Below are 104915 nucleotides of genomic sequence, written 5' to 3' on the forward strand. Positions count from 1 at the left end.
CTTCTAAGAAATAGAGAAAAGAGAAAACCAAATCTTAAATATTAATAATTTTAGCTATAATAAAAAAGATATATTACTTTATATAACTATTTAAGCAAAATTAATATAGCCAAAAGTAAATACTTTAGAGATATATAGCAGATTAAATAATACCGGATTAGATTATAATTTCCTTAATAATAATTAGGCTTAAAGCTAGGGCTTTATTACCTTAGCTAAATATAACTAGGAATTTGTAACCTTTTATAGAAATAGATTTAAGGTCTATTAAACCTATAATCTTAAGGTATTTATTATAAATAATTATAATAAAATGTATTCTTTTAAGCTTTAGTTCTATAGGTATAAGAATATTAGCTCTTATAGCCTTATCTTTAGTATAGAATTTTATAAAATAATTCTTATATAATATATAGACTATATTAAGAAATAATAAGTATATATATCTATATAGCCTAATAATATTAAGATTCTAATACCGAAAGAGTTTAATAAGAAGCTTAATTTATATTCTAAGCTAGTATCTCAAGTCTTATTCTTAACTAAGGGCAAATATAATTATTCTAGATAATAGGCTTTATATATATATAATAGTTACTAGATCTCTACTTTATTATATGGCTCTAGTAATACTAAATAGGAGTTTTTAATATAGTAAATTAATACCTTCCGGAAAGAGGCCTCAGAAATACCTATATATTTCCGGAATAATAAATACGAAAATTTCTTAGAGGTTTTTAATTCTAATAAAGCTTCGAAACTTCCTAATCTTAGTAGTATTAAATACTCTATTAATATAGATAGTATAGTCCTATATAGACCCTTATATAATCTATTAGAGACTTAACTAAAAGTATTATATCTATATTTATAGAATATACTTTATAAATATTAGATAAGGCCTAGTAAAAGCCCTATAGAAGTACCTATTCTTTTTATTCCAAAGAAGAATAAAGGGCTATATCTTTATATTAATTATTATAGACTTAATCCAGTTATAATTAAGAATCGGTATCTGCTTTCTCTTATTAATAAGACCCTTAATTAGCTTCAAGGAGCCAAGATCTTTATAAAATTAGATCTCAAGAATATATATTATTAAATAAGAATTTATAAAAAATATAAATAGAAAACGGCTTTTAGAATCTGCTATAGCTATTTTAAATACCTTATAATATCTTTTAGGCTAGCTAATATACTAGCTATATTTCAAGTATATATTAATATTATACTTATAGGGCTCCTGGATTATTTTATAGTTATTTATTTAAATAATATTCTTATTTATTTCTAAAATAAAAATAAATACTATAATTATATTTACTAGATATTTACTTAACTATATAAAAATAACCTGTTTTATAAACTTAGTAAATATAAGTTTAATATTAAGGAAATCGAATTCTTAGGCTTCTTTATTAAAATAGAAAGTATTTATATAGATTCTAAATAGATTTATAGTATTATTAAATAGCTAGAACCAGAATTATTCTATAATATTTAAATATTTCTTGGATTTACTAATTTCTATTATAGGTTTATTTACTATTACTTTTAGGTAACTATAGGCTTAATAGATTTCTTAAAAGAAATAAAAAAGGACCGGAAATCCGATCCCTTTATATAAATAAATAAAATAGCTAAAAGCTTTAAGACTTTAAAAAAAGCTTTTACTATAATATCTATTCTGGTTTATTTTAACCTTTCTAAAAAGATTTATATTAAAACTAATATATCGAAATTCGCAATTATTAGTACTATTTTATAATAAGTTAATTCTAGTAATAGCCTAAAGAAATACTAGTATCTAGTAGTATTTTGGTTCCGGAAACTCTCCGGAATTAAATATAACTATAGTACTTATAATAGAGAGCTATTTATAATTATTAAAGCCTTTAAGTATTAGTACTATTATTTTAAAAAGTTCAGGTTTATAATTAAGGTTATTATAGACTATAATAACCTCTAATACTTTATAGAAACAAAGTATCTAGAGAGCTATTAAGTATATTAGGTAATATATCTTATAATATATGATTTTAATATTATTTATTATAGAAGTACCTTAAACCTAATAAATAGATCTAGTAAAAGGCCTAATTATAAAAAAGGTCCTATTAATATAACTTGGCTTTTAATCTTTTAGAATAAGTTAAAAGAAGCTTTTATAATTATAATTTAGAAGTTCTTATAAATATCTAAAAAGTCCCTTTTTTAGAATAAGTATTATTTAATATTTACTATATCTATAATAGCTAAAAAGAAATATTTACTATAAAACAAATAAATAGATTATTTTATAGATCCTTTAACTATAGAATTAGTTAAGAAATAAGATATAAGGAAATGCCTTAAAGGCTCTGCTATTATAACTAAGGTAATAGGGGTATTTATAACTATATTATTTAATAAAACCAAAGATTTTTTAGTCTCTCGAGTTTTTGAATTAGATAATTATAAATATCTAATTCCCTATATATAGATATATATAGCTACTAAAAGAGCTATAGTACTAGCCCCTCTATCTAAATCTCTTCTAGATATTATCCAGATAGCTTAAAGAAATAATTCTTAATATTAGAATATCTTGAAATAAAGGCTTAGTAAAAGAGATACTAAAAGAAAAGAAATTTAGAGAAATAATTCGGGCTTATTTAGGTATTATTTAAGAATTATTATATCTAATAATTCCGCCTTATATTAAAAAGTTATAAAGCTTTATTATAATAATCTAATAGCCGGATACTATAAAGTAAAGAAAACTCTCGAGCTTCTTAAAAGATTCTAGTATTAGAAGAATATAGAAAGAGATATTTATAAGTATTATTAAGAATATAATATCTACTAGAGAATTAAGGCCAAGAGGTATTTACTATATAGTCTATTTAGTAGTTTATTATAGTCTAAAAGATTCTGGGATAAAATCTCTATAGATTTTATTATAGATTTATTATTATATAAAAACCTAGTAAAAGGTCTCGATTTTAATATAATTCTTATAGTTATTAACTAGTATTCTAAAATAGTAAGATATATTATATATTCTAAAATAATTAACTTTCTAGAACTTATTAAGATTATATAGAAATATATTTTCTTAATTTTTAACTCCCCTAATAAAATTATTTCCGATTAAGAAATAGTATTTACTAACTAGTTCTAATTTGCTTTCTATTTCTATTTAATATATAAATAGTATTTAAATATAGCTTATTATTCCTAAATAATTAGATAGAAAGATAGAACTAGGCCCTAAAATACTATCTAAAATATTATTATAATACCTAAAAAAATAACTAGTTTAAAAAGTTATCTTTTATAGAATTTATAAGATATATCTTTTTATATATATTATAGATACTATTCTTAACTTTTATAGAATCCTGAAAATAGAATTATAAGAAAGATATTAGTTATATATAGGAGGCTAGAAACTTTTAAAATAAACTAGAAAAAGCTTAAAGATTTATAATATTATATATAAAATAATTAGGAAACCTATTATAATAAATACCGGTTAGCTAAATATTACTTTAAAGAAGCTTAAATAATACTATTAATAAGAAATATTAAACTTAAAATAAGAAAGCTTAAGCTAAAATTTATAAGTTTATTTAAAATCCTTAAATATATTAGTAATTTAATATATAAGTTAGAACTACTAAATATATATAATTATTTATATTTAATTTTCTATATTTCTCTTTTTAAGAAATATATAATAAAAAAGAATTAGAAGCTATATTTATATTTTTTTAAAGAACTTCCGGAATTAGTAAATAATAATAAAAAATAAGAATAAAAAATAGAAGCTATTATTAATTACTAAAAAGATAATAGAAATAAAAAGTAATAGTATTTAATTAAATAAAAAGCCTGGCCTAAAAATTATAATATTTAGTTATCTGCTTTTTCTAATCTTAAAAACTTTAAGAAACTTCTGAAATTATATAACTAAAACTATAGCTTAGAATCCGAAACTACTTTTTAATAATCTCTTAAAATTAAAAGAAATCCTGAATTATAAAAAAAAGAACTATTTAAAAGAAAGAGAGGACCTAAATAGCTAAGAAAAGACCTGGAATAATAATAGAAATATTCTTTTTCTAGGATTTTTTATTTATAAAGGTTTTCTAGAGTTTTATTAAGGCTTATAAGAATTATATTTAAATTATTAGAAAAAGGTTTAGGATTAAGAAAGATTTATTATAGGTAGACTAGCTATAGATATCTTAAATAAATAAATTCTAATTCTTATAAATTTCTAATTCCTAAAATAAAAATATTAAATACTGGCCCTATTTAGAATTTAATAAAGAATTAGATAATACTTTTCGGAATCCGCTTATTCTTTAATAGGATATAGTTATACTATAATAATATTAATATTAAGAATATTAAGAAAAGTAAGTAAAGAATTTATAATTACTATATATATCTTATAAAAGGCCCGAACTTCTAAAATCAAATCCCGAATAGCTATAAGTATTATATTATTAGTACTTAAAATACTATGAGTAAACTATATAGAAATCTTAATAGTAATCTTAATAATAAGATTAATACTTTAAAGATAGATTTTATAATATTCTTTTAGGGAATTAGTAAATACCTAAATATATTAGAAAAAACTTATCTTTAGGATACTAATCTAAATAGTATTTTCCTTAGTCTTATTAAAACAGAAAGTAGAATTCTAAAGCTTAATAGACTTTTTCTAGTCTTTAAAAACCTAATTAGTAAGCTTATTATTAATAGTATAATACTATTTAGGATATATTTTAAGGAATTTCTTAAAGGTTATAATAGTATTTTCCCAGAACTAATAAGCCTCTAATAAGTAGTAAAGAATCTGGAATTATATTAGCTTTAATAAATATTAAGGCTAAAGAACTTATTAAGATATAAGATTTAGAACTCTTATTATAATAGTTATAATTCTTTTTACTAGGTACTATAGTATATAAGATAAAGGAATTAATAAGCAAATACTTGAAATATTTCAAGTATTTACTAGTAATATGAAAGGAAACTATAAGGTTATTTTTATATTTATAATTATATTAGTAAATAGTAAAGCTAGAAAATATTATAGAATTAATTAAAAATAATTAAAAAAGACTTGGAAAAGAGTAAAAAAAGAGGCTAGAAGGCAATAATAAAAGAAGTTATTATATATATAGTTATTAGAAAGAAAGAAAGTATATAATAATATAAAGAGGTTCTTTTATAGAAGTAAAGAACTACCTGGATTAATTACTAGCTTTCGTATTAGTTCTAATTAGAAAATAGTATAACTAATTAATATATGCTTTTAGGAGCCTATAAATAATCTCTAGGACTTTAGAAATATTCATATAGGTTTCTTATATAAATATTTTATTAAATTCTTTCTATAAAGCTATTTAGATTATTCTAATATAAGATCTAATAAGTAGTATTAATTTTATAGAATAGTATTTTAGTATTTTAGATCGGGCCAATTAGAATACTCGGTTCCTAAACAAAATCGCAATTACTAGCTAGCCTCTATATCTGAAGTATAATTACTATTTCTTCTTACTTACTTAGCTCTAGTCTAATTAGACGATTTTTATATCTATTATTTAGATTATATTAGTAAAACTACCTCCCAAGATACTAGAAGTTTACTTTAATTAAATCTATAATTAATTAAATATTTTACTAGAATGAATTAATAGATCTTAAGAATAAGATTCTAGAAAAGAAATATAGTTATAATATATATAATAAATCTCGGATATTACAGGTATTAATTAGAGAGATTAATAGCCCTTTAATATTATAACTAATTACTATTTATATTATATACTTTAGACTTATAAATTACTAATTATATATATATTATTAGAGCCTTCTATTTAGAGGAGGCTTCCCTAGACCTTATAAGAGAGATAGAGATTAGTTCTATACTAAATTTAATATTATAGTTTTATAACTTATTAATTTATTTTATTATCTTATTACTTACTAATAAATGCCTTATACTAGCTCAAATAATTAGATTTCTAATACTTTATAATAACTTATATCTTATTCTCGACTTTGAAATTATTTAAATAGTAGTATTTATTAGCTTATATTATATATTATTTTTATATTAGCTTTATATAATCTTAAATAAATTACTATAATTCATATAATTAATTTACTAATATTTTAGCTTTATTTCTATTTAGCTTCTTTTTAAATAAGCTAGCTTTAATAGAAGAGTTCTAGTCTAGAGAAATATAAGACTTATAGCCCTTTTTAATTATAAATAAGAACTAGCTAATAGTTTTATATTAAAAGAAAGCTTATTAATAATTAATTATAGTAATTTATTTATTCTAGTTATTCTAATAATAATTAATATATAAATATAATCTCTAATTAAAATACTAATTAATAATCTCTGTTTATTTATTTATTTATTTAAGAATAATTAGCTATTAAAAGCTTAAGCTTAATACTAATTCTTATATAAAATTCGCTTTAGAAATCGAATATAAATTAAAGTTTCTAATCTAATATAATTATTTCTAGAATATTTATTTAATATATTATATAAAATAAAAATAGAGGTATTAGTTATTTGACTATAATTATATCTTATACAGGAATTATAATTAGGTATTTAGATAAGTAATTTATAAATATAATAATTATATTATAGCCTGCTTTATTTTCCGGATAATTCTTAAAATTTATAATAATATATTATTAGAAATAATTAGGAATTAGAAAAAAATAAAGTAAATTAGGCTTCTTATTTTTTAATATATATAATTTCCTATAAATATAATAATTACTATAATATTAATTAATATTTTTATTTATAAATAGCTAGTAAAATTACTTTTTAAATAATTAATAAAGCTTTATATATCTAAGATATCCAGAAAGAGATTTATTATATATTTTATAAATTATTCTAATTTATAAAAATAATCCGGAAGTTATTTTATTCTTTATAATATAAAGTTTTCTATAATATAAAAGAAGGTTATCTTATAGTATTTAGATATTACTTTTAGCTTAGGCTATTATATATAGTTCTTCTAGATTCGGTAATATATAATTATTCTATAGGGTCTTATTTACTAGTTATAAGCTATTATATTTAATAGAAGCTTCTAATAATACTTTTATAAAACTAATTATAATAGAAGCTACTAGTAAAGCTTTTAAAAAAATACCTTTTTCTAAAAGAATTATATCTCTAATAAAGATATATTTCTCTGGAAAGTTTTTAATATATATTTGATTTTTAGGATCGAATTCCGGATTAAATAAGCCGATTTTATAAAGTATTACTATAAGCTATAAATTATAGATAATTTCCGGATTAATCTTATTTTTAAAAAGAAGTATTTGAGTTTATAACTTTTTTTTAATTTGGTTCTAAGTATTTATTTATTTTATTTTTATAATAAAGTATTTATTTATTTATTTAGTTTTCTAAAATAATATATAAGCTTGAAATAATAGTAAAATAAGAGTTCAGTCTATTTTACTCATTAAAAAGAGAGCTTTTTAGTAATTATAAAGTATTTTAAAATATAGTAATTAGAATAAACTTTAAAAGAAATATTCTAAAGGCTTTTTAATTCAGTTTTCTATTCTTCTAGTATTTATATTATAGCTAGTATCTCCTTATTATATATATTATAATTAAGTTCTATTAGAAATACAATTTTAGAAAAGTAAATTATAGAATATTAAAGGCCTATTTTTGGGTTTTATTAAGAAAATAGATTAGTAATTACTTCTTTAAATATATTTGTTTTTATTATTATAAATAAATCTAAATTATAATATTATAAAACTGAAATAGAAATTATAGTTTCCTTTAGGTAATTAAAAGCCTTTTAATATTATTCGAACTATTTAAAGGAAATATTCTTTTTTATAAATAAAATAAGAAATCTATTAATTCGTTTATATTTTATAATAAAGTATTTATAGAAGTTATAGAAGTAAAAAAAGAACTATATATTCTTAATTGTTTTTAGGAATTACTAGTTATATATTATTTTAACTTTATTAGAATCTATTTTAATATTAGATATAAAAATAATAAAACCCAAATATTATATATATATAACTTTAAATTCTAATTTCTTAATATCTATTTAAAGGCTAATAAAATATAAGTAGTTTAGTACTTTTTATATATACTATTTGTATTCTATTAAATTCTCTTAATAAATAAGAATATTATTAAAATATATTATATAAAAGTTATTTAGATATTTAAATAATATATTATTTATATAATATTAATATATAGCCGGGCTATTTATAAGGCTTTTCCAGAGAATATTATATTTATATATTCTATAATAAATATGAAATATTATTAGTTCTTAAAAATCCGGATTTATAGCTATATAATAGAAAGTTTAATAAATATTTAATTTAATATAAATCTTGGTTTTAGATAATTAATTTAAAGTTTTATTAATAAATAAAAAGAGATATTAATTCTTTCGAATAATATTATTTAAATAGTAGAAATTAATATAAAAATATAAACCTTTATTTGCTTTTTTTATAAAAAGAACTAATAAAATAAAAGAAACTTAACTAGCTTTAATAAAGCCTTTAACTAAATTATTTTCTAAGAAATACTTGATTTTCAAAAGCTTTTAGGTTAATTATTACCGAAAAAATTAGTATCTAATACTTTTAGTTTCTTTTAGGCCTTTAATCTAAATCTTATAATTATATAATTTATAGAGGGAAAGAATATTAGATTTCTTTTTAGAAAAAAAAAATATTCTTTAAGTTCTAAAAGCAATATTTTCTAGAGCTATTAAAGCTTTATTTCTTCTGGTTATTAATTTTCTGGGCCAGAAATAGTTTCTTTTTTACGAGCTTTAAACTCTTTATTAATCTTATAAATAGAAATTTAACTAATAATATATATATATATATATTTTTAGCTATATAATTAAATATTATAGAAATAAAAATAGCTAGATCTAATATTTGCTCTTTATTAAGGATCTCTTTTTATTTTTTCGGCTTTTATTTGAGTATTATATTTTAATTAGGCTATAAAAGCTCCTTTTCTATAATATTATATAATTTCCTTTAATTAATTCAAGAAAAAAAACTATTTAAGAATAATGAATTTCCAGAAATAGTTTATAATAATATTTTATTAATTAGTATTCTTTTAATATATCTTATTAAATTACTTTTCTAGCTATTATTAAGAAATACTAATAATATAACCGAATTATATAGTTTTAGGCTTATTTTTTTTTGGCTATATAAGCCTATATTTTCTATAATTAATTAGAATATTAATATAAGTAGTTTATTTTCTATTAAAAATAATATTATAATTTCTAAGGTTTAGAATAATTATAGGTATATTAATACTTTATTTATTAATTAGAAATAAAACTTTTATATATCTTTTAGTAAACTCAGCTAGCTTTTTATTAAAACTATATATAATATATAATAAAAGAAGAAATTATAGTTCTATTTCTAAAAATCGCTTTATAAACTAAATAAGCTTTATATTAATAAAAGTATAACTATTTATTTTAGTATTAATAAGGGGAAAAAACTTAATTCCTAAATTATTTATATTAATAATATAGAATATTATAAGAATATTTCTTTCTATAAGATAAATTAAGTTAATCTTTATTAGATTTATATTATAAGTTTCTAAAATAGAAACTTTTTTTAGGAATATTTATTTTCCGGTTCTATACTAGAATTAGAGCCTAAATTCTCTAAATATTTTACTAAAACAGGAACTAGATATTCTAATAGAATAGAAACTAAATCCGGTTTAATTCTAGAAAGAGTTACCTTAATTTCCTTATTATATTTAATTAAATAATATTTAATATAGTAGCTAAACTCGTTATAGTTATAGTATTTAATAGCTAAAAGATCTTTAGTTTTTATAGGATATTATTTATATTTATAAAGAGATATATATTTAATAAGAATAGTAAATATAGGCTCTTTAGACTTCTTTTAGGAAATATAAAAGAGTATAATACTAGAAATAAACTTGGCTAAATTAGTTTTCGTTTTTTTATATTTTTTAGTTTTCTTATATATAGTTTTAATCTACTAGTTATTAATAGTATAATACTAAATAAAGCAAATAATATTAATAGAAGAATTATTATAATATATATATATATCGATTCCTGAAGCTTTAGTAAAAGCTTTTTATTTAATTTATATTTAATATTTTAAATACTAATATTGCCTTTTATATATAATTATAAAAAGAAAATATAGAATTCCTGAAATACTTAATTAGAGTATATTTAAAGCTTACTAAAGTTATAGCAAGTATTCTATATCTTATTAGAATTAGAATATAGCTTCTTTAGGTAAGAATATAATTCTAAAAGCTAATAGTATTAATTCGGATTATCTTTATTTATATAAGAATTAATTAAGATAAGAGTATTATTTATAAATCTATTAGAAATATAAATAATTTTAAAAAAAATTTAAGAAATATAAATTAGTATTTCCTTATAGCTTATTCTTAATCTAAACTAGCTAGTTATTAAAAATAATATAATTTCTAGTAAAAAGAATTAAATCTAAAAGCTTAGTATTTCTAATATTTCTAAAAAAAAAAAGTATAAGATATAGGGAATTCTAGATAGAAATAAATAAAAAATAATTTGGAATTCTTTAAAAAGAGATTCGAAATAGCCAGAATTATAGAAATAATAAAAATAGATAAAATAGAAATAGCTAGAACTATTATAAACCGATTTATTAGAGCTATATAATATTTAATATCCTTTTCAAATTTAGTATTATAGAATTTAATATTCTCGAAAATGGCCTTATTATAATTATAAATACTTTTATATAAAAGGGCCTTTTAGATATTTTTCTAATAGCTTTTTATAATAATATTAATATCTAAAAATAGAATATCGGGTTCCTTAATTCATTTATATAGCTTTTCGGTAATAATATAGTTATTAGTTTTTAAAAGCTTTATAATAAAAATAAAGAATTCTATTTCTATAGACTTATTTATAAATTCTTTAAGAATATTAATATAATATTTAGTTTAGAAAGGGCTATTAATAAAATAACCTGAATTAGTAAAAGCTTTAAAAGCCTTAGTAAAAATCAATATAATTTCTAGTTATATAATATTCTAGAAAATTAATCTATTATATTTTTCCTTTATTATATTCTTTTTAATAGTCTTATTACTAATATATATATAGGGCCTATAAGGTTATAGGATAGAACTTGAGAATAATAGTTAGATTATTAGCCTATAGATATCTATTATTCTAAAACTTGATTAAAGAATAGCCTTTATATAAGGTTCTTTGATTTTCGGAGTTTTCGGAAAGGTTTTTAATATATTATTAGTATATATTTATAAAGATAGAAATATCTAATTCCTTTAAGGATTCTAAAGCTTTTTGCTTTTATTATTCTAGAATCTATTATTCGTATTTCTAAGATTCTATTATTTTAGTAATATCTATATTTTTAATAGTTCTAAAATAGTTTATTTAAAATTCTTTATAAGATTAAAGGAAATAAACTTTAAATACTATTACAAATATAGTATTTAGGACTTAAAAAGTAAAATAAAAGGTTTCTTATAAAAACAATTTAAAGCTAAAAAAGAGAAAACTAGAATATAAAAGGCTATAAGGAAATATATATATTTTATAGTATACTAGTTTATAAAGGGCTTAGTTTTCTAAATATTTCTAATATATTTCAAATATATTTCTCTAATAAAGTAGTTATATTATATATATTTAAAAAGTAATAGAATATAAATAATAGAATATAAGTAATAATATTAAATAACTATATTAGCTAATAAAATTAAAAGCTAAATTATAATAGGCTAAGCCCTTTTTAATATATATATATATATATAATTTATAATAAAAGGAATTTAAAGATAAAATAGTTTATAATGAATTTATAAAAAGAATTTAATAATAGAATATTAAAGATAAATATTTTGCCTTTAAATATTTTATTTATAATAAGAAATTTAGGAAATTAAATATTGCGATTTCGAAAGAGTCTAAAGCTTAAGGGATTTAATTTAATAGTAAAATCGAAATTATAATTAAAGAGCTTTAAAGATATATATAGAATATATATATTCCGGAAAGAAAAAAGTTTCTATAAATTCAAATATTATATAAATAGAAAAGATAATTATTAAAAAAGTAATTTTAGTATTAAAAGAAATTAGTTTTAAAAAATAATAAATAATTAAATAAATAAATAGTTAAATAGCTAATTATTTATTAATTAGTAAGAACTAGTATCTTTTTTCTTTAAATTACTAGATACTTTTTCGTAAAGTTAATAGATAATTCTTTTCTTTAATATAAATTAGTTTAATTTTATTATAGATTACTAAATACTTCTTTAGCTTAATAGATTCTATTTTCTAATCTATATATATAAACTAATTAGTATTAATTTACTAGGAATATATAATATAATATATAATATATATAAAATATTTAGTATATAAAATTAATAAAATAATTAATATTTAGAAATAAGAATTTTAGTATTATAATATTAATATATAATTCCTAAATTTACTAAGCCTAATAGGATCTAGTCTATTAGTCGAATTACCTATAAAATATAAGATTATATAACTATATTCCGTATCCTATATTTTATTATCTATATTCTATTTCCCGAGTATTATAACTATATATATAACTCCTAAAAGAATAGCTATATTAATAATTAGATTAAGATTTTAATAAAGTAATTTAATAAATAAAAATAATAAAGCTAACTTTAAAATAAAAGCAAATATTTTTATAAAAGCTATTTAATTTAAATTAATATAATAAATTATTTTATTTATTTACTAAAATAAACTTTTAATAAATAATTCTTATATTTCATTTTATATAATAAGTTTTTTTAAGTTAAAATATATAAAAAATAATAAGAAATATTAAATATATATTTGAAAATTATATTAATAATTATACTTATTTTAAATTTAAATAAATTAAATTGGCTTTTATATTAGATTTCAAAGAATTAATAACTTTATTTTAAAGAAAAATTAAACTTTTATAAAATTTAATAATCTTATTATTTTATATTTCTTTAATTCGATTTTTAGTTTAATAAAAATAAAATATTATAAGAACTAGAATATTTATATTTATATAATATAAATTCTTTATAATTTAAAAATAAAAGTAAATCTAATTTTAAAATATTTATAATATTAGTAATTATTAATATTACGGGCCATGCCTTTATATAAAGAAAACTAGTAGTTTTAATACAAGGAATAACTAAGGAAAGAAAAAGAGAATCTCGCTCTTATATAAGCTAAATATATACGGGCCATGCGCCCCCGTAGTCACAGCAACGAAGGTCACATGACCGAGTCATATAACCGAGTCACATGACCGAGTCTAAACCACGGGTCCAACCTATTACAATTAAATTTATAAACAAAAAGTATATAATACAATTTATTTAATAATTATAATTATAATTTTTTTTTAGAAAGCTATTTTTATTTTATATAACTTTAAATTAAAATTAAAATATATATATAAAATAAACCTTTTAAGCTATTTATAAAAAAGAATAAATAATATAATATTAGTTTAAATAAGATTTCTTTTCTTAATAACCTTTATATATATGTCTTATATTAAAGAATAAGATATTAGTAAACTACTAATATAAGTTTATATTATTAATATATTTTATTAATAAAAGAGCTTTAAAGGAAATTATAATAATTTTAGCTTATATTATAAAATCTTTAAAATCAGTTTTTAAAATACAATCTATTGTCTTTCCTTAATATAATTGAGGTTTGAGGAAATCCGATTAATAGTTATTTAATTATTGCAAAGTGAAGTTAATGACTTTGCTATGTGAAGGCCTGAAAACATTACTAAAAATACAGACTTATGCTACCAGGCTCGTAACGAGCCTAGTGACCCAGGCCTGTGTGCTCAGTGCATTGCCTCGGAATTTCAGGCTCCTCAAATTCGCTTACAACACCTTGAAAACCAATGTCTCCTCAGACACTTTAAAGTTATACGTTAATAAAGAATAGTCATGACTAAATATTTAGGGCTAGAGAACTAAAGTAACTAAGGCACAATTTAATTGATTGATTTTTTAAAGATTTGATTGATTGAAAATGATCTTTATTCGTAAAATGCCCTGAGTGCATAGACTACTCTCCAGAGGCTCGTAAGGGCTATCTTGTTTAGAGCCGGATGAAAAATGGAAAACGAAATAATATCAAATGCATAAGCTACCTCCCCAAATGCTACACCTCAAATGCTACACCGCAAATGCTACACCCCAAGCGCTACCTCCCCAAACGCTACCTCCCGGAATAACAAAGGAAAATCGTGCATATATGTACAAGTGCGGTGTCTGGAACCCGCCCGCAAGCCCTCCCTGCCCCCCGCACTTCCTCTAGTTCTAGCTCTCTCCCGCCCCATCTCCTCCCGCCGCAATCATCCATCCCATCAGTCCTTCCTCTCCCGCCGTCTCTTCAACTGCCCCAAGCTGCACGGGTAAATGATCAGCTCGACTCAACACCATCGCGACACGGCGAGTACAGGATGCGACTTACTTGGATCTGTGTTTGTCCCACTACCATTGCTCCCCCCGCCGCTCCCGCTCCCATTGCTCCCGCCGCCGCCGCCGCGCGGGGGAGCAAACAGCACAGGAGGCTGCCAGGGGTCGGTGCCAGCAGCGGCCGATCGACGGCTGGCTGCCGAGGTCTCTGCGGGGCCAGGGTACATGGTCATCGTCATCTCGAATAATAAAAATTTCCGATCGAACAGCTCTGAGCTCCGTGAATATTAATGTATCTGCCGCAGTAGTTTGACTAACTGTGTGTATACGAGTGCTCAGAAAGAAGAGAAGGAGAAGAGAGATGGATGACCACGCATACTTATACCTTTCATCACTTTGCGCTGCACCTCTAGTTGCGAGCTTCACGGTGCAGTGCAGCGCGTTCGTCCTGATGTGCCGGGCAAGCACCCAGGCGTCCTTCTCTCCATCTCGACTCACCGACGCTCCGCCTCGAGAATAACGCCCTGCAAGGTGGAACAAGGGCGCATCATATCGTTGATATCAGGGGCGAGGCTTTGCTGGGGGCGCCTTCTGAGGGAGCGCGGTCGGTCGCCCTCAGAAGAGGAGGAAGTTAGGTTTGGTCACTAGGGAGGTGGAGAGCGCTCAGCATCGCGGCACCAGAGCTAGAACTAACCCTATTCTTCACCGAACGCTGCACTGCGCTCCGCTGTGCTGCGCTCTTCGCCCTTCCTACGCCTAAGGCGGGGCATATGTTAGGCAAACAAATAAGGGGGATGTTGTTCGGCATGGGAGGGCACACGAAGGGCGACGGCCGGTTTCGAGGGCACAACACGAGAGTAAGGGTTCACAATATCTTAACCTTATCTTCTCTTACCTTTCAGTGGCGACAGAGCGATAAGGTTAAGCTGCGGCTTCGGTGGGTGGCGGAGGCGGTTCCTGCGTCGTGCTCGGCCTGGAGAGGGCCAACGCTGTGGGGTCGCTGCCAGTCGGGGGAGCACCGCAGAACACTAACACGCGTGTTCTACCTATCATTGCAGTGGTCACATTATTGGAGCCAAAAATCTACACTTGATTTAGGAATTGATGGCCTTGCTTAAATGGATAGCTTTGCTCTGATACAGGATGATAAATCAGGAGATATGTCGCTTGCCCCCCGTCACCATACAAGATCTATGTTCTTCATTCGCATCACAACACAATTCCATTTGTATAATGAACGCCAAGCATAATAAACGCCAAGCATAAGAAACGCCAAGTATAGTGCTCAGAGACCTGATCTAAATCCCTCCAGACCGTCTACGCGTAAGTACAGAGAAAACCAGTCTATCTGGGTGAGCTGGCTTTGGATCCTCAGAATACGGCGTCTAGGATGGCACGCGCAAATTGGTGTTCGTCACTTTCATTCTGCTTCCCTTTCACGCTCGAATCTGCAGTGCAAGTCAGCGGGTCTGATAGATATTCGACAAAACAACGTAAATCAATAAGCAGTCAAGGAGGGGCTAGAAAGAAAAACGTACCCAAGTTTCTCCATCTCTCGGCCAGTCCTCCCACCCTCCCGTTCCCGTCAGCAACGCTCGCCCAAACTTTTCCGAATAGCTGCGTTTCCACATTCTTCTCATATTCAGTGACGTGACGACTAGTCACAGGAAAGGTCGAATTGAACGCCATTGCGTAGTGTGCGAATTCTCGACCGACATTCCTCACCAAATCCAGCACATACGCTACCAAGAATGCAAGTGCGACTTGGACATCTGCGTCCAACTGTATGGGATAGGAAAAGTGACAAAAAATGGAGTGCAAGAAGTGTTCTTGTAGATGGTAGAGACTGGCTTTTGTCTGCCGGGTGAGAAGCCTGGGCGCAACGAGAGAAAGATGTGTAGTGTCTTGAGCAGGAGATTGAGATGAAAAGTAGTCGAAGAGCGATGCAGGGAGGTCTGAAACTTTTGGGACGAGGCTCAGGAGAGTTGTCGTTATGAGCAGCTTCAATGCGGGACGCAATATCTGATCTTCTTGCTCCGAGAGCTGCGTATTAGAGTCAGCATCCATTTGACTCGGCTAATACATGATAATTGGATTCTGCAGAAACAATATGTATGAGATGAAGGCCTTACCCGGTCCTTAGATGCCATATACCAAGATGTCAAGGCTTCCAGAGCGTGGGAGAAACGAGAGTCTTTTTCCCGAAGTATCATCAAGGCGACATATTCGGGAAGCCCAAACTGCGAGTTGAGGATTCCATCAAGCCAAACGTCAAGTTCTTCGGCATGCCACTCGAGCGAAAACAGATTTAGCGCGATTGGGAGTGACTCTTGCACAACAAGTGTGTCTTTTCCTTCATGCTTCTGATAGCTGTGTAACGCTTCCTTATCTCTGGGAGTAAAGGGGCACACATCGAGGCGAATTGGCGGACCAAAGCCTAGGTCGAACGCGAGAGCATGTTCGGACTTATACGCGAGGTCTTTTGGGGCATAGAGCTCGGTGGTCAAGGTCGAGACCGAGAATCGAGACAGGTGAGAGACGAGAAAAGCTAGAGGGATTAGTCGTACTCGGTATGATTAAAATGGAACGAATTGCATACTAGGATGAAAGATAGAAACCAGAGTTTCGAGTGTGTAGCTTACGCAGTCGACGGAGCGGGGGATCATAGGCTGTTGTACGGTCCCTGAAACTCGTTTAATGTGTACATCTTGACAGCCTTGAGATTCTTTGCCTCGAGGTTCATTATAGGCCAATGACCGCTCGGTGGAGACCAGGGAAGAAATGTCCCATTGACAATCAGGCGTTCCGATAGGGGGCTTATCACAAGACTCGAGGGGTGTTGGCTGGGCTTCGCAACTCCCCGTCTGACACTGCCGCAGCCTTTGGATCTTGTGATATCTCTGGGTATATTTTCTCATTCGCAAGTGGTATTCGCTGTATGCCGGGCCGGGAGAGGGCGCCAGTGCTGACCCATCTGGATTAAGCCGCTGCCGCCCATCTTCTCCACTCAAAGTCCATGGTATCGCATCGTGACTCGCTTGCAGCCTTGTGTGTATTTTGTTGACGGTATCAATGATATCGGCGTCGCTTTCGTCATTCGAATCGCTGAGGAAGGGTCCATCTCGATACTCAACTAAAAATTCAACGTAAAAGTCAGTATAGACTCATTGGTGCAACGAAGCCTCTGCACCGATCACTGACCTGGTAAGTCCAACCCAGCTAGTGATAAATCTCTGTTTGCAGCTCCAGTCAGGTGACCGTAAGGGCCTTCGGCAAGGCCCAAGATATCCGCGTCCTCGCTGGCATCGCTGGTTGCAGGAGTTCCCACGGCCGGCTCGGAATCTAACTCCGTTCGACCCGAGTCAGTCTCCTCCAGTCCAGTTCCCTCGGCAGATGAAGAGGAAGAGTCAGAGTGTGCAATCTGCCTGATGGTCGAGGGTCGGGGCGCTCCTGAGGCCGCCTGTTCGGCAAAGTGTTCGAGGATTGAGTCGTTCGGACCAGATGCCAAAGAGAGAGTATTCCCGGGCTCCCGCGGGGCTGAAGCGCGAGGCGGCAGGCTCAAAACAGATCCATCGCGAGGCGTATAAGAAATTCGATGGCTCCCTGTCGACTTTGTGGAAGTGCTCGCTGAATGAAGGGCTACGGCGGCGCCGCCTTGTCCTGGGAAGTGGTCAGGAAAGCTGTCGATGTCTTGGAAGAGAGTGGAACCAGTGCCACTGGCTGAAGGCGTCCCATTGAAGGTAGCACCTTGCTCACTCGAGTCATCAAAGACTCCATCCCTGTTAGGAGAAACCATTGTGCCCGGCGACTTCAGGCACGAGAAAGCGGTTGGTTCGGTTTGGAGCGAGGCTGGAACTCAACCAGCTGCGTGCAGTGCCTGGAAGCTGAGTCAAGACCTCCGGTGTACAAAAGGGGACAATAAGGCGATACAGGCGATGAGTTTGCCTGTTTGTAGAAAGAAGGATGAGGGAGGGAATGAGTCGCCGTTAGGCGTCAGTGAAAACCCAGCACGCATTCTCGGTCGTGCTTACTGTCACGTAGATGCGGTGCTCAGCCACGTACGACATGAGAAGAAAAAGCAAAGAAAGGGCAAAGCGAAAAGAACTGGTCTCGAGATCTTTCAAGAGACCAGAGTCTACCAGAGCAATGAGATGAGGGCAAAAACCAGCATCTGTCTCCTCATATCACCCCAGGAATTGTGAGGTATCAATTTGGTGGAACTACTACAGGTCTTGCTTCTTGCTTCTTGGGCTCCTCGAACCCCCGCAATTTTTAACCAGCGCCGATAAGGGGTCCATCACGTGGGCGGTCTATTTCTCTGCGATAACGTAATGTGGGGGTGTGGGGTTGAGATCACGAGTTCTCGCCAGTGGGCAAAGCCTGAGGTTTGTGGCGAAGGAGATGGGTAAATGTACTATCCGTTGCGCTGCCGCCAGCTTTACACTGGACCGTGCACTTTTAAGCGAGGAAATTTAGCAAATCAGAGAGCCAAAATTCGGGTTTGAGCCTTCTGATTTGCTGCAATTTTGCGCGTATAATTGAGCACGAAGTGTAAAGCTGGCGGCAGCGTAACGGATACTCATCAATTTCAGTTCTGATTTCTCCCAAATTCGGTGCTAATTGCATTCTACCTCCGCGATAGGTACCGCACCTCTTCATCTGATCTCTCGCCCTTCATCTGAACTTCCACGTGCTGTTATAACCGAGAAGCAGAGAATGCAACAGCGGGCCGACCCGTGTCTGAGTGTTGATGCTCATTCATGCCCTGAATTGTCTAACCATCCAGATCATCACAGGATGAAACAGAAGTCTCTTCCCCCTGGGCAAGCTCTCGGTAGGAACGACATGCAACAAAACAGGCACGGCGTCATTGGACATCCTGGACAAATGAATGAATGCATTGAAGCCCAATGCGGCACCCCTGCTTTTAGAGATCGCCGATGCGGCTGCGAAACCTCCTTAATTTGCGCTCCTTTCCTCCCTCTGCTTTTATTTTCTTGGCCAAACTCTGTCAGAGGTACCGACTACCGTCTCTGGGCCCAACATGAGGAGCTCTCGCGCGTGTAAGGGTACCAAGAAGGGCGGCAGCCGTTTGTCGCGGACCAGGGACAGATTGAAGTCTCGGCGACGATGACGTCTGCCACCTGATGGGTTGACACTCAAGTTTGGCCGCCACGGCAACAGGTGGTAGTCCAAGAACCTGACGTTCTGGAAGAAACGAGTGATGAGTGCCGGCTCCAGCTGGTGGTGCTGAGGACGGCGATGGGAGAATATTGTTTAGCACAGTCAGTAGCCTGCAGTCCACGACGCCCCACGTGATCGCCAAACTCGTCTGACCGAACCAACAAGATGGAATTTATGCGGTGAAACAAATTCGTCCATTGTACTATATTAAGTACCATCTGGATATTGTGGAGTAGGGAAATTGGTCATGATTGGATCTCGGTGGGCAAATTCAGTCTTCAGGATAATTAGGCCAGTGTCTTTCAGCCTCTGAACCTCGACCACCAATCAACTTCTCTGCTAAGGACAGTCAACGAAAAATAACTAGCAACGCGGCTGCATACGCTGCTGTGCTGGATGGAACATCATTTGATAGGCGGATGTCTCGAGGATCTGAGCCACCATAGAGGGGTGTCGAGTGATCCTTCATTGGCCGAGTGTTATTTTCAGATACACAAGATGCTTGCAGTTGCATTCTGAAAAAGATATATGGCTACCTTTCCACCTTTATATGAAGGCGTGCCTACTATGCTCAGTGAGAGCGTCAAGCTGAGCGGAGAATATGAGGATGGCCGTGCCTTGCCCCAGCCCATTTTCTCCCATGATCCACTTTCCTTTTCACTGTTATCGAACTAATCACAAAGTCTTCGTTGTGCTCCAGAAAGAGCTGACCTGCGATGAGGTCTACTAACAAGGCAGTCCTCGTTCGTCATGCATCAACACCTTTCAATCATTCAGGTTCTCACAGCCTTACGTCACCCAACAAGACTCGTTCATCGCAGCACAATGAATCGGCTCGGGCAGTAATGATCACACTCGAGCATAGGATGCGTGTCAGCATCCAGACTACCCCACCAACCAGTCCGCATCCCCAGCCCGAAATCGGCGCATGTGACACTGAGACCTGGAATGTTAGGGAATGGAGTCAAACAAAGGGAACATACAGAGCAAGAAGTACCAGGCGCGGAAGATATAGAACAGGGGGTCGCGCCGGATGCGTTGAGAAAGAATGGCCGAGCTGAATTCATCGAGGTGGAAGTCGCGGCAGAAGAATTGGTGGTCTCTCAGTCTCAACTCACAAGAGATAAAAATAAACTTCAAGGACAAACCCCCATTGTCGAAGAAGATATCGCTATGACGAGTTGGCACCCAATGTTGATGAGAACTAGATACTAAACCTTCTACTTGTAGCCGACATTTTTCTTCCCATTCCAGTCCCAACGGACTATCCCGAGATCAAATTCAGACCCCTCATCCTCAATTACAAGGTCCTGATCGGCATCCTCGCCTTCAACATCCTCTGCGTAAGCTCTATCGTTATTACATTACACTGCGCGGACCGTAACCACCGGTCCCATACAATATACAACAATATACTTCTTGTGGTACGGTATGTACCTACTGTAGTCGGAACAATCACCACAGTGCTCTTTCAATTTTTGAGAGACACATGATGTCGCATACAGCCATATATCTCTATGGCTGACCAAAAAAGCATACGAGTGTCGCGTCTCAAAAAATGTTGGTCAGCTGTATATGAGAGAGATACGCGCCAATGACCGAGGATCATGGACGAAAGAAAGTCGGCCTCTGGGGCATAACTAGATTAACGATAATCCAGGCATTGGTGAACAAACACTGGGTAGTTGATTGGATTTCCTTCATATATTTCTTTTCGCCGACATTTCCCGTCTTTGTCGGTGGCATTTTCGTGATTACGAACACCGGGAAGCGAGTATACTTCTCCATAACTCCAGCGATGTTCTATCTTGTTTTTGCATATCTTGTTATTTATGATATATCTGTCCCTCTGGCCTGGCCATGGCGAGATCGCAGATTGGTGCGATATCATGACAGCATCGCAGATTATGCTTCGCTGTTCTATGCTAGCCATCTCCTCTATGATCCAGATTCGAAGTGTCACTTTGGGCTGGGTGTTGCAACTTTGAATGTGAGAGCAGGTGAGGCACAACACGTATTTTTCGTGGTTTATGATAAATCATACTGGAAGGAAATGGCAATAAGGACAAAATTATCAAAGAAAGCAGAACGAAGACAAGAAATCGAGGAGAGACGACGAAAGAGAAGGCAGAATGGGAACCGATTTCAAGAGGATGTTGTCTAAATTTACTTGGTGCCGGGAATCGATAGATACAGATCAAATATGCATACATACAATCAATGCTAATCCTCTAGAGATATATATTGTCGGAGAGCATGTCGGAATTCATTCGCCAAATGATCGTTGCAGTGCAGATCAGACACGACAAATGAGCTGTCGACCGAGTCTTATCGTTCGTCTCATCCTTCAAGTGAGGGGGCAATTTCATGGCCTCGCGAGTACAGTATGGATTTCGTTCTGCGGGATCGGCTCGCTCTATCCCTCTGGGAAACCATTATTTCCGGGGCAAGAAAGATTTAATGGCTATCTCGTCCAAAGAAGATCAAATACACTTAAAGTCAGTAAGGGTGGTATAACTCAACCATTTATATGCACTCGCCTATAGTAGGGTCTTCTTCTGCTTCGTGCCCAGCTCTTGTACGACTGCAAAATAGGGGTTCTCGCTTAACCCCTAACCGGCGCCAATGCTCAGAATCCACACTACCATGAAAGCCATACTTTAAAGTCATCTTTATCGATTCTGGGAGCGATTTAATTTAATATCCAGATATCAGCAGTGGCCGCGCTGGCTTACGCAGAGGGCGAGCAAGGCTGAGCAAACCCTGATCAGAGCTTGATGGTGTCCTGAAAGGTAACCTCGGCTGACGCCTAAAGTATCGATTCACAGTTCCGATGTTGTTCTCCCAAGGTATAGGGTATTCCATCCAAGTCTTGTCTTCGTGCCACTCTATCTTGCTTCCTTGACTGCTGCTTGAGTTGTGAATTGCGCCCACGTGATGATGCATGACACGTTGGAGGTGGCTTGAAATATCCTCCTCTTACTGGCTACCCATCATCTGCCTTACCATTCTGCCCCACCAACATTTTCACTCAACGTCACTCCACGGAGAAAGAATTAGAACATGATCAAATCCACCCTCATTTCTTACGCCGAAGGCTGATCTTGTGTCGGAGCCGTTCCGAGAACTCCTACAATTGATTTCTGGACGATGGACAATGCGAAGAGAACGGTGCTGGTCGCAGCCTTGTCCGTCTACGCCGATTTACTTGGGAGGAATATAGAACAACTGGACCTTGAGCAGGGCAAAGGTAAAGGCAAGGCGTCAGACGATGATGTGGATCTTAAAGCAGAGATTCAAACCCAGATCAAGATTTGTAGCGAGCTCAGCGATCAAATCAGAGGTGCAACTTCCGGTAAAGATATTGCTCGAATGTTAGAAGTTGCATGCCCGGAGCCTTGCAAGAAGCAAGAAATTGCGCAAAGGAAGCCTCCCAATGAGAACAAAGTTGCGAGTGGGAATCTTTGGGAGAATACTTCCTTCCAGGGCTTCTATGCTCCAACAGCTGCTTCTAGCAAGCCGCCCACACGAAGCTCCCCGAAACCACCTAAGGCATACGTTATTGGCAATGAGCCCTATATCAATCCTTTCACGGGCTTTCCTGTCTTACAAGAATCAGGATTTGAAGCAGGACCTTCGAATACATCTCGGCCTCCACTGCGCACAGCCCCGAGACCACCAATAGTACCATCTCGTCCGCTATCGAGGCGATCTGGTTCATCTGAGCCCCCCACACGGCCTCCACCAAAGCCACAACACTTGCGGGCACGCCCTCTTGTTCCTCCTAAACCAATGATAGATCTGTCGGCGGTACTGCCTCCTGTAAGGAAGGCTCCACTACCTCCACTGTGTGCCGATTCAACACCAACCCGCTCCGCAACATTGCCTCCTCAAAGGCCTGCTCCACCTCTTCCACCATTTCTTACTCTTGAATTGCAGGAAGTGCAACGACCATTGGCAACATCGGCACCGCCAGAGCATGGCCTACCTCTCATGAGCAGCGAAGAATACGGAGGCCCCATGACGGAACAGTTTTGGAGTACAACTTCAGTCGTTAATGCCCAGCTGCCACCGCAACCGGCTCCGTATGACTGGGAAGCTGATATCCAAGATGTCAGGGAGGAAAGCCGCCCAAACAATGAGCATGTAACGAAGCTTTCGCAGGTCAGCACAAGTCCTGTTGTGTATTTGTCAAATGGTTGATGCTAACATTCCGCAGAAGAGCAAATACTTACGCTATATTACCGAACTTGCACGGAAGGCAACTGGGAGTATGAGAAGCACAACTCGAACAGCAAAGGTATATCAATCAGAACATGTATCGCAAAGCACACGAGATATGCCCAATATACCAGAACAACTTGCTGTAGAGCTACCAGCAGAAATTCCGGCTGAACTACCAGGCTATTTTGCCAACAGCGAACCCGCGCTGGGTTTCCCGAGGAGGGAATGGCAAGAGACTTATCCTGTGGCGTTTGACACGACGTCAGATATCCATCGACTTTCGGTAGACTCGAATTCATCGGTTTCAGGGAGTCACATGTGGAGTCTATCCTCTGGCATCTCCTCTCGGACCAGCTTATCTCCAACGTCCCCAAGCACTTGCTCTAGTCCTGTCCCTCAGGAGGACAGTTTTTCGAGCTCGAAGAGAGCCTCGCACACCAATTCCAACTTCGGTCTCCGGAAAGGCAAGAGCCGGATGTCTTCTCCGCCAATGGGAAATTCGCTGCAGAGGAGTCTCTCTATCTCTGCTTTGCCTAGTGTCGATCTAGGACGCAAAGAAAACGTTAACTTCTCGGCGACTCCATCTGTGCTGATGAATAGACCTTTCTCGGCCACGGGGGAAGCTACCCCAATAGCGAAAGCACAGGTACCTCATCTCGACGAACGGCAAACGACCAGCACATCGTCAAGTCAGCCATTTAAATCCAGCAACTTCACAAATAGCCAATTCACTCTCGACGCCATGCTAGCCAGAGACCTTTCTTTCGACGGCAGCCATTACACAGTATGGAAAAAGCCAAGTAGCTCCTTTTCAAAATTCCCTTACATCAGAAATCGCCGGGCTCCGCGCATGGGCTATATTCGAAAACTGCAAAGTACTCCGATCCACCCGTTTCGACCCGGCACAAACAGCCCTTGGAAGGATCATATAGAGGCCGATCAAGCGTTCGCAAGGTACCTGCTGCTGCAGGAAGAGCAAGAACTTCAGGAGGAGCGAGATCTCCTGCTGGCGTACAAGATTAACAATGGGACTGCCGACGATGAAGATAAAGAGCTAGCGTATTTCATGCATCGGGAATCAAACAAATTGATAGAGGAGGCGATCCCGATACCGGGACCGGTGAAGCAAGCTAACCCTGATCTGTGGGGAATGGACCCCGGGACTTGGAAAGCACAGATAGACTGTTTTGAAGCGGACCGAATTGATAAGGAGCTTAATTCTCAGAATAGCGCTGATGAAGTAAATTTCTTGGAAGCAAAAAGACTGCAAGAACGGTTCGATGAGGAAGCTAAGAACGAGGAGGCTTGGGAGCAGTGGAAGGGGAGTAATGTTGGGACGTGTACTTCCTGCCTTGAGGACCATGCTCGGGAGGAGCTTGTACAGGAATGCGAGCACGGGTACTGCAACGAGTGTCTGCAAAATGCTTTCAAGGCTGCGCTAAAGTCGAGGGCGCCGTTTCAATGCTGCAAAAAGGCATTAAGCGTCAGGGACTGTCTCGGCTTGGCGGATGGATTTGTAGCAGAGTACGAGGAGATGATGCTCGAGCTGTCAACGCCGAATGCAATGTTCTGCTCCAACGCCCAATGCGCAAGGTTCCTACCACCACGAGTGATCGTGGGTGATATCGGGACGTGTGAGAAGTGCTCTGCGCAAACATGTCGGCATTGCAGACAGGTGGCACACCCTGGGACTTTCTGCGCAGAAGACAAAGAAACGGAAGCGGTCAAGAAGCTGGCTAAGAAGAAGGGCTGGAAAACGTGTCCTGGGTGTAATCACTTGATTGAGAGGAGGGAAGGTTGCCTGCATATGACATGCTCAAGGTGTCAGACGGCATTCTGCTATCGGTGTTCGAGACCGTGGAAGGATTGTGGGTCTGCTTGCCCGATCAAGTCCCTTTTCAATTAGTTTATGGCATCTGCATACGGGGAATGGAACTTTTTGTACCTTTGTATGCGTGTAACTCAAGGAACTCTGCTCGGAAAGCTCATGAGATATGTGAACCGTATCGGCTCAGCTCATGTTTCAGTATTTGCCATTTGAATGCAGTTTCTCATTGCAGTTGCCCGTAGAAAACAGCGACTGAAGACTGCGGTCTGGAATATATAACTCCCCGTTCACCGTATAATAGGAAACATCAAAGTCGTCTCAACGAATTGAAAGTCAGTCAGAAGGTGAGCTGATCCGGGTATATATTTATCCCCGCCTGCCGGGGTCGAAAACTACCCCGCAATAGCCGCTCCGGGTCCAGGAACCGCATGACAGAGAACCACCAATTATTGGCAATCATTACAAAGATTATAGCTTCATATTTGCCGAGTCTGTCACCACCTCCGCTGCAAAATCTTATGATATATCACCTTGTTCTGACCCTCAATTGAAGAAACAAAAGGAAGCTGCGGAGGACACAACTCGATCAATCAACCACACCTTCCGAAATCCCCACATTACACTTACCCCACCCCAGCATCATCACCCTTCACGGAAATCCATTTCCTGCACGCTTCACCTCCTTGAATTTCTTCTCCCCGCACTCTCCCCCAACTCAACAACAATCCGATCTTCCAACATGGATCCAGCACACGTTAACGTCCCTGCAATGATGGACCTAACCATCGACAACATCACCGATAACACCGTGATCATTAATTCGCAAGGCTCAGATCAGCGCCTCACTTACGTGATGGAGCGCCTCGTTACACACCTGCACGATTTCGCGCGGGAGACGAGACTGAGTACAACCGAGTGGATGGCGGCCTTGAACTTCTTGGTGAGAGTTGGGCAGATTAGCAGCGATGTGCGACATGTGAGCTCCCCCTTCTTGCACAACCCTCTCCCCCCACTACGATAGAGAATGGACGCTGATGTCGACTGATTGATAGGAATTCATCCTCCTCTCCGACATCCTCGGCCTCTCCCTCCTTGTCGACGCAATCGACCACCCCAAACCCCCCGCGTCAACAGAGGGCTCGGTCCTCGGCCCCTTCCACACCCACGAAGCAGAAACCATACCCAACGGGGACTTGATGTCTCACGACCCCGAAGGGGAGCCTTGTCTCGTTCTCTGCTCCATAAAAGACGTGTCCGGGAACCCAATTGAGGGCGTGAAGATCGACATCTGGGAGACGGATAGTACAGGACATTATGACGTTCAACACAGCAATAGACAGGGGCCCGATGGGAGATGTGTGATGAATAGCGACAAGGAGGGCGTGTTTTGGTTCAAGGCAATTGTGCCGGTGCCGTACCCGATTCCCCACGACGGGCCGGTTGGACAATTGTTGAAGTTGTTGAAGAGACATCCGTGGCGGCCGGCGCATATGCATTTTATGTTTGAGAAGAAGGGGTGGGATCATTTAATTACGTGGGTTCCCCTTCCCCATCTAGTTCCCATCACTATCCCTCTCAACAGATACTGACATGTTCCATCATATAGTGCCCTTTACATCCGCAACGACCCATACGAGACCTCAGATGCCGTCTTCGGCGTCAAAAAATCCCTGATCGTCGACTTCAGCACCGCTGATGCTGCCATTGCACAGAAGTACGGAGTCAAAGAAGGAAGCAAAGTTTTGAAACATGATTTCGTGTTAGTGGATGAGAAGCAGACGGAACGATTGAGAGATGAGAATGCGTTGAAGGCGATGAAAAAACTGGGAAGGAAGGTCAAGTTATTGAATCACCTGCCAGTGCCGGATGTTGATTAGACTCTTATGCACAAAATTTTCATTAATGCTAGCCTTCAAGTGCAGTTCGAGAGGGCAATGCTGAGAAATATGAGAGGATACTATGCTACCTGCACCGTATGCTAAGTCAAGATGACTATCTTTTATGAATATAACGACAACGAGCAAGGCTCCTCCCTATCTTGGTTTAATTTCTAGTGTCAGGGTGGGATCTAATGAAGGCGTTTGTAAATGTTTCTCATTGTCGAGAGACTTCCATTAACGGTCCCAGCGGCAGTCTTGCTGGGTGTGCCGGCGGAGGGTCTGTCTATTGAGGGTGCATGGAGAGTCTCGGCGCTCTCTATAGCGGTTTTGTTCCCTGAGGATCTCATAAGTCGCTATTTTAGAAGACGTTTGAATTTCTTGCGTAATCTGCTTGTCCTATTTTGCGCGCCTTGCATTGTCAAATATAACTGTTTAAGTTCTGTTACTAACAGAGATACGGAGGGCTATAAATCTATCTATCGGCGTGGTTTTATCTATAGGTATAGATTTAGGACTGTAGAGAGGGGTAGTGTTAGGGCATAGAATATCTTCTATAAAGATAACCAGGCAAGAATCGAGACTTACTTCTCTATTTACTTCAACTTGAAAAGTTTGAATATTACTAATTTTAGCTTATTAATAAAGGCATAGTAGGAATATATAACTTACTTGTGTGTGTGACTAACCTGGTGACAACCTCTCTGTCAATCCCACTGAGCTTATGAAGAGCCGTAAATACAAGTTATAGAACGATTAAATCCAGCCTGGTAGCCCGCTTGATGAGCAGCAGGAAATGATGCCAAGTCAGGCCCTGTTCCAAACTTAAGGGGAGTGCGGCATAAAGCGACGGGATTACAGGGCATTTGTGCTCTCGTATGGGTCTACCGGACTCCAGGATGTGGTTTAAGGTACTACTACTCCCGCTATAAGCCTTGTAACTCCAGGCCTGAAGCCCTAAATCAGGGCTGTGAGACATGTGCGGGGTCGTTGAAGATCTAAAGGTTCTTATTGCTGGCAGAGTAACCGTAGCGCTCGGACGATATGAGAGCAACTATTATAGGGCTCTTTAGCGACTCTGCCCCTGTAAGTACAGGGAATATGCCCTTTGTTTATTATAGTTTATAGCGTAGCATAGGGGAGTAGCCTGGAAATATAGGGGTCTTTAGTGGGTGAGTGTGGAAAATGGCCTGAGAGTAAACTTGAGGTACAAACGCCCCGCGCCACTTTACTTTGCAATCTTCGTACAGTGTCAAGCACCACTTCCCAATAGTTCGGAGTCATATAGTGATATCTACCAACCATTTAGGGGAAGAAGTTATCGACGAAGACGCTCTCCTATTCTTCACTAGGAACCACTGCGCAACTATTGACAGTCTGGCACTCTACGCTGCTCTTGATGCGACAGCAATTTCTCCGCTGCCATCGCATTAAAGATTACTCTTGCTAGAGAACAAACCCCACGGTGCTGAGTCCCGATCCAACACCAAATACGGAGGGTCATTACATTGGAGAGTCTAACACAGATGTGGTAGTTGGGACGGCGTTCTCGCTTCAGCTTGTGGGGTTGTCTCCTGGGCTGGTAAACGCGTTGGAAGAAGCCGTGGTAGTGATTCACTATGTTTTGACCCAGTAACTACATTATTTCTTCAACTCCCAATCATTTAGCCACTTTGCCAACACAGCCCTGCCGTTAAGCCCTTTCACTTTAACAGATAGTTCCTGCCCAGGTAGCAAGTCCAACATGTTATCCTCCCACTCAGCGTCCTCGCCATCCTCATACCCCACATACAGCAAGCACCCTTTCACTGGATAGTTTGCTTTGACTCTCACCTCCCCCCCACCCACTCCCACCGAAACGGAAACCCTAGTATCCTCATGCCAGCTCAGATATCGGAAAGGTTCTGGCCAATTCATAATCTGTGCTTCCACCTCTCCTTTTTGGTTGACCAGGCTAGCGGCAAGAATAACCAGGCTTTCTTCGCCTACAATTTCGGTCATCGACAGACTTCCAAACTCAGTGTTTTGCCCCGGTTGCAGAGTGACTTCCCGTTTCGCAGTGCCCGGAGGCAAGACGATGTATTTGTGTGTATGCATATCATATGCACTCAATAGCAAGGTGAATCTCTTCTCTACGGGAGTGGTATTATGAGCAAAGATCTCAAAAGCGGGAATCTCGGTAGTCCGGGGGTGATCATCGTCGATCCAGCGAGACCAAGGAGTGCGATCGATGCCAACTGAGATCGGCGCGAATGCTCTTTTGATAGTATAGAAAGCGGGCTTGGGACGGAGATGGTAATCGATGAAGGCCCAGCTCGTGCAGGGATAGACGTCGTTTAGCTAAGCATCGACGGTAAGTGAAGTTACCTATAGAGAGTAGCCTGAGTGATCTTACCTGCCAAATAATAAGTCCGGCGCAACTTTCCTTTCCTTTCCCTCCGAACTTCCGTTTCCAGTCCCGGCAGGCGTAGCCATAAGCTTCGCTTTGCATCAGCTGGCTCACGTATGCAAATTTCTCTAGCTCGTTGCTGTATCTGAAGTTCTCAGCAAGGTATCTAGCGATCCGAGTCTCCGCGAGATGCCCTTTGTTGTGCGAATCTATTGCTCGTGATTGGGGATGTCTGTCTTCGGGATTGGGTGCGAATTCATTCACGGTACGCATATCTGGGTATCCATGCATTCCGAATTCGGACACAAATCGCCCAGAGAGGGATTTGTAGTCCTGGTATGAGCGGGATTTGCCATGCCAGACTGGAAGTATCAGCTTGTCTCTTAGAGATTGGAGAAAGGAACGAACCGTCCCATTGATGGACATCTCCCACGGTCAGGTCATTCGCTTCTTCAGCACCTCCCCAAGGTGAATTCGCCCAGTACTGTACATTTGGACATAGTTTTTCGGCTATCTTGGGTATGATGTCCAAATATATCTTTCTTTGAGGGAAGTCGGTGTTCTCGAACGGACCGACCACATCTTCATGGTCGTAGTTTTTCCTTACTTCGTCAGCTAAACTCTATTCTTAACAGAATAATTGACTTACTTGTGCAAGTACGTCCCCGGAAATGGCTCCCCATCCCAGTCAGCCAACATGAAATCTTCATTTCCACCACACAATAATGCCAGAGAAGCCCTCCCTCTCATCCTTAAAGTCTGACATTCAACCTCCTTTCTCACACTATCCAAAAACTTGGGATGTACCGGAAGGTCTCCGCAGGCAAAAGCGTAGTCGTGCCACACCAAGATTCCCATCTCATCGCAAGCATCGAAAAAGTCATCCGTCTCATAAATTCCACCACCCCACACGCGAATCATGTTTAGGTTCCCTCGTTGTGCCATCTTGATCCAGGAATGGTACTTCTCCCGTGTGAGACGGGGGAGTAGATTATCAGCTGGAATCCAGTCCCCGCCTTGAGCGAAAATGTCGCGACCGTTGACATTGAACATAAATGTTTTGCCAGGTTCGGATGAGAGGGGCCGTTGGATAATCTCGATGGAGCGGATGCCAAACTTCTTAGAGCTAGTATCCAAAGTGTCATTGAATTGGGATAATATAGCCGTTGCAGTGTAGAGGTGTTGATCTCCATGGCCATTTGGCCACCATAGAGACGGCTTTAAGACCTTGAAGGTACAAGACCCATCCGCGGAAGTTTTTCCAGCTGCAACTTGAGTTCCCAATGCATCTAAAACCTGAATTTCTACTGACGACTCTGTATAAGCCTTGCTCAGCTTGACAAAAACGGAGATATCTGCAAACAAGTGGTCGGGAGAGGTACTGCTGGTGACGTGAAGATCTTCGATTCGTGAGGTATACGCGTCCAAGTAAACTGGCAGGTAGGGTCCGCAGGTAACAATGATGGGTCCCCAGTCCCAGCCCCAGTGATACTTTTCCCGTCAGTAAAAATATCCATATAGCCAAGAGCGACTCACCTGTGCTTTTCGTATGTGGTTACGCCTCTTATCTCGCATCATGCTCTCTCTAGCACCAAACTTCTCTTCCAGCTCAGTTCCTTTTCGCAATGCACTCTCAAACAGAATCGACAATTCATTTTCCTCACCAGGAGTTTTCAATAATGCCTTAACATCGACTCGGGCAGGGAGAAACATATTCTCACTTTTGAGAATTTCTTTTCCGTTTAAGAAAACCGTGGCAAATGTGTCCAAGCCTTCGAAGACCAGTTCCACGTTAGGTAGTGTAGAAGCATTGTTTAAAGAGGGAAAGGAACAACGATATTCCCAATCGCATTCTCCAACCCATTGTATCAGCCGTTCATTCTCTCCGACATTGGGGTCGGGAATGAGCTTGGAATGGAGGAGCTCCAGTTGGATTACGGAAGGGAATTGAGAAACTGGCATCCAGCTTTGCAACGTGGGGTCCTTCAGCGCTGTAACATTCTGGTGTGCGTTTGCGAGTTTCCATTCCCAGTTCGAGGAAATGGGTGTTCGCGTTCTTGACATGTTGGCGGATTTCGAGAGGACAGTGAATGGTAGAAGAGGACCTATTCGTATATAAAGCCTCGAGAGAATGAGCTTTATGAACTTGCACGGAGTTGAACGTAGATTATTTCCCACGAAGTTAATATAGATGCAGTACTCGATGCGACATGGAACGTGAGTTCCGTTGAGCTTGCAGCTGCCAATATGTCGCATCACCCTAAGCTAGACTGCTTCACATCTAGTTCAGCTGTCCAAGTAGGTAGTGCTGCTGAACTCCTGCAATTTCCATCGGATCGGGCGGCAGAGCGAATTCGGTGAAAAGTTTTAGGGATCTAGAGATGTCCGTCTTAACGCGGCCCTGGCACTTGGCGATCTCTGCGTCGGGGATGGTCGGATCGTCGGTAATCCTGGAAATGTTACAGTACCCCACTATTGTGTGTGGCATAAAACAAGTACAACCATATTCACACGTCAATTTAAAGCTAGAGGCCAAGGTCACGAGAGATTTTCCCGTCTATATTACCGTGTGTAGAGCTATAGAGCATGACTATTCATCGTAGGCAGTCCGGCAACTTCGCATTCACAGACTATGAGCAGGGTAAGGGATGAATCAATTTTCTTTATTCTCTATGGATATGAATATCAAAATTGAAAATGCGAGCACTTGTAGATGGACGATAATTAATTGGATATCCAATAGACTGACTCAATTATGCCACTTTCATAACTTTCCCGCCCTTCTCCCCACTTTCCAATAAGGTTTGGAGAATCTTCAAATCCATTAAGGCTTCCTCTGGAGATGATTTCTCATTTCCCTTACCAGCTTCGAGAGCTTTAGCGAAAGCCAAGATTTCAGGTTTAACACCAGCACTGTACTCAAACTTCTTAACATCCTCCTTCTTCACCCCTTTCTCGTCCTTGGTCGTGACCACGACTTCGGTTGGCCTCACTACAACAGCACCTTTACTAGTAACCACCTCAATCTCGAATCCCGATTTGAACTCAGTCCCGAACGATAAGTTGAAAGTCCCATTGTTTCCATTTGAGATCTTCATCGTTGCGTGAACAGTGTCGACAGGTGCGAGCTTTTTCTCTAGAAGAGAAGAAAATGCTGCTAGATGAGTGATGTGCTGTCCTCCTGCCACTAAAAGCCCTCGGAGCCCAGCTGTAAAATGCACCCCACCGTCAAGAAGAAAACCGCCTTGATATTCCGGAACCTGTCTCCTGCAAAATGGTCAGACCATATTTTCCAGCTGACAGGGAAATACTCACCAAGGAGTTTTGTAAAACTTGTCATTCTCGTCCACAAACCCATATAACTTCATACTGAACGTGGTCACACTTCCTCCAACCTTCTTCACTTGTTCAGCTCCATATACAACAGGCTCAAGAAACCTGAAGTTCTCTGCAACACTCCATATCTGTTCGATTTTTTGTTCCTTATACCAAGCAATCAAACCCTCTGCGGTTGCAACGTCTCTCGCGATTGGCTTTTCGCTCAGAACGTGTTTCCCGGCAGAGAGCGCTTTCCTGATAATCGCTGGCTGGACAAGAATCGGTAATGCAATTACGACTGCGTGAATGTCTTTGCGTTGTAGTAGATCATCAAGAGATTTCGAGGGTGATTTGGGGGAATCAAAGTACGTATCGACATCTGCAGACTTTGCTAGGGCTGTTGAAGAAGCTTCGGAACGAGAATAGATCGCTTTCAAGGACAAAGAGTCACAAGCTCGAATCGCTGGCAGGTGTTCTGATGGAGGGTAAGTATTATCGAATTTGCAAACAGCTTTATGCTTACCCTCTCTTGCAAAGATGCCGGCTCCTAGAATTGCAATTCCAATTGCCATTGCTGCGGTTTGAGGTAAGGATAGTTGGACAAACGATTTATGTGCGGTAAGAATTTGATGCTTCTCTCCTAAATTCGGGGCTCATTATTAGAAGTGTTTCTAGGCCTCGACCGAGCTGATACAAAATATGATTTGAGCCCGAAACCCAAGAGTGGGTAACATTCTCCATTGCACCGAGAAAGGAGAAGCGGAGATCTAGAACAGCTGAAAAGGTAACTCTAAGCGAAACCCCTTGTTTGCGAAGTAAATTTAGCCGAGCCGACGTTCCCCTTTCCCTGCCGAGTTTCCAGGTAGCTGAGCCGACGTCCCCCGAGCCGTCTTCTCCAGCTACGCACCCCGCACCCCACCCCCGACCCCACATGCATCAGCTCGAGTACTGGTCCGTCTCTCAGCGTATGCTAGAAGAGCAATGCCTTGGTCTCATTAGTTTGTCGGAACGATGTTGCACTAGGCGAAGGAAATGAGAGTTGAGAGCTGGCACTGCCTGATACAGCCCGGGAGCTTCATACATCATAAAGCATAAAAAAAGGACGATATTATGCTTTTCTCGCCTTCTGATACCAGTTCAATTCTTCTTCTCAATCTTATCCTCCAAAAGCGAACCATCTTCGCAGTTTAAACCCACACTCATCATGCCTTCGGCGAAGATGCCCTTGCAATTTCAAACCCTCACCACAGTTCCCTTGTCAGATAAAGAACGCATCTCTCAAACGATCACACCCGAAAACGTTGCAATTGCTCTCGCTGCCCTACACCGAGATGGGATCGTCTGCCTATCTAATGCTGTCGATGTCACACACATTGAAACGCTCAACACCATCCTCTCCAACGAAGCTGAAATCATGGCCAAACTCTCTACCACCCACTTCAACGATGTTCGCAACTACTCCCCATCGAAATTCCCTAGCTGATGCTAATTAAAACAGAACTCCACAGACGGTCGCCCAACCGGTAACATGTCGCAGGGGCCCCCTCTCAAACCAGAACTCATGTACCGCGACATATGGGCCAACGGTCCCGCCGCCAAAGTGATCTCGTCAATCCTCGGCCCCAATCCGCACGTCAATTATGTGAACGGGAACACCGCTCTGGGAGGCTTTAATGGAGCACGTCAAAACGTTCATGCAGATCTGAGCTTCAACCACGGCCTCTTCCCCTTCGCTCTCGTCGCAAACTATTACCTCGTCGACACCTCCCCCGCGAACGGAAGCACTGAGCTCTGGCTCGGCACACACCGCGACACCTCGTTTGCCGACCACAAGAACTGCCAGACTGACGAGCCCATAACAGGCGAAGAAGCGAAATTCGGGATCCGCAACGAGCTGCTCGAAGCAAGGCGAGAATACGCGCCGCCGATCCAAGCCAGTGTGCCGAAGGGGTCGGTTGTGCTTCGCGACCTGCGGCTCTGGCATGCAGGTCTCTGCAACCCCAGTCCTGATCCGAGAATCATGCTTGCATTCGTGCATACACCATGGTGGTACCAGTGTCCTGCGAAGGTCGTTCTTCCTGAGGCTGCGCGTGAAGTGGTGGAGAGCTGGAGTAAAGGCGATGCACCCGTCGTGTATGATGCACATTATGTTCCTGCCGAATTGGACAATAAGAAGGTGAAGTTCAACCCGAATTTCAGTAGTGCGAATCAGGGGTATTTGTCTGTGTTGCCTGATTTGCCAAGGGGGTTTGTGTTTGGAATGGATGATGTGGATGTTAGTGTAAATGCTTAAGTTCTTTGGTCATGGCGTTCATATACGCGTTCCGCTCCTGTTTTCTCATGTTTGTGCTTGTATTTGATTTTAAATCAGCTAAATCCTATCACGTATCAAACATTCCAGCCGTGTGTCCATAGGGGCTCCAACCCTCCACCCGACCGTTGGTGTCGAAAGCACCTAAGTGCTTTCCACTATCTCTACTGTGTTCGGTATAGTCTCCTAGATTAATTCCAATTTTCTTTATCAACACTGCGAATCGTCTCACGGCGGCACCCACACTGGGACTCTCCTCCCAAGTCCTCATGATTTCATATCCTTTCTTGATTGCTGCTTCTACACCTTCTACCTGCATGCTCTGCAGAGACGGAACCCGATACGTGATGGTCAACAGCATCAACTGGCAGTGTAGCCTACTTCATTAACTCAGGGCCCTCACAAAGGGCGAATTAACTTACCCAATAAAATTGGGAAAGACAAGCATATGTCTGGAATGCATGATAGTTTCAATAGTATGGATGTATAATATGGCGGACTCGAGACACTCCCGTCCTTGAGAGATGAGCATTTCTTGTTCGCCGCGGAAGTCGGGCATCTGAGCTACGAAACGCATTATGAATGGCCATTTCGTGATGCAGAGAATGCTGTAATATTGGGCCCGAAGGAAAGCCTTTTGCGGATCGAGAATTGGTGTTGAGCCGAGGGGGAAGCGAAGAGAAGAGGGGAGATTGGAATACCATTCTGAAAGTTGAGAGCAGAGTTCGAAGGCTACGACTGGGGCGTAGCGGGTGTAGCCAGCTATCAAAGTTAGAATGGAGTGAAAGAGAGAACCAACCAACGGGGTGTATACTGAGAAAACCCATGTTATCAAGAACATTGGCGAGGAGCTGTCGGAGGGCGATTTCAGATAGAAAGTAGAAGAATCCCGGCTCATCGTTTTCACTCGAGGGTAATTCCACAGTTCCGGGGCAACTGTGGATCCCGCTTCCAGTGAACCCAATTTGGCTTCTCAATTCACTAACTTTCGGTGAGTAAGGGTAGTTATCTTGATTGATAACTTACTGATCTAGGATATAAGACGCCCAGTAAGCTCGTTTTGCCAGGTCATTCAAGCGTGAATCAGATCCCATCCGGGTCCGCAAGTGGCAGAGGATGATGCTCTCTCTCAACGCCTCATTAATTATATTCCAAGCTTGCAGCGGCCGCATGCAATATAACAAGTATATTGCCCATAAGATTCTGCATTGAATCATGATGATGGTATTGTTGTTCGTCCGACTCGCATCAACGATTTTACACCCTTGAAGAAAATATGCGATACCAGCAAAACTCGCAGTGGAGTTGCTGGTGCAATCGTCGTCATTGGACATTGCTCCTAAAGCAAAAATAAACATCACTAGGGCCACTGAGAGATCTTCGGATTCGAAGCCACATTCTGTCGCGCTTGTGACCTTTGAAATGCAGTACTCCTGGTCAAAGAGTGGTATCCAAGGTAGGACATTCTTGGCGAACAGCCGCTGCAACCTCCAACATTTTTTGGATGTTGTGTCTACTACCCGAGAGCCGGTGTATCCATAGAGGAGAGCTCCTTGTCGGATCTCTGTCTGCAGGTACAACTCTCCTTCATCGTACTCGATGTGATTGAATGGTGGCAAGCAAGAAAAGCTTTCCAAGTTCGGCAAGACAATGTTGTTCTCATGCGCATCAGGGGGCTTCAGAACCGGGATGTCGGGAACTGACATTGTTCTCACCAAGGGAGGTCCATGATCGTACTGGTAAGAGGAATGGGATTCAGGTGTGGGACCATGTGTCACCTGCTCCGTTGAAGGATGCGCCTCCTGGAAATTCTCGTCAGCTGTATGGGAAACAAGGGTGGTGACATGAGCCGTTTCTCTTTCTGGAAGCAAGATCAAATTCTCCATTCGGTCTAGACGTTCTAGGATCTTTAAGATCGGCTCGTCTATTCTGTTGCTCTGTCTTAAGAACGTGGGTCAGCTGAAACCCAACCCTAGACTTGTGGACCGAGATACCTGTCGCCTGCACTTGGCTTCTGGTAGGTGCACTCAGCCTCTATTTCTTGGCAGAAGGAGCAGCGTGGTTTGGCTGCATCACATCTTGTCTTTCTCAGGCGGCCTGGACCATGTTAGGAGACTGCGTTGACTGTCATGCACACCGAAGTCTCTGTGATCAAAATCGAACTCACAGACATCGCACTACAGGAAACGTGTCAGTGGTCAAGAATTTCTCTCGATCTAAATGGCTTACTGCAATGGAAACCCGCTTTCTCGGGTAATCAGAAGGTTCAGCGCGAGGCTGATTTGGTGGAGAGGAGGATGCATTTCCCGACCGGCCGTGTCGCTTTCGCTTCGCTGGATGGTTTGACTGCTGCTTTCCCAGGTTGGCAGAAGCCGGTCTCAGAGTGGTGGTTCCTTCGTTCATTTGCAATTGTCTTCCTTTCCTATCGCGGATGCTCGGAAAGTACGAGGTTGACATTGCTTCTTGGAGAGCACAACCGCGTATTAATATCGCGGGTCAGCTCGGCTCGGATGTCGGATGCTGCATGAAAGGGGTTGTGACTATCGAAAGTGAAATCAAGAAAACAGCTCAGATCCCCACAGCTGCTAGCTTTCCCCAGTTTGTATTGGTGAGACTCGTGACCTTCCAGAGCCTATCATGTCGAACAGAAAATGGGAGCGACTCGACCAGCCCCCCACAGCTACTAGGTTTCCCCAGCTGGTGCTGCACTACGAGTAAGACTCGCGCTTTCCAGAGCCTATCATGTTGAAAATAAAAAGGGGGCGGCTCGGCTAGAGCGCCCGTACCCACTAAACTCAAGTGCTCGGCGTCACCCCAGTCGGGGAACCCCCTTGCCTAGATCTGGGGTCTCGTCCCGTCTCCGCACTCTCGTCCCAAGCTATGCATGAAAATTGGATTGTTGGATTGTTTAGGAATTGTGGCTCGCCAGCTGACACCAGGCATCCCTCGCGTGGTTGGCTGGTAATAACCCTTAGAGTTGGCTTCACAATTTCCGCTAGCAGTAACAGCTGAACCCCACAATCCTTCTTAGACCACAGCTTCTATACACACACTTCATTGCCAGAGAATCAGAGACCAAGTCACGCAGCAAGGATTACAAATACGCGGATCTCTCCCCTCATTTTCTGTCACATCTCTACCGGAAGCATCAAGCATCACTTCTCATTTCTCAGCAACAACCCTCACCCTCGACGTTTCACAGCCATTGCTAACCATGGACGCCTCAACCGAGATTGTTTGGACAAAGGTCCAACCTCATCTAAAATGGAAAGTGCTTGCTAAGCAGAAGCGATTCTTGATGTGGGCGTTATACAGTTCCATTGGCTCTATGATGCTCGGTAGGTACTCGATACTGGATCGAGAAGACCTTTCTAATAGTCATAGGTTTCGATTTCGGCGTCGCCGGGACTTGCACAGCTTTTCCCGCATTCCAAAAACAATTTGGCGAAGTATATCCTTCGCAGGCATCTGGCTACCTCATTCCCGCTCGTTGGCAATCTGGCTGGGCGGGAGCCTCCTCCGCTGGCAGCATTGTCGGCGAGATCTCAGTCAGTTACATGCTCGATACTATCGGGCGAAAACATACAATCGCGGTTGGGTCACTTTTCACAGCTATCGGGATTGGTATGCAGATTGCTAGCACTGAGTGGAAGCTCTTCCTCGCTGGTAGATTCATCAATGGTGGGTATCCCAAAATAGAAGCAGCTTGAGACTTTTTCTGACTTAACATAGCTATTGGGTTCGGCCAAATCTTTCTGGAAAGCCCAGTTTGGATTGGAGAGAATTGCCGCCCTGAGCTTCGTGGGTTCTTCCTTTGCATTATGAATGGCTCGATCGTGCTTGGCCAATTCCTCTTATCGTAAGCACCGTCGAAAAGGAAAAAAAAAGAGAGACACAGGCACAACGCATGCTAACCTAATGTAGATGCATAGCAAAAGGAACTTCAAGTATTGAGGGAAAGTGGTCTTACGAGATCCTCATTGTGCTTCAGTTTTCTTTCGTTTGTAAGAACCACCTCGCACTACAAAGGGTCAACCATTAATTGGAGCAGTGATACTGATTGTAATCTACCCATGGTATCCCGAATCTCCTTACTTCTTGATCAAAAAGGGACGCATGGAACAAGCAAGGAAGTCGCTCAACAAGATTCACGGAAGTGAAGACCAGACCCTCATTGAAGCTGAGCTTGCGAGAATCACCGATGTCGTTCAGTTCAGTGACGCTATTCAAGAAGCTGCCGCCGCAAAAGGATCTTTGCTTGCGCAGTGTTTCCAGGGACCTAATCTTGTGAGTATATCGACTCACTCAACATTAATTCCCGGGCTGATACTGATACCATCGTAGAAACGGACACTTATTGCAACACTACCGGCGGCTGGTCAACAACTTATTGGTGCGGCTTTTGTTCTTGGATATGTTACATATTTCTTATCTCTCATTGGTATGTAGATCCTTTCTTCGCTATGTCTTCACATATCCAGAATGTATACTAATTTACGAACGTCTCCACAGGGGTGAAGGAGTACTTCACCGTTTCAGTTGTGCTCTATGTGGTCATGCTCCTCAGCAACTTCACTGCATTTGTTGCAATCGAGAAAGCGGGACGACGAGCCCTGCTCGTTCCAGGAATAATCGCTCTTACTCTGATCCTGCTTGTCATGGGGATCTGCGGTTGCTTTACCACATCTCCAGCACTGTGGATCATCATTGTTTGCATCTTTTTATGGTATCTACTACTTCTCCCCTATTCAATCGACAAGCTAACGATATCTAGGGCCATTGCATATCAACTCACTATCGGTGCCGTCGGCTTTGCAATCGGAGCAGAAGTATCTTCGCCACCACTCAGATCAAAAGTCCAGGGACTCGTCGGTGTCACGCAAGGTGTCGTGTAAGCTCATTCCTCTAACTTTACCTTTACAACAACCTCAACTGACACAACACAGTGGATGGGTCGTTGGCTTTGTCAGCCCCTATATGATAAATCCCGATGCTGGTGCCTTGGGTGGCAAGGTGGGATTCGTCTTCACAGGCCTTGGTGTCCCACTCTGCATTCTGTTTTACTTCTTGATGCCGGAAACCAAAGGCTTAAGTTTTGAAGAGGCATGTAGCGTCCTCCAACAATAAATCGAATTAGAGCAGGAACTAACTCTTAGTGGCACAGATTGATTATTTGTTTGCTAATAAGACGAGCTGCAGACATTTCCAGAAGACTATCAAGGCTCATCGTGCGGAAGTTGGTGATGTGTTGAATATTCCTGGTGGCGAGGGAAAGTTGGATGGTGGACGTGGCTTCAAGACTGATGTCGTGGAGGTCGAGAACAAATCTGAGTGAGAGAGACAAAATGAGCGCTCGGAAGTTGGTGATAAGCGCGGCGGTCATGGGCCCCCTCCAGATGGGATTACTTACGCAAATTGGTTGTACGAACCGATTTGCTCGTGGACACTTATTAATTGCATTACATACATTAATTTCTAAGTCGAATCAATATTGTAAGGAGCGGCAGGTCAAATGTACCCAAATGATTGACTAGTCTTAATGCAATGAAATACAACATATTCCACTGCATATTGCACCTCCTCTGCTCACTCCAGGTTTCAATGTAACAAAGGAGGCTTGTAGCATCCGAAGGGGGAGTTTCATATAGGTGTTAACGAGCCAAATTGGATGTTAAATGCGCGCTGCTGGCAAGCATTTTCGCGGAGTAGCGGCATACCCTTACGTTTTGAGAAGGGAAACGAAAAGTAGACAGACGTTACGGCAAGTTACGTATGATTAAAACATAATCCCCAAATAAAGAACATGCTTTATTTTGCTATCTCTTTAGGCAACCAGATTCAAGCAATCTCTGTTCCTCGTCCCTCTACTGCGAGGCCTCCCATTTCTTCATGTCGGCCTGATAAATGACAACCTCTGTACAAATAGGCCTAGTTGTTTCTTGCAATTTCTTGAAATCTCCCTGTGTTGCCATGAATCAGCAAAATATTATTCGCTCGAGTATTCCGCACTCACCGCCATATAGGCACCAGCATTAACCCCACTCTTCCAACCAGAAACCGCGACCACAACCTCAGCATTTTCCCGGCTCGGAGCAGCATGAAAGAAGATTGGCATTGTATCTCCAACCAAAGACTCAACATGCTCCCTCAACTTCTCAGCAAACTCTCCCTGTTTCAACCCCGACACCGAAAAGAACTCTGCGACATACCTCCCCGCTTCGGGGGTAACTCCCAACCCAGGAAGAATGATATGATGGCTGTTTTCATTAGCTGTCCTCTTTCCGCACCAGTTTCGAAAATTCTCACCAAGCGAAAGTGGGATTCCCCGCATTAACAAGCTCCCCAAACGCTGGCTTGATACCTTGATATTCGGGGCCTGCAGCGCACACGCAATAAGCTTCTAACTCCCAGCCAAACTTCAGGAAAGATCACGAACGCACCTGGCTCAAATATATCTTTCTCGTCTGCAGAAGTCCAATCTGCGATCAGGACGGTGATATCTCTTTCCTCTTTGCTTGCCTTGCGACCGGAGAGGGTTTGGCGAGCAATGGGGAATTGTGAGGTTTTCGCGGTAATGCCGTTGAATACCTCATCGTACTAACACGCGTATCAGCTAAGAGAGCAGATCAAACAAGGAAGGAAGGCGGTACGCGTGATTCTGGGATAGAGCTTCTGCGGAAACTGCAGATTTCTAGGAGACGGCCGGGACCGCTAACAGCCGGATAGGTGATGGGAAATGCCATGACTGAAGACAATATATAGATTTAAATATTTAAGCTATATGCGCAGTGAACGAATATATATATGTCGACCTCTAGTGTGTAAAGGAGGAGATGGTGGGAGACAAGATGCACGTGATTGACTTCCCTTCGGGGAAGGTCGGGAAGTTCAAAAGCACGGCAGTTAGCGGCGCGCCTTAGCTCCTAGAATTCTAGACCACATTAGATTGTTGACTAATGGGAGATGGTGAGATTGGAAAATGTGCGATGGAAGAGAAGCTACCAACCTTCACAAACATACGGACATGGCGTTTAGAGATTAACTAGACAGTGGGCTAATACTGGGAGCTCTTAAGCTTGTCTCTACCAATACTGGGCGGCTCACTTACAAGGAGCAACATTCACGTGCGGGGCTGCATTTACGTACGAAGCTGTATTTACGTGCAGGAGCAGACTAAGACGCGTGCCAAGGGCGCGCTCTTCCCGTACCTGGCTCCATATCAGGTGGACATCAAAAAGTGAGGATATACTTCTCAAGCGGTCGTGAGGGCAAGAGGAGGGAGGTATTTCTTGCCCGCCTTACGTGCGTATGCCGGGGGCTAAAACATAGCCGACAAAGAAGGCCGTATTTCACACCAAAATTATAAAACTAGCCTTCTTAAGAGTGGGAAAAGGGGGCTAGAAGGGTCAATTATATAAGCACCCTTCTAGGGCAGCCTTGGAGGGGTGCTGGCATATATAAAACAACACCCAAGTACACCTTCAATCCCAAACATTTTAAATTCTAAATAGAAATGGCCATTACTTTCAGGCTTTCCACTTCCACCTCCTGTACCTTGACTATGGTTGAAATGAGAATACTTCATTGGTTATTCCATACGCATTTCTAATGGAAGGAAATTGGGGAGACCCAGTCTTTATATGCACGGTCTGAAACGCTAATTCTCAACACAAGCGACAGTATTTATTTATAGAGCTAGGTTAGGAATAAATGCAAACCCCAAGTGTCCGGCTAGGCAATACTCAATTCTCGAAATCCACGGTACAAATGTTGAATTTGCCCAATATATGTTGGGAGAAAATTCTCCTATGAACGCCCAGCCATCTAAGCACAGCCCCCAAAAGATCTATCATATGATGCCCAGCTACATCCTCCAAGAGCGGCTGGAAGATGGATGTATAAGTTAACTTTTCAAAATTTGAACGAGAAAGGAGGGGTGGGTAGATACCTCTAGAGCAGGTAGCATCCGTATAGTAACCAGGAACATAACACCCATGGTTGACGGCCCAGTCCCAAGAGCTGCACGGCATAGTTAGGCATACTTAATAACTGAGAGCTGAGGGTAGAGCTTACGTATTACCATTAACGTCCTCACAATTTGTATAACAAGTGAATTCAACGTTATTTCTTGTTCCGGCAAGGCTGGTGACTTTGTGGTTCCCATTCCCTCCGTGTTTTGGCAACCACCAGCAATCGACCTCGGTGGCAACGTTGACGATGTCGCAATACTGGGTGGCTTTCTTAACCAAACCAGCAGCCTCAGCATCGAGGTCACGGACTGCGTGGGGATTAGATGCAGTCTTGGCGAGAAGGGCTTTGGACGCAGCCTCGGCATCGAAGTCGCGGACTGCGTTCAATGGTGTGCTCATTGCTGCTACAGGAAGCAAAGCTGCCGTGATGATAGAGAAGAGTTTCATGGTTGGTAATAGAGAGCCTGAGTACTGCACGAAGATGTAGGCGGCAATGTTGGAGGTGACTAACCGATGGTTATAATGGACTGAATGTTGAGATTGGCATTGATATCAATGGGGAGTCGGCCCTTTATATACCCTTTCTTCTGGAGGCTGAAAGCGAATTGTGCCTCAATAAGAAATATACGGCCAACTGCTATGCACGAAGTAGCTTGCGCAGAAGCCCATAGCGCGGAGCAACACAACACCGTATTACTTTTGCTTTAAAAAACCAAACCATGAGCGCATATCAAGGGAACTTAGTCGCTTACAGGGCAGCGGTTAAATGCGGGGAAAAGTTAAATTCTAATATTAGTAGTTGGATAGATTGGCCCAGGGATGAGAAGAAGGGAAGAGAATCACGGGGAAGATGTCTTTAGAGCCACAAGGTTACTTCGCACTCCACATATGGCAGGTAGTACGAACTTGGCAAGATAAGACGGGAGTTTTCTGCAGTAAACAGTACTATCTGTTTCTAGACCATTTTTACGATACAACAGAGTATGTGGAAGGTTGCGTCTCTGGGTTACGTGCAGAGTTCAACTATCGATAAAGAGCCTGAGAAAGATCGTTGCACCGAGTAAGAGAATGTGACAGATTATAAATCCTCAGGTTACCGAAATTTGGAGAAGTATCACGCGACTTAGGACACAGCCATTCCAAAAGAGATTGGATAGGTTAAGATTCGAGGGGAAATAAATAAGCCTTTGTTATATTTCCAACAGATATTCATTACGTGTAAGCTGGCTAATATAGGCTACAATCAGCTCTAAGCTCTTAAATGACTTTACACTAGGCAAACCAATATATGTCTTTGCTACATGTAACTCCCTTTACAAAGTTTTGGGCTAAGGAAACTTGTCACAAGCTAGCAGTAACATGCCGTACTGGCCTGGGCACTTGCCTAATAAGTGAGTATTGGTCCGAAGATTCAAGATCTCCGGATACTGGTCTTTTGCCGTAGTGGTCACAATATCCACCACTATGCGGGAAACCCCTAGCAAAACTTGGATGCAAGACCTGCTTTATCAATGCCAAGCCGGAGCACTCTAACCCATTTCATGGGAAAGATCTTACATTTTCTACTCACATATGCCAATATTTCCGGGACCGTTTTTGTTCAGACCAGTGATCCGTCTGAAAATAACTATGCGGCTATTGACTCCGTGCCAGAATTGGAAGCCAAGTCCCTAGGTTTTAGAGCGCCAAGGGAGGACCCGAAGGCCGAGGATTTAACCACCAATCAGCTGCTTCGCTCCAAATAAAGTTTTATCGATCTCACGCTAAATCGGGGTTTGTACATCGCGGAACAGGTCGCGGCGGGGTTAACGTATCCCTAGCTCCTCCTCGCTAACCTTTCCAGTTGCTTTTACAGGGAATTCGAGATGACCGAAAATAGACTACATGAAAAGATGACCCGAGCTGGGCCTCCAAAGCTCTCAGGGTCAAGTTCCTCATGCTAATGACCTAACGGATAGAAAGCGATAAGCGCGCCAAGACTAGAGGGATAGTAGAAGAATGAGAACGCATCCAGCACAACAGCGGTGTCTAAAAATGGCAATGCTGGTGGTAATGATTAAGGTTAATGGACGCCAGTTATATGCAGCAAAGTCCCACCATGGCACGCAACGTGACTACTTTCCTGATGCCAAGTAGGAAAAGCAAAATTTCTTTCTCGGGTGATTCAAAATTTCACATCAGAGATACAGCAAGAAGATCGGACATAACGCGGTAACCAGACCTCCCCAGTGTCCTCATCTGACCACCGCAGTCTACCTCCAACCTTTGGCTTCCTCAGCATTTGCTTTGCCTTACCTCAATCTTACCTAAATAAGGGGGGCAAAGGAAGAGCTAGGCGGGGGTAATTTTTTGGTGTTGGGGGCGGGGAAAATGAAAGGGCGGGGCCACCAAAATTGGTGAATTTAATTGCACTGCAAAGTACGCAACCGAGACGGGGAATGGCTTCTGCCATTACCATATTCCTGTAATAAACAAAGCGCTGAAGCGCGCCGTAGCATGTGCTGTAACCGAATTCTGCTGGAAGAATTCAAGGCGGTGTAATAAACATTAGGGCCTGCACTTGCGTAACTAATATACTAAATAATAAGTAATATATTCTTTAATATATTTCAATAATTATAAGATACAAAAATTGTTTAACTTAGAAAGAGTTTACTTATTTTAAAGTGAAATTTATTATATATAATATTTAAAATATTTTCTATTAAAGCTTTTAAAATATGAAATTAAAAATAAAAGCTTATTTCTTATCTTAAAAAAATTCTTATCTTTAAATAATTACTTTAGTATATTACTATTTTTTGCTTTTAATACTCTTAATATTTAAGTAAATTTAAAGTCTTTTAAAGTTTTATTTAGATTTTATCTTTAAGCTATAATATAATAACTTTTTAAAATAAGAAAAATTGTTAGCGCTTCTTTAGCCTCATTGTCTCAGCCGCTGGCTAACCTCAAACGACGCTCCAGTTTATACGAAGAACTCTCCAACTCTACGAGATATGTCCATCCATCATCCTAAGACGAAGTCATGAGTGAAAGGGATTCCATTATTCTCCCGGTCTCATCGCCCACAAACACCCGATCAAAGCCTAGCCTCAGCGTCAACGACACTCCCCTTCGACGGTTTTTCGTGCTCGCGACGCCTCGACTTTTGAATCGTATTCTGCCCCGCCACGGCCCCGTTCTCATGCTCTCCAAGCACCTCTGCATCGAAGTTGGGACTTTGAAACAACCTGCCGAAGCAGCAACGATGTAATTTGTCGCTAAGCACACCTCGATTCCTATTCCCAAAGTGCACTGCGCCTTTGAACGGAAAGGATACAAGTATATATTCATGGAGACATTGGAGAGGGTGCAAGGACATATCCTGAGGGACGACTGGCTAGAACGAAGTGCAGAATCCAAGGAGAAGATATTGGCACAGATTAAGAACATGGTCGACTAGATGCAGCGCATTCCCCCTCCTTCAGGCCAAGGCATATCGAACGTCGTAGGCGGACCATTGTTTAATGGTCGACCCCCTGGGGGGCCGTATCGCGGGCCATTTGATACTGACAAGACTTCCATAGACATCTGCGCGAAGGATACGAAGGCGGAAATGAAGATGCGCCCGACGCGAACAGGCTTGTGGAATGGCATAACCAATCTTGCGGCAAGCCAATATTCACACATGGGGATCCGAGCACAATGAACATTATTGTTCGAGGAGACGAGGTCATCGGGAATATTGATTGGGAAACAGCGGGATGGTGGCCAGAATACTGGGAATATACGAGTGCATGGCATGTCAATCCGTACAATGAGTTTTGGAGAGAGGAGGTTGATAAGTTTCTGGAGCCAAAGGTAGAGGAACTGGACATGGAGAGGGCGAGGAGAAAGTTCTTTGGGGACTTTTGAACATTGATTTCTGTGACTCGGTTGCAGTGATGCACCTTCCCACCGAAAACTGTTTTCTTGGGAGGGATTTAGCAAAGAAGGGACTTGGTCCGAACCTGCTACCTGAGCATTCATAATATCTGCCTCTACCAAAGACAGAGATAACCATCGATTGTTCCTTCCTCATAGTTTTGTTACCCGGTACTTCAGTCATCTTTCGCGTTCCTCTTTCACCAACTAACAATCATACATCTATCACCACGCAATATCTTAACCGTCATTCTTTGCGATCAGTTTCGAGCTACCCAACAACATATCCATACGAATCGTCTACCGTACTTCTCTTGTCAACGCCAATAGCCGTATGATCGCCAAGGAGTCAGATCCTCACACTGTAGCCTATCTGGAAGTTGCCCACATCACTTCAGATCTCTTCCACTGGAATCCGCTGTGGCGTTTATCTGAAGCCAATATGTGCTACTACAATCTGTATATGATTGCCTATGGATACCCCTACAGGAGCACCCAAAAGTTCTATTGCCAGTCTCTCCGACTTCCCGTGGTTTTCAGACCAGAGTGCCCAGGTGAGTATATTAGATGCTACAAAAGATGTCCTAGGAGGGGCAGTAGAGCCAAATCCACGGGAAGCAGGTGAGTAGGCCGGGGGTGATCTCTTCTAAGCGAATTCAGATCTAAAATAGGTTCGGAGGAGCCAAAATAGGATCTGTGCTTGGAGACAAGACGAAGAAAGTGTAATCGAGCATTAAGGGAGCCAGACTGAGCCCCTTTAGGAGCTAAAATGGCGCATTAATTGAGAGATTTCTTCTCAACTTCTGTCAACCCCTTACAAGCTCAGTGTTAAAGAAGACTCCAATGCTGTTTGGTGCTTAAATGATGATAATGTGCTGCCGCTTGTCGTCAACGCCTCATTTACTCCTGAGACATCTAGAGCAATTGAAGATATAGAATGCCCCAGCGGGACCCAAGTGATCTTACGTTGGCCTCAATGGGTCGGAAATATCCTCGCATTATCAGATAATTTCCCAGCACCGCTGCTTCCAATGTTCCGCCACCTCAAGTCCGCATACTCCCTGTTTGCCTATTCCAATCTCAATTGTTCCATTATCGCTGGAGCATTGTAAACTTCGTTGTTCTGGATTAACAATTTCATTATTCCTTGAGTCCAGGAACATTATACTCCCTGGCTGCTGCCAATTATTCCCAGTTCCGAAGTGCATTCGCTAGTCATTGTTCACCGAATCAAGGCACACCCATGGAATAAAATAACTCTCTCCCCAGACTATCATCATTCATTTTAGGGGCAGACACCTTGATGGAGGCTGAAGCTCTAGAAACACTCCTTTGATTTCTCTCTAACACTATGTTACAATCAACCTGGCTTTTCACAGATGGTTACTTCAATTCCACTCCGCGGTTCACTTTACTTCTCCTCAATATCCGGTGCCCAGGAACTGCCCCTGCAACATCACCTCAAGCAAACGGCTTCTTCAATTTAAGTGGCATTTCGAGTTTGATACTGGCAGCATATACTATGTTCTTATTGTAATTTCTTCGAGCAGTCATGTTTGCAGGGAGAAGTTCAGAGGTGACACTCCGCGATCGGCAGAGAGGAATAACCAGCTAACCCAGTAGATGGACTTATCATGCCAAAGGGCTATGGGTCACTGGCGAAGAGGAAGTCACTCCTGGTCTGACTATGGGGTCTAGTAACTATACGAAAAGAAGTTAGCAATTGATCTGGAGGCAGGTGTTATGATCATTACCAGGAGCCAGGCCCCGAAGAGAGGGGTGAAACACGAGCAACACAGGATGTTGGAAAATTCAGGGGCTGTGGAAGAGAAAGATTTGAAACCCCGTGCGAGAAGTCCAGGTTCGCTGGTCGTAGTTTTGCTCTGGGCCGTGCATCCACTTCGGGAATCACTTTTAGAGCAAAAGACCTGTGACTGTGTGGGTGTCGGTCGATTGGTCGCGGATTGACTAGAAGGATCAGAATTTGGCTAATTATTATTGCGCTGAGAGCAATTTGAGGTGCAAAAAGCGATAATATTAATGATTGACAAGGCCTAAATAACTAAGATACAGGCGGAGTAAAGCATAAAAAGAGAGAGAAAGGTGTCTAAAGCCTAGTTCTTATTCCCATTAGCCTTTGGCGGTATAGGTGTTCCAAGCTCGTATTCTCTGATATATTATAAATCAGCTAATAAAGCAGGTGACTATATATTAGTGAGCATTAAATAACCTCCGCAAGTGACGCATTACAAATGAGAATGAAGAAGACTAAATTAGTGGTTGAATTTGGTGCTGGAAGGAATGGTAAGCTAGGTAGGCTAGTATACCAGTTCAACAATTATTATCGGGTTGCTCCCAACGCTGGAAGAAACTAATTCTCAGAGGTTAACGCAGGGTCGGCCATTAAGCACAGAGGGCCCTGCGGCAGAACAAACCAGACGTTGCGACGTATCTCGATGCGGCGCTTAGGGGAACGGTAACATGAAAACAAAGCTTTCTTGAGACTGTGAATCGTTCGGTGAACTGAAAATTCGAGGAATACAGGCAATTATCCCATCTTCTGGAATCTAGTCCCTAGTTCCTCGCCTGCTTGCTCCTTTACTAATGCCACTCCAATTTCTCTTATTTACTAGCCCCCTTACAGCGGCTATTCGTCGGCAAAGAGCATTCGGACTAACAACCGGAGCTTCTGAGGGATGGGGAGGCGGCGTCGCATGATGTAGGTCTCCTTTGCAAATACATGGATCTGCCAATGTCTTTAGATTTTGTTCGCATAGGGGAAATATGCCACGCCTTACCTTCACCAACAACCAGTTGGTACTCCTGCCCGTGGCTCTTTTAAAGGTCCATATATCGCTTGTCAATCACTCCAACTTGCTGCCACGCCGTACACGCTTGGAGGAGGAGGAGTCCACCAGGTAATCAGCTGTTTTGGAAACAGCTTTCCACTTCAGACTACTGGGTCCACTCGCAAAGAAAACTTACGTGCATGAGGAGCTGTCCGCAATTCGGGGGGCAATTTCGGAAGCTCTTTGTCCTTGGCCTGAGGGTAGCTTCAGAAGGCGGTACCTTTTGACTGTCCAGCCATCTGGAACATTTGTGCCAGAGGCCGCGCTACTCGCTGACTGGTACGCAAAGTTCGCTGCCAGCTTTGAGCAAGCGACAGTCTAAGCCATGGTTAAGCATCAGCAGATCAGCTACCGTCGCACTGTGGTCATTTGCAATAGCCCAACACGAGTCTCCAGATTTAACCAGGTATTGAATGGAATTTCGTGGACACACAAGTGGCGTTGGCGTGGCGGCAGAACCAAGGAAGCGGAATAGAGCCAAGAGGACCACCGAAACGAGCAAGAAGAACGGGAGTATATACCGCCAGTCCGCGCTTTTACCCTTTCGTACGGCTTGCTCCTTAATTGCTATCAGTGTAGTTTCATGAAGATAGAGTGAGACCTACGCTGGCCTCTACCATGGGCTGATAGCCGCTGCTGCCTAGGTAATGCTGTGAATTTTGGTTGCGTCCGCTGGAACTAGAGCTGCTTACTTCGGTCAAGTATTCCATATCTCGAACCCGGAGCTCCTTCCCAGTAACTACCGTTACGGTCTCGGTAACTATATGTTTGAGTATCGGCATCATAGCCAACACGTTGCATGCCGTCTGGCAAGCGACCCTCGTCCTAGGTGGGTTAGATTGAAGATGTGCGAAGGTTGCGACGCGGCTCTCGTACCGTATCATACGGGGACCAGCGACTCATCTTGAGAGCTGAATAGCTGTAGCTTTTTGAGTTATGTGATACTATGTGGGTGGACAATGACGGAAATACCATTGCTGGCGACGATGATGAGGTCTTAATGTTGCTGCCTCGAGCTGAAAACATGAAGGCTGATCTCCGAAAATGAGGGGTCAGATCACGTGAGTCTTCCCTGCCTCTTCTCGGTATGAACCAATAGAATCGCTCCATTTAATACTGCTGCCGCTAACTGGGCCTGCGTCGTAGTCAATTGCCTATAGCGACTGTAAAATCCATGTTAGGTACGACCAACAAGCCTTAGTTAAGCACGGCGGTAGCTATAGGCCTCCAAAACCAAAATGATATGGACGAGGTAGCAGAGAGTACCGATACATATAGATCGTGCAGATCACGAAGGCTATAGAGGAACATTACTATCGTTAGTTCACAAAAGGAAACGGCTTTTCTAGGTCGATAAGGAGAGGGTTAAGTAGAGGAAGTAGCGCTATTAGACGAGCAATGAATGGCGGGTACAAAAAAAGACGCAAATAAACGAGGAAGTATTGATAAAGATAAAAGAGGCTTAAGCTGCCTAGATGAGATAGCCAAAGGCACCCACACCCGGCTATTTTCCGCAAGCCCCAAAACTTCCGAGGCAGCAGATACTAGGTAGAATAGCGGTCGCTTAGCAACAAGAAATACTCAGAATATCTGAGATGAGCCGTGACTGCAATTGTGGAATCAAGGAATGCAACAAAGGCCAATCTATTACAACGCCTTTACAATTGGTAACACTTCACTTTCGCATTTAAAGGCAGTTTACCGGTAAATATCCAATGGTTATTGCACCTGAACTGTCCAAATCTCTCTTATATCTCTACAATGTTGCTCCTCGCCGTCTTACTCATGCTCAGAGTGGCAGTGCCGGTATTGGGATGTTGCAATCCAACGGCCACGGCAACCCAAACTCAGATATCAACAGTTACACAAACTCATTTTTCGACAGTTACACACACTCAAGTTTCAACAGTGAAAGAAACTCAGATCTTGGCAGTGACAGAAACCTAGATCGCGGCAACTACGACGTCGACTTGTCAATCAACAACTTCCGGCACAACACAGTCCAGTTCCTTCGCCACCTTTACACATCCAGCAACCTCCTCACTTGGGTCCCTCGCCTTCACATCGAGAACCCAATCTTTCACTACCTCTTTCGAACCACTGATTTTGTCACCTGCATCCATGACTATCCGGCAACTGCCACTGATTCTGGATGGATCACGGTCACGGAGTAAACGACTGAGACTTCCACAACCACTGAGTTCATTTGCTCAACTATGTTAACGCCAGCTGCTTCGTCTTCTGCCACTGCAGCACCCATATTTTGCAGAGGTGAAGGTAATGACAAACGATGCCGCTGAATGATTCTTCCTGGATAGCTATAAGGGGATTGTATTTCTTTTTTGTTATTCGAGTAATGGAGGATGATGGGGTGAGGGGCTGCGCAAATGCTGGAGCGGTCTGAGCGGGGCTTTTCTATCACGTCGACTCGAAGCTCTATGGAGCAGAACCTAACATGTCGGACGGATTTCGGGCTTTCTTGGGCTGTGAATCCAGGGCGAAATTTGTAATGTGGGCCGGGGCAGAGCAAAATGCAACGCTAGTTTTGTGCCTCTTTACCTATCGGTATAGCTTTTGTGTAATATTTGTAGGGCATTTGTCTCTTAATTAAGAGTGACATCTTTAGCTATATACGGAGGTCTTTCGCGAACTGTACTAGAACTTCTCGAAATCTGGTTGCGCGGTAGCCCATCGACTGTCGAACATCACTTGAGATCCTCACAACTTCATATAAACAAGACCCCCAGCAACTTGAACCAGTCTGCCATGGAACAATCCACCTGATTGTTCTGGGATCAATTGTACAGCAGGACGGACCTGAATCCAGTCAATGCCGAGAACTACTCAATCTTCGTATGGCCATTGTTCATTTCCTAAGAAGTGCGAACTCTGGACAACTCATCTCGCCAGAGAATCCAATACACCAATTGTACCTACGGTCAGTTGAACATTCATTTTCGCGAATAGCTCGCAAATCCTATGAAGCTCGAACACTGCCACCGCCAAGCAACGCAGCCAATACGGATGAAAATTCATACTTAAATCATTTCCCGTTGAATGCGTTCGAACTGAAAAACCGCTCGACCTCTGGTTCGATCACAAGATCGATCCCAGCTCCTCACAAATATTGTTATTGCAGGGAGAAGACGAGCCAGCTTTCTAGACTAGGGTATCGAGCCAATATCGATAGAAGATCCGCCAATGCCTGTGTTCATCCAGACAATCGTTATCTGTTCAGCGTTCTCGAGGAATCCCATGTACCCTAAAACCAGATTTCTAATTAGTATTTCCATGGACAGAAATAATACTTCGCACTTACAGGCGTTTGCCAATCTCTTCGTGTCACCTCCTGCCTGGAGCTGAACCTGGGCCTGGTTCGGATGCACCTTTGGGAGTAGGGACTCGGCTTGGTATCATACCACACAATCGATTCATGGTGCCGAAGGCGGGTCGGAAGCAAGAAGTCGGCGTCCTACTTGTTTGCAATGCTACAGTTGTGAAGCAGAGCCAGCAATTTCCTGGGAGGGTTTAGATCTAGCACCCACAGCATCATTTGGTCATAAACCCCGCTGGATTCACTCGCCAGGGGATCTCCCCTAAGGATTATGAAATCAGTTCTCTGTTCTCGCTTTTTCCAGGCCAAGGGCTCAACACACAACCAGAATCATGTCCGCTCCCATCTCGAATAACCGAATATTCATATCATTACCAGCTCATAATGCGTCAATCCTCAAATCCTTTTCAAGAAGCTTCCATACTGCGGTGAATCTGGCCTTGTAATTCCTGAGAAGAGTCTTCGCTTCCACCATTTGAATTTCGGTGAAGCCACCCTCGGTTGATCCGAGAGTCTATTGAGACTTATTAGTGCAGCGAACCTTCCAAAGGCATGCTTCTTCTTTCCCCCGATATCGATTTGTTAAAATTGCTCGGTGGGACCAGAAACCGAAAATTGTACAGTACACTGTGCTGTAGGAACAAGCGAGTAGGATAGGGCCGTTGACAGTGAATGCGTGGTGATTGTAGTCGTAATGCACTGTAACTGCAAGCGCAGTATCGAGAGATCAGCATGGGGTTGCTGTGATTAGAGCAGGAAGTCCTGGGGTCTTGTTTCGCTTTATGTGTGTTCTTGCATTCAAGCAAGTGATCTCTCGTCTTCGTGCGTTGCAGCGTCTCTCTCTTGCTCCAAGCTCCTCTGCATTTGGATTCCGTTTCCTCTAATGTCCAATTCGCCCTCTTTTCACTTGCTATGTCTCGAAGCTCTTCAATGGTGGTCAAATTTCGGCGAGCTGGGTAGTTTCAGTGTTGACTAGACTGTGTTTTCGGAAAATGCGGAGCCCATTCGGAATACCCTGCCGCAACATCTCTTCGTAAAGTATCCAGGATCGTTTCATGCAAGTACTAGTTAGTTGTTCGCAAGAGTCGAGTGAGCGGCTGACGTGAAATGGATATGCTGCAGGAATTTTGGCTCAGCATGCGGCTTGGATCTACGATGTGGAATAGCTCACAATATGCACATGCCTCTCCTTGAGAACAGGAGCTTGCAAGCAATGCTCACAGACGGCATGGAGTCGATGTTACCGCACGGTGTCGTTCTGCATCCTTGGCCGAATCGACTTCTCCCTGCCTTTGTGAGCTTGAAGCATGCTTCTGCTGGATCCTGGTCTGTTGTGCTTTCTTCCTTGCGCTCGTCTCTATGCAGCATACTTCTACCTCACCTTGGTACGAACGCCCTCCGCTTGCTCTCCTGTCGTCTCGACGTGACTGTTACCGAATTCTTCAGCTTCTATCCATTTTTGTCCTGCTCCTCTTCCGTTCAAGGATTGCTTCTGGCATCGTAACTCGTGGTATGGTGATCGGATTCGCAAATCGGTTTTCGTAAGAGCAGGCGGGGTGGCGAAGGCCCACATTCCCATTCCAACGTACAATGAAGCTCGATGCTCGCGGTCGGAGAGCATGAGACTGGACCTGCAAGAAGAAATTCATCAGTGACGTGAGACGTGGAGGATGAGCGCGGGATTAAGGGGTTGACGTATCGAGCTCGTTCATCCGGCGCTCAGGAGGCGTTGGATACTCGCGGCCAACTGTGCGAGGACTCAATGCCCTACGTACCGTTTAAGGTTTGGAGGAATCGGTGCTTGTAGAATTGAGAGGAAGTAGCAGGAGGAGATGAGGAGGGCGCGGGTGACGGAGACACGACGTTGGGGTGGCGCGAGTCGGACTTCCTCAACGCCGGCGACATGTCAAGGGACGATGAGGAGATGGTACGATAATTGATGGAAAAGAAATTAATTGAACCTATGCCAAATTGATATGACCAAGACAGGGTAGTAACAATGCGCCACGGGAAACCTAGATGGAAAAGGCTGATAATATGGGCAAGGCAGAAGATGGACTAGCACCAGCAACTTGCTGCATCGATGACAGTGAAAGATTTACACCACGATGTTCACACAGAGATATCAGATGGTAGTCACAATGATATGCATGCATGGGACTCGAGAAGTTCAGAAGATCGTTGCCATTCTTCGCGCCAAAGCAAAGCTATCTATCCTCTCCATCCACCGCTCCACCATCTCGCACCCTCGCATATCTTGACATCTCGGGACCGGGAAATGGGTTGTTGGTCGTTTATTTCTTGGTAGCCTTGACAGCGGCCTTGGTGACCTTGCCTTGCTTCTCAGATTTCTCAACGGATTTGATGACCTAAAGGACACAGATTAGCATCGATTCAAAAGGAAGAGATCGGAGGAATGCCTACCCCGACAGCGACAGTTTGTCTCATATCACGGACAGCCTGAGAATTAAAGTCAGCAACGGCCAATGGAGTCCAAGGACAGAAGAACTTACGAAACGTCCGAGAGGAGGATAGTCGGTGAAGGCCTCAACACACATGGGCTTGGATGGAACCATCTTGACAATGGCAGCATCACCAGACTTGATGAACTTGGGGGAGTTCTCAATGGACTTTCCGGTACGACGATCAATCTTCTCCAAGATCTCAGAGAACTTGCAGGCAATGTGGGCAGTGTGGCAATCCAAGACTGGAGCGTAACCAGCACCGACTTGACCAGGGTGGTTAAGAACGATGACCTGGGCGTTGAAGGACTCAGCAGCCTTGGGAGGATCGTTCTTGGAGTCACCAGCGACGTTACCACGACGGATTTCCTTGACGGAGACGTTCTTGACGTTGAAGCCAACATTGTCACCGGGGAGACCCTCAACAAGTTGCTCGTGGTGCATCTCAACGGACTTGACTTCGGTGGTGACACCAGCGGGGGCGAAGGTGACGACCATGCCGGCCTTGATAATACCAGTCTCAACACGACCGACGGGAACCGTGCCAATACCGCCAATCTTGTAGACATCCTGAAGAGGAAGCCGAAGAGGCTTGTCGGTAGGACGGGAAGGAGGGTCGATGGCATCGATGGCCTCAAGGAGGGTCTTGCCGGTGGACTTGCCAGCCTTGGTCTCCTTCTCCCAACCCTTGTACCACGGGCAGTTAGAGGAGTTGTCGATCATGTTGTCACCATTGAAGCCAGAGATGGGGACGAAAGCGACAGCTTTGGGGTTGTATCCGACCTTCTTGATGAAGTTGGAAGTCTCCTTGATGATCTCTTGGAAACGAGCCTCGGACCACTTGGTGGTGTCCATCTTGTTGATGGCGACGATGAGTTGCTTGACACCGAGAGTGTAGGCGAGGAGAGCGTGCTCACGGGTCTGGCCATCCTTGGAGATACCAGCCTCGAACTCACCAGTGCCGGCAGCGATGATGAGAATAGCACAATCGGCCTGGGAGGTGCCAGTGATCATGTTCTTGATGAAATCACGGTGGCCGGGGGCGTCTGCAGATAATCAGCAGCTGCAGATGATTCATCGAGTGCAACGGTGCCACTTACCAATGACGGTGACATAGTACTTGGGGGTCTCGAACTTCCAGAGAGCGATATCGATGGTGATACCACGCTCACGCTCAGCCTTTAGCTTGTCAAGAACCCACGCATACTTGAAAGAACCCTTGCCCAACTCGGCGGCTTCCTTTAGAGCGAGTCAGCAGCTGTAAAAGAGAAATTGATGCCGCGTAGAAATGAGATGGATTTTGGGCAGCAAACAACGCTGGTTGCCGCGCTAAAAATGTCCGGTCGCAAAAAATTGTTGATTGTGGGAAGCGACCTTGCCCCACCGAGGGGCAAAATCGCGATAAGGCAGGAAATGTGTGCAAAGGCGACGGCGAGGTGGAATTCTTACCTTCTCGAACTTCTCGATAGTACGCTTGTCGATACCGCCGCACTTGTAGATCAAATGACCTGTTATGTATGTGAGCGCGATGCTCGAGTCGTAGATCGAGGGCTGAGGGAGGCTTACCGGTGGTGGTGGACTTGCCAGAATCGACGTGGCCGATGACGACCACGTTGATGTGCATCTTTTCCTTACTGCAGCGCAAAGAGGGGTCAGCCAGGAGTCCATTAAGATCGATCTCGACGTCGCCATGATGCTGTCACAGCAGTGTTGATGGCAGAGGGCGGTTGACTCACCCCATCTTGACGGTATTGTAATTTTGTCGGTTTGTGTGTGGTTTTGTGTTTTCTTCGGAAAGAAGTTGAATCTGGGGGAAACAGCGTCAGCGATGATGATTCTGATGGTGGATTTGACGGTTGAGGCCTACTGCACAGAGTGATTGCTTGAATCAAGGTATGTGCGACAAGGAGGAAAAGAAGAGTTGGATGAATGGAGGGGCAGAAGAAGTTTTGTAACGGAGCCTGCGCCCGCTCCTCGTTAGCGCCGACTTAGATTTTTCGCAAGCGAGCCAATCAGAGGGCGCTAGGGTTGGATGCAGTTTTGCCCCGCTACGAGTCCATGACATCGCCTCCTCAAACCTCAATCTCCATCTCTATCTCCATCTCTATCAAAGTAAGGCTGAAGCCCGTCAATCATTTGCGACGCCGAACAGTCACTCTTACGGGCATATTTTGACTCGTCATTCCTGAGGCAATAACAAAGCAGCGCGTTGTGAGGGGGAAAATTCGCTTCAGCCTTAGGCACACGTTTCGCTTAATTATGGCGCTAAGGAGTATTTAGCCTCGCTCCCAAGCTTCTACGAGCTTCACGCTTCTCTTCTAGAAATAATTACAATTCTAGAAATCTCCTCTGTTCCTATGTAACGTGAATTACACCTGGTAATTCGTCAACCTGGTACTTGGTTCACTTCTGCCTATTTCATCTGAGGATCTTCAGCGTCCGAGCACTCGGGTGGTGCAGCGGCAACGGCACGTGAAAGGCGGGGCTGCAAAGCGCCAGAAGCACCTCCTGCGAGACATTGCCCATGCGTGCAGCAAGTCCCGGTACCACTCTCCATGCTTTTGATGCTGGAAGAGTACTGGCGATTTAGCCCTTTAGGTTTTGAGGTCTCAGTTTTACATCAAATTTTATCTCATTTGGTATACCGGTATCTCGAGTCCTGCAGCCCTGCAGCATTGCAGCGTAAACTCCGACTCAATACCCCGTCGTGGGTAACCTTCGACGCTGTGCAAGGCCAAGAGAATCCGTCTCCTTCATATCACACAGTCCTTCACCTTCTTTCGCTTTCGATCTATCAATGACTGCAAGAGCCGCAAATCTTCGCCGCCACGCCCTCGCCGCTCGAGTCATCCGGCCAGCGTCGGCTCGATCGGTATTCTCACCGTCTTGGATCCTGAGCCTCTTTGATTCACTTCGCCGTGCCCAATTCGGCACGCTATTAGTATTCTGCAAAGATTGCTCTCACGAGGGTGATTAGGGACAGAACAAGGTACCTCTGACTTATTTATTGCATAAAGCAACGGCCTTCAAGGCTCAGAGACTGGATCTTACCTCGCAACGACAATCAACTTCACACCCCAAAATCTTACAGAGTATTGTTAACCATCGTGAATTGTACCGCCGATTCTCCCTTACCCCAACAGTCTAACCTTCGCATTCTTAATTAAAGAGTTGTCGAGTACCAAGGTGCTGTCAACTAAGGCGCCACTGTTAAATTGTTCATTTCGATGCTCGTCAAGGTTTGTGTGGAATCACCGAGCAGTCGACATGTGGCTATGGCTGTTCGAAAGCTGGACATTCCTGAAATAGTTAGCTGGAAAGACATTTGCAGAACCTTGTAGCTTGAGAAATTTCGATTAATTTGGAATGCGTGCAGACAACCCTCTAGATTTCCCTATATCGTGGACTTTTCTTTGCCGCGTTGAGATCTTTGCACTGAAAAAACTTCAAAGTATTATTACTATACTAAATATCTCATTGCACACAATACACTCATTCAAGTCTTCACTTCAATTCCGCCAGAATCATTGTTCTCGCCAATTTCCCAAGTTCCAGCGGGGACGTGTTCTTCGTCAACTCCAGCACCGAGATCTGCGTGCCCGTACTCTGCCTCCACCAATTCTGCAACTCAATAGCCAGCAACGAATCGATCGCCAAATCCGCCATGCTGGAAGACTCGTCCAGCCCCTCGTCATCATCGTTCTCATCGTCATCAAAGAACAACAGGCTTTTCGCCGCCTGAAGGATCTGCGTTGCGAGGAAAGCGTCGGCAGCCATTGCGTCCTCTTCCAAAGACTGAGGGTTCGCTCGCGCGTTTTCCATAAATTTCTGCATCTTAGTGCTTTCCTTCCCCGATGCCGAATCCTGCCCCGCATCTGGAGTAGCACCGCTGTTCTGATTCCTGTTATAAATGCGTGCTAATCCCTGGCCACGGGCATCGAAGGGACGTTCAATGCGGCCAGTAACGAACTGAGCGCGATTGATGAAACCGGATGTCAGAGACGGTGCTCTCTCCAGCGGCAAATGAGACGATTGGAGGGCCAGATGCAAGGACTCTAGAAAATCGTTTTCGTCAAGCATTGCGCCTCCGCGTCGATGTTCGTCCAGTAGCTTGGGACGTTCGGCCAGGTAGCCGATATCTCCCACGGGTCCGAGGTCCATTATCACTGCCGGAAGATTAAGTTGTTGTCGGTATACTACGAAAGCATCAAGAAATGTATTTGCGGCCGCATAGTTGGCTTGGCCGTGCCTACCGCTGATTCCGTTCGCGGAACCGAGGAGAAGGAAGAAATCAAGTGGCTCTTTTTCAAGGGCGCGGTGAAGGTTCCATGCTCCAAGAACTTTGGGGGATACGGAAACTGTCCAGTCTGCATGAGACATCTCTAGCAGCCCTCGATCCTATGAGAATATATAGTTAGCGAGACCTATGCCAAGTGCCGAGAAAGAGAACTGCATACCCTAACCACCACTGGTAAATGCAGTACGCCGGCTATCGGCTTCGCGGAGTTTGCAACGATATTTTCGACGGTAGTGAGATTCTCGACACTCCCAGTGACGATCTGGCAACTACATCCCAATGCATCGAGTTCACGAAGGAAACTAGTATTGGCGGCAGCATGCTTGGAGGCCGATGGAGAAAGGAATATGATATGGCAAGCTCCTCTTTCCACAAGATACATGGCAGCTGATCTACCAAGGCCTCCAAGACCGCCAACCAGTAGGTACGCACGATCAGCTCTAAAGCTTAACTCTTCTGGAGCAGCGAAGTCTGCCGGAAATGTTGCCGAATCTTGTGGAAACTGTATGTACGCAGCTCCAACACGTCGGCTGCCGGAAAGGTGATTAAACGCTTCTTTGATTTCATTTGGATGAAATTTGGCAAGAGGAGAGGCAAGGTGTATCGACCCATCGTTGTAGAGATCTAACACAGTCTGTAAAAGTCTGCAAAAGATTCCAAGAATTATCAGTAAAATGGTAATATCAAACGTGTAACAAGCCTAAGGAAAGATGTGGGCAAATGATGTTTCACTGACCTCTGAGCTATTGAGGGCTTTTGCTGAAGCAAAGTCACCATGTCGAAACTGTAGAGGCTTCGGTTTCCACCAAGCAGGCAACGACCTGGCTTTCTATGGCTGGTGGAGTCCCGCTGGCTAAGATCAAGCATGCTTCCACCCTCGGCAATGCATTTCCAGCTTTCATAAAAGAGGTCATGGGACAAAATATTCACAACAACATCTACTCCTCGCGCATTTGTGCTCTGCAGAATGTCATGAACAAAAGAATCGTCACTGGAAGAGAAAATATGAGACCGTGGGATTCCATTCTTTGTCTCTAGAAGGACTTTTTGCTCTTCTGTGGCTGCAGTCGCAAAGATCTAGGTGACCCAGTTAGCGTTTGCAGTCTGGAAAATCAGAGAAAATTTCCTACCTTGGCTCCAACCATGCGTGCAATCTGAATAGCAGCAACACCCTCGGCGCTGGCAGCCGAATGTATCAAAACACTCTCACCCTGCGTCAAATTACAAAACTCTACAAGTCCACGAATCATGGTTGCGTGAGCCGTTGACAGTGTCACTGCCTCGTTGAAAGGAAGAGCGTCCGGTAGCTTGATGCAATATCTCGCATCAATCCGGACATGGGTTGCGAGAGAGCCAGAAGACCAGCACAGCACACGATCTCCAATTTGGAAATTGGGTTTCGCGTTGGCACCCATGCGACATATCACTCCCGCACACTCTAAGCCCAGATTCCTGTTGCTTTGCGCAGTGCCCCTAGCCAGGGCGTAGTCCTAAAGTATCAATTAGCGAAAGATGAAATGTACTTTGTAGAGCGGCAAGGAGTTACCCGGGAATTCAGTGACGCCGTGCTCACTTGTATCTCAACCTCGTCGTCTCGCAGGACTGGTGCTCGTGATTGCAGCCCCCACTGAAGACTGTTAAGTAGCCCGGGGCTCCTGATGAACAGTCTTTTGGCCGCTGGCGTGGAATCCATGTTCCCGCGGAGCAAGCCATCAACATCGCTTGTAATGAATCGTGGTATACAAACGTTTCCATTTGCGAGAGCAAACTCACAATCCATGGTAGCATACGAAAAACTGGCTTTAGCCTGAAGCTTTCGAAAGACTTGTACAATGGAGTAGCATTGTGACGGACCAGGAACAATAGTATCAAGCTCTAGAGTGGCAAATACAGAGCCTAACTCCAGTCGAAGTGTCCTCGCCATCCCTAATACCATTGCATGGTAAGGGTTTTGCGTGGAAATCTGTGCAGGTCCTGTAACCCATAGGATCTTGTTTCCGCGGTTATAGCATTGTTCAATGAGATGGATTAGGTCCTTGAAACGAGCCTCAGAAAGGTCTTTGAAGAATGGCCCAGAATCGTTGATTTCAAGAAGTGACACAATGTCCGTTGAAGTTGAAGGTAGATCCGAAAGAGAACATAGCGACACTTCGTTGCCATCTGATTCAAATGTGGATCTAATAGTTTGTATGTGTTCATTCACAACACTCGGATCGGATAAGAGCAAGCTCAGCGGCGTGCGGGCGATGGGTTTAGATTCAGACGCCCTAGCAACCATCATGGCGTTGAGCTGACATGGTGACGGCTGGTCCGTGATGGAAGCTTCAACTCCATCAAAACCGGCTTTGCGGAGAGCAGTATCCCATTGTGCAGGTTTGATGTATGGCTCGTTTGGGCGACCATCAGATTCTCCTAGCCACCAACCCGGAAGAAGGCCCTTTGAAAGTTAGCACTCTCGTACAACGAACCGACGGAATTCACGTACGAAGATGAAATTGATAAATTTGCATTCTGTAACATATGTCAGTAATTGAATGTACAAATTTCCACCCAACGATATACTCACCCGGGGTCACTTCTAGCAACAGAAGACGTCCACCTGGTCGAAGAAGAGATCGACAATTACTCAACGTCTCGTGTAAGTTCGGAGTTGCATGAAGGACCTGCCCAAAATTAATTTTCTAATTCTGTTGAAAGGCGAGTTAGGCAATTGCACTCACGTTAGAAGCAATCACAAGGTCATAGCTATGCTGTTGGATCCCTTGGGTCGCCGTGTCCTGGGTAATATCTAATTCAACATACTTCAAATTTGAGTATTCCTGGAATCGATGCTGGGCAGCTTTGAAGAAGCCAGACGAGATATCAGTGTATGTATAGGTTTCGAACATGCTTCCAAATCCAGGTTTATTCAGAGCAGACAAGATTGACGACGTGAATCCTCCGGTGCCTGCTCCTATTTCGAGAATGCGCATGTCTGGGTTATTGTGGCCAAGGAGCTGCAAGAATTGTTCATGGTCAATCATATTCATGAAAGTGTAGCAGCGGGCGAGGAGATTGTCAGCCACCAGCACAGAAAGGGCTTCCGTCTTGCCACAGAAAATGTCTTCGACGGAATCATACATGCCAGTGACAGCAAGAGCCATGTCTTTTGCCGGTGTCTCAAGGGCTACTTCCAATAACATTTGGATATGGCCTTGTCGCTCTTTGGATGTATTCCGAAACAAGCAATCCGTTTCCGGAATAACCGTGCTTCCATGACGTTGGATGGTTGTTACAAATTGCTCGATCCACTCTTTGAATCGTCGCAAGTGGGGCATAGAAGGCTTCACATTTTTCAATACTCTGACCGTCTCGATGGAACAGAGAATACACAGCTTCTCAACAAGCCTTATGCAACTTGTCATGTCTGTGGTACGATAGAACAACTTCTTAACATCAGTGAGATCGATGTCAGGCTTCCATTCGAGCAAGTGAAGCTGGTGTCTGGCGACGTTGTCAACTGTATCCACGGCACTGTTGTCCAGAATTTGAAATTGGATATTTTCACACTGCAGCATGACAGAGCCGTTTTTTGCCTGGATTTGTCCATTTGCTGAAATGGAGCTAGCGTTGTGAGAGGTAACCTGTGTGCGGAGTTGTAGATCCGTGTGGATTTCCTGCGCTTCAACACGTAGTTCACCAATATGATTCGGGAGAATCAACTTATTCATATTTCGTAAATGACCTCGGACTGATCCAACCATGCAGCACTGCAACAACTGGTCGATGGCTATCGGATGAACAGGATAGGGCGGCCCCTCGGGCAGCAGGTCATCATAGACTTCGGCTATGGCCACAGGGCTTCCGACAGCGCAACGAATATTCCGAAGCGCTTGAAATGAAGACCCGTATTCCAGTCCCGCTGCTTTGGCGACGCGATACCAGTCTGCACTTTCAACTTGTCTAATTGTCTCCACATCAGAAGTAAACAAGTTCCGGCTCGAGTTTTGTCCGGTATGGACCTCGCCACTGCAATGATTGTGCCATTTGTTTCCATCATAAGAAGATATGTTAAATTCATACCAAGAGGAAGACTGAAGCTTTGCCTGAGTTCCTTGAGGGCGCAACCTCGTAATGATCTCAGCCGGTTGGCCGCCCCGGAGAATCATTGCCGCCTCAATTGATAAGTTCCGGATCGTGAACGAAGAGGATTTTGAAAGTTGCCGAATAGCCTCACCAATGGTGGCTATATATCCAGCACCGGGAAATATAAGGTCGCCCGAAACAACGTGATCATTGATCCACGATACACGATTCACATCGAGCAGTTTTCGCCAGCTCGGTTCAAGATCGTTTCCTCCCGTAACGCGGGCGCCGAGGAGTTCATGTTCAGGATACTCTCTTGTGCGGAACTCGCGAGAAATTCGACTTTCGTGCCAATAAGAAGTGTCATGATTCCATGGATAGGTAGGCAAATTTGACATGGTGACTCCTGGAGGATTCAACTTCGCAAGACGAGGCATCATGCCCTGACAAAACAGGTGGCCCAAAGCTGTAAGGACTGAGTTTGTGCAGTCCTCTCCTCTAGTCAAAGTGTTCATGTATTGGATCTTCTCCTCCACATCTAGGCAAATCTGGCGAAAAGGACTTGACAGCGTCGAATGTGGTCCTATTTCCAGAGCAATACTGCATTTGTCTTTGATCCGAAGTGCGGACTTCACGGCGGAGAGAAATAGGACTGGATTTTCCATGTTTGAGACCCAGTAAGAAGGACCTAGAGAAGCAGCGTCATAAATACAGCAACCCGTTACGCTGGAAAAGAACGGAATAGACAGCTTTCCTTGTGCTGGTTTAATGGCTATGGAAGCCATCAAGTTTTCATACAGCTTTGATACCTCTTGCATGTGATCTGTGAGGAGTTAGAGGCATTTTCCTTGTGAATTTTTGAAATGGCTTACTAGAATGATATGCTCGATTGATTTTTAATTTTCGTGCTAGGACCCCAGGCCGCATTTGAGAGACTCGCTCCAACGATGCTTCCACATCATCAGGATTTCCGGATATTGTGACGCTAGAGCGGCTGTTTTCACAAGCCACAACAGCGGTGCCAACCAACAAGTCTTTCACACCATCTCGGCCCAATCCGATTGCAGCCATGACTCCTGGCAGCCGTAGTTCAGAAGCTGCAATACCCCGATAGTAAGAAATAAGGAGGGCTTCCTTCATTCCTAATGCACCAGCAGTATACGCAGCCGCAATTTCACCACTGGAATGGCCCACTACAGCGGTTGGGAGAATGTCCCACTGTCGTAATAATTTCACTAACGCAACCTGGAGCGCTGTACATATTGGCTGAGAGAACTCCACGCAATCGATATCCGAACAATCTCGTAAGAGCTCTGAATGCGTAAGTTGGTACATGTTCTATATTTCATTCCGCGCAGAAACTAGTATCAAATTGACGTACCTTCAATTTTCCATGATGGAGGGTGGGCAGACATGCTCAGCCACAAGTCCATTTTTCGGATATCCTCTCTAAACGTGGAGAAGTCTCGGAGCAGCTCTCGCCCCATTCCTGGCCACTGTGCTCCTTGTCCTGTGAAAATGAAAAGCAGTCCTTTGAATTTGGGTATCCTGACTCCTGGGACAGCCTGGAATGTCCTCCCATCGCTAACGCAAAAAGACCGTACATTCCAATGATTGCGTTTTACGCTTAAAGTGTATGCCAGATCGGATAGGCAAAACGATTCGCGTTCGATGAACCCTTTGTAGTTTGATGACATCTTCTGTAGTGATCTTTCGTTATGTGCTGAGAAGACAAGTAGACGTTGCTCTCCTTCTGCAGACTCAGTCGACTTGGACTCGGCTGGCAGAATGCCATTGCGATGAGCATGAGCACCATTTAGTTTAGGAGCGTAAATGCTATTTTGTCCAGAATCAGGAGGCGCCGCATCGAGAATGACATGAGCATTGGCTCCGCCCATCCCAAATGAGTTGACGCTGACCCTTTGAACTCGGTCCACGGGCCAGGCAATAGCCTCCGTAGGGACAGTCAGATGATATTCTCTAAAAGGAACTGAACGTACGCCAGTCAGCTAAATGGAGTTTGGGTACATCTGGCACCTGCAGAAGGCTTACTCTTTGGATTGGGCGTGTGAAACTTGATGTTTGGAGGGATGATCTGCCGCTCTAGAGCCAGAACGGCCTTGATGAGGCTGCTCAAGCCAGCAGCTGCCTCGCCATGGCCGATATTGGGTTTGACCTGGTGTTCGCGTCAGCATCGCCTGCTCTGCGTCGCGGTATCGAATGGGACAAAGTATACACTTCCAATGTAAGTGCCTCTTCCTTCTACATTCTTGCCCCCAAAGACACGTGCGATAGCTGTGAGTTCCAACGGATCCCCAGCCTTTGTGCCTGTGCTGTGACACTGTACAGAAATTAGTATAGCGTTCCGATACCGTAGGTGACTGGGGAGCCAATGAGCCGGTGCGTTCCCGAGATGTGTCTCTCGAGCCGGGCTCTTGCGAGGCTCCCATAACCTCGGACATCTAGGGGAGGAAATAAGAACATACTTCCACCAGGGGGGTTTCTTGAGGACTGCCGATGCCCGCCTTGAAGTAAGCCCTCTTGATGAGCGATGTGTGCGCTTCTGGATTGGGCGTGAAAAGTCCGCGCGTCTTTCCGTCGGCATTTACGGCAGTCCCCCGGATAACGGCTCTGACCGGATTCCGGTCCCGAATTGCATCGTCGAGGCGCTTGATGTAGACTGCGTCGACGGCCTCAGCGCGGGCATAGCCACTGGCGCTGGCATCAAAGCTTTTCGATGAGCCATCTGGCGACAGCACGCCCATGCTATCCAGCGCGATGGACATATCCGGCGACGGGATCAGGTTCGCAGCACACACCACTGCTCCCGAGCAGTCCCCGCGCTGCAGCGCTTCGCAGGCCAAGTGCAGCGCAACGAGGCCCGAGGAGCAGCCAACCTTGACCGTCATGCTGGGTCCATGCAAGTCGAATTCGTACGAGACACGATTGGCATGCACAAAGTCGTCGTACCCAGTCAAGCCATACACGCTCCAGTCCTGCACATCTTTGCCCTGCATTTGCGCCCAATCTGCCCCAAAGCTGCCAGCATAGACCCCGATGTTCCTGTCATGTGGGACCGGCTCCCCAGCGTTCTCCAGTGCCTCGTACACAACTTCCAAGAGCAAGCGTTGCTGCGGATCCAACCGCTCAACCTCAGCCTGAGACATGCTGAAAAAGCCAGCGTCGAAGCGATCGATCGTCTCATCCAGGAAATATCCATATTTGCCAGAACGATGTCCAGCACCCTCAATTTGTGAAGTATGAAATCCGTCAGCATTAAACCGCTCAGGTGGAATCTCCTTCCGGGCATCTCTTTTGTTGATTCTAGATAACGGGGGAGTTAGTAACTACTCAATGAAGGAAGTTCCAGTAGAATTCAGACATTGTCTCTGGAGAAATCATGGCAGAGTCCAGAATAGGAAAAAAGGTCATCCCCAAAAACGTACAAAAGGTCCCAATAAGAGGCACCGTCATGGCAGCCCCCAGGCAGCCGTAATCCAATGCCAACGATGGCGATTGGGGAGTCCATGCTTAATCTTGTATTTTTTGACCTGAAGAATTCAGAAACCGTTACTCGAACGATGATGTTGGGCTGTATCAGCGGATTAGTTTTTGATATGAGGAAGTTTGGATTGCTTGTTTCTTGAATGGACTGAATACAAGTGAGTTTGCTAAATATATATATATATGTATACAAAAGTTAAAATAAATACACAAGAGCATAAAGATTGGTGGGTTTCATAGGAGAGGGATTTTATCATCTGCATAGAATATATACCACAAGAGGAATTTATACTACACGGCGATGTTGCGGAGGAGACCGCAGGCAACACTAGACCCCTTTACACCCCCCCTCCTCCTTGTTGCCGTACGTAAATTAACAGTATTCTTCTCGTAATTTGAAACACGGAAACTGACACGCGGTGGCCTATTGGTAACGGAGTGGTTTTAATTCAAAGACTATTATCGATTAGTGATTCAGAATCATTTATTCCATTTCTTGCACTGCCACTGCCACTGCCAACAAAAAAAAAAGCCCCAAAGTCAAAGAACTGAGCACGGCAGTCTTGCCACCCACCAGTCCGAACACCATTTTGCACCACTCACCTAAAGGGGTGTAGATCCTCCGAGATCCTGTTTGATCCATTGGCTGGACAGGGGATGTGGAACGGGCAGTTTCCCAGACTTCTGGGCAGTACTAGTCGCCCTTGTACGGGGTCTCCACAGTAGTACAAGCGTTCCAGGGGCCAGCTACTCCCCCCCTAATTAAATGTAACTGTGGGTCAAAGTGCAGGAGTTTTTTTTTTGGTATGGCAACTTGACCGTGCCAGGCTGGTTTGGCGGGGACCCACTATTACATTTATTTAGGGGGGGAGTAAAGCTGCCAGTGCCTTGCAGGGGCGGTAATTTCAGTGGGTTTACAGTATCTCAGTCGACGGCGTTACTTTATACCAAGTAACTTCGGCTCCCACGAGGCTTATCTCAGCTGACGACATAATTTACTGCGTAACCTCGGATTTCCAGGGGACGAAGTCTGATACTCCGATACTCGCAGACATTTCCGCACCCGGTTTCGGGCCAGCTCAAGTCGGCCCCAGCAAAGCGAGGAATTGCTGACGAGTACTGCTGGGTCAAGATAAATCCGAGAAAACCTCCCACTAGCTAATTTAAGTCGCTAGCGGCCCTTACCACCGGAATGTCTCAGTGTCAGATTTCTGAATGGCTCAATTTACTTATTTTACCTACTTTCTAGCTTCCCAATCGCCCCGCCAATAATACCTTACTGCGTAAGTGCGTGCACACCCCTCCCTAGCATCGGATTGAACTCCTGTACGTGCAGCTATCCCTTCGTCCGGTGAGACATTGCCACATTAGCGGCCGCACATGAATATCTCTAATTCAGCCAGAACATAATCCGAATTGGGGATATTCATGTGCGGCCGCTAGAAGGATCCACTGGCCAACCACCCAAACTACTCAACCGCCCAAAATCGCTACCTTCAAAAAATCATAATTCAATACCCACATAATATTTTACTACCAAATTAATTGTTTTCTGAAGCTTTTTTAGCCCCTCAATATGTCTGTAAAGAAAAATCACTATACTGAATTCCCGGACAATCCCAACAAGCTCTCTGAGAGCATGCGATTACAGACGGCCCATAACGATTTTCTCGATTATAATACCAGCAAGAAGACTACAGTCGGTCCGATCCAAAAGCGACAAAACGGTCGCCCTTTTATATCTATAATAACTTTTTAACCACAATCCCGAGTAATTAATACTAAGTGATGCGATTATAGAATAGAACCAGGCGAAAAATACCTATTAATCAGATTTTTAATACGATTTGTGGTTAATTAGTAATCGAGTTTTGAAATATACGGACATTTCTTACTTTTTTCATTTCTGACTATACAAAACGCCAAAATATTTTACCAAAGTCACGTATACCTAAGTAAATAATAAATTAAACTTAGACTTATAAGGTCTTATAAGGCTTCTTAAGCTTCTATAAGCTTAGTATATCTAGTAAAAGCCTAAATTTTAAGAGTTACTACTAAAGAGAATATAAAGTATAAAAAGTTTATGATTTTAATCACGTGCAGCCTCGTATACTATACAAGATGTGATTTTTTACTCTTACAAAACGCCAAAATTTCTATGCGAGCTTATATAAAAATAGTTATATACTTTATAACTTCTATAATATTAAAGGTATTAAAAATCGGAGACTAAGGAAATAATTACTATAAGATATATAATAGTTCTAATTAATATAATTTATATTAATTAGTATTTTAGTAGACTTTTTTTTTATTGCTTTTGAATTAAATCAACTATAAATCCATTTGAAAATATGTAAGAGAATATGGAATTATATATGAAATCTTTCGAGATTGAATTAATAAAGTAAAACTAAAGAAATAAGATATAGTAGTAAAATAATATTTATTAGAAAGGCAAAAAGCAGTTATTTAGTATTATATTCGAAAATTAGAAGTATGGAATTGGCTCCTAATAGTTTATTAGGTTTGAAAGATAATAATTAAGTTATTAAAGATATAAGGAAAAGATCTAGAAAAGAATTCTCTTAAAATAAATTAATATTAAGATTTCTTATATTATTATTTCGATTTCAAATCTCGAATTATATTATCCCTTAATAAAGATTATATTATTATAGAAAATCTAAAGTAAATTATAAGATATTTTAAGCTCTTTTATATAAAGAAAATAGAATATAATATATATAATAATAATATTTATAATATAAATAAAAGGGAAATAATAATAGAAATATTAGTTAAAATATAGATTATTTATTTTAAAAAAAACCAAAGCTTTTAAGATTATATAATAAGATAATTAAGAATAGGTTTAATTAATTAAATATATATTTTTAAATAAATAAGTTTTTAATTTATATATTATTTTTAAACCCAAAATTCTTTTTAAAAATTAGATTAAAGTATTATTTATTAAATATATTTAAATTTTTAAAAAGAATTAAATAAATAATAAGCTTTATATTAAATAATTTAAAAAGATATTAAAATTAGAAATACTAAAATTAAAGAAAGAAAAATATAAAACATTTTCTTAATAAATTCAAATTTCTATAAATATAATAATTAGTATAAATAAATACTTTTAATTACTATAATATTACTTCTTTTAAAGAAAATATAGCCTTTTTCTATTTAATTCCGAAATTATTATTAATATATTATTTATAGTAATTTCATAAAGAGAAAAATATATATAAAAAGCTTTTATATTTCCTTTTTCTTTTATTTTTTAATTTTTAATTTTATCTAGTTAATTAATTATATCTAGTAATTTAGCTCTTTTAATTATTATAATTCTAAAGAATATTACAAATATTAAAGCTATTCTTAAAATTAATAAAGAAATTAATAGTAAGCTTAATAAAGTTCTCATTTATTAATTAAAAATTCGAGTTTCTTAAATTAATATATAAAGGCATTTCTAAAGTCTTTAATTTATAGTTTAAAAACTTATAAATTTAGCTATTATAATAATTACTAAAACTATTTTCTTTTAAGCTATTAATAAAAAGCTAATTAATATAGCTAATAAATATAAGAATTAAAAAAAGATATCGAAAAAATTAAAAATAAAATTATAGATATAAAAATATTAAATATTAAATTAATAAAAAAGATATTTAAAATAAAAATAATTAAAAGAATATAAAGAAAAAACTTATAAAAAAGAAGAAGCTAAAGGCTTTCTATAAATTATAAAAAGTATTTTATAGTTATATTCTTAATAATTTTTGAAAATAGAACTTTAATTTATTTTAAAATATTAATAATTTTAATACTTTTATAATTTAATTATTAAAGCTATTAAAGCTATTAAAGCTATTAAAAGCTTTAAAAATACTAAAAGCTAGTAAAATAAAAGCTTTTTAATTATATATATATATTTTCAGAAATCGATTTTTCTAATATATTTTAATTATTAATAAAGCCTTAATTAGTTATATTTTTCTTTTTTATTTAATTAACTATTTCCTTATCTTTAAAATAATAATTTCCTGAAAAAAATAATTTATTAATTAAATTATTTATAGAATATAAAATTATATAATTATATCTTATATTTCGAATTTTATAATTATATATATAACTTTTAAAAAAATAATTATATTAATACTAGAATTTCTTTAGAAATATAAAAAATAGTATTTTTTTCTAATTATATATTAATTTCCTAATTTGGTTTAATACTAGACTTTTTAAATATTTTATATATATTTTCTTATTTTATATTTCTATTTTATATATTTATTTCTTATTTTATTTATATTTAATCTATTTCTTTATATCTAATTATATTTTATTTATATTAATTAAATACTTAAAAGTATTTAATAGTTTTAATTTTATTATAAAATTAGTAGAAATTGATTTTCTTTTAATTTATTTAATTTTTTATTATTTATATATTTAATAGAAATATATTATATTAATTATTAGTTATTTCTTTTAAGTAAGATTTAATTTAATAAAGTATTTATATAATAATTTCGAATTTATATAAATAACTAATATTATATAATTAATATAAATATAGTTTTAGTTAAAGGAATTAGTTTTAGTTAAGGTTTTAAGCTATAGTTTAAATTAAGCTCGGATTTTAAAACTCGGCGTTTTAATAGTTTTAGCTATATCTATTTATTTATTATTATATTTTACTTTTTCTTTTTAGTTTTAAATTCTTAAAATATAGGAAATTTTTAATTTTTAAGCCTTATTCTATTATTTTATTTCTACTATTATAACTAGTAATAATTCTATTTCTAATATTTTATTAATTATAAATTTAACTAAAGTACTTATATTAAAGCTAGAATACTTCTAATAACTCTCTTATATTTAATAAAAGACTAGTAAATAATATAAGTATATTTAGTTTTATTTACTAAAACTAAAATATATTTTATTTAAAAAAAAAAAATTTCTATTATTTATAAAAATAATTAAATACAAGAATTTCTTTATTAGTTTTATAAATCTCGGTTCTTTAATAATATTCTTAATATATTATTAAATATCTTTATATTAGTTTTCGAGAATTTAATAGCTTAAATAATATTATAAGCCGGGCTTTTATATAAAGAAAACTAGTAGTTTAATTAACTAATTATAATTCTTTAAAGAGAAAAAAAAGAGAAAAACGAAAAAAAGCAGAATTATATTTTCTGAAAAATTCGATTTTTTTAAATAATATATAATTATTTTATTAACTTAAAAAGACATATTACATAATAAAAGCCGGAGCCTTTATTATCTAATTTAATAAAAGCTTCTAGCCAAATATATAAATCAGGCCTCGATTTATTATAAGTAGTAATTAATAGATTATATAAAGCTTCTAATTAATAAACTAATATAATATATATTTTTCTAATATATTTTTCTAATATATTAACTTTTAATAAAAAGATTTTAATAAATAGTACCTTTATTACTTATAGTAATAATATTTTTTATAAAAATAGTTTAGAGATTTTTATACTAGTATTTTAATATAAAAGTAATTCTAATAATATTTATATAAATAATATTTTTATTAAACTTGAAATTATAAATAAAAATAAAGTATTTATATTTTTTAGTTATAAACTTAGTCTTTTAAAGCTTTAATTACTTTACTTTTATAAAATTATTAGTTTAAAGCTAGTAATTTTAAAGAATTATTTATTATAAAAAAGGCAAGAGTTATAAATTAATTATTTTATAGAAAGTTTATTAATATAATAGAAATAATAAGTTCTAAACTAATAGTTTCTAGCTTTTAGTATATTATATAATAGTTTTATAACTTTTTAATAAACTTATAAAATAAATTAAATAAGGTTATTAATTAAATATAAGTATAACTTTATAATATTTATTATTATAATAATAATACTAAAAATAATTCTTTAACTAATATATTAAATAATAGGTAATTATATTAGTATTATATATTTCTTATTATTATTATAAGCTTAAATAACTAGTTTTAATTTTTAAGTTTTTTTTTTATATTTTTAATTTTAATTTTATTAATAACCCAGAAATTAAAAATATATATCTTTTTTAGTATTTAAAATCTAGAAATAACTATAATAATACTAATTATAGAAATAATTATTATATAACTAGTTTTATTTAGCTAGCTAATATTTTTATTATTTTAGCTAGTATTTTCTTCTTTTATTTCCTTTTCTTCTTTTATTTTCTTCTTCTTTTCTTTAGTTTAATATTTTTAATATATGAGATTTTTGGATTTTTAAGCCCTGGCTATTACCTTAATCCGGCTATTATATTATATTAAGTTCACTTATTTAGCCTATAAAGGTAATAGAATACTATTAGTAAAGAACCTGTATTTATTCTTAAGAAGCGAGAATAGAATTCCATTTCTAATATTCGAATTCTCTTAAACTTAAAAAAGGCAAAATAATAATTAGTTCTTTACTAACTTAAAAGAAAAAAGATATATTTTCTAAAATCTAGTTAATTTCGGATTTGGCCTTTAACTAGAATAAATAATACTCCTATTCTCTATAGCCTAATTAATTTCGAAGTTTAGTCCTTAACTAGAATAAATAATAATCTAATAATTAGTTCTTTACTAACTTAAAAGAAGAAAGACTTCTGCCCTCTATAATCTAGTTAATCTCGGAATCTGGCCCTTAACTAGAAGAGATAATATATTTTCCTTAATATTAATAAGAGTAAAAGAACCGGTATTTCCTTTTATAAATCAGTAATTCTCTGATTTAAAACAAGAGATATACTAATTGGTTTCGGGTTCCTGATTTAAAAGAAAAGAAATCCGGTAATTAGTTCTAGTTTACTAATTTAAAATAGAAGTAACTATCTTATAATTACCCCTCCCTTAATTGCCTCTTTCTCATTTGTCTCTCTTTTATCCGCCCCTTATATAGCCTCCCGTATAACTATCTTCTAGCCAGATATAATACTTTTTTTCTGACTTGTCTAATTCGGATAATTCTATCCTAAAAGAGGCTTATTTATAATATTCTTCTACTAATAACTTTATTCTTCAAGAAAACCGAGAACTAATAAGACTCTAGTAAAACTAGCTCTAAAATAGAGTTTAAGTTAGATATAGAGGCTAGTTCCGGCTCTATAGACGATTTGGGCTCTATAAACGGTTCTATAGACGGTTTTATAAATAATATAGGCTCTATAAACAAGCTTAGTTTAATAAACAGTTCTCTTAATAGTTCTATAAATGGTTCTATAGACGATTTTGGGTCTGAGGCTAGTTCTAGAGCCTCAAGTAATAGCTATTAGTCGGATAATAACTATTAAAAACTGGCCGTTTTAGGAGTTTTATTAAAATCCCATTTCCTTTATATTTTATATATTTAAATAAGAGTATTCAGATTTGGTTTCCGGAAGAGTAATATAATAGTACTAGCTAGGGAAATAGCTATTATATAACTAGTTTTATCTAGCTAGCTAGTATTTCAGTTATTTTAGCTAGTATTTTTTTCTTTTATTTCCTTTCCTTTTCTCTCTTCCTTTTTCTTCTCTTTAGCTTAGTATTTTTAATATATGAGATTCTTGGATCTTTAAGCCCTGGCTATTACTTTAATCCCGCTATTATAATAACCTTAAAATACTTTTTTCTAAAAGATTAATAATTTTAACTTAATAGGAATTCTTAAATAGATTATTATTCTATAAAAATATTATAATATCCGGGTTTTTATAAAAGTATTCTTTATTATATTTTAGTAAAATAGTAGAAATAATTAATGAATTTATATTTATATTACTTTTAGATTTAAGTATACTAATTTTAATATCTTTTATAAAAAAGAACTTTATAGAAATTAAATAAAAAATATTATTATTATATAATAAAACTAATATATAATTTAAATCTTCTAAATTTTTATTATTATATTTTTAAATACTACTAATTATTATAATATAATTAATAATAAGATATTATATTTAATTATTTAAAATAAAGTATTATAAATTAAAATAATTAAAATAAATACTATTAAGTTTATAGATTTATTAATAGCCTTAAAAGTTATTTTTTAAAAAAATAGTATTTTTATTAATTCTATTAATTTTAGCTATAATAATAAAATAAATATATTAAATTAAACTATAATAGTATTTTATAATTCTAATAGAAGTATAAGCTTTTATAAAAACGATTTTAACTTTAATTCTTATAATATTTATAAGCTAAATAAACTTCTTAATAATAAATTACTTTCTAATATCTATTATAATTTAATTAAAAGAACCTAAATAAATATTAATTTAATACTATTTTAGGGTATTTTAAAGCTATTAGCCGATTTAATATTAAATGCCTTTATTAATAATAATAGAATAATTAAAGCTAATATTATTTTTTAGATTAAATTTAAATTATTTTAGTAATTATTCAAAGCTCTAATATTATTTATAATACTTTATAAGGTATTTAAAAGACTTTATATATTAATTTTATAGCTTGTTTATTCTAGTATATTTCGAAACTTATTAATAAATAAATAATTAGAATAATAATATAAATATTATAATTTAAATTTTATAAAAAAGAAAAAATTATAAATAAAGAATTCGGAAATAAAGCTTTATAATATAATATTTTAAAATATTATATTATAAGTATATAGTATTTAGTAAAAGTAATAAAATAATTAATAAAATTATTAAAGTAAATTCCTAGCTTATTTATATTAATTAAACTAAATAAAAATAAAATCTTTATAAATATAATATAAAATTATATTTATCTAATTAGTATTCTTATTATTATAAATCTAATAAAGAATATAAATCCGATATTAAACTGGATATTAATTTAATCTTTAATAGTTTTATTAAATTTAATACTATTATTAGTTTATTATAAAGCTTGAAATTAGGTAAAACTAGTAATTAAAAATCTAAAAGCTTTAATATTAATTATAATTTTATAAAAGTAATAAATATTAACTTTTAATATATTATTAATTATAAATATCTAAATATTTTTCATTTATTTAATAAGCTTTAAAATACAGTTTTTGCCTATTATCTAATATATAAAAGAGAAAAAAATAAGGTTATTTATAAAAGTATTAGTTATAAAAATAATAGAAATAATAAAAGTAAATAAAAAGGTTTTAATTAAAAGAAAATAGAAATTTAAATAATATTTCTTTCTTTTGTTTATTTCTATTACTTTTATAATTATTTTCTTTTTTAATTCTAGTAATATGCTATATATAAATAATATTTAGATCTTTTATATATGAAACATAATTTCGAAATATAATTATTATAGGTTTCGAAGTTATAATTAAATCTATATTAAGAATTTTCGAATAAATAATAGCTTAGATAGTTTTAATAATAGTATTACTAATTAATAAAATAAATATTAATATTAATTTATATTCTATTATTTATATTTCGAGTTTAGTAATTATATATATAATTCCTAAAGAAATAGCTATATTAATACTAATTAATAAAGTAATTAAGCCTCTAGAAATCGTTATTACTAGAGAAAAAAGAAATAAAAAAACATTATTTTATAATAAGGTTCTTATAAAGGCTTTAGCTAATTAGAAAAAAATATAAGATTTATTATATAATAGTAAATTCGATTAATATTTGAACTTTTATAATTAAATAATTAAATAGTACCTAAATTATAATTAAATATTTAAGTAATATAAGTAATTCTTTATTTCAAGAATTAGATATTTAAATTTAGGTTTATTATTTTATTAAACCCAAATTACTAATTCTTTTTTCAAAGAAAATTTAATAAAAAATATTATTATAATAATATAAAAAACCTTTTAATATACTCTTTTATATTAAGTTAGTATATTAAAAAAATAATTAAGGTAATTAATTATATTTAATTAAATCAAATAAATAATTAATTATAATTTAATTATTAACTTTTAAAAAAATTTAATTATTAGAAAAATTATAATTAAATATAATAAATTATTTCTAATTATTATATAAAACCCATATAAAAGTTATATAAGTAATAAATTCTTTTCTTTTTCTTTAAATAATATATAACTAAAATATAAAAAGAGTAAAGATTAATTAATTTCTAAAGAAGAAAGAATGAAAGCAAGGTAATATATATGTGAATTATTTGCTCTATATATTACATAACTATACTCAAGTAACTAGAGAAGTCAAAACCCCTACTATAGTACTTATTTATAAAGATAAGTAAAGTAAATAAAGGCGGGATACTAGCTATTAAGCTTATAATAGTAAGGCAATATATAAATTAGAGTAAAATATATTTTACTTTTGTACTATAACGCTTATATTATCTTTGTAGTCACGTGTAATAACACGTGACCCAGTAATTAATTATATTTAATTAAATTAAGCAAATAATTAATTATAATTTAATTACCGGCCAATAATTATAATTAATTAAATTATATATTACTAAAAATATTTAGGATATTATATAAGATATTTAATTAAGTATATAGATATTAGTAAGAAATAAAAATAATAGAATAAAAATTAGTAAAAAAATACTAAAAATGTTACTAAATAAATAATTTTAGTAATAATATATAGTTTTAAAGTAATATATAGTTTTAAAGTAATATATAGTTTTAAAGTAATATATAGTTTTAAAGTAATATATAGCTATTAGGGAATTGAGAATACTATAAAGTATTAGTATTTAATAGGAATTAAATATTAAGATTTTAATTTTGGGCGGTTGAGTAATTTGGGCGGTTGGCCAGTGAAACCTCCAAATGTGGCAATGTCTCACCGGACGAAGGGATACTTGTATATCGGAGACGGGTGTTGCTACTCTCCCCCTTTTACAGGGGGGCTTTTACAGGGGTTTTAGCCAATCAAAAAGCTTAGAATCTTTTTAGATTCTCTCTATAACCGATTCCCCGCACAAAAACACGCGCTTAAGAAAAACACTTTTACAAGTAAAGTGTGCGATACAAGGGGGGCCCCATGCTAGTGCTATTACTATCTTGATGGGCCGTACCACCGTAGTGAAAGCACGTGCACACCCTGTCTACTAAACTTTTAGGTGTAAAAGCCTCTATGGCAACAGCACAGCGACATATGATTGCCTTACATGAGCCCAACCCGATGCGTCCGCCCCCTTTACTTTGAATTTTAGACTCGTAGACCGCACGAGGTAGCCAGGATCGGGTCTTGTCCCCATGTCAGCGGTTCCTCATCAAACATCGGCTCGAGAATGGACCGTTCGGCTGCCGGAACACTCTCCCCCTAATTAAATGTACCAGTGAGTCCACAGAGCACAGACAGTCTACTTTACCATACAAAACGCCCCGGTCAGAGGTCCCACGTTCTAGTTTTATTAGAAGAGGGGGTGGGGGCGAGAGTACTGAACAGGCAGGCCGTCTAAATCCGAGGGTGTGGGAGCAGCCTAATGCAGTAAGCCAGGGGTGAGGCATGCTTTCCAAATCTCCGCTCAGCCTTGCGAGGGGGCCACCTCCGTACCGTAATGGTGGGCTGATTCCAGTTCGGAAAGAGGGGAGGGGAGCCATGTCAAAGGTAGTGAATGGAGGCTTGGGGGGCAGACAGGGGGCGTGGATTGCGGTTGCCGTGCCTTGGAGCACCGTAAGTTCCCATGCGTCTCCCGCGCAAGTTTGTGAACTAAAATCCTCGTGGCCCACTGTAGCGCGGTCCACATAGGCACTCCCTGCCCTCAGGGTCCGCAGACGTAAGTCAAATTTCATCAAGCCATGGAACTGTGATCAATCAGCTTTGCGATTACCATCTGGAATAAGAATTTTGAAATGGCTGGTTTACAAGTGATGGCGCTAAGGATAAAACACTGTTTTTTGGGCACTCGTAAACCTGAGATTCTATCATCAATTATATGCTCTTTTGCACGACCTCAATTATCCTCTCAACAAAGAATTCAACCTTTCAACCAAAACGAGTGACCGCCTTGTGATACCTTCAGTCCTTGCTATGGCTGCAAATCGCATTCTCCTGTTTGGGGACACATCAGATGCTCCAGTTGCCCCAATTCGACAACTGCTTGCAAAGTCTCGACATTCGAATAACACACAGCTTTTTATACGTAATGCCGTAGAGGCCGTCGGACAAGAGATTCAGACGTTGCCACCGTCAGAGCGCGATTCAATGGGAGTGATTCACAGTATACAAGACTTGCAAGAGTGCCATGAATGCAGGAGAGATCATATCGGCATTACCCGAATGGTTTTGCCGTTTGTGGCTTGTATTGGGGAACTTATTTTGTAGGTGAAAATCATCTTAGAGATGGTTTTCTTTACCCGTTTTGCATTTGATACTAAGTAGTTTTTAGGCATGCAGAAAAAGATCCGTTATTATTGATGGGCATTGATAACTCATCCCCAGTTATTGCCCTAGGCATCTGTTCAAGCATGCTTGCAGCAGCGGCAGCCGCTGTTGCTAATGACGTTGGTGAACTGATTGAAGTAGCTACATACCTGGCAGTAGTGGCTTGTCGCACAGCTGTGCAAATTAGACTCCGAGGGATACAGATAGAACCTGGCAGCGGAGACTGGGCATTCGCAGCTCTTGGTGAAGTTGTAACCCATCTTCCTTTGATTTTAGATAACTTCCACAAAGATCAGGTAGGGCAATGTTTCCCCTCGTCCATGACGCTCCAACAAAAAGAAGAGAACTCAGCTGACCTTTCTAGGCAATCCCAAAGCATAGAGAAGCATATATCGGCATTCAAGCAACTTCTTGGGCCACTGTCTTTGGTCCACCATCGATATTGGAAAAGCTCATTGGCAGCTCTCTTGCATTGAAAAACACCCACATCGTGACGCTTCCTGCCTTTGGCCCTGTGCATGCTGTTCATTTGGGAAGTCCAAACTTTGAATACATGATAGGAGAGACGCACCTTCTTCAGAAAAAGCTCAAGCCGAATTACCAACTGATCTCAGCGACTACGAACAGACCGTTGGTCGGCCCAATCTTGCTAGACTTGCTACAACACTGCTTGGAGGATATATTTCAACATTGCGCCAATCCCGAACTGGTGTTCGAGGCCGGTATATCTCTCCTAAACAGAGAACAGCAAACTTCTCTCTTTACCCTTGGAGACACCAGCTATCTCCCATTATTCAAACGCATGTTACAAAGGAAACGCTTAAAAGTAGCATTGAAAACCCAAATTTCGACTCAAGAGATCTTCGATAGTCAAGTTGGATCCGATTCAATTGCTATTGTTGGGATGTCGGGTCGATTCCCTGGGTCTGATACCGTTGAAGAGTTATGGGCAAGCATCATGGAGCGGAAAGACTTTCACAAAAAGGTAAGGTCCACTGAACTTAGAGGAATTTATTGTTTGATTGGCGGGCATTCACTGACTCATCCAGATTCCCTCTGACCGATTCGACGTGGACAGTTATTTTGACGAAGAGGGACGTGCAAAGAATGCCATCATCACTCCATATGGTTGCTTCTTAGAGCATCCTGGCCTCTTCGATCACAAATTGTTCAACGTCTCTCCTCGAGAGGCCATCCAGATGGATCCTGCGCAACGCTTGCTGATGCACACAACTTATGAGGCACTCGAAGATGCCGGTGTGACCACCAATGGAAGTCGCGCAACTGATGGGAAACGTGTCAGCACTTTCATTGGCATCGGATCTGATGACTGGAAGGAAATGCTTGAATCTTTGGGGGTAGACATTCACTGGGTACAAGGCACTCAACGAGCCTTCGTGCCGGGACGTCTCTCTCACCATTTCAAATGGGAAGGTGCTACAACCTGTGTTGATTCTGCTTGTGGTTCAGCGGCAACAGCAGTTGGATTGGCATTTAAGGCCCTCATAAATCGGGATTGCGACACCGCTATTGCCGGAGGTGCTAATATCATTACTACCCCATTCTATCACTCCGCTCTCAGCAGAGGTGGCTTTCTGTCCCTGACAGGTGGCTGCAAAACATTTCGGGAAGATGCGGATGGATATTGTCGAGGAGAGGCAGTTGGCGTACTAGTTTTGAAAAGATTAGACGATGCTCTGCAAGATAACGATAACGTTATCTCAGTTATTCGAGGCTATGCTCGAAATCATTCGGCAGAGGCAACGTCTATTACGCATCCCCATGCCCAAACGCAAGAGCGGCTTTATAGATCTCTTCTACACAAAACTGGGCTAGAGCCTCACGATATTGAATACGTGGAAATGCACGGGACTGGAACGATTTCGGGCGATACTACAGAGTTGGAGTCCATTGCTAATGTTTTAGCAAAAGCGGGCAGCCGTCAGAAGCCGCTGGTGGTTGGTGCTATCAAGGCAAATGTGGGACACTCGGAAGCGGTTGGTTTCTCCTAGAAGACCCGAGCATTGTGGAAAACTTTACTGACAATGTCCAGACAGCAGGAATTCTATCTTTAATTAAAGGCGCTATGGTGCTCCAAAAAGAGACGATACCAGCACAAGTTGGCATCCCCCAAAAACTAGCACATTACCCTTGTTTGGAGAACGGTCAGGTACTTGTTCCGGGAGATTCAATGCCATTTTCGTCAGTTGGTAAAGCCAAGAGGAGGCTCCTCGTCAATAATTTTGATGCTGCTGTACCTTGAGTCCTATCTGTTAGATGTTGAGTAGTCGCGATGGCTAACGTGACTGTAGGGCGGCAATAGCTGCTTCGTTCTTGAAGAGCCGCCTAAGCGTGAGACTAAAGGCTTAGATCCACGAGAATTCCACGTCGTCACGATTTCAGCGCACAGTACGGCATCGTTCGATCAGAACAAAAGACGTATGCTTCAATTTCTCGAGGAAAATGTCAACACCAGCCTGGCCAACCTTGCATATACGACAACTGCACGGCGGAATCACCATCCTTTCAGAGCTGCATATTGCGGAGCCAGCACTGAAGACATTGTTGAGGCATTGAGAAGTGACCTCAATGGTGTGGCCGGCGTGGTTCAACAGCTCAGCAGTCCGCACAAGAACACACCAGTGGTATTTGTCTTTAGCGGTCAGGGTGGGCACTATGCAGGAATGGGCAAAGATCTCTTCAGAACTTCCGACCAGTTTCGAGGGATAATTGCTGAGCTAGAACAAATTTGTGATTCCCTAGGATTTCCCTCGTTCGCAAATTTGATTGCAGATCAAGATACGAGGATGGAATCCATCAGTATTGTTCAACTCCATCTATCTCTCGTGGCTCTAGAAATTGCTCTCACAAAACTCTGGGAGTTTTACGGCCTCAAACCGGATATTGTGATGGGTCATAGTATCGGCGAGTATGCCGCTCTTTGTGCTGCTGGAGTGCTTTCAATCTTCGATGCATTGTATTTGGTCGGCAAAAGAGCACAACTTCTAGAGTCCAAGTGCGTTGCAGGAACTCATGCAATGCTCTCAATATCTGGAACTGCGAATGAAGTTTCACTATTCCTGTCCGAGGGAGACCTCAAGGGTTGTGAAGTGTCATGTTACAATGGCCCCGGAATGGCCGTCTTGAGCGGCGGGCAACAGGAGATCCTGATACTAGAGACACTCTTAAAAGAACGGGGACTCAAGTGCCAGATGCTTGACATACCGTATGGCATGCACTCTTGCCAGATGGGTGCGATATCATTAGAATTTGGGGATATACTGGGTGGCGTGGTGTTCAGAAAACCCAAGATCAGGATGATCTCAACTCTTCTTGGTCATCAAGTCACGGAAGCATCATCTTTCGGAGGGGACTACCTAATCAGGCACACAAGAGAGCCAGTGAAATTTCAACAAGCTGTTGCCAATTGTCTATCCCAAGGGTTTGCAGATGCGTCATCGTTATGGCTTGATATCGGGCCGAATGCTTGCTGCCTGGGACTGGTTCGAGCGAATATCAATGTCAAGTCTTCACATGCCCTAGCAAGCTTGAGGAAAGGAGAAAACAATTGGAAAACGGTTTCTGTCAACCTCGCAACTTTATACATGGCCAAACAACCTATTCACTGGCGAGCGTTCCATAACGACTTTACCAACAACTTGTCGCATGTTGACCTTCCCAAGTATGCCTTTGATACGAGGGACTTCTGGATCACGTACAAAAGCAATGATCAACTATTACAAGCAAATGGCTTAATAGGAGAGAAAGATCCAGAACCAGAACCTATATCGACCTGCCTTCATCATTGCGTGAAACGCGTAGACGATGAGCACGAACAGTCTTCCTCTTTCACATCGACAATCTCACATCCTTCTCTCACTCAAATCATTGAGGGCCATAAACTTTGTGGCATTTTTGTATGCTCTGCCGGCGTCTTCATTGACATGGCTCTCACAGCAGCGCGACATCTTATAACTGGCGGCAATTTCGCAGCCCCGTGTCCAGCACTCTTGGTCTGTGACTTGAAAGTTGACCAAGCCGTGGTTACCACGTCTGAGTCTCCAAAAGTTATCCGCATCGAGGTTACGAGGAAAAGGTACCCGGGGCCCGAATTTTCAGTTTCATTCAGCAACGGTCCTGGGTCACCACCTCCTGCCTTCGCTAACTGTCTTGTCCGCCTCCGAGACCAGTCGATTTTCGATATTGAAACTCAAAAGCTATCTTTTTCGATTCGGCCAAAAATCGCCCAGCTGATGGACGCTTCTAAAGCGGAGCTCGCAGACAACATCCGTGGCAAAGTATTCTATAAATTATTTTCCAATCTTATGGAATACAGTGATATATTCAAGGGCGTTGAAAGCGCGGTTGTCAGCGACGACTTCAGAGAACTTATCGCAATTGTCCATCTTCCAGCATACGACGAACGGAGACTAGACCAAAGATTCACTTTGTCGCCGTACTGGAGTGACATCCTTGCTCAGACTGTGGGATTCCTTCTGAATGGAAATCCTGATCAAGCTGGTGACCATGTTTACATTGCCACGCACATAGAGCGCCTAGATCTCCACGTTCGAGATTTTTCGCCAGACGCTCGCTACCAGGTTCATGCATACATCGATCATTCAGATGAATTTACTTGCCGAGGAAACGCATATATACTTTACGAGGACATCGTTGTAGGTCTTTTGGAGGGCCTGCGATTCCGGAGAATGACGCGGAAAACTCTTCTTCATTCACTTGGAAAGGTCAACGCTCCACAGATCAAAAATGGTCCCCAAGGCAAGACCTCGGAAGCATCGGTGAAGTCGAACAGTGGTTCAGCAGGACCTGCAGTTCTTGGGGGAGGTCACAAAGCAAATGGGCACGCTGTATCGCTCGCCACCACGTTCCGGCAGATATTGCTTGATGAGACGAGGCTACTTGAGAGTGAAGTAGTGCCATCTGCATCTTTTTCCGAGCTTGGTGTAGACTCTATCTTTAGTATTTCTATCTTGGCGGCATTAAAAGCTGAGACGGGAACTGAGCTAGGCACTTCATTTCTCACAGAAAATCCGACGCTTGAGGATGCTGAACGGGCGCTGCGAATCATTGAAAATCAACACTCGACCTTGGCAAATTCGAATGCCTTGACGAATGGGCACACGAATGGGCATACGAATGGGCTTACAGATGGGGATGAAGCACCAAATTCTCCGAGAGAGAGTAACATCGTTCTACTTTCGGGTTCGGCGTGCACTCCTCCACGGACCTCTCTATTCCTGATAGCGGATGGAGCCGGCTCTGCAGCGGCTTATGTTCATCTGCCTAAATTCGCCAACGACCTCCAAGTCTTTGCACTTGAATCCCCATGGGTAAAAGACCCAAAGAATTTCACTTGCACGTTCAGCGAAGCTGCGGAAATGTATTTGGTAGCCATTCGTGCAAAACAACCTCGTGGGCCATACCTGCTTGGAGGCTGGTCAGGTGGGAGTGTCTTTGCCTATGAAGTTTCTCGCCTGCTGCTCGAGGCCGGTGAGAAAGTCATCGGTTTGATCATCATTGATATGCTCGCACCACGGCATGTCAACCGAAGAAAAGTAGCTATGCCGACACTTGATATCATCAAGTATATGGGGATGCTAAGCGGAATTGATCGGGTCGTATCTGACGTTTCTGCCCTGTCGCTTCAAATGAAGGAGCACATGTTGGCCACAGCAAGGTGTTTTAGTCGGCTGGATCCGACGCCCATGGCATCTGGTTGCCGGCCAGATGCCACCTTTGTCATCTGGGCCACTGAGCTTATCGGACCTGAGTCCAGTAACGACGGGAGTATCAACATGAAGGGACAGAATTTGGAGGCATGGTTCTATCCATCACAACATGACTTTGGACCCAACGGCTGGGATGTGCTCGTAGGGGACAAAGTGGAATGCTTTCAAACGCAAGGAGATCACTTCTCGATCATGAACATGCCATATGTAAGCTCCCTCGATTCTTCTTCCAAGTTTGATTGTCCGGGTGACGCAACTAACGCGGATTAATTTATAGGTTAAACAACTTGGCCAAATCTTGCAGCAGGTGGTTATCAGATGTCTTGGTTCTGTTAGAGACCCGCGGGGCGGTCTTGATCTCCTTCGGGATCGGTGAGGTTGGTCTGAGGTTGCATGAATGTATTTGCCTAATTTTGGGGCGATGATAAGTAACAGTCCTACCTACATGTAACTATTCTCTGCGTAGTAGATATGAGCTTTGCATAATCCAGATAAGTGGAACGTGACCGAGAATCCGGTTCAGAATCTGTTTGCTTCTATTATTCTCGTGCCCTATTACAGATACCAGAGTGGTGATATATCAATTTCAAACTTAGGTGAATGACAAGACAGGACAGCGATTGCACAATTATGCAGATTTGAGGATCTGAAACAGAGCGATTCTAGCAGCCTCTGCAGCATCCCAGATCCAAGTGGAACGAATCATCTTGACCACATCGTCACTTCGTTTAGCCTCTTGTTCCTTGTCACGAACTGCCTTCACCTCGCCATCTCCTCGGTACGCATATTGTCGTGCCTGGGTAGTGGCTGCTTGTATTTCGAATACGCGGCCTTTCCGAGAAGTCTCATATGCCTCAAGAGCCGCAGACAATTGCTGTTTACTTTGAATCAGTGACAAAACGGTCGTGATTGCAGTAACATCCTCCACCGCCTGTGCTACTCCTTGACCGAGATATGGACTGTAGTTATTATTATTATTCAAAGCAGTACGTATCAGAAAGAGGAAATAACTCACGGCATGGCATGACAAGCATCTCCAAGCAGTATAACAGCTCCCCTGACCCAGCCTGGCGAGGGGGAATGAGCCAGGATCCTAAAGTTTGGTACCTCGTCTGGCGCTAGGTCTATCAACTTCCGGAGGGCAGAATTCCATCCTTGGAACTCGGCAACAACATGGCGCTTCTCAGTCCTGAACGTCCACGATTCTTCGGCATGCTCATCTGGATGAATGAGAACCACGTTCAGAAGCTCATGATTGTGAACAGGGTATGCCACGGAATGGCCACGAGGTCCATCCCACCGCTTTATCCAAGGGTTTTGTACTAAGGCCAGCAATTCCTCGTCTTTCTCCAGAAGCTCTCGTGGAATAACCAGTCGATATGCAGCATCGCCAGTGGGCTGCGCCCGCTCTATTTTTGACGGGCAGACCTTCCACTTCAATTTAGAGCCGACCCCATCTGCGATTATGATTAGATCGCCGCCAATTCGTTCTCCTGTTGCAAGCACGACCTCGGGACCATCCGTATCGACGTCGATAACGCGGGAATCAAATCTGATCTCGACATTATCCCGTTTTTCAGCTCGCGAGGTAAGCGCCAATTTCAAGTCTCCGTGGAGAATGGGAAACATCCTCTTCTCGGGAGGAAATGCTGTTCGAGCAATTGCTTCACCGGTGTCCCAACGTCTACTTTCGAATCCCTCCGCAGCACGACATGCTGAATCATCCGCCGAAAGCACCTTTTCTGCTGAACTGAGAGGTTAGAGAATGCCCAAAACGAAAAATTCTCCAATAATATGCCAAATACTCACATTCATACCATTGTTTAGCCGCCGGCGCCAAGGCAACTCCAGCACCTAGAGATTGAAGCTATAACTCTTAGCATCGACCATCAAAAAACAACTACTTTCGGAAATTGTCTATTCCGTAATTCATACCTCTTTTGTAGACTCTAGAACTAGAATTGAATGGCCACGTCTGCCAAGCGAGATAGCTGTGGAAAGACCTGCAATACCTGCGGAGAGCTCAATTGTTAGTCAGAGCCGCGTTTATGTCAAGGAAAGAACTGTACCGGCACTGCTTTCGAGTTAGAAAATGGCCGAATTCTATATGAGGGCTATAAACGTTATAGCCTGAACAGTAATTTACTCACCCGACAACTAAAATTCGGAGGGGAACAAGACAGAGATCCGCCGAAGATCTTGAACTCATAGTTACAAAAAATTCCCATGAAAGTTGAGCAGTGAGCAAGATGCTTGTTATACCATAATTGAAGGAATGTTTCAATCTAGCGCGCCACGAGTAGAGAGGGCTTCTGCAGACAGGGCTTGTGCGAACAAGGCACATGGAAACATCGGAAAGTAGGATATACTTTCCCCGTCACGATTTTACGTGATTTTATGAGGGAAGAAAGGGGTGTGACGATATAATTAGATGTGCACACACGAGTAAAACATGGCCTGAGAAATAGGCACTTAAAACGCCATCCCAACTCCTGCAGCTCCGTCATTGCCGCCGAGACTTGAATCCTGAAACAAAGGTTCTTGGTTTCTCGGTACTTCGGAACCGGGGACTTCCTGTCGCGGAGATAATACCTAATAAAATAAGTAAGCTTACTGACGTGTGGTGATCCGCCACCCGTCCCGTGTCTTGGAAATTTCTGCAATATACTGGTCTTTTGGTAAATAATCGCACCCTTGAGGGTTTTGGTGACAGCCTCAACTGGGGTAGATAACCAATACGAAAGGCAGATTTGGCGTATTTGTGGGGTCGAAAGTGCTAGAAGCAGGTGCCAGGGGTGGAATTATTTATCCCGAGACCACAGATCACAAGCGGACAGGGAGCAGTAGACGCACCAGCTTGTCTTTGTAGTAAAGGCGACCATATTTTACTGTGCTGTTGCCGGGGAGGCTTTTACACCTAAAAGTTTAATAGACAGGGCGTGCACGTGCTTTCGCTTTTGCAACACCCCGTCTGACATAGCTGCGCATACAGGTAACCAATCTGATGTGTCCACCCTCTTGTGTCAAAGCGAGGAAGACGATTTACCTGATCAGGGGTAACAAGGGTAGATATATACTTCCTATCTCGTACGTGGAATAAGTATTACATTGTGCCGTATGTAAACAGCATGGGTTGTGTGTGGTTTCCTTTAGATATCGCATTTTACCTTCCCAGCTCATGCTTGATGCAGCTAGATTTGAAGCCTCCAAGTAATATCCTTGACGTCGAGTACCCACTGTCCTTTTGAAGGTAGCCATGGTGAACACAAACATTCTCTCTATAATTCACTTATCCACGTACCCCACGCTTAGAATTCAGACAGTCCCCTACAAAACCCCAACTACTCCAAAACAAGGGACCTTGGCCAAACATGTCGATGAATTTGCGCGAGTATGCTGCCCATGTCTTCGCGCATGCTGAAAAACTGCAGTCGTTTCTGGACAGTCACGGCGAAAAGCTTGGATTTGAAGCCGATGCTCGCCCCTCTAGACACTTTCCTCAGGAGCTCCAAGAATCTCGAGTTGCCTTGATGTCGGCATGTCAGACCATGTATGATCTCGTGGAAGGCGCCGAATCTACGATGCTCTGGTCACCACTCGCCGCAATTCATGATGTTGGGGCTTACAAGCTTCTCTATCATTATCGACTCTGGGAGCTGGTACCTGAACATGGAACAATCTCTTACGAAGCCATGGCCAATCCATTAAAGTTAGAAGTCAAACGTCTGACAACCTACGTCCGACACCTCATCACCAGACGCATTTTTCTCGAACCAGAGCCCAACAGAGTTGGACATTCGGCGGCATCGCTCTTCCTTGCACGCAATGAAGGTTCACAATGCTGGCTTGGTGCTTGTACCGATGACATGCCAGAAGCTATACAGGCATTGCCAGAGACATATGATATCCACGGGCTCGTCCTAGACACAAAACTTAGCCCTTTCAACATCGCTCGGAAAGATAATTCTATGGGTGCCATGGCACTTGTCCTAAGTGACAAGCAACGTGGACCTCGTTATTCTAAAGGGCTTGGATGGGTAGCAACGACAGAATCTTGTTCCAGTGAAATCATTTTGGATTCTTATCCTTGGGAGCAATTCGGGCTCGTTGTTGATGTAACGAAGAGAATACCCCATCCATTATGTTTGTCTGGATTCCCTAGCTGATTCTAGATAGGTGGGAGGTGGCGATGGAAATTTCAGCTTCAGCCTAGCCAGAAGATATCCCAAAATGCGCTGCATCATTCAAGACATCGCTGCTCAAGCTTCGTACTTCAAGGCTCCCGCGGATATCGCCCATCAACTAGAGTATCAGGTGCATGACATCTTCACGCCACAAAAGGTGCAAGCGGATCTTTATGTTTTCAGAATCGTCTTGCATGTCTTCAGCGACGACGAGCAAGCCGCCGCTCTTTTGAGAAATGTCCTTCCGGCGATGAAAGAAACATCGCGAATTGTGCTGGTGGATATGGTGCTGGATCCTAATTACCCAATTGCCTGGGCTCACAAACAAGCGTATGCAAATACATTTATACCTTATAACACTACATAATTACCTGAGATACACATGCTAAGTAAGAAACCAGGGTGTGCAACTCTCAAATGACCGACTTGGTTGGGAAAGACCGAACGGCTGAAGACTGGGCTGAAGTAGTCCGGTTGGCTAGCCCAGACCTCGAGCTTGGAAGGATTTTCTCAGCCGCTGGCAGAACCTGGTCTACCATTGAAATTGTTCGTAAGGGAACACAGTTGTGAACCACAAGGGGATGCTAGCAAGATGATAGATGATCAGTTGCAATGAAAATATGGATTCGAATTCTTGAGATTAATATTGTGTGATGGAGACTGAACGCAAGCTTGCTCCTTCTTTCCGAGGGGACTTGGGTGGTGCTCGGTGGATGTTGGCAATGCTCAGATGGTATCATTTAAACGCTCTGCAAAAATAAATTGGACTCCCATTGAACCTGCCGGTTGTCATACAAGTGATTCTGCCCTTTTTGGATTGGCTCAGCTGCAGAGGAATATAAACCCTCCGCTGCACCGCACTTCTTGTACTTTAGACATCTCAATCTACATCAACTTTACCTTCATATTTGAAGCCTAATTACATGCCAAATACTGCCTTATTCATGCAATTGTCAGAAACTCGTGGGTGCTGGACTGAAGGCGAATGGAAGTAATGTGCATTGTTCAAAATACCCAATTCCAGACCGTTCAGTTGGTAGGAGGATGCTGTTCGTGCTCAGTGGACAGGGCAGCTGTTGCCAAGTTGGGCTAGTCCGCTAGAGCCATCCAATGGGACAGCTGGAAGCGTGCTCCTACGGAGGTTCTCCGTGCTCACTGCTTTCGTAGCGGGAAAGCCAAATTCGACTTCCTTCGTTTCGAGACACGGGCTTCACAGTGCCCCTGCCCACCCCTGACCTCCTTTCCCCTCATGATGGCGGTAAGGACCCGTAAAAGGCTAAGGTTTCATAACCTAACAAGAAAGGGGGAACCCGCTGCGCCCAATAGTCCGCATTTGCGGCTGGAGGGGGACTATCCAAATGAACGCTCACGCTGACGCAGAAATAACAATGACGGGTTTGAAAATTAGGAATGCTCACGGGCAGCACGGGCTGCATACAGTGCACAGGTTGTCAATCAAACCAGGTGTAAGATCGTGCAGCGACATGGGCACATCGGATGACCAGGTGCGCTGATTTTAGCCCGTTAGAAATCTTCTGCGAGCTGACACTCTCAGGGCCCTAGGCTCTTAGGGCTGACGAGAACGACCTTGAAAATGGCTGCGGCCGCTGTGCCCGCCCGCCCGCTCGGCATTGACATCGACTGTATACATCCTAAGAACTCGACTCTCCTCTCGCCCGCTCACTTCGATTACGCATTGCAGGTCCATCGTCATTTCTTCATATCGTATATAATTCTTTTGCCCCCCCAACAAAACTGTTGCCAGCGGCAGCGAGATCTTGAGCTTCAAAAATTATTTAGCCATGGATCCCTCGTCGCTTCCCCCGAACTTTTACGATGAAAAGCCGCAGGCCAACTATCAATCAACAATATATGGAGTGTGCTTCACCCTTGTGGTGTGTCTTCCCCGTGGCGATAGTATTCGCTTACCGCTAACCAATCCGCAAAGGTTTTGTTGTGGGTGACGACCAGTCTGCGATTGTGGACTCGATTTCGCATCGTCAAATCTCCAGGATTGGACGACCTGTTCGTAGTGCTTGCTGTAGTGAGTCCTATCTCTCACGTTACCTACCAAGACTAAGGGATCTGTGGCTGACCCTGTTCGTTGTAAGATTCACGTTAGTATGGGCGCAATAGCAACTTGCGTAGCGACGAACTTCGGCTTGGGCCAGCACATTTATCTCCTTACACCTCAGCAAATCCGAAGTTTCTTGATATGCTTCTATTTGATCGGAGTTTCATATGTATCTTCGACCGCTCTCATCAAGGTCTCCCTTTTGTGCCAATATTTGCGCATCTACGAACCCGGTACACACACTTACCGATTTACACAATTTATGGCGGTCGTCATTGGACTCTGGGGGTTCGCTTTCGCCTTCATGGGCTGGTTCGGCTGCTTTCCCAGCCCCGCTTCTTTCTGGAATGGGACATCCAAGGGCTGTTATGCTTCCTTTTCGCCAGACCCTCATGTGGCTGTGAAAACAATCGAGGGCCATTCTGGTGTCAATGTGGTTTTTGATTTCATTGTTCTGGCGATTGCGTTTCGACTCCTGTTTATGAAAGATGCGCCGGTAAATGGCAAGGGCTTAATGGCGTTGCTATGTATGGGAGCCGTGTAAGTACCATCCATACTCTTTTGCGAGTATTAACTAGACGCTAGTTGAGTAATTACATCTATACTAACCGTTTACTAGGAGCTGCAGTTTTGGGGTCTGGCGTCTCGCTGATGTCGTTGTGGCTCAAGCGGGGAAGTCATCCACAGATATCACCTGGGCCGAACCGACGGTATTCCTGCTCTCCATTGTTGAGGTCTGCATAGCGTGCCTTGTTGCCACTATACCCTGCTTCTGGCCCATTATCAGGGTGGGGCTAGACAAGATCTTTGTGATGTATGAGTTCAATGTCTCGAGTGAGTCTCGATACCATGACGACCACGTCGAGCTGGCCCCCACGACGTCTTGGGAGGCAGGGACAAAGCCAACGGGTGGCAAGGAAGACGTTAGATCGCTGGAGAGCATGTCTGGAGACACCGAGCTCAGTAAGGCGTCAAACCTGCCGCATTACAGAAATGACTATATCCAAAACCACGTAGACCCCTTTGGAGAGGAGTTTCAAACAGAGGCAACTGTCCAGGTCGGCCGCCAGACTAGTAAGAAGAAGGGGAGAGCTCTTCCAGCCGATAGCGCGTTCTGAATAGGGCTTCTCGGTCTTTAGGGACAAAAACGGGAAAGGATTGTCAATTGGGATTCTGGAAGTCCCTTCATTGTACTACGAGCTCTAAATGGTCAACAATAAAATTCAAACTGACATGTACAAATTCCTAAGTGAAAGTGTTTATATCTAAACAAATTACAAGAGTCCGGTTACCGTGCAAGTCACGTAGCTCTCTGCCAGCTTAGCGCACGTGTATCTAGGCTAACAATTCGGAACAGGATTTCCAAGACATGCTTTTCGAAAAACCCACGCCGGAATCGTATAGCGTAAGGCGCGGCCCAAACGGGTGCAAAAGATTTGTTTTACAGGTAATATGTGAAGAGTGGAGACGGCCTGAGCACACACTGAGATTCCGATTTCTCTTGGGACTCATTCTAGTTTGAAGCCGGGAGGGTGTGGAGGCTCAGAATACGGAATGGTCCAATCTGGTAACTAATAAGCAGATTTGGAATAGTCCCTGATTCCGCGGAAGCGTTGTTCCTGGATTGATGGGATCAATGTCCGCGAGGTGGGGTGAGTGTTCGTACTGGTAAATTTACAGTCTACTTGACTTGCGAAGTAATTGGAAGCCTAACACTGAGGCTAACTAGAAAGGCAGTGTTTACGAACGCCCTGTACGCCTGGGTGTCTGCTTCTGTAAATCTTACCCCCCCACTAAATAAAAGTAAAAAGTGGGCCCTTCGCACAGACGTTGTATTTCAACCTCCAAAACCCCCCGGTGAAAGGACCCACTTTTTGCTTTTAATTAGGGCGAGAGTAGGTAAGTAAACGGAGTAACCATTCCAGCCCCTTGGAGAGATCGAACATGCGAGAATCAGGAGTTTGTAATAACATTTAGCAAACGAGATCCTTTATTGTCCCCATACAGAGTATTAACGATTGCATGCTAGAAACCCGTTTTTGATTGGCTTATTCGTGATCTGATACGAGATACCAGCGGCAAATACTTCCCCCTCGGCGTAATACTACCCTCCCCCCTTGAATAATTACGAGTTCGTCCTTTGGTAACGCCACACTGAAACTTCGTCAATATCCCCGAATTAGGAAATATCAGGTGCTTTCGAGAACTGCTATTCGCTATCCCTTCGTCCGCTGAGACATTGCCACATTAGCGGCCGCATATCAATATCCCTAATTCGGCCAAAACATAATCCAAATTAGGGATATTCATGTGCGGCCGCCAATGTGGCAATGTCTCAGCGGACGAAGGGATAGGCCCTTGATTGCGTGCCTTTAGTGGTGTGAATCGTGGCATGAGAGTGTGGCGAATATTGGACCCACTCGAAATTGTTCAAGGGGCGGGGAAGGGGCGGGGGGGGATAGTAGATAGTTCCAAAATATTTTCTGGAAGATTCTGCGTTAATTGGCAAACCAGCCATAGAACTCTTGAATTTTGCTGGGATAGTACCTCTTAAGGTAAAGCAGATCTTTTGTGTCTTGGAACTACTTTATTATGCCTGCTACGAAATAAACCTCGTTTCCGAATAAAAGCTTGAAGAGGGATCGGCCAATTTCCCCTGCCTGTTACATTGAACTGCGTCTTAGGTTTCAAGTTCCAGCTTATCCTGCTATACGAACCAGTCTCCCCACTGTTCTCTTGGACTGATAAGCCGGCTTACTGCAGGAAGCGACAAGAAGCCAAGAGCTTTATTTAATTGGCTGAAAATGTGGAATATGCAAGTCGGGAACCACCAACTTTGGTGGCACCAAGTTAAAGGGGGCGGACGCATCGGATTGGACTCATGCAAGGTGATCATATGTCGCTGTGCTGTTGCTATAGAGGCTTTTACACCCAAAAGCGTAGTAGACAGGTTGTGCACGTGCTTTCACTATAGCAACACCTGTCTCCGACATATAGCTGCACGTACAGAGTTCAATCCGATGTGTACCCCCTTTACCAACGCTTGGAAGTCGGAAATTAGGATTGGTTGATCCTCCCTCAGCTTTGATGTGGCAAAACATGATTTTCCCAGGCAAGGGTTCACGGGAAACAAGGTTGACCACTGCCCCTCCCGGAGCATTGATAGCCTTTTCCAAAAAAAAAAAACAAAAAAAAAAAAAAAGGCAAAAGAAAGTGGAGGTCATCTGCCGTGAGGTGCCATTGGTATTCGCACAAGGCCCGTGAGGACCCATTGTAAGCAACCAACTACAATTCACACTGACACTTCTAAGAGAAGTGATTGGCTGATGAGCGCAAACACTTTGCGTATACGTATGGCACCCTACTGTACTGTATTGTTCCACGATGTGAGGCCCGTGAGCGGTAAGAAATTAGTGCCGTTAAGTTAGATGCGGCTGCCTCTATGCGAGCACCCCTCAACGTTGTGTTAATGGAGTACTTGTTAAATATCTAGATTATCGTTTTTCTCATGATTCTTTTGATTTTGTACCCTACTTTTGGCTTTTCCTGACACTCGAAATCGAAATCTACTGCCCCCCAATTTCCTTCAAACCCCAACGCATCATGACAAAACTATGGGCTGACCAACCATTCAAACTCATCCCAACTCCGACAACGACGGCGACAGAAGGAGTAGGAAAACTTGCTCCGCCCTTTTATATTACAGAAAGCTAACCAGTTACAGCTCTCAAAGGAAGTAACTGAGGTGGCGACTGAGATGTGTTTGGCGCACAACGTGATGGTCCGGAACCTGAATGCAATCCACCTCCAGTGCGAACAGGTTACCAAGCCCGAAGACGTGATAGATTTTATCCTATTCTGCCAGACGTCACTCGAGGAGATTCACACCCACCACGCAGCAGAAGAAGAACTCTTTTTCCCACAGGTTGCCGAGTACACGGGCGAGAAAAACATCATGGAGGTGAATATCACACAACATCACGCGTTTGAAAAGGGTTTGAAGGAGTTTGAGGAATATATCTATAAAGCCACACCTAAGACTTACGATGGGAAGGAGGTGAAGAAAATGCTCGACCGGTTTGGCGAGATTTTGGTAGTGCACTTGAGCGATGAGATCCAGACGCTGCTTGCACTAGATAAGTATGGAGGGGAGAAATTGGGGCCCATTTGGGCGCAATTTAACAAGAAAATCTTAGCCCAGATTAAAGATATGGTGCGTTATCTACTATCTTTGGCCATGGATCGGGGAAATTCTCACTGACTGTTAATTTCAGCATCGTGTGCTTCCCTGTGCTCTCGGTGCCGTCGATAAGACATTTGAGGGTGGAAAACATAACTTTCCTCCTTTCCCGTGGTTTTTGCCATACTTGGCCAAGTATTACTATGCTAAAAAACACAAGGGAAGCTGGAGATTTAGTCCGTGTACGATGTTTGGAATTCCAAGACCGCTTGAGTTTGCGAAAGATGTAGAATAGTTGGCCCACCTTCTCTTGTTTCGCTTCGTTCGCAGTCTGGGAAAGCCGCCGTTCCTGTATACTATGACACCTGGGTCATATTGTTTGATGAAGGAGAAACGAAACTGGGTGTTATTTAACTTGAATCCTATCATCTCAATTCTCGTCTTCGTAACTAGCGCTCCAGATGAACAGCGTATCGCCTGTGTGAACAGTATGGAGTGAGGGGTGTGGCAAAATACGGGAACGAGAGAACGTATTGCTGGACAAGGCATTACCTCTGGACCCTGCGGTAGGTCTTTGTCTCCTAAAGCATCATACTAAAGAGGGGGTAAACTTCATACGAGATACTAATATCTTAGCCACGGATTTCCACAACTCGCTCAAAAAAGCGTAATCGAGACTGTACCTTGGTAAGGAAGAAGTTTTTTATTATACCATCTATATCTTAAATTCTTTTAATATATATACTCATTCTCGCAAAAAGAAAATTAATATATTATAACCCTTCGTACTCAACTAGTACTATATATAATGTCTCCTTATCCCTATTCCCTCTTTTAAGTATAAGAGAAGTAGCTAGTATAACGGCGGGATTGATATAATAGACGAAGGCTTAAAGTTTAAAGAATCTCATATATTAGAAAATACTAAGCTATAGAACAAAATAGAAAGGATATCTCGACCTTTAGTATTATTCCGCCTAAGTAATTCCGGCTTAGCTTTATTTTATACCTGTTTCCGATATCCTGTCCTTAGTAGATTATACCTTTATACCAGCTATTATATTGCCCCCCCCCTAAAGAGAAGTCTAAATACCCTTATTTAGGGGATTATTCAGCCGTAATATAGAAAAGAAAAAAGAGGAAATAATGGCCATTAATTCTATTTGGTCCAATTCCTATAGCTTACTTATAATCAAAGTATAGTCTTAACTCTACTAAAATAACCCAGTTCCTAGTATATTCGGGCCAGTCCTTAGTATCCGTTACTTATATTATATCTATACCCATATTAATAATATAGTCTGGGAGTACTATATAGGCTATAGCTAATATTAGAACTATTATTATTAGATAGTTTTTAAATAGGAATAGTAGATTAATTCTATCTATTAAGGCAGGCTTTAATATAATAGCCTCCTTGCCTTTCTTCTTAGTTAGGATAGTAATATTTGGCTTAATTATACTACTTCTAAACTATTTAATTAATTTCTGGGTTTTCTCGAGTTTAATATATATATCTTTAAATTAGTTCTCTATTTTAGTAATTTATATATTAAGGCTAGATACTTAAACTATTTTATTATTAAATTCCCGGGCCTTAAGCTCTATAATTTTGGTTTTATAAGAACTTCTAAAAGGTTTTCCGACTTCCCGAATAGTATTATATACTAATTTATTAATATTTATAGAATATTACTTCTTTAATTTAGCCTTTAGAATTATTTACTAGCTTTTGGTTTTAGACTAGTACTTTATATAATAACTATTACTTGATATTATATATCTCTTAGTTATAATAGATATCTTAATATTAGTTTGGCTACTTTTACTATAGTTAGAATTTCTTTTATTACTAGAATTCTCTCTATTCTTAGTCTTTTTATTATTGGAATTCTTATTATAATTCAATGCCTTATATTTCTTAAATATACTAGCCTTATTTTTATTAACCTTTTTAGTATCTAATTTAATAAGGTTAATAAGATAGTTCTTATTAGTATTATCTATTTTGCCTATTAGATTATTAGGCTTATTATTACTAGTAACTAAAGCCTTTATTTTATTATTCTTAAAGTAATATAGGTTATATTCTATATATTAACCTGTTCTTAAATAAGAGAAGTACTATTTTTATTTATAAAAGTAGTTTGGCTAGTAATTATATTAATAATAGTTATAATTATTAAACTTAAAATACTATTACTATTATTTAAATTATCTAGGATCTAGTAAATAGCCTTATTTAATCCGGCTATAAATAATATATTATCGGAATTTCTTATTTGTTTTATTTTTATTAATAGTTCTATTAAAGTAATAATAGTAGTATAAATAGTTAAAATTATAAAAGTTAAAATAATTAGGAAGATTTCCTTTAATTTTTAATAATATTTCGAACTAATATAGGTAAGTATTTACCTTTAGCTTAGTTTTGAGAATTTACTTTTTTTTTATAATTTATCTAGGTAATAAAGTATAATTTAGTATAGTAAAGAAAGATATTTTATTTAGATTTCTGGAAAAGAAAATAGGTACTAATATAATAAAATAAAATAAATATATTAGAATTTAGATAAAACCCGGGAAATATCTAGGTTTTTCTTTTTTCTTCTAATTATAGAAGCTTTATTATTAAGGTTTATTATTATCTAGGTAATTTTTATTAAATTTATTTTCTTTAGTATACTAAATCTATTTATTTAGCTAGATAGAAAGTTCTACTTTATTAGAGTTCTATTTATAGAATTTATAGAATTTAAATACTAAGTTCTTAAAGTTTAATATAAAGTACTATTTATTATCTATATCTTATTTCTTCTATTTAATCTTATAATAAAGCTTATTATAAAGTATTTTTAAAAAAAGAATCTTTTCGACTTTTTATTCGAGTTTATTATTAACTTTAATAGAACTAGATTCTTTATTAGTTTGGCTAAATAATAGATTAGTAGAATTTTTATAAAACCTATTTATATAGAAGATTAGCCAAATCCTATATAATAGAAAAAGATCTAATTAATATAAATAACTAACTATTTTATTAATTTTAAATAGTCTAATAAAGAGATAATCTAATTTATTAAATAAATAATTCGTTTTCTATATCTTTTTAATTATATAAATTACATTTTCTAGACTAAAGTCTAATTCTTACTATTTCTTATTAGCTTATTTGGTTTAATACTTTTGAATTACTATTATATATTTTCGGATATAATTAATAATAGTATTAATTCTTTTAGCCTATTATTATATTTCTTTCTAATTAAATTTCTTTTTTAGTATTTTAAATTTTATTATTAGTAGTATTTAGTTAAAGTTTAGCCTAGGTTTATATTTATAATCGACTATTAAAAGAAATAAGCCAGTTAATTTATATAAGCAAATAGTATCTATAATATTAAATACCGGAAATAAATCTATTTAATTATTTTAGAAGTAATTAATAAAAAAATAAAGTCGGGTATTAATAATCTAGTTAATAATTTCTATTTACTTATTAGTTTAGATATATTTTATAGTTAAGAGCTTTAGCTTAGTTCTAGTTAATCTTAATAGTTTATTTATAAAGTTTAAAATAAACTAGAGTTTTTAATTATTTATAATAATAAAAAAAACCTCGGAATTACTAAATATAATAATAGAATAGGCTAGTAATAGTTTTAGCTATAGTATTCTTAGTTATTAGTAGACTTATATATTATTTAAATAATTAATTAATTATAATAAATATATTATTATATTTCTTATTTATAGAATTAGAAATATAGAAATTTATAAATAAATTATTCTATATTTTTAAGAGAACTAGTAATAAATATAATAGGCTTAATATTTTATTTCTTGGTTTATAAAACCTTTAATATTTATAATAATTTATTATAAAATAGTTAATATTTATAAAGAGAATAAATTATTAATAAAGTTTTTAAACTAGAATTCTTATCTTATTTTAACTAGAATATATAGTAATTATTATATTATAGATTTATTATAAGAGTCTAGTTTATAGATTATTATATTTATTTAATATAATGAGTCTTTTATTATAAAATATATAATTATTTAATATTTCTTATAAATCTGTATTTTCTCGGGCTTTCTATTATAATTTCTAAATATCTAATATCTGAAATACTTTACTAAATACTAGATATCTCTTAAATATATATAATACGGCTGCCTTACTAGGGAAATATACTTGAAATATACTAGAGATATTTAGAAAACTAAGCCCCTTCGGGACTAGTATACTATAGGATATATATACTTTCTTATAGCCTCCTATATTCTAGTTTTCTCTTTCTTAGCTTTAAATTATCTTTATAAAAGACCTTTTACTTTATTTTCTAAGCCCTAAATATTATATTCGTAATAATATTTAAAGCTTATTTCTTTTAATTCTATAGAGGATTTCAAATAAACTAATTTAGAACTATTAGTAATATAAGTACTATTAAGATAACGGAATCTCAGAAATATAAGTAATAGATTCCAGAATAATAAAAGCAAAAAGCTTTAGAACTCTTAAAGGAATTAGGTATTTATATTTTTATAAATATATACTAGTAATATATTAGAAATCTCTCTAAAAACCCGAAAATTAAAGAATCTTAAATAAAGGCTATTCTTTAACTAAATTCTAGAATAATAGGTATCTATAGGCTAATAACCTAATTATTACTCTTAAGCTCTATCCTATAACCTTATAGGCCCTATATATATACTAGTAATAAGATTACTAAAAAGAATATAATAAAGGAAAAGTATAATAAATTAATTTTCTAGAATATTATATAATTAGAAACTATATTAACTTTTACTAAGGCTTCTAGTAAAGCTTTTATTAGTTCAGGTTATTCTATTAGTAGCCCTTCCTAAATTAAATATTCTATTAGTATTTCTAGAGAATTTATAAATAAGTTTATAAAAATAGAATTCTTTATTTTTATTATAAAGCTTCTAGAAACTAATAATTATATTATTACCGGAAAGTTATATAAATGAACCAAGAAACCTAATATCTTATTCTTAGATATTAATATTATTATAAAGAGCTATTAGAAAAATATCTAAAAAGCTATTTTATATAAAAATACTTATAGTTATAATAAAGCTATTCTCGAGAATACTAAACTCTATAATACTAAACTCGAGAATAATATTAAATATTATATAACTATAATAGATTAGCTTATAATAACTCTAGCTATTTCCATTTTATTTATTCCGGCTACTTTAAATCTTTCTTAAAAGAATTCTAAACTATCTTTTATTTATTTCTATTCAGAATTCCCTATATCTTATACTTCTTTTAGAAATACTAAAGTTACTAAGCTTCTAGATCTAATTTTCTTTACTAGAAATTATTATAGTATATATTATATATGCGGCTAGTTACGTAATATATACTATACTCTTATATAATAGAATAGCTAATAAGGCTTCTAATCTTATTATTATATCTTTTAGTCTATTTACCTATATAGTAAAGCTATTTCCCTATATATGTATTTATTAGTCTAAGTAATTCGTAATATCTAGCTTAATTCTAGAAAGAGCTATTTTAGTTTCCTTATTATATAGAACCGAATAGTATTTAATATAGTAGCTAAACTTATTATAGTTAAAATACTTAATAATTAAGAGATTCTCGGTTTTTATAAAATATTACTTATATTTATAAAAGAATATATATTTAATAAAAGTAGTTAATATAAGCTTTTTAGATTTCTTTTTAAAAATATACTTTTTAGAAATATATAGAAATATAATACTAGAAATAAACTAAGCTAAAATAATTCTTATTTTTTTATATTTCTTAGTTTTCTTATATATAGCTTTAATTTACTAATTATTAGTAATATAATACTAAGTAAAATAAATTAATATCTTAAAAACTAATATTATTTTTTATAAATAATTATAAGAAAAGAATATAGAACTCTTAAAATATATTTAAAGTTTACTAAAGTTATAATAAGTATTTTATATCTTATTAGAATTAGAATATAGTTTCTTTAAATAAAAATAGAACTCTAAAAGCTAATAATACTAATTCGAACTATTTTTATTTATATAAGAATTAGTTAGAATAAGAGTATTACTAGTAAGTTTACTAGAAATATAAATAATTTTAAGATTTTCTAAGAAATATAAATTAGTATTTCTTTATAGCTTATTCTTAATCTAAACTAGCTAGTTATTAAAGATAATATAATTTCTATTATAGTTATTATAATATATAATACTAGTAGGAATTAGACTAGAGCTAGAGAGATATCTAGTATCTAAGAGAGGTATCTGGTATCTAAGTAAGGCATTTATAATTACTTAATTATTACATGTAACCCCGAGCTTAAACTAGTATATGGGCCTATATATAGCTTATAATTATTTAGATCCGAGATTCTTTCGAGATCTTCTTTTTTCTTTAGCTTTAAATTATTAAAATAGAAATAGTCTAATTATACTTTCTAGGCCCTAGATCTTATATTTATAATATAATTCAAACCTTATTTATTTCTTAATTCTATAAAGAATTTAAATAATACTTACCTAATTAGTTTTTAATAAATATAAACGTAATATACTATAGCTATTTCTATACTAGTTAATTAATATTAGAATAAAAGAAAGCCCTAGAATAACTAGATAAGAAAGCCCTAGACTAGCCAGGCAAGCAAATAGGCTAGTAACCTTATTACTAAATAAAGACTTATAAGAAAGCAAGTCCTAGAATAACTAGGCAAATTAAAAGAAGCTATAGTATAAAATACTACTAGTATATTACTAGAAAGTAAACCAGAGCCTCTTATTAAGTTTCCTAAAGAGTCCGAATATCCCGTTAATACTTATAGTAAGAGAAATACTTTTTTTTAGAGAGCCGAGAAAAAAGAAAAATCTGCTCTATTAAAGATAAACTTCTAAGAGTTACTTTAAAGCCTAAAGGCTTTATATAAAGAAATTATTAAGCTAATTCTAAAAACATATAATATCCTTATTTATAATAAGAATTATTATAATTAGCTAAAAGAAACTAAGTAAGCCCTATAAAAGAATAAAGCTATTATTAAAAAGCTTATTATATAGCCTATAGAAATAACTAGTTCTTCTATTTCAGAAAATAAATATTTAGTTAAACTCTCTAACTTTTCTATCTTTAAAGGCATAATTAAGAATAATATTACTTTTAATAATTAGTTAGTTTAGATTAAGAATAAGCTTTATAGTAACTCTAATATTTACTAGATAAAGAACCTTAAGATTATTTGTATTTCCGGCTATATAAATAGCTATACTCTTATACTAATCTTTCTTTTCCTAAACTAGGATAATTAATATATATATGAGACTATTAGAGAACTATATACTTACCTGAAAAAGCTATATAATAACCCAAATAAGAAATATAATACTTAATAAGCCTTTAAGAAGCTATTTATAAAAAAGAGTCAGACTTTTTAGGAATTTTATATCCTGTTTTAAAGATATATAATAAACAGAAATATTAACTCGTAAAACCTTAAGAATAACCTAAATAATAAGCTTACCTAAAAGCTTTAAGAGGCTATAGCTATATATTATAATAACCTGGCTATTTATATTATAAAGTTCATATAATACTATACTATAAATAATTAGTAGATCTAAGCTTATTATAAAAAGAAAAACTAGGTATTTAAGAAAGCTAATAAAAATATAAATAAGCCAAGTTTAGAAGGCGCCCCTTATATAAAGCCTGCTTCTAAGACTCTAGTAATAAATAAGCCTACTATTCTAAAGCCCGGATTCTTAGATCTCAAATACTATAACTATAATAGATTTAGTTATATATCTAGAAGCTATTTAGAGCCTAAAACCAAATATATAAAGCAAGTCTTAGTAGCTAAGCTAGCGGCACTTATTATAAGTAAACTATTTAAGGATATAGAATAAGGAAACGAGAACTTCTAAAAAAAGTTTTCTTTTAGGGCCATATTATATAAATATAGCAGAAGTTAATTTAAGCTAGTTACTAGGAAATAAAGTATTTATATTTCCTTATATAATTAGTAATAATAAATTAGGTATTAAGACTTCTTCTCTTATTAATACTAAAATAAACGAATATACTTTTATTAATTTTAAGTTTATAAGAATAATTAAATAATTTCTAGATATTAAGTCTATTTAATTAGTATTATCCTATAATATAAGAGAGTTCAATAATAAGTAAGCTATATTTATTATTTACTATATT

The 104915-nt window shown here is 39.4% G+C and overlaps 23 protein-coding genes across 23 annotated transcripts; 13 read left to right on the top strand and 10 right to left on the bottom strand.

Annotated features, from left to right (window-relative positions):
- Window positions 1–15958: 15958 nt before the first annotated feature.
- K444DRAFT_612251 (uncharacterized protein) lies at window positions 15959–16206 on the top strand (the record flags this gene model as incomplete). The annotated part of the gene is made up of 1 exon (XM_024880092.1): window positions 15959–16206. A coding segment is annotated over exon 1 (227 nt), but the record flags the coding sequence as incomplete, so codon positions are not given.
- A 741-nt stretch (window positions 16207–16947) lies between these two features.
- Window positions 16948–18604, bottom strand: K444DRAFT_384539 (uncharacterized protein). The gene is made up of 3 exons (XM_024872372.1): window positions 17791–18604; window positions 17232–17722; window positions 16948–17137 (listed from the first exon to the last, which is right to left on the bottom strand). Exons 1-3 carry the CDS (start codon window positions 18383–18385, stop codon window positions 17093–17095), a joined length of 1131 nt encoding a protein of 376 aa, XP_024737886.1. The 5' UTR covers window positions 18386–18604; the 3' UTR covers window positions 16948–17092.
- Window positions 18605–20721: 2117 nt separating this feature from the next.
- Window positions 20722–21937, top strand: K444DRAFT_629000 (uncharacterized protein; the record flags this gene model as incomplete). The annotated part of the gene is made up of 3 exons (XM_024882993.1): window positions 20722–20953; window positions 21004–21116; window positions 21434–21937. The coding sequence occupies 3 exons, from the start codon at window positions 20722–20724 to the stop codon at window positions 21935–21937; spliced, it is 849 nt and encodes a 282-aa protein (XP_024737887.1).
- Window positions 21938–25384: 3447 nt separating this feature from the next.
- K444DRAFT_512757 (uncharacterized protein) lies at window positions 25385–25867 on the top strand (the record flags this gene model as incomplete). Its single annotated transcript, XM_024873497.1, has 1 exon — window positions 25385–25867. A coding segment is annotated over one exon (483 nt), but the record flags the coding sequence as incomplete, so codon positions are not given.
- A 451-nt stretch (window positions 25868–26318) lies between these two features.
- On the top strand, window positions 26319–27795 carry K444DRAFT_560423 (aromatic compound dioxygenase). Its single transcript, XM_024876898.1, has 3 exons — window positions 26319–26801; window positions 26878–27359; window positions 27432–27795. The coding sequence occupies exons 1-3, from the start codon at window positions 26565–26567 to the stop codon at window positions 27700–27702; spliced, it is 990 nt and encodes a 329-aa protein (XP_024737889.1). The 5' UTR covers window positions 26319–26564; the 3' UTR covers window positions 27703–27795.
- Window positions 27796–27807: 12 nt separating this feature from the next.
- On the top strand, window positions 27808–28284 carry K444DRAFT_384664 (uncharacterized protein). Its single transcript, XM_024872373.1, has one exon. The coding sequence runs from the start codon at window positions 27913–27915 to the stop codon at window positions 28246–28248; it is 336 nt and encodes a 111-aa protein (XP_024737890.1). The 5' UTR covers window positions 27808–27912; the 3' UTR covers window positions 28249–28284.
- Window positions 28285–29295: 1011 nt separating this feature from the next.
- K444DRAFT_652470 (glycoside hydrolase family 2 protein) lies at window positions 29296–32171 on the bottom strand. The gene is made up of 5 exons (XM_024885797.1): window positions 31628–32171; window positions 30741–31582; window positions 30500–30693; window positions 30098–30453; window positions 29296–30042 (listed from the first exon to the last, which is right to left on the bottom strand). Exons 1-5 carry the CDS (start codon window positions 32153–32155, stop codon window positions 29344–29346), a joined length of 2619 nt encoding a protein of 872 aa, XP_024737891.1. The 5' UTR covers window positions 32156–32171; the 3' UTR covers window positions 29296–29343.
- A 631-nt stretch (window positions 32172–32802) lies between these two features.
- K444DRAFT_588456 (NAD(P)-binding protein) lies at window positions 32803–34118 on the bottom strand. Its single transcript, XM_024878056.1, has 3 exons — window positions 33933–34118; window positions 33407–33884; window positions 32803–33358 (listed from the first exon to the last, which is right to left on the bottom strand). The coding sequence occupies exons 1-3, from the start codon at window positions 33979–33981 to the stop codon at window positions 32845–32847; spliced, it is 1041 nt and encodes a 346-aa protein (XP_024737892.1). The 5' UTR covers window positions 33982–34118; the 3' UTR covers window positions 32803–32844.
- Window positions 34119–34413: 295 nt separating this feature from the next.
- Window positions 34414–35894, top strand: K444DRAFT_588459 (uncharacterized protein). The gene is made up of 2 exons (XM_024878057.1): window positions 34414–34856; window positions 34908–35894. The coding sequence occupies exons 1-2, from the start codon at window positions 34614–34616 to the stop codon at window positions 35700–35702; spliced, it is 1038 nt and encodes a 345-aa protein (XP_024737893.1). The 5' UTR covers window positions 34414–34613; the 3' UTR covers window positions 35703–35894.
- Window positions 35895–36138: 244 nt separating this feature from the next.
- K444DRAFT_629005 (uncharacterized protein) lies at window positions 36139–38123 on the bottom strand (the record flags this gene model as incomplete). The annotated part of the gene is made up of 6 exons (XM_024882994.1): window positions 36139–36482; window positions 36520–36701; window positions 36747–37649; window positions 37715–37817; window positions 37888–37897; window positions 37950–38123. 6 exons carry the CDS (start codon window positions 38121–38123, stop codon window positions 36139–36141), a joined length of 1716 nt encoding a protein of 571 aa, XP_024737894.1.
- Window positions 38124–38934: 811 nt separating this feature from the next.
- K444DRAFT_720675 (general substrate transporter) lies at window positions 38935–40847 on the top strand (the record flags this gene model as incomplete). Its single annotated transcript, XM_024888486.1, has 7 exons — window positions 38935–39058; window positions 39105–39401; window positions 39730–40007; window positions 40065–40161; window positions 40233–40446; window positions 40495–40611; window positions 40667–40847. The coding sequence occupies 7 exons, from the start codon at window positions 38935–38937 to the stop codon at window positions 40845–40847; spliced, it is 1308 nt and encodes a 435-aa protein (XP_024737895.1).
- A 631-nt stretch (window positions 40848–41478) lies between these two features.
- On the bottom strand, window positions 41479–42509 carry K444DRAFT_612260 (uncharacterized protein). Its single transcript, XM_024880093.1, has 5 exons — window positions 42371–42509; window positions 42161–42317; window positions 42027–42096; window positions 41734–41977; window positions 41479–41680 (listed from the first exon to the last, which is right to left on the bottom strand). The coding sequence occupies exons 1-5, from the start codon at window positions 42461–42463 to the stop codon at window positions 41585–41587; spliced, it is 660 nt and encodes a 219-aa protein (XP_024737896.1). The 5' UTR covers window positions 42464–42509; the 3' UTR covers window positions 41479–41584.
- A 1035-nt stretch (window positions 42510–43544) lies between these two features.
- On the bottom strand, window positions 43545–44137 carry K444DRAFT_629008 (uncharacterized protein; the record flags this gene model as incomplete). The annotated part of the gene is made up of 3 exons (XM_024882995.1): window positions 43545–43603; window positions 43669–43739; window positions 43794–44137. 3 exons carry the CDS (start codon window positions 44135–44137, stop codon window positions 43545–43547), a joined length of 474 nt encoding a protein of 157 aa, XP_024737897.1.
- Window positions 44138–46698: 2561 nt separating this feature from the next.
- K444DRAFT_652473 (uncharacterized protein) lies at window positions 46699–47587 on the top strand (the record flags this gene model as incomplete). Its single annotated transcript, XM_024885798.1, has 4 exons — window positions 46699–46904; window positions 46959–47082; window positions 47161–47221; window positions 47260–47587. Exons 1-4 carry the CDS (start codon window positions 46719–46721, stop codon window positions 47585–47587), a joined length of 699 nt encoding a protein of 232 aa, XP_024737898.1. The 5' UTR covers window positions 46699–46718.
- Window positions 47588–50710: 3123 nt separating this feature from the next.
- On the bottom strand, window positions 50711–51249 carry K444DRAFT_527718 (carbohydrate-binding module family 50 protein; the record flags this gene model as incomplete). Its single annotated transcript, XM_024874656.1, has 2 exons — window positions 50711–51012; window positions 51138–51249. Coding segments are annotated over 2 exons (414 nt in total), but the record flags the coding sequence as incomplete, so codon positions are not given.
- A 911-nt stretch (window positions 51250–52160) lies between these two features.
- Window positions 52161–52712, top strand: K444DRAFT_720698 (uncharacterized protein; the record flags this gene model as incomplete). The annotated part of the gene is made up of 1 exon (XM_024888487.1): window positions 52161–52712. The coding sequence occupies one exon, from the start codon at window positions 52161–52163 to the stop codon at window positions 52617–52619; it is 459 nt and encodes a 152-aa protein (XP_024737900.1). The 3' UTR covers window positions 52620–52712.
- A 3305-nt stretch (window positions 52713–56017) lies between these two features.
- K444DRAFT_612266 (elongation factor 1-alpha) lies at window positions 56018–58048 on the bottom strand. The gene is made up of 7 exons (XM_024880094.1): window positions 57978–58048; window positions 57808–57875; window positions 57691–57749; window positions 57342–57480; window positions 56293–57287; window positions 56204–56239; window positions 56018–56148 (listed from the first exon to the last, which is right to left on the bottom strand). Exons 1-7 carry the CDS (start codon window positions 57980–57982, stop codon window positions 56074–56076), a joined length of 1377 nt encoding a protein of 458 aa, XP_024737901.1. The 5' UTR covers window positions 57983–58048; the 3' UTR covers window positions 56018–56073.
- Window positions 58049–59745: 1697 nt separating this feature from the next.
- K444DRAFT_720705 (ketoacyl-synt-domain-containing protein) lies at window positions 59746–68132 on the bottom strand (the record flags this gene model as incomplete). The annotated part of the gene is made up of 14 exons (XM_024888488.1): window positions 59746–60639; window positions 60699–61182; window positions 61275–61615; window positions 61669–62028; window positions 62085–62975; window positions 63024–63049; window positions 63105–63201; window positions 63259–65426; window positions 65476–65916; window positions 65985–66593; window positions 66656–66779; window positions 66840–66944; window positions 67090–67927; window positions 68050–68132. 14 exons carry the CDS (start codon window positions 68130–68132, stop codon window positions 59746–59748), a joined length of 7461 nt encoding a protein of 2486 aa, XP_024737902.1.
- Window positions 68133–80131: 11999 nt separating this feature from the next.
- Window positions 80132–86628, top strand: K444DRAFT_588468 (putative polyketide synthase; the record flags this gene model as incomplete). The annotated part of the gene is made up of 7 exons (XM_024878058.1): window positions 80132–80421; window positions 80490–80781; window positions 80850–81470; window positions 81535–82482; window positions 82539–82739; window positions 82798–86442; window positions 86513–86628. The coding sequence occupies 7 exons, from the start codon at window positions 80132–80134 to the stop codon at window positions 86609–86611; spliced, it is 6096 nt and encodes a 2031-aa protein (XP_024737903.1). The 3' UTR covers window positions 86612–86628.
- Window positions 86629–86863: 235 nt separating this feature from the next.
- On the bottom strand, window positions 86864–88236 carry K444DRAFT_527338 (monooxygenase; the record flags this gene model as incomplete). Its single annotated transcript, XM_024874631.1, has 4 exons — window positions 86864–87194; window positions 87251–87985; window positions 88041–88102; window positions 88171–88236. Coding segments are annotated over 4 exons (1194 nt in total), but the record flags the coding sequence as incomplete, so codon positions are not given.
- A 1370-nt stretch (window positions 88237–89606) lies between these two features.
- K444DRAFT_720713 (S-adenosyl-L-methionine-dependent methyltransferase) lies at window positions 89607–90989 on the top strand (the record flags this gene model as incomplete). Its single annotated transcript, XM_024888489.1, has 3 exons — window positions 89607–90350; window positions 90412–90749; window positions 90821–90989. The coding sequence occupies 3 exons, from the start codon at window positions 89607–89609 to the stop codon at window positions 90987–90989; spliced, it is 1251 nt and encodes a 416-aa protein (XP_024737905.1).
- Window positions 90990–92221: 1232 nt separating this feature from the next.
- Window positions 92222–93611, top strand: K444DRAFT_629017 (uncharacterized protein; the record flags this gene model as incomplete). The annotated part of the gene is made up of 4 exons (XM_024882996.1): window positions 92222–92314; window positions 92368–92463; window positions 92531–93033; window positions 93113–93611. 4 exons carry the CDS (start codon window positions 92222–92224, stop codon window positions 93609–93611), a joined length of 1191 nt encoding a protein of 396 aa, XP_024737906.1.
- Window positions 93612–96035: 2424 nt separating this feature from the next.
- Window positions 96036–97102, top strand: K444DRAFT_588471 (uncharacterized protein). Its single transcript, XM_024878059.1, has 3 exons — window positions 96036–96165; window positions 96218–96706; window positions 96768–97102. The coding sequence occupies exons 1-3, from the start codon at window positions 96097–96099 to the stop codon at window positions 96966–96968; spliced, it is 759 nt and encodes a 252-aa protein (XP_024737907.1). The 5' UTR covers window positions 96036–96096; the 3' UTR covers window positions 96969–97102.
- Window positions 97103–104915: the final 7813 nt, after the last annotated feature.

This window comes from Hyaloscypha bicolor (assembly GCF_002865645.1).
Source record: "Hyaloscypha bicolor E unplaced genomic scaffold K444scaffold_57, whole genome shotgun sequence".
Taxonomy (NCBI): domain Eukaryota; kingdom Fungi; phylum Ascomycota; class Leotiomycetes; order Helotiales; family Hyaloscyphaceae; genus Hyaloscypha; species Hyaloscypha bicolor.

Excerpts from the sequence above, each read along its gene's own strand:
- K444DRAFT_384539 (XM_024872372.1), bottom strand. The coding sequence starts at position 18,385 with ATGGTTTCTCCTAACAGGGATGGAGTCTTTGATGACTCGAGTGAGCAA. Across the intron at positions 17,723-17,790 it reads AGCTGGGTTGGACTTACCAG|TTGAGTATCGAGATGGACCC; the intron begins GTCAGTGATCGG and ends TTGAATTTTTAG. Across the intron at positions 17,138-17,231 it reads TCCCCCGCTCCGTCGACTGC|CTTTTCTCGTCTCTCACCTG; the intron begins GTAAGCTACACA and ends TAATCCCTCTAG.
- K444DRAFT_560423 (XM_024876898.1), top strand. The coding sequence starts at position 26,565 with ATGGATCCAGCACACGTTAACGTCCCTGCAATGATGGACCTAACCATC. Across the intron at positions 26,802-26,877 it reads TTAGCAGCGATGTGCGACAT|GAATTCATCCTCCTCTCCGA; the intron begins GTGAGCTCCCCC and ends ACTGATTGATAG. Across the intron at positions 27,360-27,431 it reads GGGTGGGATCATTTAATTAC|TGCCCTTTACATCCGCAACG; the intron begins GTGGGTTCCCCT and ends TCCATCATATAG.
- K444DRAFT_384664 (XM_024872373.1), top strand. The coding sequence starts at position 27,913 with ATGTTTCTCATTGTCGAGAGACTTCCATTAACGGTCCCAGCGGCAGTC.
- K444DRAFT_652470 (XM_024885797.1), bottom strand. The coding sequence starts at position 32,155 with ATGTCAAGAACGCGAACACCCATTTCCTCGAACTGGGAATGGAAACTC. Across the intron at positions 31,583-31,627 it reads ACCACATACGAAAAGCACAG|TATCACTGGGGCTGGGACTG; the intron begins GTGAGTCGCTCT and ends TGACGGGAAAAG. Across the intron at positions 30,043-30,097 it reads CCGGACTTATTATTTGGCAG|CTAAACGACGTCTATCCCTG; the intron begins GTAAGATCACTC and ends GTCGATGCTTAG.
- K444DRAFT_588456 (XM_024878056.1), bottom strand. The coding sequence starts at position 33,981 with ATGGCAATTGGAATTGCAATTCTAGGAGCCGGCATCTTTGCAAGAGAG. Across the intron at positions 33,885-33,932 it reads CGGCATCTTTGCAAGAGAGG|AACACCTGCCAGCGATTCGA; the intron begins GTAAGCATAAAG and ends ACCCTCCATCAG. Across the intron at positions 33,359-33,406 it reads AAGTTTTACAAAACTCCTTG|GAGACAGGTTCCGGAATATC; the intron begins GTGAGTATTTCC and ends ACCATTTTGCAG.
- K444DRAFT_588459 (XM_024878057.1), top strand. The coding sequence starts at position 34,614 with ATGCCTTCGGCGAAGATGCCCTTGCAATTTCAAACCCTCACCACAGTT. Across the intron at positions 34,857-34,907 it reads CTACCACCCACTTCAACGAT|AACTCCACAGACGGTCGCCC; the intron begins GTTCGCAACTAC and ends TAATTAAAACAG.
- K444DRAFT_612260 (XM_024880093.1), bottom strand. The coding sequence starts at position 42,463 with ATGGCATTTCCCATCACCTATCCGGCTGTTAGCGGTCCCGGCCGTCTC. Across the intron at positions 42,097-42,160 it reads GAAAGATATATTTGAGCCAG|GCCCCGAATATCAAGGTATC; the intron begins GTGCGTTCGTGA and ends TGTGCGCTGCAG. Across the intron at positions 41,978-42,026 it reads GGGAATCCCACTTTCGCTTG|CCATCATATCATTCTTCCTG; the intron begins GTGAGAATTTTC and ends TAATGAAAACAG.
- K444DRAFT_612266 (XM_024880094.1), bottom strand. Across the intron at positions 57,750-57,807 it reads TGGCAAGTCCACCACCACCG|GTCATTTGATCTACAAGTGC; the intron begins GTAAGCCTCCCT and ends CATACATAACAG. Across the intron at positions 56,240-56,292 it reads ATCCTCCTCTCGGACGTTTC|GCTGTCCGTGATATGAGACA; the intron begins GTAAGTTCTTCT and ends TTTAATTCTCAG.
- K444DRAFT_588471 (XM_024878059.1), top strand. The coding sequence starts at position 96,097 with ATGACAAAACTATGGGCTGACCAACCATTCAAACTCATCCCAACTCCG. Across the intron at positions 96,166-96,217 it reads CAACGACGGCGACAGAAGGA|CTCTCAAAGGAAGTAACTGA; the intron begins GTAGGAAAACTT and ends AACCAGTTACAG. Across the intron at positions 96,707-96,767 it reads TAGCCCAGATTAAAGATATG|CATCGTGTGCTTCCCTGTGC; the intron begins GTGCGTTATCTA and ends TGTTAATTTCAG.